General features: G+C 43.5%; 2 protein-coding genes and 4 non-coding genes across 7 annotated transcripts; 1 reads left to right on the top strand and 5 right to left on the bottom strand.

The window, feature by feature from the left end:
- Window positions 1-19176: 19176 nt before the first annotated feature.
- On the bottom strand, window positions 19177-36147 carry TAL1 (TAL bHLH transcription factor 1, erythroid differentiation factor). Of its 2 annotated transcripts, XM_040231228.1 has the most exons (5): window positions 35314-36147; window positions 33489-33656; window positions 29547-29984; window positions 28181-28275; window positions 19177-22728 (listed from the first exon to the last, which is right to left on the bottom strand). In XM_040231228.1, the coding sequence occupies exons 3-5, from the start codon at window positions 29981-29983 to the stop codon at window positions 22274-22276; spliced, it is 987 nt and encodes a 328-aa protein (XP_040087162.1). In that variant the 5' UTR covers window position 29984; window positions 33489-33656; window positions 35314-36147; the 3' UTR covers window positions 19177-22273. The 2 variants fall into 2 exon arrangements, with proteins under 2 accessions (XP_040087162.1, XP_040087163.1); XM_040231229.1 differs by lacking the exon at window positions 35314-36147 and having other exon boundaries at window positions 33489-35297.
- TRNAS-AGA lies at window positions 23010-23081 on the top strand. The gene has a single exon. It is a non-coding gene; the product is annotated as a tRNA-Ser (tRNA).
- A 15946-nt stretch (window positions 36148-52093) lies between the features above and the next one.
- STIL (STIL centriolar assembly protein) lies at window positions 52094-105558 on the bottom strand. Its single transcript, XM_040231227.1, has 17 exons — window positions 105412-105558; window positions 100090-100176; window positions 96709-96816; window positions 94816-94928; window positions 93397-93584; window positions 92334-92581; window positions 90241-90324; window positions 88814-88900; window positions 82472-82622; window positions 80443-80552; window positions 76243-76357; window positions 74205-75170; window positions 70970-71135; window positions 67407-67638; window positions 63221-63431; window positions 61877-62127; window positions 52094-53626 (listed from the first exon to the last, which is right to left on the bottom strand). Exons 2-17 carry the CDS (start codon window positions 100131-100133, stop codon window positions 52837-52839), a joined length of 3864 nt encoding a protein of 1287 aa, XP_040087161.1. The 5' UTR covers window positions 100134-100176; window positions 105412-105558; the 3' UTR covers window positions 52094-52836.
- Window positions 73080-73151, bottom strand: TRNAC-GCA. Its single transcript has one exon. It is a non-coding gene; the product is annotated as a tRNA-Cys (tRNA).
- Window positions 76428-76534, bottom strand: LOC120857183. The gene has a single exon (XR_005719640.1). It is a non-coding gene; the product is annotated as a U6 spliceosomal RNA (small nuclear RNA).
- TRNAE-UUC lies at window positions 78904-78975 on the bottom strand. Its single transcript has one exon. It is a non-coding gene; the product is annotated as a tRNA-Glu (tRNA).
- Window positions 105559-111462: the final 5904 nt, after the last annotated feature.

Raw genomic sequence — 111462 nt, 5'->3', positions numbered from 1 at the left:
GTGTGTGTGTGTGTGTGTGTGTGTGTGTGTGTGTGTGTGTGTGTGTGAAGGAGAGAACCAGGGCAAAGGAGGCGGGCAGACAGTGAGACAGCAGGACACAGCCAAACACAAAGGGTCTTTCAAAGGAAGAGGAGCCAGGGTGGAGCAGGAGGAGAAACTGCAGGAGAATGGGGCGTCCCAGAAACCAAGGAAGGCAAGATCCAAGAAGAGATAGGGAAGTCATGCTGGGGCCCTCTCTCCAGCCAGTGCACCCCAGGGGCAGCTCAGCCTCTACCATCATCCCCAAGTCTCAGGTCCCAGCTCTCACATCCAAGCATCCCCCCTTCCCTACAGAGTCCCGAGGAGGACAAGGACTCCCTGGGCCATGCTTTGGGGGCTGTGGGGGAGGGGGGCGAGCAGGAAGGACAGCAGGTAACCAACAGGAGGAAAACACACCTCCCAGGTCAAAGTCCCAAGCTTTAGAGCAAAACAAGTTGTTCCGGAAAAGGGGGGGCAGGGTGTGGGTGGACACTTGGCTTTGAGGCTGGTCACTGCGCTGTAGGTGTCCTCATCCAACTGAGAGGGGATCATCTCTCCAGCTGTCTGGATACAGCCCTGGGTCCCCATGGTAACAAGTTGGATCCCCTGCTGGTCTGGCTTGGGTCCAAGATCTGGACTCAGGCCTCAGCAGCCCCACAGGGCTGGACCCTGTATCCTCATCTCTGAGCCACTATTCCATCAACACTCAGCTCCTCCCTCCTGTTCCCAGCAGAGCTCTGTCGCTCTGTGTCATCAGGCCCCCTTAGGTCCTCCACCCAGTTAGATCTTTTGCAATTACCCTTCAGAAAAGCCAAAGTGGTCCTCATTGCTTCTCGTTGTTATTCAGTCACTACTTCATGTCTGACTCTCTGCGACCCCAAGGACTGCGGCCTGCCAGGCTGCCCTGTCCTTCACTATCTCTTGGAGTTTGCTCAGACTCGTGTCTATTGAGTCAGTGATGCCATCCAACCATCTCGTCGTCTGTCGCCCTCTTCTCCTGCCCTCAATATTTTCTAGCATCAGGGTCTTTTCTAATGAGCCAGCGCTTTGCATCAGGTGGCCAAATTATTGGAGATTCAACTTCAGCATCAGTCTTTCCAATGAATATTCAGGGTTGATTTCCTTTAGAATTGACTGGTTTGATCTCCTTGCTGTCCAAGGGACTCTCAAGAATCTTTTCCAGCACCACAGTTCAAAAGCACCAATCTTTTTGTGCTGAGCATATCTCTCACATGTTCTCACATGCTCAGTTTTCTTTATAGTCCAACTCTCACATCCATACATGACCACTGGAAAAACCATAGCCTTGACTAGATGGACCTTTGTTGGCAAAGTAATGTCTCTGCTTTTTAATATGCTGTCTAGGTTGGTCATAACTTTTCTTCCAAGGAGTAAGCGTCTTTTAATTTCATGGCTGCAATCACCATCTGCAGTGATTTTGGAGCCCAAAAAAATAAAGTCAGCCACTGTTTCCCCATCTATTTGCCATCAAGTGATGGGACCGGATGCCATGATCTTAGTTTTCTGAATGTTGAGCTTTAAGCCAACTTTTTCACTCTCCTCTTTCACTTTCATCAAGAGGCTCTTTAGCTCTTCTTCACTTTCTGCCATAAGGGTGGTGTCATCTGCATGTCTGAGTTTTTGATATTTCTCCCGGCAATCTTGATTCCAGCTTGTGCTTCATCCATTCCAGCGTTTCTCATGATGTACTCTGCATATAAGTTAAATAAGCAGGGTGATAATATACAGCCTTGACGTACTCCTTTCCCAATTTGGAATCAGACCATTGTTCCATGTCCAGTTCTAACTGTCGCTTCTTGACTTGCATACAGGTTTCTCAGGAGGCAGGTAAGACGGTCTGGTATTCCCATCTCTTTAAGAATTTTCCACACAGTGATGGAAAAGAATTTTCCACACAGTGATGGAAAAGAATTTTACACACTGTGATCCACATAGTCAAAGGCTTTAGCGTAGTCAGTGAAGCAGAAGTAGATGTTTTTTTGGAACTCTCTCGCTTTTTTGATGATCCAATAGATGTTGGCAATTTGATCTCTGGTTCCTCTGCCTCTTCTAAATCCAGCTTGTACATCTGGAAGTTCTCAGTTCATGTACTATGGAAGCCCAAGTTGAAGGATTTTAAGCATTACCTGGCTAGCATTATCTTGCACAATTATATGGTAGTTTGAACATTCTCTGGCATTGCCTTTCTTTGGGATTGGAATGAAAACTGACCTTTTCCTGTCCTGTGGCCACTGCTGAGTTTTCTAGATTTGTTGGCACTTAAACAGCATCATGTTTTAGGATTTTAAATAGCTTAGCTGGAATTCTATCACTTCCACTAGCTTTGTTTGTAGTAATGCTTCCTAAGGCCCACTTGACTTCACACTCCAGGATGTCTGTTTCTAGGTGAGTGACCACACCATCATGGTTATCCAGGACATTATGACCTTTTCTGTATAATTCCCCTGTGTATTCTTGCCACCTCTTTTTAATATTTTCTGCTTCTGTTAGGTCCTTGCCATTTCTGTCCTTCATTGTGCCCATCTTTGCATGAAATGTTCCCTTGTATCTCCAATTTTCTTGAAGAGATCTCTCCCATTCTATTGTTTTCCTCTATTTCTTTGTATTGTACATTCAAGAAGGCTTTCATATGTCTTCTTGCTATTCTCTGGAACTCTGCATTTAGTTGGGTATATCTCTCCCTTTCTCTTTTGCTTTTCACTTCTCTTCTTTTTGTAAGGCCTCCTCAGACAACCATTTGGCCTTCTTGCATTTCTTTTTCTTTGGGATGGTTTTGTTCACCGCCTCCCGTACAATGTTATGAGTCTCCATCCATAGTTCTTCAGGTGCTTGTCTATGGGATCTAATCCCTTGAAGCTTCTAGTAGTAATAGTGGTAGTGTTAGTCGCTCAGTCACGTTCCACTCTTTGCGAACCCGTGAACTAGGGCACGCTAGTCCCTCCTGTTCAAGGGATTCTCCAGGCAAGAATACTGGAGCTTCTTGGAGTCGCCTATCTCCCCACCCTCTTTAACCTGCCATTCCCCTTGATGCCAGCAGGTGGCAGAGTCTAGCTCTGATCCCAGACTAGCTGGGGAGGGCAGAGAGGGGCCTGTTTGCAGCTAAAGGTTCTGCAATTTCCTCTCTGCAGCCCCCTACTTCAGACCACTTCCAGGGGTAGTTTGGAAGAAGGGAGGGTGGACGCTGACAAGTAAACAGTCAGTGATGCTGTGAACAGCCCACGTGGCATGCTCAAGGCTGTGCACTAGGGAAGCACTGACAGCTACCTCATTAAAGAAGATATCCTGGAGGAAGGGCATGCTAGAAAGCTGGCTGACTTGTTGGACCTAGCAGAGTGACAGCTTGGGGAAAGCGTCCAGGCAGAGGGAGCTCAGCCTGAGGAAAAGCAAAGAGACACATTCAAATAGGGTGCTTTAGAGCAAAAAAGTAAAAGGCTTTTTAACTCATTCTTATATTTCATGTTGCTAAAGTCTTTGCTGCAAACCTGAGAGCTCCTGGGGACCTTATTTTATTCATTCAAACAGATCCTGCTTAACCCCCTTCAGGGCTTTCAGTGACTCCTCAGATAATATCCAAACTTCTTAGCTGGGCTTGAAGACTCCACCATGGCCCTTATCCTTCTCTCCAGCTTCATCTGGCCCCAGGGCCTTTGTCTCTTCCTAAACACCAACCAAGCTCTCTCCCACATCAGGGCCTCCTCCACACTCGCTCTTCACTCTGTTTGCCTGGCAGACTCTAACCAATCCTCCAAGTCTTGCTTTACGTGTCACTTTCTCCAAAGGGCTTTCTTTGATCTCCCTTCTCCCCCATCTGAAGTCAGTCCTTCTGTGAATCCCCTACTTGTCTCTTCACAGCCACTATCACAGATCGCAATGACATGTTGATATGTGTGTTTACTCACTTAATGTCTGTCTCCCTGGACAGAAGGCACCCCAGCACACTATTAACGAGCACACACCCAACAAACGTTGAGTCTCAGCAAATCCAGTGCGTCCCTCTGGCCTGGCAGAGAGCAGCTCAGAGAATGACTGTTGAATGAATAAGGCATTTAAGCTCTCAGTTCAGTTCAGTCACTCAGTCATGTCCGACTCTTTGAGATCCCATGGACTGCAGCACACCAGGCCTCCCAGTCCATCACCAACTCCCAGAACTTACTCAGACTCATGTCCATTGAGTTGGTGGTGCCATCCAACCATCTCATCCTCTGTCATCCTTTTCTCCTCCTGCCTTCTGTCTTCCCCAGCATCAGGGGCTTTTTTAATGAGTCAGTTCTTTGCATCAGGTGGCCAAAGTATTGGAGCTTCAGCATCAGCTCTAGTTGGGGCCTTGTGTTCCTCTGTCTGTTAGCTGCAGCCACAGAGCATAGAACTACTTCATCTCTGGGTGAGAGGAGACAGGGTTCTGGCTGTTTGGAGAAGCTACAGCTGGCTAGCCTGGGATGAGCGTGAGTTCCCATCCTTAGAGGTGCACAAAGCAAGGCCAGGAACCAGGGCACCCAGTAGGGCAGTTGCAGAAGGGGTTCTGACTCTGCCCACTCGGGCAACCTGTGATTCTGTGACTCTGTTAACAGATGATGATAGATTTTTGTATTTTAATCAGGTTCTGAGGAAGTGGGCTGATTAGGACTGTGGTGAGTCTCTCTCCTCTCAGACTCAGCATCTGGTTCACCGGGCTCCCTTCACTAAGCACCCCCTCAACAAGGGTTCATGGGGAAAGCATTGTATCTGTATTTTCACAAACCTCTAACTGAAATTCACCATTTTCTTCCATTGGGAATGAATGCATCAAACCACAGTCCCTCTGTGATGTTTTCATGTTACCACACAATTGTTGCAGATGTCTGGATGTATTGTTTCTGCTCATCACTATGGAAATACATAATAGTTATTGGAACTAGGCTTCCACTAGATCTTGTCATAAAATACACATAATAGTTGTTGTTGTGCAATCGCTAAGTCATGTCCAACTCTTTGCAACCCCATGAACTGCAGCATGCCAGGCTTCCCTGTCCTTCACTATCTCCCTGAGTTTACTCAAACTCTCGTCCAGTGAGTCAGTGATGCTGTCCAACCATCTCACCCTCTGTTGTCCCTTCTCCTCCTGCCTTCAATCTTTCCCAGCAGCAGGGTCTTTTCCAATGAGCCAGCTCTTCGCATCAGGTGGCCAAAGTATTGGAACTTCAGCTTCAGCATCAGTCTTTCCAATGAATATTCAGGGTTGATTACCTGTATTTTTAATATCTTAATAACTGCATTTCAATGTAATAGGTTTCCTTTGCAATGCCACACATTTTATTCTATGCATTTAAAAACATTATTCTGAGTAGGGGTCCATAGACTGCCCGAGGTTTCTACAGTGCAAAGAGTTAAGAAGTCCTAACTTACAGGGAGCCTAGGGCAGGTCTGCTCAAAGCAAAGCCACATGATCTCAAGGTCAGAGAAAGATCAGCACTGTCTGGATAGAGGCTTTCTGAGGCTCAAAGCTGGGGGCTGTGTTCAGATTGCCCATAGAGGGCCCCAGTGCCCGGGAGCTGGAAAGAGCAGAAGGCACCCCTGGGAGCCAGCCAAGCCAAGGAATGTACTGGCTGTGACTTCTGGGTCCTAGGCGACCCCACTGGGCTGGTGAGATTTATGGCCAGGACCCCCCAGTGGGGGAAGATCAATCACCTTCTTCTGCCCACTCACTCTGCCAAGAAACTAAAGGGCTGGCCCTGTGACAATAGCCCATCTTGCCCAGCACAGTCCCAAGGCCCAATCTTTGCCCAGTGCCTCCCACACAGCCCTGCTTCCCTGCCCTGGGTCGGCAGTGGAATCACAGGGTCAGGGCTGGCTTCTGGAATCACAGTCTCTCCTGGCCTAAAGGCTCATTCTGAGTAGTGTGATCTTGCTTCTCATTTTTCAGCGGGGGAAACTGTGACCCAGAAAGAGACAGTCACTAACAGGAGGTCACACTGTAAGTTAGTAGGTGAGATGGGACTAAACCCCTGGCATGCCTGTGTCTAGCCCAGAGCTCAGTCCCTCTGTGAAGCACCTGCTTGTTGGTCAGTTTCCCAAAGAGCAGTCTGATTTGCTTTCATTCATTCACTCAGCACTCAATTTAGTGTCTCCCATGGGACTGGAGACACAGTAGTGAACAAGACAGAGCTTACATTATACTATCCCCTGATTACTGTCGCACCAGATGTTTTAAAGGAGGTGGAAGAGTATACAAATGGGGACGCCCTCTAGATTACGAAATCAAGAAAAGGTACAGTAGTATTAAGTCTAAAATTCACGTCTTCACTCATTCTACGAATGTTTACTGAAAGCTTCCTATAGCCCAGGCACTCTTACAGATGCCCAGGATACAGCAGGGAACAAAACAAAGTCCCTGCCCTCACAGAGCTTATACCTTAGAGAGGTTAGCCAGGAAGCAAACAAATAAACAGATAAAATAGGTCACATGGCTGTAGGGGTAAGTTAAGACAGGATCAGGAGGATGGAGTCCTGGCAGGGAGGGCTGTGCTGTTTTATATAGACTCATCAAGGAAGGCTCCTCTAAGAGGTGACGGTTGAGGAAAGCTGCAAGTGAGGTAATAAGGTGCTCAGCTTTCAGAGGGGCGAGGATTGCAGACGAGGAGAACAAAGAGCACTTGCAAAGGCCCTGGGAAAGGAACACGGAGGGAGGTGCCATGTGCCCGAAGGACGCGAGTGCTGGGAGAGGGCAGGAGAGGAGGTTGAAGAGCTACCTAAGGCCACTCTTCTGGGGCTTGTGAGCCACATAAGGACTTGGGCTTTTAGTCAGACTGACCCAAGAAGCTCTTCAAGGACTCTGAGCACAGTCCAGTCCATAGGGTCGCACAGAGATGGAAACAACTGAGGTGACTTAGCACACGCACATGCGTGCATGCATGTGAGTCTGGGGTTAAGAGCCGAGGTCCAGGCTGGAGAAGTACATCTGGGAGATGCGGGCACCAATGCAGCATTCCTTCGTGTCTTCAGAAGATCCAAAGTCCTGGGCTTGGGCAGTGGTAGGAAGAAGCTGGTCCAGGCTGGGCAAGAGCTGATGGGAAGGAGCCCAGGCAGGATGAGCTGATGGGAGATGGGCCTGGCCAGAGAGCAGAGGGTGGTTGGGAAAGGGGTCTTGAGGTCCTTGCAAGACCTATTAGGAGGTCTGGTCTTTACCTTACAGAGAATATTGAGCCATTATGGGGTTTTAGGCAAGGAAGTGACATAGGCAGTCTTTGCATTTTAGTAAGATCTCTCCAACCACAGCTTGAAGAATGGGTTAGATAAGGCAGGAAGCTGTGAGTAGGCTGGGTGTGGGGTTGCTGGTGATGGTGGTTGGAGTGGGGGGAATCCAAGAGAGAGACAGTGTGGCAAAACAGTGCATGGAGAGAAGTGGGAGGATCGAAGAGCAACTTAAGGAGCACAACTGGCAGGCTGCAGTGACCACACGCATATAGGGCGGAAGGGCCTCAGAAGAGAAGCAAGGTGGCGCCCGGTTCCCCATTTTGGACAATGCTTGGATGTTGGTGCTGTTTTTTTTAAAACCGGAGAGTACTAGAAGAGCAGAAGGTTAGGAGAGAGCATGTATTCATTCATTTAACAGAACTTTCAAAGGGTAGGTTCTGTGCAAAGCACTGTTCTAGACACTATAGCTATGCAGCTCTGCCCTAGGGGAACTCACCTGTTAGGGATGAGACAAACAATGAGCAATGAAACATATCCTGGCTTCTAGTGCAGACAGGCTGGATTCACGGAGCTCGGGGGACATCTCAGGGTGCAGCTAGGGGTGTCGATCTGGCATTCCTGAGAGAGTTCTGAGCTGGAAATAGAGGCTTAGAATTTAGCACTCATGGATGGTGACTGAGGCCTCAGGCAGGGTCAACATGGCCGAGACAGGAAAGGATGAGAGGTCAGACTGGGACCCAGCCCCAAGAAATGCCCTAGTTGAATGGATGGGGAGTGTATCCATCCCCACTGGAACTGAAGGGAAGATAAAGAAGCTGCACGTATAGCCTTTATACGCTTACGATCAAACTACAAGCATCAGGCAGGCTCACATTTCAGGGCTTTTGAAGTCACGTTGCTGATTTTATCTCATCCTAACTAAAACTCTTTTCTTCCCTTGTTACAAGTTTTGCCATTAGTCTATTAAATATTTGCAAAAGCTGAGCTTTTCGCCTGAAAAGGAGCAGCCTCAGAGGGCTCTGTCTCCAGATCAGAGAGAGAAATTGTGCTGTGTGCCCTCCGACTGCAGAGCTGGGCCTGATGAGGAGTCACCCAGAAGCTGGATGTGGTTCAGAGATAGGCTTGTCTCAAAGAGCAGTCTAGTGAGAGCAGAGATGACTCTGAAAGGTGGTGAGCTCCACACCACTAGAGGTAAGCAAGAAGCAGCTGTGAGCTTGCAGAGCGGGGAGGTAGAGTACAGCAAGGGGCAGGGGAGGGATGATTAGTCTCAATGCTGGTCCCCAAAGACCAGGAAGTGTGAACTGACAGTCAAGATTATCAACCACTAGCAGCTTTGTGATCTGAGCAAGTCTCTTCATTTCTCTGAGCCTCTATTTCCCAGTAATGCTGCACTGGGTTGTTTGGAGGATAATGCATTTGAATGCTGTCTAGCTTCTGAACAGGGTGCGAAGTATTTGAGCTGTCCTGCCATGTCCCAAACCAGTTCTTTTTTAGAACAGAAGCTCCAGCAAGGTGGAGAGGGGTACTGTTCTGTTGGCCACGTGTTCACCACTTCTAACTCCGACTAGAAGGAGCCACACCCAAACCATTGGGCCTTTTCACACTTGAAACTTCTAGCTGAAAGGTCAGACTTTGACCTTCAAAATGAAAATGACTTCCAAAGGCAGGAGTTGCATGCAAAAGTTAAACAAAATGCAATTGCAATTTCACGGTTGAGGAAAGAAAAACATGGGTATTTTTTTTTGGAGGTGGGGTTGTTTTGTTTTTTTAAGGAAGGAAATACATCAAAACCTTCATTGGTGACCTGGGCTGTAATTTTCATCTTCTTCTTCTTCTTCTTCTCTTTCTGTTCTTTCCAGATTTTCTATACAAAGAATGCTTGCTTATTTGAGGACTGGGGGGTGGGGGAGCGAGCAGTGGGGAGAGACCTTGTAGTTTAAAAATAAATATGCACTAAAAAGGCAAAATCAAATTACTTTTTCCAATTTTTACTGATGCCCTTAAATAGCCCAAAAGTTAATCCAGAGTCTCTTTGCCAAAGAATCCATCCCTGGCCAGGCAGGGCCACTGGGGTTCTGGGGGAGAACCTAGTCTGTCTATTTTCTGGCTAATTGGAGGCTTTTCCCCACCATACTCTTCTAGAGAAGACTCCCAGTTGCCAGGACACACATAGGAAGCACCTGGTCCTGCCCGCCAGCTCAGTCTAGGTGACAGTGAGGCTCATCACTTCAGTGATGCTACCATTTCTGGGGGAAATGCTTACTGTGGGCCAGGCACTGTACCAGGAGCCTCAGAGCCACCGCTCTTCTAATCCTCACAACAATATGAGGTAAGTGCTATATCCCCATTGTACCAACAAGAACACTGAGGTTCAGAGCAGTTAAACTCAGAAAGTACGTGGATCCACATCTGTTTGATCTTAAAGCTCTTAAGTATACAGTTCCTCCTCACAAGAACAAAACAAAGTGAAACAGAACAATATTAAACAGCAATGACTTCTGTGAGGGAGGTATACAATTAGAACCCCAAAGAAGGAACCATTAAACTCCCCTGGAGAAGGGAAAGATCAGGGAAGACTCCCAAGAAGAGGTGACATTTAGGTTGGGCTTTGAAAGATGAATAGGAATTTACCAGAATGTAGCCTACGACCAGACAGAGTGAATGTTTGGCAGATATTTTAATCAACTAATAAAGATTTTAACTGAATTTACAGATGAAATAACATGATGTTTGGGATTTGCTTTGTATTAATCCATTTTAAGGACAAGGAGAGTGGGGAAGGATGAAGGTATAAATAAGACGAGATTAACCGTGTGGACAATTGTTGAAGTTGGTGCCATTTACTATATGATCCTCTCTATCAATTCAGTTCAGTTCAGTCGCTCAGTCGTGTCCGACTCTTTGCGACCCCATGAATCGCAGCACTCCAGGCCTCCCTGTCCATCACCATCTCCCGGAGTTCACTCAGACTCATGTCCATCGAGTCAGTGATGCCATCCAGCCATCTCATCCTCGGTCGTCCCCTGCTCCTCCTGCCCCCAATCCCTCCCAGCATCAGAGTCTTTTCCAATGAGTCAACTCTTCACACGAGGTGGCCAAAGTACTGGAGTTTCAGCTTTAGCATCATTCCTTCCAAAGAAATTCCAGGGCTGATCTCCTTCAGAATGGATTGGTTGGATCTCCTTGCAGTCCAAGGGACTCTCAAGAGTCTTCTCCAACACCACAGTTCAAAAGCATCAATTCTTCGGCATTTAGCCTTCTTCACAGTCCAACTCTCATGTCCATACATGACCACAGGAAAAACCATAGCCTTGACTAGACGGACCTTAGTCAGCAAAGTAATGTCTCTGCTTTTTAATATGCTATCTAGGTTGGTCATAACTTTTCTTCTAAGGAGTAAGCATCTTTTAATTTCATGGCTGCAATGACCATCTGCAGTGATTTTGGAGCCCAAAAAAATAAAGCCAGCCACTGTTTCCACTGTTTCCCCATCTATTTCCCATGAAGTGATGGGACTGGATGCCATAATCTTCGTTTTCTGAATGTTGAGCTTTAAGCCAACTTTTTCACACTCCACTTTCACTTTCATCAAGAGGCTTTTTAGTTCCTCTTCACTTTCTGCCATAAGGGTGATGTCATCTGCATATCTGAGGTGATTGATATTTCTCCCGGCAATCTTGATTTCAGCTTGTGTTTCTTCCAGTACATCATTTCTCATGATGTACTCTGCATAGAAGTTAAATAAGCAGGGTGACAATATATAGCCTTGATGTACTCCTTTTCCTATTTGGAACCAGTCTGCTGTTCCATGTCCAGTTCTAACTGTTGCCTCCTAACCTGCATACAGATTTCTCAAGAGGCAAGTCAGGTGGTCTGGTATTCCCATCTCTTGAAGAATTTTCCACAGTCTATTGTGATCCACACAGTCAAAGGCTTTGGCATAGTCAATAAAGCAGAAATAGATGTCTTTCTGGAACTCTCTTGCTTTTTCCATGATCCAGCGGATGTTGGCAATTTGATCTCTGGTTCCTCTGCCTTTTCTGAAACCAGCTTGAACATCAGGAAGTTCATGGTTCATGTATTGCTTAAGCCTGGCTTGAAGAATTTTGAGCATTACTTTACCAGCATGTAAGATGAGTGCAATTGTGCGGTAGTTTGAGCATTCTTTGGCATTGCCTTTCTTTGGGATTAAAATGAAAACTGACCTTTTCCAGTCCTGTGGCCACTGCTGAGTTTTCCAAATTTACTGGCGTATTGAGTGCAGCACTTTCACAGCACCATCTTTCAGGATTTGAAATAGCTCAACTGGAATTCCATCACCCCCACTAGCTTTGTTCTTAGTGATGCTTTCTAAGGCCCACTTGACTTCACATTCCAAGATGTCTGGCTCTAGGTGAGTGATCACACCATCGTGATTATCTGGGTCATGAAGATCTTTTTTGTACAGTTCTTCTGTGTATTCTTGCTACCTCTTCTTAATATCTTCTGCTTCTGTTAGGTCCATACCATTCCTGTCCTTTATCGAGCCCATCTTTGCATGAAATGTTCCCTTGGAATCTCTAATTTCTATATTCATGTCTATTTGAAAAGGCCCATAATAAAATGATGGTAATGATCCATGTGTTCCCTGATGGATCTGGTGAAATAACTCAGTAAATATTTACTGAGCACCTGTGTACCTTCCACACACACTGGGCCTGACAGAGGCACCAGTGACACACTGTCCCAGCAACGATCGGCTCACAAATAGGGAGGTGAGGCCAGGACTCAAACACCGGCAGGCAGCAGACACAGGCAAACATAGGCAGCACCCTGATATGGTTCAAGGGGCTGTGTGAGCTCAGAAATAGGAGAGACCCCAGTCCAGGGCGGGGTGAGGGGTGGACCAGCAGGTGCAGCCACAGATAAAGCTTAACCCAGAGAACTGTTAGCAGTGGCGGGAGTCTACAGGGAGGGCACCTCAGGAATTCTACAAAGGCTTAGAGGAGGGAAGGTAAGGTTGGATGTGGAAGACTCTCTGGGCACTCAACAGGCTCTTAAGAAAGGATGGAGGAGAGAGAATGAGGCCGCATTTTTCACTTGGATCAGAAACTAGCCAACTTTTTAGGACACTCCCTGGAAAACACTAGGAGGGGCACAGGACCGTGTTTCCTCCCCTTCCCCTCCCAGGAAACTGTCCACACCCCCAGGGCACTGGGAGCCGTGGAAGTGAGTGACAGCAGGCTAATTATGGCCACTTGGGTCTGAGGAGGGCCCCTTGTCTCTCTCTGAGGACCCTCCAGCTAGGACAAGTGCAAGACAAAAGCAGCGCCTCCCCCTCCTCGCCTGCCACTGCCTTCATTAGCATCACACAGAAAGCCTGCCAGCCAGGCTCCCCTCAGCCGCAGCCAGGCAACTGGACCAGCAGCCCAGCTTTGGCCGAGCCCCAACCGAGCAGATGTGAACCCTGAAGGGGGCTGTGGCCAACCCTGGCCCTGCTCCTCAAAAAATAACCAAGCCAGGCAGCCCCCACCCAGTTCCACCCACCCCATAAGCCTCTCCCTGCCTCTTGGAATCGGCCGTAGCTGCAAAAAAAAAAAAAAAAAAGAGTGTCCAAGAAGCATGTGATCTCTGAATGACGATTGAGTCTTAGGGTGATAGAATCTGAGGATTGTTAGAGACATCAACTACTACCTATCATTAGACTCACAGACTCAGATCTTAGCTCAGTCCAGGGCGTCACAGAGTGTCACCCCATGTTTGGACCACTGCTCTAGAATTGCTCAACAAGGGAATCGCAGCCTCAGGACCTAAGAGTCTTGAGCCTGGAAGGCAGGTAGCAGGCATCAGAGCTGTGAGGTCCCAGGAGATCCTGGGAGAGATTGCCTGGGGGCTTGGGGCTGGGAGTGCCTGTGTCCGTCTGGATCCCACCTATTCAGGGGTAGTGGGGAGGGGGCGTGAGAGTGATGAGAAAGCCTGATTGCCCATTGAAGGCAGCAGCTCCCAGGGGGAGCTGCTGGAGAGGGGGCGGAATGGCGGAGAGAGGGAAAGGGGACTCCAGTGTGGGAACGGCCAGAGGGCAGAAGGCCCAGCCCCCTGAGATCCCGCAGAGCCTGGGACCCAGGAGCACCACAGGTCCCAGGCTGCTGGGGGTGGGCTGGGGAGGGCTGAGGACCCTGGGCTCCTGGGTCTCAGCTGGCTGAGCTGTCACGGGGCATGGGGTGGGAAAGGGTTTTCCACCCTGGTCCCGTTGCTCCACTGGGTCTCAGAAACGCAGGGTCTTGTTGGGAGCAGGTGGGGGGCAGTTATGGGATAAGGGGAAGGATGTTATCTTCAGATCACCATCTGCAGAACTGAGACGGAGTTAGGAGATACTGTGTCTCCCCCATCAAAGGGGCTCACAAAATAACACATAACCAAACCTTCCTCCCATGACGTATACAGGGCAGGGGCTGAGGGTGGCCCCTCCTCTGATGGCCCCTCGAGTAATCTTTACTAACAGCCGGGGACTCTCTCCTGGGTGCCTCTCAGTGATCCCTGCAGTATTCGGAGTCTCACCTGCACTGAGGTGAGGGAACTGGCTCCCCAAACAACCCAGGTCAGAATCCCAGCTGGGCTTCTCTCTCAGCCACTTGACCTAGGCCAAACTGCTTAACCTCTCTGACCTCAGAGTTCCTTCATCTGGGAAATGGGAGTGCCTGTCCCCTCACACTGGGTTCTTGCGAGGAGTCAGTGAGAACTGAACGCACAGCCCTTCAGTATAAACTGCACTGTGCCCAGCGGAGGCAAACCTTAGCAACCAACATCTTCTTCCCAAGCTTCCCAGGTCTGGGGCCTGGGACCCTTGACCCCGCTTTACCAAAACCAGTTCTTCTCTGAGGGGATGGCATTTTAACGGGTCTACTTAAAGTTCATTCCAATTAAACAAAATTAAAAACTCGGTTAGGCAATTGCAGGAGCCACAGTTCGAGTGCTCCATAGTTGATCGAGCAGCTTCCATACTGGACAGGGCAGATCGAACACGCCCATCACACGGATTCTGTTGGACAGCCCTGGTCTGAAAGGGTGAGAGAGCTCCAGGATGGGGGTCAGGACAGCTGGGTTCTAGTCCAGCTTAGCTCCTAGGTTATGCTGAGCTTAGACAACACCTTTGCCTCTCGAACCCTCAGTTTCCCTGTCTGGCAACCTATCCCACCCTCTATGCAAGGCAGAGTACAGTCAGTGCTTGACGAGGACCTCCTGGTTGACTCTATTGCCCCACTGCCTTGGATTAGAACCACGTGGAAACAGGTCGTGGGTGGAGCCCTGCCCACGTGGAGGCAGAGGGACCCACCTGCCCTTCCCATGCTCTGGCAGAAAACACCCTGGAGCCGCGAGCTGGTCGGGCCAGCCTCTCTGAGTCTCAGGGTCTCAGACGGTTGTCTCCAGGCCAGCAAAGCTAGAGCCAGGAGGCAGGCCATGCAGAGGGCCAGGGTTTCTCTCTCCATGGGCTTCCACAGGCCTGAAGGCCCCCAAAACTCATCCCTCCCGAACTCAGAGAGAGGCCCAGGCAGCCAGGGCCCTGGCCAGGAGGCAGCCGCAGGGGCTGGTCCAAAGGAGAGGGGAGGGGAAGCGCAGAGAGTGGAGAGTCAGAGCCCCGCTATCAGCACTGCCCGTCCTCCCCACTTCCTCTCTTCGAACGGATCACATCCTGTTATTGTGTGGACAGCGAAGGCCAGAAGCTGGGGAGGGAGGCAGGGCTTGGACCAACCAGTGGGGAGAGAAAGGAGGAGCCAGAGGAAATGTCCTGGTGGCCATGGGTAGCTCAGCTGCCCAGCCCTGCCCCAGGTAGCCTGGACAGGGAGTAGGCCCTCCCTCCTCCCCGCACCTGGATGAAGGAGCAGCTTTCATCTGCCATTGAGAGAAGATGCTGGGGTTCAGGACAGGCTGTGCTGACTTGCAAAGGAACCTAGAAGAATAGAAATAACACCTCCTCCAGGAAGCCTTCCCCAGCCTCCTCCTCCAGCTCCTTCAATTCAGCAGACATTTACTCTGGGCCTCCTCTGCCAAAGCCATGTCTCCCACACCTACTGGGCTTCTCTCACACAGCACTTGTCTCCAGGGTTATCATATTCTGGATCTATTCCACTCCATCCCACTTCCACTCAGCCGAAGATCCCTGGCTAGCTCCCCAGCATTGCCCAGCATGGAGTAGGTCCAGAAGAATTCTTGCTACTATGGATGATGAAGGTCACCACTTCCCCTCTGCCTTCTTCCCCTGTCCTGTCATTCCAAATACAGCCCTGTCCCAATCCCATTTTCAGCAATAGTAATGGTTCTTTCTACAAAGCATAAGCACTTTACATATATTGCTTTGAAATCCCATGATAGCCCTGTAAGATAGGTGTGAATATCTTCATTGAACAGATGAGAAAACTGAGCCTCAGAGAGGTTAAGTGATTTACCCAAAGTCACACAGCAGGTGCAAAAAGTGGCAGTCGTGGAACTTAACCCAGATAAGTCTGACCCCAAAGGCAAGGTTCTGTCTGTGGCCCAGCTGCCTTTCTTGCTCAACCCCACCCATGTTCTGGCCTCTCCCTCCCTGAGCTGCTATCACATCAACTGTCCTCACTGCCCACGAGCCTGTCCTCAAGCCAAGCCTGTTGCTATGGGCAAGCTCTCCAGCGCCTGCATGATTGCTCACGGTCCTGGGTAGATTACTGGACAAGCCAAGCTGCTAACTGCTCCCAGCATAGTGCAAGCCCATCTGCTCTAAGAGCACCAACTACCTAGTGGCTGTTTCGTCTTCCTCTCCTGAGGGGCCATGAGCACTGGATCCAGGTCCGACTTGAATTCAAATCTCGTGTGACCTTGGTGAAGTCCATGTCCTTTCTAGGCCTCATTCCCTCCTCTGGACGACAGAGAGGGTGCCTGGTGATCTTGACTGACTCCTCTCCTTACTCTGAGTCATGACAGCTGAGCCTCTACTGCTGGACACTGTACCCAGCACCACAGCCTGTCCCCAGCGGGCTGGTCACATGGGCCATAAAACCAGAGGTGGAGAGCTGACTCCTGGGGAGCAATCAGTTGTTGCAAGCTTGGAAGAGGGGAATGGGCAGCAAGATGGAGGGTGGGTAAGGCTGCTCTGAGTGAACCAGATTATCAGCTTCCTCATCTTCATTACCCCAACCATACCCCAACCCAGGTCTAGCCATGGGGTCCCAGCCTGAGAAAGCTCATACTCCACCTCGCTATTCACCAACCAAAGCAGCCCAAGGCCCTCTGCCAGCCCAAGGGGCAGAGTCGTCCGTCTACCTCTGACTAGCCCAGGACTGTGGTTTTAGGCAGAGGGCATTTTTTTTCTTTTTGCAGGAATGACTCAGCCTCCCACTCATCCACCCCTCTACCCTTTTATTCCACACTGGCCTCAACACCGAGCTGGGAGATTCTAATCAGGAGAACTTCTTCATTCAATAAAATATTGAAAGGGCCCCATGCCAGGTCTGACGCAGGGGCACTGGAGGCGAACGGACAAATCAGATATGACCTCAACCTCAAGGAGCTTGTTTTAGTGGGAAAGCAGACAGCAGAGTGGAGGAAGGCCTGTGGGATCACAAAGGAGGCAGCTGACCCCAGAGAGTTGGTACCATCTCCTGATGCTGAGAACAAATTAACCGGATGAAAGGTGGGTGGGAACCGAGGATGGATAGAAACCCAAAGTGCAAAAACTGGACTTTTTTTTTTTTTTTAATTGCAGCCAGAACAGAAAGGCTAGTGCAGTAAGGGCAAAGAGAACGAAGGGTGGGGTGGTGAGAAACAAGCCTGGAGAGACCATTTGGGTGAGGTTCCATGACCGTCCTTCCCCTTCACGGGCTCAGCCCTGTCCTGCCTGCCACTGTTCAATGAGACATGTGGCCCTGGGAAGATTCCTTTCGTCTCTGGCCTCAGTCTCTGCATCTGGAGATGGGGCACCAGGCCAGCTGATCCCCAAGGGCCCAGCCAGCCTGAGCAGTCACTAGCCTTGTCCTCTGCCTGGTGGCCGCAGAGCTGATGGGCTCTTCCTGAGCTCTCTGGATGTGGACTGCCTTGCCCTCTCCTGGGAAAGGTCTGTCCGGAAGTCGGTGCTCCTCCCTTCCGCTTCTGTATCCATGACAGTCACACTGTGGCCTCCACCCCTCCCCTGCGGCTGTTCTCACCAAGTCCACTTGCCAAATCCAGTCAACACTCTCAGACCTTTTCTTGCTTGCCCTCTCGTTTGCCTTGGGCTTAGCTAACCACTTCCTCTACCCCCCCACCCCAACACCCTTTGGCCTCAGCCTCTTGAAACACCGTACTCACCCTCTCCTGCTGGCTCTCTTCCTACTCTAAGCGCCCTGCCCTGTCTGCCTGCCTCTCATGTCCCCTTCAGCATGCTGTTGCTCAGGTGGTGAATGGCCACACCCACCCTCACCAGTCACCCCATCCCATGACAGTCTCACCGTCTCTCTGCCCAGAGACCTCCTTGCTCTGGGCCGAAAAGAGGCACACTTGGTGTCTTTCAAAAGCCAAGGAGCTTCCGTGTAGACCAGAGTAATATCCCCAAACCCTGCATGCCTTCACCCTCCTAGCAACAGTTGGAAGCACCCCAGGACAGGGGATGCCAAGATCAGTGGCTGGTGGGATGAGCAATGCTCACCTCCAAAGAGCCAAACTGTGGGTCCTTTGAACTCCCCTCTTGGCATATCTTTTCCCCTTAATACTAACCACCTTCTAACTTTCTATACAATCCACATAGTTGTTAGGGTCAACATTGACTGAAACCATCCACCCTGGTCGAGCACCACTGTAACCATTCTTCTGAGTTTTACGACAGAAGGTCCTGGTAAGAACACGGACCCAACAAGCCACCACCAACCAGAATTCGGTAGAGGTTAAAAGGAGATGCCAGGGGTCCTACCATATCCCAGAATCCTTCTCTCTGGCACTCATCTTGGCCGAACAATGTGTGTGCTACCCGGAAGGACCCTGAGTCAGACTGATTGGCCGGAGACAACCTGGAAATCAATCCCATCACCCATAAAACCCAAGCCATGCGGCAGAGCAGTCCTGGGTCCCCTGATCCTCCTGCTCTCTGCCCAGGCGCCCCACCACAATAATGTCTCTTGCTTTGTCAGCTTTTGTGTCTCCTCCAACAATCCATTTCCAAGTGTTAGACAAGTGCCCCCTTTCCTGCCCTGGAAGGGGTACCCCTTTCCTGTAACATATATGGTTACGTGTGTCTGTGGGGTTACCATCTCCCCGCTGGAATTTAAGCAACAGGGATCTCCATTTTCTTCACTACCTAGATCTCCAACACCTAGAACAATACCTGGCCTATGATAGGGTCTCAATAAATATTTGTTAAATGAACAAAGGAAAAAAGGTTAAGTACTTCGTTGAAACTACCTACCATACTGCTGAGGTTCCTGAGATCTTCAGCAGTCTGCACGCAGAAGCTTCCCCAGAACCCAGAGTCCCTGCCTCTGTATGGCAGTCTTATCCTGAGCCTTCACTCACTGCTCTCTCGGCCTCAACCTGTCCCTAAGCCCCTCATAAGACTTGCACTCCCAATCAATCTTGTGGGCAATCAAGAGCAGGTATACAAGCGACAAAGGACAGCCTCCTTTGAGTCACTGAGGAACCTGGGACTCTTCTCTGGTGGGACCTTAATCTGTCCTGAACCTAAGATAAAACCACTGCCCCAGCCATGGAGCTAAACCCAACACACCAAGGGAACTCTCCACCCCAAGGCCTGGTGCCTAAAGCATAGGTACACAGTACTGAGAAGAACCCCCCACCTCCATGGGGCCGAGCAGAGGGAAAAGATCAGAAACCCTAATTGGGAGCCCCAGGATAGAAGGTGGGATCGCACCCTGGGAGGACAGCTGAGCTCTGGAACCTTCATTTCAAGTGAGACAGGTTCGTGCCAGGGCTTTCCTTTAACGCCTCAACTCTCATCCTGGGGATGCAACATGCAAGCATGGAGTCCAGACCCCTCTGTAAAACTTTTATTTAGAAATCTTCCCAATATATCCTTATATATATACACACATCATCACCACATGGGTTTTGTCGCTAAGAGTCACACGCCCACAGTGTTGGCCTCTGGGCTGTACAAAGGTCAAGGTACCTGGAGCGGTTACTCCTCTTCTGCAGAAAAATGCAGAGACCAACGCAACGCATCACGTACAGTACAACATTGACGGAAAGTGCTGGGCCCGCCCACAGGAACGATGCGCTATGTACATGGGCCGGGGGCAAGCCTTCGGTGGGGGCCACGTACCATTGAAATCACAAGTACGACGAGACCACCCCCAAAGGCCGAGACAGTCGTGGGCTGACTACAGATGCTGTGCCCTTTGTTTTGCTTTCAGAAAAGGATAAAGGTTGTACCATCTTGTCATTTGCCACTACAAATAAAATATGAATGTTTCTTAAAAGACATGATTCCCTCTGGTCATTTAAAATCATCTTTATCCTCCTCATGTTTTTTACCATTTTTCCCTCTTTGACAAATATTATTCTTGGATGGGGAATATTCATGGGTGAAGAGGAGGCAGAGGAAGAAGAGTATGGTAGGGAGAGATGCTGGAAATGAAAGTGAAAATGATGGATCTTCTCTGGTTCTTAACAAAGTCACAAAGCTTTGCCTACCCCTCCCTAGGCCTGTCTTGTACTACATTTTACACATTCTGCCCACAATCCTGTATTTCTCTGCTAGACTCCCTATGCCTTGCTTTGGGATGAGACTGAAATGAGGTCAATCTGGAAAGATGAGGATAATCTAGAAAATTCTGAAGTGGGCTAAAGTGGTTTAGAAGCTAAATTACCCAAATACTGCACAGACAGGCAGTCTGGCCCACTGTCTAGGTCCTGGACTCCGGGTGAGAAATCCCACTGCAGGAATGATACTGACAGGAACAGAGTTCCTTATGGTCTCAAAATGCTTCTACTTCCATGATTCCATTCAGTCCATACCACAGCGATAGGAGACAGGCCAAACCAGGGTATTTATGAGAAAGACATCCAGAGAGAGAACTTTACCAGGTCACACTGCAAGTCTGAGAGAAGAGGGGACCAGAAGCTCAAGCTCCTGCTAGAATGTATAATCCATCTCCTAAAACCCATCCACCATGCTCACTGTGGCCACTTTTCACTCCCAGGTCAAATTAATCGACTGGAAGCAGACACAGCCTTAAAACCTAGAAGAGGTGTTCCATCTTTGGACAGATGGGATTCCTACAGGAGCTTCCAAGTATTGGAAAAGAATCCATCCAAATGTTTGTCAAAATATAATGGGTGGGGAGGTGCTGAAATGGGAGAGAGAGAGTGCTACAAGGGTTAACCATGCGGCTTCCATTCCCACGAACTGGACCTCACAACTTAAAAGGAAGAGTGGGGAGTGCAGGGATCATCTCTGTGTGCACGTGACTGTTCCCGAGGCCCTGCCACAGTGAGGGCAAACCACCAAGCTGGAGCCCACAAGGCGTGAGGACCTTTCCCGACAGCTGCAGCGATGGTTCTTCCACATCAATATGGACAGGGCAAAGCCAGAGCATCAGAGCTGGCCGGGATGACTTGAGGACGCAATGACAGGTATATGGGACTCGTGTGCAGCTTGCTCCATGGGCCTGGGATGTGGGCAGGCCTCACCTGAAGAAAATCATGACCCACCATCTGGACTGACACAGGAGATCAATGAGGGGGCAGAGGTCCACTCTACAAAAGGATTCTCCACATTACCAAGGAACTTGCAGTAGAATTTCTTTAAAAGATGAAAGGATTTGATTTACAAAAATGTCATGTACAACTTTTAGCAGGGAGCACTCCTCATGCATTATGCCAGCCTCTCATGCACACTTGTGATGCCTGAAATTTGCAGACTTAGGGATGGTGAAGGTCCTGCTAAGTGAAAGTGAATGTGCATGGGTCTCAACTGGTCTCTCACTGGGCTCCCCAGGGCCTAGAGGTGGGGCTGGATCCTTGCTCATATCAAGACCCTGAGGTCCCAAAATAACTGAAGTCAAGCAAAATCCCAAATACCAGGAATCCATAGGACGGAATTTGTCGATTCGGTTTCAGAACACAGCCCAGACCATCAACCATCCTGCAACAGGGAGGCCCCTCTGCACAGCCAGACCACCAGACGAGGCTGCACATCTCCTCTTAAGACCAGCACAGAGGCCATCAGCACACGGACATCCATGCCCCCCACAAACGGCAACGTGTCCCTGGGAATACAGGCAGGTAGCTCTGAGACACCACCATGATTTGAAGCCCACGTGCCCCAGACAGCTTTTGCTCAATTTCAGTATCATTTCTCCTTTGTCTGCCTTCAAACGAAACCTACGGGGCACACTCACAGCCTCAGTCTCGGTCCCCACAGCCACAAGCATGAGGAAGGCAAATCTCAGTGGGAAGAAAGCAGAGCTTAGATCCCCAGGGCAAGAAGGGCTACTGGGTTTTCTGACCTTCTGGCCCAGCTAGGTGAGAGCAGGCTGTCCACTGGCCATCTTCTTCAGCCAGGCCCTGAAGAAGGCACCTCAGGGCTTGTGACTCTGCAGCAGCTGCCAAGCTGGATGAACCAACATGGGCCTGGGTGAAGATGAGGCTCAAGAAATGGGGAGCTATTGGGTACCTATATATTCAGACAGTGTGGCCACAAAAGCCACCCCAGCCAGCTTGGGAGGGGCTAAAGGCAAGGCAGAGGCTGCCAGACGCCTCAGAGAGAGCTGACAAGCCCAGGTCTCAGCAAAGACAGGGCTCCTGTGCTCCAGGCCAAAAGCAATGCCCCTTGAGTCTCTTACTTAAAAAGTCTTAGGGATTTGGAAAGAGGGGAAGACTGTGCCGTCTTCATAAAAAGTACCTACCACTTTGCTCCATTTTACTGGTCTCCTACTGAGGCAGGAAACAGGAAAACCAGCCCCAGAGGCAGCTGGGACTCCCCAAAGTTCAGACATCAAGGAAAGCTCATCAAGTCCATGTCCTACTTCAGAGCTGCCCAAAACTCACCCCACCTGCCCTAAAGCCCATGGTCCCAGCAGCCTGAGGGCACCCGTCTGGCTGGTCCCGCAGGGCCCCAGACCCATCACCGAGGGCCGGCTCCATCCGCGGCGGGCAGCATGGCAGGGTGGAGGCTGCGGGCTGTGTGCTTGGGTGCTGGCTCTTCTGTGTAGCTGTCCGGGCTGGCTGCCCCATCCAGGGAGCTGCCACAGCTGGAGTTCGGGGAGAGCACATCCTGCAGGAGATCCTCGGGAGGCGCGCTGCCCCCTCCTCCCCCAGCCCCTCCGCCAGCCCCCACTACAGGGTCCTTGCCAGGCTTGGCCCGCTGGGTGCCTTCCTCCTCCTGGTCATTGAGCAGCTTGGCCAGGAAGTTGATGTACTTCATGGCCAGGCGGAGGATCTCATTCTTGCTGAGCTTCTTGTCTGGTGGATGTGTGGGGATTAGCTTGCGGAGCTCAGCAAAGGCCCCGTTCACATTCTGCTGCCGCCATCGCTCCCGGCTGTTGGTGAAGATGCGCCGCACAACTTTGGTGTGGGGACCTGGGGGCAGGAGGACAGGTTAGGAGAGTGGGTTGGAGACTCCCCAGGGCATATTCTTCTGTGGGGAAGAAGACAAACCATCCATCGGAAAGCTTGGTAAACCCAGAATGTCTTCTTTCCTTTTGCTCAGAAAACTCTTATTCATCCTTCAAAACCCTCAGCTGTCTTCTCCCTCTGGGAATTTTCCCTAACCCCTCAGACAAGTCCAACCAACCACCATGGCCCTATAATCCCAAAGCTCCATCACCCTTGATCATGACTGTATGTTTCCAAGCTTGACTTCCCTGGTGGCTCAGACGGTAAAGCGTCTGCCTAGAATGCTGGAGACCCAGGTTCAATCCCTGGGTTGGGAAGATCTCCCGGAGAAGGAAATGGCAACCCACTCCAGTATTCTTGCCTGGAAAACCCCATGGACGGAGGAGCCTGTAGGCTACAGTCCATGGGGTTGTAAAGAGTTGGATACGACTAAGTGACGTCACTTCTTTCCTCTGTGAGCTGTGAGACATTTTAGGACAGGAACCTTTATAACTCATTCATTCATTCACTTGGGCCAAAAGGCCATATAGCACTAGTCAGATAAACTCTGGAACCAGACTTTCTAAGTTCAATTTCTAACTATTACTCCCTAGACTGTAACTCTGGGCAAATTACCTAAACTCTCTGTGCTTTAATTTCATCACCTGCAAAATGGAGAGAGTACCAGAGAACCAAGTTATAAGACTGTCATGTGTATCTAACAACTAACACAGGCAAAATACTTAAGACAATACTTGCCTCCGGTTAAACCTTCACTAAATGTTACTTTTATCCATTCATCAGTTATTTACTGACAACCAGGCACTGTGCGTCAAAACTCAACATTCAGAAAACTAAGATTATGGCATCTGGTCCCATCACTTCATGGCAAATACATGGGGAAATAATGGAAACAGTGACAGACTTTATTATTTTGGGCTCCAAAATCACTGCAGATGGTGATTGCAGCCATGAAATTAAAAGACACTTGCTCCTTGGAAGAAAAGCTATGACCGACCTAGACAACCAATTAAAAAGCAGAGATATTACTTTGCCAACAAAGGTCCATCTAGTCAAAGCTATGGTTTTTCCAGTAGTCATGTATGGAAGTGAGAGCTGGACCATAAAGAAAGCTGAGTGCCAAAGAATCAATGATTTTGAACTGTGGTGTTGGTGAAGACTCTTGAGAGTCCCTTGGACAGCAAGGAGATCAAACCAGTCAATCCTAAAGGAAATGTCCTGAATATATTGGAAGGGCTGGGGCTGATGCTGAAGCTCCAATACTTTGGCCACCTGATGTAAAGAACTGACTCATTGGAAAAGACCCTGATGCTGGGAAAGATTGAGGGCAGGAGGAGAAGGGGAAGACAGAGGATGAGATGGTTGGATGGTATCACCGGCTCAATGGACATGAGTTTGGGTAAACTCTGGGAGTTGGTGATGGACAGGGAGGCCTGGCATTCTGCAGTCCAAGGGGTCGCAAAGAGTCGGACATGACTGAGCGACCGAACTGAACTGAGGCACTGTGCTAGGCATTAAGAAATAAAGGTGAAGAGGACAGAGTCCCTCCCCTCATGGAGCTCACATGTTAATGAGGATGACAGATAATAAACAAGCAGCAAACAAATAACAAACAGACAGGAAGCTGAATGTAAATGAAAAGATGGAAAGGAGCTGCATGTTTTAGCTGAGGTGGCTGGGGACAGCCTTTCAGAAGAAGTGATGTCTGTAAGTCAAGAGAAAGTTGTTCAGTCGTGTCTGACTCTTTGTGGTCTCATGGACTGTAGCCCACCAGGCTCCTCTGTCCATGGAGGAGGAATTCTCCAGGCAAGAATTCTGGAGTGGGTTGTCATTTCCTTCTCCAGGGGATCTTCCCAACCCAGGGAGGGAACCCAGGTCTCCTGCATTCCAGGCATATTCTTTAGCGTCTGAGCCACCCTATAATGGAAGAACTTAAAGAAGAGCCAGCCAGACATAGGCAGGGAAGCTGGAAGGGCACGTGCAAAGGCCCTGAGTTGAAAAACAGTGGAAGCTAGCCTGGCTCGATTAGTGTGGGTGAGATCAGAGGAGTCTAGGTACAGATTCCACAGGGCCCTGCAGGGATTTTATTCTAAGGGTGCAGAAAAGCACAGAATAAGAGCTTACTAAATATTTGCTGACTAACTGATCATGCTGACAGGTGGGGAATGGAGGAGAGAGCAGTGGGAAAATGACTTCACTGGAGGCTCTCTCCCCGACCCAGGATAGGAGTGCAGAGACAGCCATGCCCAGGCTTGGCCTGAGACTCTGGGCAGGTGTCTGAGGGCTGCCTCCATCTCCCATGTCTAGAATGCACTGAATACACACTGGACCAGTATTCACTAGCGCTCGTGCACTAAGACTTGCAGAGCAGGTGCCGACACCAGTGTGCATGTATTGAGCACCCATGGTATACAAAGTACTGCACTAAATGTCCCAGCCTGACCAGGGATTCCCAAATCCAAGAATGGCAGAGGATGGCCCCACTAACTCCCAGGTCCCGGGGCTGAGGCAGCTACTTCCCTCCCAAACACTGAGGCACAGAGCTAGCTCCTGGCAGTCCTCAGGATGCTTTGTGCCCTGAAGGAAATGCCAGTCCTGGGATAGTTGTTTGCCTTCCTCTGATGACCCTGGAACCAGACCTCAGAACATGGAAAGTTAGGTAGAGAGAATGGGTCACCTAAGACCCATTACTCATTTCACAGCTAGGGAGACTGCAGCCAAAACAGAGGCAGACCTTGCCCCCGCAAACAAACTCATCAGTGCCAACACTTCCTGCTTGATCATCTCTCTCCTACAATCACACACACACACACACACACACACACACACACACACATGCACACACACCATGTGCCCAATCATTCATCTCTGCCTGCAGTGTCTTAGAAGCTGTCTTTCCAAACCCCAGCAGGCCACCGCCCAGCTGAAAGCGTTAGTCACTCTTTTGTGACCCCATGGACTATAGCCTGCCAGGCTCCACTGTCCATGGGATTCTCCAGGCAAGAATACGGGAAGTGGGTTGCCATTTCCTTCTCCAGGGGAACTTTCTGACCCAGGGATCGAATGCCATCTCTTACGTCTCCTGCAATGACAGGCGGGTTCTTTACCAAAAGCACCACCTGGGAAGCTGATTCTTCACCAAAGGTCAGACCCAGGCTGGGAAAAACACAACACTCCTGCTGGGCAATCCTACCCTGGCCTCCAGGCCAGACAGAGAGGAGTCCCTCAGCTGCGCCGTCAGAAGGATTGGTCCCTGCCCCGTGGGAGAGGAGCATTACGGCTGCTGTCACAGCTAGAGCTACATGGACTCCAGGGGCAGCACCCACCCCAAGCCAGATCCTAAAAGCACTTTACCCTACTGGTTCAACAACCTGTGAGGAAGCTCTCATCCTCCCTAGTTTACAAATGAGAAAACCAAGGCCCAGAAAAGTTCAGCAACAAGAATCCACATCAAGTCCTGACTTTAGACCTTATGTTATTAACAGCTCCACTTTTATGGACTCCTTTTGGTTAAGTCTCTGATTTCAAAATCCTGCGGACATATCTTGCACCCTCACCCTTCCCTTCACCTCCATCTCTGTCTATTCCTCTCAGGTCTTTCTCAGAGAACTACCGACCTCTCCACAGCTTCCTCTTGCAGGTCTATGCCTTGCTCCAGGTCTTCTGAGTCATTCTCTCTGGGCACAGAGTAGGTGCTTGGTAAACCCTGGGCATCCAGAGTACACTGGAACTCCAGAAAGTCCTTGGGCTTTGAAGAGCCTGCTCTCCTGCCCCCTGGTGCTGGGCCCCCTCTACTACATCGGGTCAACCCTGGGAAGAGGGAGGGGGGTCCTTCAAATGTCCCCCTCCTCCAGCTGCTTCCTGAAAGTTTGGGGCCAAAGACTACTCAGGTAGTTCACATTAAAAGTGCTGAAACCGCACTGTTTATAATAGCCAGGACATGGAAACAACCTAGATGTCCATCAGTAGATGAATGGATAAGAAAGCTGTGGTACATATACACAATGGAGTATTACTCAGCCATTAAAAAGAACACATTTGAATCAGTTCTGCTGAGATGGATGAAACTGGAGCCGATTATACAGAGTGAAGTGAGCCAGAAAGAAAAACACCAATACAGTATACTAACACATATATATGGAATTTAGGAAGATGGCAATGATGACCCTGTATGCAGGACAGCAAAAAAGACACAGATGTGTATAGCGGACTTTTGGACTCAGAGGGAGAGGGAGAGGGTGTGATGATTTGGGAAAATGGCATTGAAACATGTATAATATCATGTAAGAATCGAAATGCCAGTCTATGTCTGATGCAGGATATGACACGCTTGGGGCTGACGCGCGGGGATGACCCAGAGAGATGTTGTGGGGAGGGGGGTGGGAGGGGGGCTCATGTTTGGGAACGCATGTACACCTGTGGTGGATTCATGTCAATCTATGCCAAAACCAATACAGAATTGTAAAGTAAAAATTAAAAATAAATAAATTAATTAAAAAAAAAATAAAAGTGCTGAAACCCCTGGGATGGGGGAAGGGAGGGAGTAGGGTAGAATCTATGGTGTCAGGAAGGGAACAGAGACAAGAGGGCCCCACTTTGCATGGACCTGGGACAAGACCTTTAAAGGTACAATTCCAGGCAAGGAGGAGACTCCAGACTCTTCTCCCAAGAGGACTTTGGAGAAGATGCAGATAATCCCCAGAGGTTGGTGCTTAGAGTCAAGGGCACCGTGTGTTTCTGCCCTCCCCAGGGATCCTTGGTGTTGGAGAAGACTCTTGAGAGTCCCTTGGACTGCAAGGAGATCCAACCAATCCATTCTAAAGGAGATCAGCCCTGGGATTTCTTTGGAAGGAATGATGCTAAAGCTGAAACTCCAGTACTTTGGCCACCTCATGCGAAGAGTTGACTCACTGGAAAAGACTGATGCTGGGAGGGATTGGGGGAAGGAAGAGAAGGGGATGACAGAGGATGAGATGGCTGGATGGCATCACCGACTCGATGGATGTGAGTCTGAGTGAGTGAACTCCGGGAGTTGGTGATGGACAGGGAGGCCTGGCGTGCTGCGATTCATGGGGTCGCAAAGAGTCAGACACGACTGAGCGACTGAACTGAACTGAACTGAGGGGTCCTTGCCGAGTGGAGAAATGGAGCTAGAGTGGAGACAACTAACAGTGAAGGTTTGAGCTAAGCACCACAGTGTGTCCCTCACTCCCATGGCCTCTCTTCCCAGGACTGTGTGGCAACCCCCAGTTCCACCCATGACCTCTCCTAGTCCCAGGCCAACAGGGCAAGGACTTTGACAGTTAGGGGCTCCAAGACAGCTCAACACCTAGGGAGTTGTCCCTGATGGTCCCACCTTCAGAGACTAGCAGCTTGAGGGACTGAGTGTACAAGTTGGGGGTGGGAGTAAACTTACCGTCAGTAATCTCCATCTCATAAGGGGAGGGTCTCCTCTTCACTCGGTTGTTGGTGGCGAACATAGGGAAGGCATCTGGCTCCCCAAAGAAGCCACTGTAAGAAGGAGCAGACAGACCACAAGATCACAGACCCTCCCCACCTGTTCTTGAGCCCCCCAACCGCTGAAAAAACAAGGGCAGCCCTGGTCCCTTCGCACCAGAATTGGGACTACAAGGAACATAAAACACACACGCACCCCTCACCCAGCCTTTCTCTCTGGTTAGACAAGCAAGGGGAGGGGGGCCACATACCTGCACACCCTACACACACACACACACTCAATGGCGAACACAGGGAGCAAACACGAAAATGAACACACATCCTGCACACACATACTCCCCTCCCCCATACAAGTGCACAATCCTCTGCTCCCAAACAGGTGCTCACACAGACAGCCTTCACAGCTGGGAGTGTGCAATTCCTGCGTCTCATAACTGCACCTTGTTCCCTACCCTCAGCCTCCCCTCACCTTCACCCCAGCCCCATGGGGCCCACGGACAGACAACAGACAGGAAACCCTGACTCAGTCCTGCTGACATGCTCCCCCATCACCCACTCTACTGGACTCTCCCTAGCTTCTTTCTCCGGCAGCCTGCCGGCAGGCTCCCCACTGCCCCACACTGTCTCTCCCTGCCTCATCTTCCCGTCTCCACCCCAACCCTGCCTCCCGCTCTCCACCACCTCAGTGGTCCCACCAGGGAAACGGACACCTTCACACCAAAGGCAGCCCAAGTCCAGGCCAGAGATCGCAGCTAGGAGAGGAGGGGCTCAGGAGAGGAGGGAGGGATCCATCCCCCAGGTGGAGGGGAGATTCGAGGGCGGGAGCCCTCTCCAATCACTCTCAGATGCACCTCTCTCACCTGTCCACTGAGGGTTGCAGAATCCAGAATAATTTCACACCGGAGCGCACTGAGACACACTCTTGCCTGGTACTCACAAGACTCCTCCAGTCCACCCCGCCACCGCCACCACTACCACCACGCAGCACCCCGCACTTCTGCTCACACCCAGCCGCATGCCTGCACTCCCCCTCCTCAGCTTCTGCGCTCCCTGCATGCCACAGACACAAGCCATCCGCACACTGGCCCCTGCGTGCACACCCACGCACACACATGCACAAACACATTTGCAGAGGGCTCCTTCCTCACTTGCACGGGGTCTTCAGCCTAGGCTTTTCCGTCTCCGGGTGTAAATCCCCTCTCCCCCTCTCTCCGCGAGCTCAGCCACTCGGCCTGGCCGGGAGGGGATGGCTGACTCCCCACGTGCGGAAGGGGAGTCCCAGGGCCCGCGCCGCCTGCCCACCCGCCCCTCCCGCCCGCCCTGACCTGCCGAGAGAGGCCAACGGCTGGCTGAGGCTGTAGAGCAGCGCGCGGCCGGGGGCGGCGGGGGCCGCCAGCGCGGGCGGGCTCAGCTGCACCATGCGGCCGTCGCCGGGCAGTTCCGCGGGGGCTGAGGCGGGCGCGGGCCCGGGTGGTCTGCACAGCTCTGTGGTGGGCACCCGATGGCGCGCTTCGGCCGCCGCAGACTCGCGGCCCTTTAAGTCCCGCGCGGCGCCGCCCCCACCGGCGGGGCCACCCCCCGGGCCGCCGCCGCGCGTGCCCAGCTCGATGACCGGGGGCTCCGCCGGGGCCGCGCGGCTTGTCTCCTTGGCGACGCCGTTCAGCAGGACCAGGTGCGGGGGGGCCATGCGGGCCTCGGCCGCGTCCCGTCCCTCTAGCGGGGGGTCACTGTGTGCCGCCTCGCTCGGCGGCTGCTCCGTCATCCTGCGGGTAGACAGACAGACAAGCGGACGCCGGCTCAGACCACGGCCCACGGCCTACCCACGCTGGGGGGCGGGACGGGGCGGCGGTGGGGGGTGCTGCTGAGGGAGGGGGTGAAGAGCGGAGGGAAACTCACGCACGGAGACGTGAGAAGACGCGGACCAACTTAACGCCACGTGGACACACACGAGCCCGGGGCGCTGGGGCCGGAGAGAAAGGGGGGTCTCGGGTTTGGGAGAAGAGAGGAGGATGCCTGGGAGACAGAGACGGAGGGCCGAAGGGACAGAGGTGGATAAGCACCAGAGGCATTGGAAGAAAAGGAATACAAATCCAGCCAGCGCAAGAAAAACAGAGTTGGGGGGTAGGGGAGGGAGGAGGAAGGAAATGCAGAAAGAGGCGAGAAAGAAATACCACCCGTGCCCCTTCTCGGGCCGCACGGGAAGAGGAGGGAACAAATCCCCGACCGACTGTGCTCTTCCTGCCCCCCTTTTGGTTTTGGCGGGGAACCTGTCGCGCGGAGGTGGGGTGCTTTTTGCAAACACCCTCTTCTTTCAACAATACGTGCCCCCAGCCTACCGCCACATACGTACACCTGGAAATCTGGTGGGGGTGGGGGTGCGGGAGTGATCAGAGCTGGCAGAGAATTATCCAAAGGAACTCAGCTCTCCCTTTCAACACACATTCACCACCACCCCCGTGGGGGTGTCGGTCTATACCCAGCAAATCCACCTGTGTTCTGTGGAGCCGCTGGAATACCCAATGACCCTTTACTCCCACCAGGATTGGAGATGGGTCATCAGGGAGGGAAGAAGATGATCCAGGCCCTACCTCCCTGCACACTGTACTTCCTTTTGCTCAGCTGGACTCAGAAGTGAGGTGGGGGTCTAGAAGGGAGGCCTGGCTGAGGCGGTGTGGAGCCCGGACATTCGAAGAGTAGTGTTCTTAAGGCCACTGGGCTCTGGGCTCCCATCCACGAATGTGAGGTAGGGGTGTAATGATGGCTGGGGAACTCCTCCAGCACTCACCCATCTCCCTTTCCCACTTCGGTGTTGTCTTCTGGGGAACAAGAGGAATACCTCATATATGCATTTAAAAGCACTGTGCAAATGCTTAAGTAAACATTATTATAGGCAGAGAGACTGGGCCGGAAAGGGGACTGCCTTGCCCAAGGTCACAAAGAGTGGGACTAGAACTCCAGTCTCTTTGCAATCCTCCAGTGCATGCATGCATGCTAAGTCGCTTATCCTCGGTACACATATATCCATATATCCCGTATATCCCCCATATATATCCCTCCCATATATCCCCCCATCTCCAACCAAGGACATTGCTCTCCTCCTCAACCATACTCCAGGGTGATTGCAGGCAGAGTGCCTGCATTTCCACTCTCTCCCAGTTCTTCCATAACATGCAACAACCACCCCCCTACACACACACACACACACACACACACACACCGAAAACAGAAAAACTATGAGACTCTGGGTCCAGAGTGTGAAAATATTTGTCACTTTTAATAAAACAACAGAAACATAACCAACTCGACAGGCTTTATAAGACGTTCAAAATAAAGTTTCTGCTATCGCAATTATATAAGTGGGGTATTTTATAACAGAAAACAAATACACAAAAATCCAACTCAGCCCCAAGCAGAGAATTCATTCCTGGCAGCCATTCTGCCCCTGCACCGCTCTGGACTAGTTGGCCTGGGAGCCATCCTCCCACCCCAGAAGAAAGACGGTACCTTCTGAAACCTCCAGTTGTCACTCAGCTTAGTTGCCACCAGACACAGCTGATGAATAATCACCATTCCAATTATGCTCCTGCCCTAAGTCTGCCAGCCCCATGGGCTGGACCCCAAAACGACAAAATTCCCCTAGACTTGGTATACCCTGGCTGCAAAGGCAGTAGGTCCACAACACTTCATTGGAAGCGAGTTTATGATTATGGTGGAAACAATAGGTCTATATCCACAGAATGGGACTGCCAAGACATTTCAGTCACTAGAAATGCACCAGAGGTATACCACTAGAGACTTCCTGGCTCCCCTCAACAGTGAAATGCATTGGAAATATACAGTCCTCTGGCAAAACATACAAGCCGCAAGAGGCTGGCTCCCTACCTTACTATCCCCAGGCACCGTTGTGCACCCAGTAACACGTGCTTCAGTCTCAGCTTCTAAATGAATGACGAGCGGTTCACTATGCAATCGCCAAAATGAACCCAAGCTCTCCTACTTATACCTTCTGATTAATTCTGAGGCTCTGTGTAGGATCAGATCTCAGGGGGTGGGGATGGTGGGAGCAAGTATTTCAGATGAGTTGACTCTGGCCCGAATGCTCTCTCCAGATGCCTATAAATATCTGTATCTCTCAGACTCCCCCTAAGAAACCTGTAATTGGTCCCCTGGGCTTTGTGGCCAACCTCTCCCCGCCCCTCCTGGGACCTCAGGAAAACCCTGCTTGCTCTCTGCAACCAGGATCACCCAAGGCCAGGGATCCCGACTCTTGAGGAAGCCACTGGAGAATTCACTTTCGGTGATCGGTGACTAAACCCGATCACTTGGATTCGGTTAAGATTATCAAAACGAAAGCCTAGTGATTTTTACTTGTTTTTATTACCGAAAACGAAGAAGGGGAGTGAGAAGATTGCAGATTTTGAACTGAACAGCGCTGGACTATTCGATCATTACAACTCCTCTTTGTGCGACCAAATCCCAGCTCCAAGCCCCCCACCTCGGCTCATCTCCTGTTGCCAGGCAGGCAGCCGGATCATTTCCATTTGTGTCTGAACAAGACCGGGGAACCTGAGAGCTCTAGGGGCAGAAACCTGGTCTCTGGCAGTTCCCCATCCCCAGCAGAGAAAATTTTTTGTGTAAAAGCAGCCTCCGCCATGCCCTGGGCTAGAGCCACTGCCTTAGATTCGGCCTCCAGTCGGTCCCTCATACTGCATCCACACACACCCCCGCCCCGGCATGACCCCCTGGGGGAGCCCCAAGCCTACACACAAACCACAATCACCCCAGAACAGAACCACTTTCCCGCTGCTACTGGTATGGAGGGGTGTTCGAACGCAGCCCCACCCTCGGCCTGAGGCCCCCGACTGGGCCCACCCAAGTTAGGACTGCGTTAGCCAGGATGGCTGCGGCCTTCTTCCTGCCGGAGCCCTCTCCTCCCCACTGCACGTAACCTGACCTATCCGAATACAGCCGTCCCAAAGTTATGAGCCTTGTGAAACATTTACGGAACCATGGAGCATTAGGGGGAATACAGTCCAACTAACTGTTCTTATGCGGAAAAGGGCCCTGCTGGAAGCCACAGTAGCAGAGGCCGCAGTGAGTGGCAGAGTCAGATCTCAGGATTCCCAGCTCTGGGTTCATCCTCCTCTCCTCCTCCCCAATCTGAAACTGGACTGTCCTCTGTCCCCAGCTTTCCCCACCTCAGGCCAGATCCCAAGGCCTTCCTGGTGACTGTTTCCATCAGCCCTGTCATCCCCCAAAAAACTCACCTGGGGCATATTTAGAGAGACGGGCCCCTCTGAATAGGATCTCCACTCCTCCGGCCAGAGAGAGGTGGGAGTCGAGGTCCAGGTTGTGGACGGGGGTCTTTGCTCTCCCCCCTCTCACCGAGAGCCCGGCAGTTAGGCCAGTTAGGCCGCGGTGTGGTCCTGGGCGGTCTGCCGCGCCCAAAGCGAGTTTCCAGGAAAGATGGGGGTGGAGAGAAAGGGAGGGCAAGAGGGAGGGAGAGAGAGAAATGGGGGTCAATGGCTGGGAATTACCTCATGTCCTCCTCAACCAACCCTGGGCATGCCAGCAGCTTTCCACCCCCGACCTGCAGGTGTTTGAAGCCTCCCCCACACTCCCAGAAAAAAGAACCCTGCCCCTGACCAATCAGGAATAACTACATAGTCCAACAACAGCAGCTCGCCGCAGACTGCCCTGAACATTATCGGACCCTCCAACCCGGAGGGTTCAGTGTGGCCCGTTTATTTTCTAACAGCGGTTGGCTCTGGAACCGAAGAAGTCAGGCGGGTCAGAGCTGCGGCCACAGCACCGGAGTCGTCCGCAGCCTGGCTCGGGTGGGTAGGGGGATGTGTGTACCAAAAGGGGGATCCAGTCTTTAGACCGTGGTCGGTGGGACAAAACCTCTGAGAAGCCCCATTCTCTCTCTGACTCTCACCGCCCCACCTCCAACCTAAACCGAAACCAGAACCCAATTCCAAAGACTACTTTCCCGAAGGGATACAACACAGTCTGAACCGCAGAAATCAGAGAGAATAGGGGGAAGGGGGCAGAGAATCTGATGTATCCAGGTCCCCCTTTTTTTTTCTTCCTACCGATTAAGGGAAACAAACAAAAAAGGATGAGGAAGGGGAAAATAAGGAAAGAAATTTTTAAAAAAGAGAGAGAGAGAAGGAAGGTGGTCGCCTCTCCCTCCAACTATCCCTACACAAAATTTTCGATTCTTCCGTATTCAAGTCGGCAGAGTACAAGAGAATTCTAGTAATTCTTTGCAGCAATAAACAAGGAAAGGAGGGAGGGTAAAAATAAATCAAATATTGCTTCCAGGGTGTAGTGGCAGGGAAATTTAGTTTGCCTTTTTTCTTTTTTTCCCCTCCCTGTGGAAGGTTTTGTTTAATTTGTTTTGCTGAAATCGTTCAGTTTATGGCCACACATCGAAGTCTTGGATTAATAGCTAAGGCCACCTCTTTTTTTGCCCTGGCTTTAGTGGAAATACAGTAGTAATTGTTCCCTGCAGTTTCAATCCAATGCAGATTTTCTTTCTCTTCTAATTCAAAAGGGGGGAGGGGTGAGAACAAGGGGAAATCCAGTTGTGCCCGGTGTCTTAGGTCGGGGTTAATTTTTGCTTTAGGATGGAGTCTCTGTGCTCCTCCCTCTCTCCATTTCTCTCCTAGTCACAAACCCAGCAACTTAAAAAACAAGAGCGCTGGTGGGAGGAAACCTCCGCTGCTTTGTTATCGCCCCAAAGAAGCTAAAAGGGACTAGTCGCTCCTACATGACTATTTTAATTAAAATATGATGGTGATGACGATGACTGTGATGGTGATGATGACATTAGCAACCACAACCACTGGCAAAACAAAATCCTTTCTTTCGGAGCTAGGGCAGCACTGACCTAGCCCGGCCCTGGTCATCGATGCGACGGGGTATCTGACCCACGCGGGAATGTCGCTCACCCGGGGAAGGGGTGGAAAAATGTTCCTTGGAGATGATCCCGAAGTCCCCACCCGAGGCGCGAGGCCTGGAGAATGCGCCCATTGTCTTTTCCGGGCCTCTCCCGCAGACCCCGGCGGCCGTACCCGTGAGACTGACCAGAAATGGACGAAGCCTGAGTGCCGCGGGAACCGAAGCTGGCGGCTACCGGCTTGAATGCGCGGGCCTCCGCGAACGCTGCTCAGCTTCCAGCCTGGAAGAGGCTCCCACTCACTAACAAACCCCTCCAACACTGAGGCACAGACTGGCCTCCGGACAGAGCAGCCGCTGATCCAGCTGCTCATCCAAGCCAACACTGGCTTCCGAATACATCATAAATTGGAATAAAATGTGAAATCCCTCACCCCGCCCCCACGCCGCCTCCTCAACTTGCGCATCCATCTCTCGCTCGTTCGCCCTCCCCTCCACCCCCAGCGATTTACAAATGCACTTCCAAAGGACACTAGCACACAGCCACACAACCCGAGGTGGACAAGGCCACTCGCGGACCAGCCGCATAGAAGGGAAGCAAAGTAAGCACAGCCCAACACTGCCCCACAATCCGACTCGGTCAGGCCCAAACATTGTCCAGCAGGACACAACGAAACCGATCAAATGCAATCGCTCCTAGGCGCACGACCCAAGGTAGTCAGGATCACGCACGTCCGACACAAGGACGAGACCATCCAAACACAATCGAGATCAAGCAACCCAACATACAGGTCGAGAAGGCAAACGAGCATAATTGTATATACAACGATGAAAACGCAGAAGGGCCTCGGAGAATCCAAATTATACACCGAACAGCACAAGCACCGTCACACTTGGGACACACAACCTGTCGCCTGGAAGACCACACTCAGAAGTCAACACTGTCCATAGCTCACACACGCACTCTCAACAATTCCACTGCATGCCCACAACCACCAAGAAGAAACGAAAACCAACCACCGCCTCGCGCATTTCTGTATATTGCGTAAGAAAAAAGGGAAGGAAGGAAGAGAGTCTCCGAGACGGGAGGGGCGGCGACGGCGGCGGCGAGCGCAAGGGCGTCCCTGGAAAATGCCCCCCCCCCCCATCGAAAGAAACCAAGGGAAAAGGAGCGAAACCTTGTTTTTGCGAGCGGGCAAAAAGAGGGAAGAAATTGATGGGGAATTCCGTGAGAGGCTGCAGGTTGCCTTCCCCTAGAAAAAGGCCAGAATGCTCACGTTTTGCCGCTACTGGGGGACGCGTGTGGCCATTTTGAGGCCTGGTCCTTAGTGCCGAGCCCTCCCCTCCCCCCCGCCCCCTCCCCCCTGCCCCCCCCCCCCGCGCCGCGCCGCGCCGCGCCCGGCTCCTCCACCGCCGCGCTCTAATCCCGCTCACGTTCTAGGCCTCGTTAGCATGGGCCGAGGCGCGCGGGGGCCGTGTGCGCCGCGGAGATAAGGCACTGCCGCGGGTCCGCTCGCCCCCGATAAGCGCCTCGGCCATTATGGGCCAAATGATTCATTTTAATTTGGCAATTTCACCGGAGGGGAGTGGGGACTGGTTGCACGGCTTTGGGACCGGCCCCGGAATGCGCCACGGAGAGAGCTGGGCTCTGTGTAGGACCCGGCGGGTGCAGCCTCATTACAGATCCCGAGGCCTCCCGGATCCCCCGGCTCCCCACAACCTCAGTCCCTCCTCCTTCCAGACACATTTCTCCAACGACTCGCATCTCAGCCAGACCACAGCACCCAAACGGTCACATCTAACCCTTCCTTCCCTGACATCCACTCATTCTAGTGTCCTAGATACCCGAATTTCAAGGGACAGTTCCTCTTAGCCCCAAAAGCTCCCCAGCTCCCACCCCTCCCACTCCCATCCCCCCTGAACCTTGTCTCTTTTCTGCTTTAAAATGGAGCCTGCTTGCCTGAATGTCTGGACTGAGGTTTCTCCAACGGGCTCTAGGGAGGAGGAACTGGTGTCAACGAAGAGTTTAAAATATCCATTCTACTGAGTTTCAGGCTGAGCCCAGAGTTCGGGAACATTTAACATTTTAATCTCACTACTGAAGCACTGTGGGCTTCCCTGGTGGTTCAGTTGGTAAAGAATCTGACCGCAATGCAGGAGACCCAGCTTCAATCCCTGGGTCTGGAGGATCCCCTGGAGGAGGAAATGGCAACCCACTCCAGTATTCTTGCCTGGAGAATTCCAAGAACAGAGGAGCCTAGCGGGCTACAGTCCATGGGGTCGCAGTCAGACAGGACTGAGCGACTAACACACACTGAAGCACTGTACAAATACTAATTTATTTCGTTCTCACAAACAATTCTGAGAGGTTGATGCGATGATCTTCACCTAACAGGGAAATTGAAGCACAGAGAGTAAAAGTAATTTCCCCAGTGTTACGGATCTATTGAGTGGTGAAACTTGAGTTTGAAGCAAATTTGGCACCGGAGTCCTCCAGAGCCCATCCAGAACCTAGGCTTGGAGGACAGATCTGGGCTCAACTCATTGCAGGAGCCCAGATCTGTACTGTGTCCTAAAAATCTGGGTTCTGTGAGAGGGTAGGCAGTGAAAAATCTGGCTTAAAACTCAACGTTCAAAGAAACGAAGATGATGGCATCTGGTCCGATCACTTCATGGCAAATGGGGAAAGAATGGAAACAGTGACATGTTTTATTTTCTTGGGCTCCAAAATCACTGTGGATGGTGACTGTAGCCATGAAATTAAAAGACCCTTGCTCCTTGGAAGAAAAGCTGTGACAAACCTAGACAGCATGTTAAAAAGCAGAGACATTACTTTGCTGACAAAGGTCCATATAGTCAAAGCTATGATTTTTCAATAGTCATGTACCGATACGAGTTGGACCATAAAGTAAGCTGAGTAACGAAGAATTGATGCTTTTGAACTGTGGTGTTGGAGAAGACTCTTGAGAGTCCCTTGGACTGCAAGATCAAACCAGTCAATCCTAAAGGAAATCAAACTTGAATATTCATTGGAAGGACTGAGGCCAAAGCTGAAACGCCAATCCTTTGGCCACCTGATGCGAAGAACTGACTCATTAGAAAATACCCTGATTCTGGGAAACATTGAAAGCAAGAGGAAACAGGGACAACTGAGGATGAGATGGTTGGATGGCATCACTGACATCCAGCTTGCTCACTAACAGAGCTTAAGCAAGCTCTGTGAGATGGTGAAGAACAGGAAAGCCTGGCATGCTGCAGTCCATGGATTTGCAAAGAGTCGACACTACTGAGCTACTGAACAACCACAAGGCAGTGGGCTCAGCCTATGGAAGGTATATAGATTCATTGTTTTACTGTGGAAGCTCAAATACTACAAGTCATGTAGATCTGAACCTCAGCTTTCTTATCTGTAAAATGGGAGGATAACAACCCCAGAGAACTGTTATGAGGATTATATAAGATGATCTTTAAAAGGTGGGGAGGGCAATAATTTATGGAACCTTGCCCAGGCTGACATCCTATGCGCTTGCACATAGGAGTTCTGGTTATCATTATAGAGAAGGAAATTAGGTCACGAGGAGATGTGACTTTATCAAAGCTTTCAGTGACCTAGAGGAAAAGCCAAGACCCAAACTCAGTTATCCAGTTCCCAGTCCCCAACTCTACCCACCAGGCCAGGCTTCTTTGTCCTTCTAGCATCTTGGTTTTGAGCTCCTTTTGGAGCCTGAGAATTCACGGAACAAGTCCCATTCGAAGACTGAGTCCGGAGTGTGTCCAAAGCCTGAGTCCAGCTCCTCCTTGGCTATCAGGTAACTCTCTGTAAAGATACAGTTAATTCAGTGCAGCCTGTTCCCTCTGTTCCTCTTGTGCTCTCTGGTGGAAGTCAGGATACCATGTGGACATGGGTAACTTTACAAAATCCTATGGAAGAGAGGCTACCCATGTCCTGGGAAAAAGTCTAATTCCTGGACTTGCCGCAAAGCCTGCTCTGGCCCAGCCACACCAACTGCTGGGCAAGGGACTCAGGGGAGAGGTCTCTGTGGTTCACTCAGCCCCATCTCCCCAGGGCTCTAGCCCTGCTTCACCCACTGTTAGTTACCAAATTCTACCCCTTTATTATTATTCTCCTTCATTTAAATATTTATTTACTTGACTACACTAGGTGTTAGTTGTAGCATTGCAAGATCTAGTTCCCTGACCAGGGATTGAACCCCGGGCTCTCTGCTTTGGGAGCAAGGAGTCTTAGCCACTGGACCACCAGGGAAGTCCCTGCCCTTTTCTTTCTTGAAACCTCTCTGCAGTGGGGGTGGGCTTTCATCTCTCCCGTCTCTGGTTCCTGTTGCCTTTGCTTGGCTGCATCACTGAACAGAAAGGGTGGGATTCAAATAATTCTGAATTTAAAGCCCAGCGCTACCACCCTTGGGCTGTGGCACCATTGGGCAAATCATTTCACATCTCTGAGCAACTTCAAAAAGGGAGAGCCCCTCCAGGGAATGCTTCCTGAGAACTGATGCCTGGGCTGAGATGGGAGAGTAGGCTGAGGGGTAGCTTAGAGGACTGAGCACTGAGAGCCTTCCAGGTAAACCAGGGGCTGGAGGAGAAGAACTTGAGGTTCATAAAAGGACTGTTTTCAGTGCTTTCATAGAAAACAGTCCAGTAATGGCTGAAGCAAGGCTGTGGACAATTCGAAGAATTGAGGAGGGGACCATCATGTTTATTTGGTTGGGTGTGGGAGCGTAATGTCCTATACAGGATCAGATTTGCATTTCTAGAAAGCCGTTTGGCTGCAAGGTGTGTGGGGGTGGGAAGGATGTGGGGAGGTCAGTTCTGAAGACAATGCAGTGATCCAAGGAAGGGAGATTGGAGAGGGGACTGGGCTGTTGCCAGGAAAATGGCAAGAGGCAGATGTAGATGACATGTATTTAGAACACAAATCTGGGGTAAGATTTGGGTTGGCAGGGTGAGGGGCAAGGAGAGATCCAGGAACCCTCTGGGTTTCTGGCTGAATTTGCCTCGATGGGTGTGTTACTCCTAGTGATGGAGGCTTGGAAGCCAAAGGGAACGAGAAGGGATTCTGCATTTGGTTTTAAATGTCTCGCGTTTAGGTACCTTGGAGGAACCGCCAGCCTGTTGGGTTATTTTACAGGGCATTAAACGACCCCGCCGGGCACCCCAAGGGCTGTGAGCAAGGAACAGGGACAGGTACGGCTTTTGTCAGCCCTGCTGCGCAGAGAGAGACGCGTGGTGAGGTGACGTTTCCCCATCCCCCTCTATTCGCGAAGCTCCAGATTCTGACCGTCTGGCGGCCATCGTGACCCGGCCCCCAGCCCCCCGCCTGGGGCTGGGGGCTCGTGACGTCTACACTCTCCCCCCTTCCAGGTTTCCGACGGTCGATGGAAAAACGGAAACGGCGCGCTGAACGGAGCGCCGCCCGAAATAGCATCTGGTGCCTGTCGGTCAGCGCACTGTCCGAGTGTCCGGGAGCGAGTGACGCTACCCGCGGCCCCGCCAGGAAATGCCACCCCTCCTCCGCGCGCCCCAAGCAGGGGCCTCGCGCGGGCGGGCAGGAAACCCGGAGCTCCCGGGCTGGGGATGTCGAGGTGGAGGGGACGTGAGGACCCAGACTTGTGCGTCTGGAGTCAGGCCCTGGGAGAAAAGGCCTGGAGTGAACAGCGAGCCCGGCTTTGGGCCTGAGGGCGTCGCGACGCCACTCTCTGACCTGTCCCCCACCCCTACCAAAGGCCGGGTTCGCCTCCAAACTTGAGGCTTTAAATTTTTTGGAAGTGTTTCTGCCTACCCCTGTCTCTGGGTACAAGGCAATCTCTGAGCTTTCTCCCCAGAGCTCATTCCCTGGAGGGATGTGGTGTGTGTGTTTGTGCCCTATGGTGAGCAGCCAGTTTATTTTCAATACATGTACATGTTGGTACTAGGTATCAGGTGCCGGCCTCAGCTTCATAACTATTAATTCAGTTGATCCTTAAAACAGCCCAGAGAGGTAGGGACTACCAGGACCTCCATTATTGTAGGTAGCCAACTGAGGCCCAGAGAGGTTGAGCAACTTGCAGAAAACACCCATCTGGCAAGAGGTGGAGCCAGTCTGCCTTCAGGCTCTGCTGCTTCCAAGGGCAGCAGAGCAAGTTCAAGAGTAAGGCAGTCTTGAGTTCCTGCCCTGCTCCCTCACTGGTCAGCTGTATGTTTCTAGGTAAATTACCTACTCTCTGAGTTTCACTTTCCTCCTCTGTGGAAGGGAGATGATAATTGTCTATACATCATACTGTTCTTCAATTCAGTTCAGTTCAATCGTTCAGTCATGTCCAACTGTTTGTGACCCCATGGACTGCACGCCAGGCCTCCCTGTCCATCACCAACTCCAGGAGTTTACCCAAACTCATGTCCATTGAGTTGGTGATGCCATCCAACCATCTCATCCTCTGTCGTCCTCTTCTCCTCCTGCCTTCAATCTTTCCCAGCATCAGGGTCTTTTCCAACCAGTCAGTTCTTCACACTGTTCTTAGGGTTTTACTTTTAACAGTGAAAAATCCAATTTGAGATGTCATTGTTTTCCTCTTTCACTTCCATATGACCATTGTCTCTATTTTGGTCCCCATTCCTTGCCTTGGAAGAACCCTGGCCTCTGCCCCCCAGTAAGCACATGTGAGCCCAGAATTCCAAGCTTGAGATGTGGGGAGAGTCATCTCCGTGCTTCCAAACCCAGTGCTGCCATCAGAATGCAAATAGAAAAGACCTCACTCATTCATTCAGTCGTTCTCAGAGTGGACCATCACCACAACCTGGGAACTTAGAAGAGCAAATTCTCAGGCCTACCCTCATGCCTACTAAAGTAGAAACTCTGAGAGTGAGGCCCAGAAATCCGTGTTCCAACAGAATGTCCAGGTGATTTCTGATGAGCACCAAAATATGAGGACCCTTGCTCTGGTTTATAAGCTTCGTCTATCTCAAAGGCCGATGTGAAAGAACTGAATGTATTAAGACAGCACTGTGTTTCCTGATGTTCTGAAGCCATTTCCCTTTCCCTGAACCCATGCTTCTTATGGGAGCATCCAGAAGACCAGAAGTGCTCCCCAGAATTATAGAGCCGATAGTGCCTGAGTGGTTTCTGTCCTCACGAGGAGAGAATCCCACAGAGCTCTGTTCAGTGGCTTTGCTCCCAGAACTGTCAGAAAAGGACAGAACAAGTGTGCAGCCACCAGCCCTCTGACCAGCAGACAGTTGTTGCTGGTCACCCAAACAGGGCCCCGGGCTTCGTGTAACATAAATGCTTATGGGTGGAACCCTCGGACAGATGAGGAGGACTTTAGGTGTTGAGCACCTGCTGTGTGTGCCTGTACCGCTCCTTGCTTCTGCTTCCCTTCTGTTACTTCATCCTCCACAATAACCCTAGTGGGCTGCTAGTGTGACCCCAACTTTAGAGATGAGGAAAACAGGCTCATCTTATCCAAGGTGATTCAGCTAGTCATTTCAGCTTCGGTCCCATGTCAGCTTGGACCCAACGTCCTTTCCATTCCTGCTGACTATAAGGAAATATTTGCTACATTGGGAGAACTACTTCAAAATCTTGTGATATGTCCTAGTTTAAATCCTTTGTGACACTAAAGAAGGTAAACAAATAGCCAAAAATGTCGTGGGAAGACGCTCAGGCCCAGCATATGAGGCAGTGGTACATATCCGGGGACACAAGAGGAACTAAACTGATGGTGTTTAGGAAGCGGCAGACACATCTGCCAGGAAGTAGGGTCATTTCCTCTGACCCTCAGTTTCTCCATCTGTAATGGGAATGTAATGGGGTGAGGAAACCACAGAATTCCTCTCTCCATTTATCTCATCACTTCTCTCTCTCTGCCTCTCATCCCTGCCACCTCTGTCTCAAGCTTGTGCTCTCTCTGTCTCTGTCTCTCCCTGGGGCTGCTCTTTTTTTTTTCTGCCCCTGATCCTTACTCCCCCATCACTTCATGGCAAATAGATGGGGAAACAGTGGCTGACTTTATTTTTCTGGGCTCCAAAATCACTGCAGATGGTGACTGCAGCCATGAAATTAAAAGATGCTTACTCCTTGGAAGGAAAGTTATGACCAACCTAGACAGCATATTAAAAAGCAGAGACATTACTTTATCAACAAAGGTCCATCTAGTCAAGACTATGGTTTTTCCAGTGGTCATGTATGGATGTGAGAGTTGGACTGTAAAGAAAGCTGAGTGCCAAAGAATTGATGCTTTTGAACTGTGGTGTTGGAGAAGACTCTTTAGATTCCCTTGGACTGCAAGGAGATCCAACCAGTCTGTCCTAAAGGAGATCAGACCTGGGTGTTCATTGGAAGGACTGATGTTGAAGCTGAAACTCCAATACTTTGGAAGAGCTAATGCGAAGAGCTGACTCATTTGTAAAGACCCTGATGCTGGGAAAGATTGAAGGCAGGAGGAGAAGGGGATGACAGAGGATGAGATGGCTGGATAGCATCACCGACACAATGGACATGGGTTTGGGTGGACTCCGGGAGTTGGTGATGGACAGGGAGGCCTGGCGTGCTGTGGTTCACGGAGTCACAAAGAGTCGGACACGACTGAGCGGCTGAGCTGAACTGATCCTTACTCTCTGTCTCTGCGCTTCTCATCTTCGCCTCCTTCCTCTTTTTCCGTCTCCGCTCCAGCTCCTGATGAGAAGTCCAGTTTCCCACAGGTACCTATACCAGCAGAGCATCCTGGGTCCCTTGTCATGTTTCTAACAAGTCAGTCCTGACAGTTATAAGCAGCCTGTCAGCTGTCCAGGGCCAGGGTGATGGGGTGATGGGGTGATGGAAAGGAGGGTAGAAAGTGAAGGGGGACGTTTGTAAAGCCACCATTTAAAGACACACATGGTCCTACTGGACTCTGTCACCAGCTCCTGAGTCACCAGGAAACACCATGGCAGGAGCCCTCTGTCCACATGGCCTGGGCCCTGTATGTCAGCTCAGGATGCCTCCCACACACAGGACAGAGCCTGATGGTGTGGTTAATTATGTGACTGACTGTTACACCACCCTAGGCTAGACTTACTCCTCTGCTCCTCAGTAGGTGTTACTGTGCAAGTTACATCACTTTTCTCTAACTCAGTTTCCTCATCTCTAAAGTGGAGGCAAAAATAACACATGATTCATAGGATTGTTGGAAAGATTATGAGATGTATATAAAGAGCTTTGCAAAGAGCTTACCACCATTTAATAAATAGAAGCTATTATTTTTTATGAGGAGTCTCTACTCCACATCAGCTCTATATTCATGCCTAGAGACCTTAAGATAGAGGCAAAGAATTACAGTGCAGTTTAATCGGTGCATTACTAGGGTGGGGTGTGCAAAGTGCGCTGGGAACAGACTGTGTGTGTGTATGTGTTTATTCAGCCTGGAAGGATCAAACTAGACTTCAGAGAACTGGTGTCTGCAAGGAACTGGGCAGGTAACAGGGAAGAGAAACAGCAAGTACAAAGGCCCGGTGTTGGGAAGTGAAGGGCACAGATGGGGACAGCAAGCCTCTCGGTGTGACTGTGGCTCCGTGGTAGATGTGGCAAGAATGGAGGGCTCTATCACAGGCCACCTAGCTCCATTAATTCATTTTATTCCACATTTGCTGCACGTCTAGTTTGTGCCAAGCAATGTCTTAGGTATACTAATACTTTGGCCACCTGTTGTGAAGAACTGACGCATTGGAAAAGACCCTGATGCTGGGAAAGATTGAAGGCAGGAGGAGATGGGGATGACAGACGATGAGATAGTTGGATGGTATCATTGATTAGATGGACAGGAGTTTGAGCAAGCTCCAGGAGTTGGTGATGGACGGGGAAGCCTGGTGTGCTACAGTCCATGGGATCGCAAAGAGTCAGACACGACTGAGCGACTGGACTGAACTGAACGTCTTCGGTGTCTGGGTGACAAAAAGACACGCTCCCCTTTCTTGGACAGCAAGTCCCTGTAGTAGGTTAGGAAACCTGGGTTCTTTCTCATTCTGTTGTTAAAAGCTATGGTGGGGGAGCAAGTACCTTCCCTGTCTGGAACTCAGTTTTCTCATCTGCACAGTGGACACAGCCTCCGCTTGTTTGTCCGTCTTAAGCAAACACTTGTGGAGCAGTAGTCCTGGGCCCTGTGCTGGCTGCAGGGGATGGGAGAGGAGGCATACCCCACTTGTGCTGCCCTCAAGGAGCCAAGGCTCACTCTTCAGAGAACAGAGAGGTGTTGAATGAAATCACCCCCATGATTGAGGGCCTTTGGCAGCATACAGCTGGGTGCTTTGCTTCTCCTGGATTCATCCCTCCACTGTCTTCTTTTCCCAGGACTGTGCCCTGGGGCCCTACTGCACGGAGTGGCAGGGGGAGAGGAGACGTGGGTAAACACCAAGTAAATTTCCCCGAGGGAGACAGGGAGAGCCAGGGACCCTGGTTGGCCTGGGACTTCCAGCAGAGCAGAGGTTCCTGCCTCAGCTCTTTCTCCTATGGTCCTTAAACATCCCTTCATTGTGGTTCCAACCACACGTGTCTGGGTTTCTGTGTTCCCTACTGAGGCCCCCAAAGACACAGACCTTGTCTGCTGTGTCTACGTCCCAGCTTATCATGGAGACAGAGCAGGAGGCACACAAATGTATGCTGAAGAAACAAGAGCAACAGAGATGGAGCTGGAGAAAGAAGTTGAAGGAGTGGGTGATGAGCTTAGAGCAGGGAGAACTGGCCAACCTTCCTGGTTCTAGAAACCAGCGCCAGAAAACATGCAAGGTAGTCCTATATGACCCTTGTAGGAGAGAGAAATTGTTCTGTGATTACACAAGCTGTGGCTCGCAGCCCCTTCCTGGGTGGCCCAGGGAATGCTGGCCTTGATGGGGGTGGGGTGCTGGACTCTCCTTGGCTCCAAGGTACTGTCCATGCTGGGGAAGGGAAGGGGAGGAGAGAGTCACAGCACACCCCACCCCTGGGGTGATTCTGGGGTTTGGAGCAAGCCACTTATCGGGAGTGACTCAGCTGCGGTCCATGTACCTGACCCCCTCCCAGCCAGCATCCATCACCTAGTATCACCATATCAAGGTAGGAGCTGGAGCTTTAGCGAAAGGAAACACAGGCTTCCCTCAATCAACCCTCTGCTCTTAGGGAGAAGGAGGAGAAAAAGGAGGGAAGACAACATGTGCTCTGAAGCCAGACAGGCCCGAGTTTAAACCCTGGTTTCACCTGTGTGCCCGCAGCCACGGCACTTGAGCACTGAGTCTAGTCCCACATAATGCTTGGGTGAAGAGCGACTGTCAGGGTTTGAATCCTGGTTCTTCACATTGGCTGTGTGACCTTGGGGGAAACTACTTAACCTCCCTGTTCTTATTTCCCACTCCCTAAAACGGGGGATACCAGGAGTATCGACCTCACACTGTTGTTGTGAGGAAGAAGTAAGCTAACCACGTGAAAGGGCTTAGAACATAGCAGATGTAGTCAGTAAATGTTAACTATTGTTCCTCAGTCTCTGAGTCATTATGGTGATTAGAGGAGAAAACAAATATAATTGTGCTTTCGTCTGTGACCTGAAGGATTGGCCAGGCAGCAGGCGAACTGTACTGACTCTGCAACAGGCAGTTTCTGATTTTCAGAAAGATCTCTAAGGATAATCCTGTCATCCTTTCCCCCTTCCCACAGCCCTGAAGCAGGATCTTGTCACTCGCGGCAGTCTCTTCCTCTGCTTCGGTCCGTTTTCTGTGATCCCGAGTACCTCTGTGAGTGTTTGCTTGTGAAGCTGCAGCCTTGGCTGCTGTTACCTCGCAGGACTGGGTGAGGCCTGACGAGACTCTGAGTAGGACGAAGATAAATGTTTGATGACTGTGATTCGGCACATGTGTCCGTGCACGCGCAGAGGCATGTTTACCATGGCGGGGTCTGCCAGAACTTTCTCTGTTTTTCCCTTTTGTTTCCAGTAGTCTAGCACAAGGCCCCAGACAGAACGGGGACATTTCAGCAGACCTTCTGGATAAGGCTAGCATACGTGGTCCCTGCCCTTAAGAACCTCCCAGCCCTGGGTACTCAACAACCAGCATTCGAGCTGGCTGTCACCATCTGCAAGAGGACAGAAGGAAGACTAGAGAAAGGGGAATGGGAAGTCAAAAGGGGGAAAAGACTCACTTTCCTGCAGGGTAGGGAGGAGTTGTGGAGCAGGGGTGCCTCTAAGCTGCATTTTATGAGCTCATAGGGCTTCAAGCTCCCGGAGGGTGTAGCGGCAAGGGCAGCAGTCGGAGCGTGTGTGTGTGCGCACGTGGCCATGTGCACACGCAGCCTTTTCCTCCCTTCATGGTGTAAGGGTAATGGGGCGGGGGAGGGGAGGCTAGGTTTGATTGTTTGGCACCTGATTTACTGACTCAAATACCACAGCATATGATGTGAACTCAGGCCGGAGTCCTGTGTTCCAGCCCAAGCGCTGTGCTTCCTAAGCTGTGTGAACTCGAGCGAGTCCCTTTTCTTGGAGCCCCTGTGTTCTCATTTGTATAGTGAGGACCAAGTAATTTCTGAGGGCCCCAGCAGCTCTGAAAACCTGACATTGCCGTTTCCATTGTGTTTTTAATTAGTTCCTCCTGTCCTCCTGGTCCCAGACCTCCCGTGAAGAGGCAGGACACAGGGCTCTTCCCCAAATCCATCCTTTTCCTGGAGCTCAGCCTCTTACCAGGAGGTGGGAAAGCAGGATTTCCTGTGAGGATGTTTTTTGTGATCCAAACAGTTCCGGTTTGGGGAGCAGAGAAGAGACAGGGAACATCTCCCAGGCCTCCAAACCCTTAAACCCCTTTCCCTGGGTTTGATGTTTTCACACTGGAATTTGAGCTCCTTAAAGGCAAGGAATGTGTTAATTCAGAACTGGAGGAAGACACATTGGTACCTTCTTCAAACAGATATTATTACTCGACATTTTGTTGGTGAAAACAGAATTTTTTCTTTTTAAATTGTTAAATAGTAGGTATTATTAATAGTAAGGAAATCTTTTCCTCATCGACGATTGTAGAAATCCTTCAAAATACTTCAAGGCCCAGTTTAACACTCTGTCTTTCCCTCTTTTCCCTCCTCTGGACTTCTATTTCTTTTTCTGCATCAACGCTTCTTATAATCACAGCATCTTAGAGATACACAGCTAACCCCTTCACCTCAATAATTCTCAGAAACTAAAGCCTAGTGATGTGAGGTGACTTGCCCCATGTCATGGAATTTGGAACAGAGGGACAAGAGGAACCCAATTGTTGCTGACTTCTAACTCAGTGTTCTTTTTACATGTATATTTTTTCCCTTGTCTGTCTTTGGTTTCCTGCCTCAGCCCCCTCTTCCAGTGCCATACCTATTCAGATCTCCAGGCTTCCCAACAAGCTGTTCCCTCTTTCAGAAACAGCACATCTCCCCCTTCTCTTCCATATTGCTCCTGCAAGATTCTGGAAAAACCTGGAGCATTCTCAAGATAACCGTCCCCCCAGCCTTTCTTAATATATCCTCACACATCATATAGTTTTATTATAAACTCTATGTCTCTGTATGGCTAATGGTTACATGTGTCTCCCCATTAGATCAAGATCCTACAGGACAAGCTGTCTTATTCATCACATTAGACTTGGCATCCAGCTCAGAGCCCAGCAGAATCAACATTAGACACCCACTGAATGATGAGGGGTAAATGAGGTGCAGGTGGGGAGAGGAAGAACAGACAAAAAGGCTGATGCTGGACTGGATGCTATGGAAGGACCAGGTTAACTCTCAAGGTGTGATCTTGGCCCAGTTATACATTTGTGTTTTGTCTCATCATGTGTACAAAGAGGTAAATGATGTCTGCCACACATACTCCCATTGGGTTTTGGTTGTGAGGATTATATGAGGAAATGTGTGGGAAAGCACTTTGAAGAGTGTGAAGCAGTCTGCAAACCTAAGACATTACCATTAAATTTATTTTGCAAGCATAAAGGTCTCTTGGTTAAACTAGGTTCTGCCCACAAGAGTAATGTCTAGAAAACAAGGGCACAGAAAAGTCTTGCTCCTCTAAATTCCTGGGGCCCTGATAGTAGTACCATGATGTAAAATCATCGAACTTCTTATAACATTAACAATGCTGGGGTTGCCTACTACAGAACTCTTGTCTCTAAAAGCAGTGGTTTCTGGTCTTGGCTAAAGGGCAGGGGGGCTTTTGAGGGAGGTGGAAATAAGGCCAGTAGCTTGGAGGTCAGCACATATCTGAAATAGCACTGGCTATAGTATTCAAAATCATTCATTCAGCTCAAGATCTGGGTCTTGTAGGAAGCTCTTCCTGAAGTCCTCAGGCCTCAGATAAGTTGCATTTCTCAGTGGCTTAAAAGGAGTTTGAGTTTGAATCTGATTACAATTTATTGTGTAAGTTACTTCCCTAAGGTCAGTCCCTCAACTATGAGGATTACCAGCTGGCGTCAGCCAGAAGGCTTAAATTTACTAAGGTGTGTGAAGTGCTCTGCACAGTGCCCTGTGAGCACGTGGTTAAGTCTTAAAAGATGGAAGCTATCGCGATGGCTCTGCTGTGTCTCCTCACAGTCTGGGTCACTGGTTATTGCATTTCATCATACGCTGTCTCATATTGTTGTGCCACTGTTTCCAGTGTGTATCTGTTTTCTCTGAAGCCTTTACAGCTGGCAAAGGCAAGGCTTATGTCTCGTATGTCTACATCCACTTCTGTGGAGCTTATTTAGCACGGGCAGGGCAAGGTAGAGGACAAGAGAGCGTAAAGCGTAGAGGGGGCGCAGAGGTTGAGTGAAGGGACATTGGATGAAGGGGGTGGAGGTGCCAGCCGGCTAGGACCTAGACTAACAGGCTCCTTTCCCAGGTAATAGAAGCTCCATTGTTTCCTTATTCCATTTGACGTAACACCCATATATCTATACACAGTGTTGTGTGGGACTGAATCAAAGAAATTCAGACAAACGTCACTTGAGAGGCAATCATCTTGTCCTTAATCCAATTTTTCCAGTACTGATACTTTTTCCAAAGATGCCAACCAAAAAGCTATCATAGATACTAATTTGTCAAATAACTTCCTAGGTGAAACATCTTCTTAGAGAACTAGAGAGGCTTCAGTAATTGTCCCTCTTCTCTGGGTGTGTTTTTAGTTTTTATTGTTGTTTAGTTGCTAAGTCATATCCAACTTTTTGCAACCCCATGGACTGTAGCCCACCAGACTCCTCTGGCCATGGGATTTCCCAGGCAAGAATCCTGGAGTGGGTTGCCATTTCCTTCTCCAGGGGGTCTTCCCAACCCAGGGACAGAACTTGCATCTCTTGCATTGGCAGGCAGATTCTTTACCACCAAGCCACCTGGGAAGCCCATTTAGTTAGTAGGAGACGTGTGTTTGAATTAATCTGCAGTCTAAATTCAATCTCCAAAACTGCTAAAGTGTCTTATGAGAAATCTTAAATTAAATGTGGTAACAGAAGTGATGGAATTAGATTTTGCCTAAAAAGTCTCAGCTTCAGGACTTCCCTGCTGGTGCAATGGTTAGGAATCCACTTGCCAATGCAGGGGACAGAGTCTATCCCTGGTCCAGAAAGATTCCACATGCCGTGGAGCAACTAAACCCATGTGCCACAACTACTGAGCCTGAGCTCTAGAGCCCGTGAGCTGCAACTACTGAAGCCTGTAAGCCAACAGCCTGTACTGCAGAACAAGACACTGCCACAGTGAGAAGCTCATGCACCGCAATGGAGAGTAGACCCCGCTCACTGCAACCAGAGAAAGCCCACGCAAAACAATGAAACCTAGTTCCACCAAAAATAAATTAGTTTTAAATAAAGTCTCAGCTTCAGTTTTCATTGTTCGGATAGTTTCTTGTTTCATGTGACAATTACAGGATTCCCAGTGATAATGGTAGAGTTAATGAGGCTGTCAGTGAATTAGCATTCTCTCAGATTTAAAAAAATAATATAAATTGTACTTACACTCACTTCTTGGGTGAAACAGATAGCTAAAATGAAACAGAATGCACTTGAAGTGGCGTTCACAATTCCATTGCTTAAAATTTCATTCTAGTGAAACCTATAAGTGGATTTTGAAAATATTTATTAAAATAACCAAAGTCCCAAATGATGACCATGGGGACAAAACACTGAGAATCACCACCAGTGACATTTCTACATCGGAATTTTAACCTCAAAGAGCAATGCAACAGGAAAATGTGCACTAACTGGTCCCTGGCTCCTGTGGAAAACAGCAGAGAGCTGTCATGCTATCACACTTTGGCTGGCTAGCTAAACTGGTTCATCAGATTATCATCTCAGAGGGCCCAAGCTGGGTATATAGAGACTGAAAGTCCATTTCTTTGCAGTTAACATCTCAAGTTTTTGTATAAGGCTATGATGTCTTAATTTAGCTTTAGCAGAAGAATTTTCTCAAGTGTCCTCAAGTGAATGAGGACACTTTTCATTTATATTCAGAAATAACAATTTAAAAGTTATTTTGTAAGAAGGTGGGGGAAGGAAGCAACTTTTGATGTACTCAAAAAGTTAGATGGATCTCAAGGACATTATGCTGAGTGAAAACCACCTTCGAGAAATTACATACTCTGATTCCATTTTTATTAGCATTCTCAAAATGACACAACTCCAGTGATGGAGAACAGATCACTGGTTGTCAGGAGTTAGAGTTGCAGGCAGGCTGTATTTTAAGAGTACAACTAAGGAATTTCTTTGTGATGATGGGACGGTTCTATACGTTGATTGTGGGGGTGGTTATATAAATCTATAAGTGATAAAATTTCATAGTGACATACCAAAAAGTAAATAAATGAGTGCAACAACTTTGAAACCTGAAAGGCCTGTGGTTTTAGTTACTAATATTACACCAAATGTCAATTTCTTGGTTTTGATCATTTACTATGGTTGTGTAAGATAGCATTGTTGGGTGTTGCTAGATGAAGGGTACACCTGAATTCTCTGTATCATTTTTGGAATTTTGGGGGAGTCTACAAAGCTGTTTTTTTTTAAGTGGACAAGGATATGCTATAATGGAGGACGAAGGAAAGCAGTCAATCTAGACATTTTTATTAAGTTCCATTAAAAAATAGTAAAACATTTGAAAAACTCACAAAGTTTATAAAACACACTCATAATTTTCTTATTCTTTGATAGCTAGTGCTATATGTTGAAATGTTACATTAACATCAACCCACAAGAGTGCAAAAGTTTACTTCCACAGTGTTTAACAAATGTGCATCTGAAGAGAATATATATATATACACCTTATATAAAAGATTGCAAGTTATTTAAAAAAAAATAAAACTTTTCCCCCCTTAAATTCAGTAAGGGTTGTTTAGCTAATTTAGTCAGGGTCATGATAACTTTATGTTCTTTTAGGTGGTACTGGGTAGATGCAAAATGCTAGAAAAACACTTCTCAAAATGTACAGTATAAAACGGAAACTCAGATTCATAGGTGAATAGCATCTGCTTATCTAAATTTATTGAAATAACTGATCTCAGGATTTTTGTTTTTTTAAAGATCCAGTGATGCTTAACAACTCTATTTGAACAAAGAGCACTTAGGCCTCCTACCAGTTAGCCACCTCAGTCAGGCCACTTGTTCAGCTCTTTGCCATAAGCTGCTATCAACAGAGTGATCCCTAGAGTGATTAGGAATTCCAAAACTGTCAAAAGGCTCTGATTTCTGTATCTTCAGGAGACGTCCCATCCTCATATCAGAAGGTGGGGCATTAAAAGTTTAAAATAATTTTGGCAACTGCCTAAGACGCTTTACATCTAAGAAGGTGCCTACTGAATTCATACTATTCATTTCCTTTAAGGTTTCAGAAGGTTTCAAACTTTCAGGAAAAATTGGAGTGTCCCTTACATTTTCTTTCTCAGGATGCTGGGTAAATTCTGCTTTTCCAATTCGGAGATTCACTGCAGGGCTTGGTTTCAGGTTCTTGAATAAGAAAGTGGGGTTTTCATTTAACTGCTGTGTTGCTTTTGGCTGAACAACTTCATTTGTAATGTTTCTCAATACTGGCGTATCTGTGTGGGTACCCACGGAGTCACAGTTGTAACAATTAGTTATCTCACCAGCATTCCTAGAAGGCTCTTTCCGGCAATCAAGTTGTTCCGCTATGTATGTAAGGTTTTGATTCACTAAATGTTCACTCTTGCCATCTGTATTGTTTGGAGGCTCCTCTTCATCTTCACTACTGTCGCTGCTTTGTATGAGTCCGTATCTCTTCATGTATTTTTTGGTTGCAAATGACATGTTGTTTGGCGAAATTAAACTAAGCCCCACTGTGCTTCTGTCTGTATTAATATGTAGAAGGCTAAAAGGTGAATCACCATTATTTTGGCTTGATCGTGTAAGAGACAGTTGTGACAGCTGATTTTCATTTAAATATTTCAGAGCTATAGCATTTGCTTCCATGCTCAAGTCCACACCATTGGGGCTTAAGCCACTCATGCCAACATTAGCAAATGACATGTAGTTTAATCCAGAGATCACTGCTTCAGGGCTGATGCATGCCAATACACTGGAAGACAGAACAGGGCAGGCCATCATTTATCTTATTCTGAGTACTAAACAGTTTTATTGTAAATATGTTTCACTTTATCAAAGTAACAAAAGGTCTTCAGCTTTAAGCTGGATGGTGCTTTTTTATCTGAGTGCTCAGACATCTAAGTCTTTATCATACAGATACATTCAAGGGATAAATACAATAATCTAGAAGGTAATCTATGATTCAAAGACTAAAAGTGGAACACAAATTAATTTTCCTAAATTAACATCAGTTACAGTTTTAAGACCATATATAAGACCTTACAATGTAAAGCTTTTTAATATTGGTAAAGTAAAACAAAAATAAACAAAAAACACAACTGACAATGTAACAAGATTTGATGCAGCTCAGAATATTACATTTTCATAGAAGAGATTCCATTTGTAATAAATGAAAAATATTAACCAGTCTCTGGATATGAAGGTGTATGCACGTGTGCGTGCATGTGTGTGTACGTGTGTATACAGTAATTTTCTTTCGTTACATATAATCCTCACTCTCTTTGGTTGGTATTATTTTATTAACAGTAATTAACTGACTTGCCTTTTCCTGCATATCATTTATAATATAGCCGCTAATTTTTACTGGTGCCTTATGTGCCGGGCACTCTGCTAAACATTGAGTGCCTCATTTAATCCTCACAAAAACCTTTCTCTGGGGGGTTATCCCTATCATGTATTTCAACCTTATTCACCATTACAACAATTCACATTTCCCTTCCCCAACTTTTCTGTTTTCTCCTGGGCGCTTATGGCTATCTATATATTTAACTCGCATTTTTTATTTATTGTCTAGCTCCCTCATGAAACCCCATGAGGGCAAGGGATTTCTGTTTCTCCTGCCACTGCAGCATCTGTGGTGCCCAGCACAAGGCAGGCATTCAATAAGTATTTACTGAATGAGTAAATAGGTATTATTATTATTATCTTTATTTTACAGTTGAGAAAACTAAGGAATAGAGACTTTAACTAATTTCCCTAAGTTGAACAGTTAGCAACTGGCAAGCTGAGGCCGGGTCTGCCTGACTCTCTTGGCCTCTATGATCACTGTTTCATGTACTGTATTTAGCAACCTGTATTTTGCTCAGAGTTTTTCTATTCCCTTGAGTCCTCTGTGTACTATTATATGTCATAATATGCTATATTATTATTATATCCTAGTCAATGAATATGCTATGACTTTCCATAGCACCCAACGAAGCAGTTCAGCTGTTTTATACAAGTCAGACACTGCCTGCATCTCTGCCCTTTGTTGTTGTTTCATTCCTCAGTCATGTCTGACTCTGTGACCCCAAGGACTGTACCCTACCAGGCTCCTCTGTCCATGCATGGGATTTCCCAGGCAAGCACACTGGAGCGGATTACCATTTCCTTCCCCAGGGGAATCTTCCCGACCCAGGGATCGAACCTGCATTTCCTGCATTGGAAACATGGAGTCTTAACCACTGGACAGCCAAGGAAATCTGGAGACTGTCTTAATAAGATGGAAGAGGTACCACCAATCTATCTAGATATATTCTTTTATGATACATTCATAGCATTAATATCTTCTGAATATGAAGTCTTTTTTCTACTTTATTTGCCCATTTCCTTTAAATTATAAGCTATTTGCATATTAAATCAGATTTGTACATATTAAAAATATCTAAGTATAATATCTACAGATATTATTAATGTAAATAACATGAAAAGGCAAATAAAAAGTTCTAATTCAGGCTTCCCTGGTGGCTCAGTGGTAAAGAACCTGCCTGCCAAGTCTGCAGGAGACACAGGTTCAATCCCTGGTCCAGGAAGATCCCATATGCCGTGGAGTAACTAAGTCTGTGTGCCATAACTACTGAGCCTGTGCACTAGAGACTGGGAGCCATGTATCGTGCCCATGTGCCAGAGCTACCGAAGCCTGTGCGCCTAGAGTCTATGTTCCACAACAAAGGAAGCCACTGCAATAAGCCCGCACACCACACTAGGGAGTAGCCCCGCCTGACACAGCTAAAGAACAGCCTGAGCAGCAAGGAAGGCCCGGTGCTGCCAAAAATAAATAAACAAATTTAAAACAAATTTCTAATTCAAAATGTTAATTATTGAGAGATTTGTCTGGTGGTCCAGTAGTTGGGCCTCCACATTTTCACTGTTGGGGGCACGGGTTTGATCCATGGTTGGGGAACTAATAGGATCTCGCATGCTGCATGGCACAGCCGAAAAAAAAAAAGAAAAAAAAAAAGTTAAATACTGAGAAATAGTAGATCTAATTTGAATGAAATCTTTAAAAAAAATCATTTTAAAAACTGAAGTATAGTTAATTTACAATGTTGTGTTAGTTTCAGGTGTACAGCAAAGTGATTCAGTTTTTATATATTTATAGTCTTTTTCAGATTCTTTTCTATTATAGGTTATCACAAGATACTGAATACAGTTCCCTATGCTGTACAATAGATCCTTGTTGTTTATCTGTTTTATATATAGTAATGTGTATACATGAATCCCAGACTCCTAAATTCCAATCTCCTTCCCCCATCCCCTTTGGTAATCATAAGTTTATTTCCTATGTCTGTACATCTATTACATAAATAAGTTCATTTCTCTTATTTTTTTTAGATTCCACATATAAATGATATCATATGATACCTGTCTTCCTCTGTCTGACCTTCCTGAATATGATAATCCCTTGGTCCATCCGTGCTGCTGCAAACGGCGTTATTTCACTCTTTTTTAAAAAAATACTTATTTGGCAGTCAGGCCTTGGTTGCAGCCTGTGGGGTCTTCGTTGTGACATGCAGGCTCTTTTGCTGTGATGCACAGACTCTATTTGCAGCACGAGGGCTCGGTAGTTGCGGCACAAGGGCTTAACTGCCCCACGTGGCATGTGGGATCTTAGTTCCACAATCAGGGATCGAACCTGCGCCCCCTGCATTGCAAGGAGGATTCTTAACCACTGGACCTCCAGGGAAGTTTCTTCATTGCTTTTTTATGGCTGAGTAATAACAGATCTTCTTTTATATAATGGTTAAAATATCTATATAAATCCATGAAAACAACTGATATCAGTTTACAAGTTTCTTCAAGCTTCACTAACACAGCCAGCTAGTTTCAATTTGGGGGCTGGGGGAAACACCTTGACTTTGAAAACAAATCAATAATACGTGGAACCAACTGATAGAAACACTAGGGTAATTAAGATGAAAAGCAAAAGTAAGACATTCCACTGATCAAATCCTAAAAGCCCTGATCACAGATATACTATATTAGAATCTCATTAGATGTGCAGTTACAAAAGGATAATGAGAGTCCATTTATGTTTGAGTATGAGAGTTACATGCCAACAATTAAGGGAATTATTCCAACTTACTTAAAGATGAAAATCAACCCTGACTTATTGTCCTATTTGAATCCCGATTAGTTATCTCCTACTTACCCTGTGCAGGGTTTTCAACCAGAGAACACATATGGTTTCCAAGTAGAGAGCAAAGAAGTAACTACAGAGACTGCTTAAGGTCTATTTTGAATTCAAAACGTCACTCCAGCCTCCCATAGAGGCTGCTGGTCCTCCATCTTCCCTACAATTCCTAGGTATGTCTGGGATTCTCTTTTGTTTTCCTGCTTTGGGACCTTCTTAATCTGCAGTCTGGATCTGGAAAGCTGAAAGGAAACCTTGCTTCCCCTGTCTCAGCTACTCTTGTGGCTGGAGGATAACACTCCTGGAGTCCAGAACTGGAGCATGAAGTAAGTTTTCACATAGGTACGATGACAAAGGCTAGCTGGCTTACGGAATCAGAAAAACAATGGGCATACAAGGATTATGACTGCTTTCCTGGAATACTAAACTACAATTTATACACTGTTTCGTAGGAAAAATCTATTAAACAACTGCCTTTTGAACTTTTCACACATCAGCTACAGTATACCAATATGTGTTAAAAGATAACACAAGGCCATAAATACTGACAGTAAGTATTACAGAGGTATTAAAAGAGTAAAGCATTCATTGTAAACTTCAGTGATGACCCCAGTAGGTGGGATTTCATTCCTTTAGCAATCCATGCAGGCCCACCAAGTGTGACAGAGGCAGTGAGGATTCACAGACAGATAAAACTCACTATCTCGCTGGAAAGGCCATCACAAGAACAGGCTGTACAATCTATTAGAAACTAGGTATTCTGAGATACAAACCATCAATAATCTGGTGAAAGGTCCTGGATACACTGACAAAGAAGTGACATCTGAGTTCCACTTTACAGGATAAGGAGGTCTGTGGCAAGCAGTGAGAGGAAAAAGAACATCCCAGGTGAAAGTAATAGCAAGGAATTTTGCAGATGCCAAAGGTGGGTAAACTGGAATGTGGTAGGAGATTTACACTAAAAAACTAAGCTCGAGACAGACCATGAAACAGGAATGAATTAGGCGGGCTTTAGATAGTCTTACACCTGGAGTCTCCTCTCAGCCCAAGACTATCGACAATCAAAATATGACATACGTGTTAGAGACATAGTTTCAGTGCAGTTTAATCACAATAATATATAGAACCCACTTATAATCAATAAAATATAAAGATAATTTAACAATTATTGGTCTAAATTAGCACAAATCTTTAAAAATCAATTTTAATAGAGGATAATTATAAAACAGTATGAAAATATGCTAGGTATGTCGCCTATCAGAGTATGTTATAATTGACTACTTACCTGTGCATCTTCTCTACTGAACTTTAAGATCTATGAGGGGAAAGACAGTTTTCCTAGGGTATCTTCTATACTATGGTATTTCTTAGAGCTGGCTCACAGTAGAAGCTATATATATATACATATATATATATTTACTGAAGTAAAATGAGTGAAAGTATTGCTGAACTACTAATACATATATAGCTGATAGGACTGTAAATCTTACTCTTTCAGAAAGCAGTATAGTGACAGCCTTAAAATTTTCCTACTATTTGGCTTAATCTTTCCATTTCTGAGATTCTATTCTGAAAAAACAATACTAAACCTAAAAAAATGCAATGTTTGCAAAAAGATGTTTATCACAGCAATATTTAAGACAGTAAGACACTGAAAACGCTTTGACTTGGTTCTGACGAGGGAAAGGGTTAAGTAAACAAATACTATGTTCCACTTACTGGTTTATTAAATCCCCATTAAAGATGATGCCTAGAAAACATTATAACAACTTTGAAAACATGCTTATTTTCCAATATAAGACCAATTTTTTGGGGGGGTGGGGTATATACAGTATGGTCAAAACACAAAGCAGCAAAATGTACATACTATAAGACCCTACCAAAAACTTAAAAGAGCAGAAAGCATAGAGCAAAACAGTAAAAAAACAAAAACGAAACTATGGAGTTTGGAGTTAGAAGAGGAGGTTTAAAATTACAGGCATTGGGCCTTGAATAAATTGGTACTTAATTTTTTCACTGATGTCTGTGTGTATGTGTGTTAGTTGGTCAGTCGTGTCCGATTCTTTGCGACCCCATGGACTGTAGCCCACCAGGCTCCTCTGTCCATGGAATTCTCCAGGCAAGAATACTGGAGTGGGTTGCCATTGCCTTCTCCCGACCGAGGAATCGAATTCGGGTCTCCCACATTGCAGGCAGATTCTTTACCATCTGAGCCACCAGGGAAGGCCCTCTTCATTCATAAAACATGTATAATAAGAGTATCTATCATATAGATTATTGCAAGGATCAACTGAAATAATGTTGCATAAACCTTTAGCATAGTTCCTCACACTTTATGTGCACTCAATAAATGACTGATGTTAAAATAATTTTAGAAAAATACAAAGAAATACAAAAACAAATTCTTTAATAGCAGTAATAAATTACGTTGGTTGGAATGAATATGGGTTTTTTTTTTTTTTTTAAGATCCCTCGAGGCTTGCGGGATCTGAGTTCCGAAATCAGGGAAGGAACCCAGGCCCTCAGTAGTGAAAGCACAGAGTCCTAACCACTGGGCTGCCAAGGAATTTCTCTGAATATGGTTTGTTTACTTGTTTTGGTTTACTTTTCTAAATTTTCTAAGGTGTCCAAAATAGACTTACATTACTTTCATAATGGAAACAAAACAAACATCAAATTCTTATTCCCAAAGCACTATAATATTTTACCCAATTTATATAATAAAGTTTTGAAAAAAAAGTTTTCATGTGAAGATATAGCTATGTTATTCTAACATTTTAGCCAGCTTACCCCTCTATGGAAATAATTAATTTAACATATTGCTTTTGAAAACAATTTTTTTTCACCTCAGCTTTCATTTCCTTGAGAAAATCGTCTTACATGAAACAAAAATCCTATCTATGGGTGTATATGGATTTTTCAAATCATATAGATAAATGAATTTCAAAAATGGGAATAGCCTACAATACTAAATGAAAATGTCTATTTTATAATGGTAAGTAAAGAAAAATAAACAAAATTATATATACAGTAAAACTTCAACTATGTTTCCTAATTTCCTTTGGGTGTTATGAGTTCAAATGACATTTTCCTCATTTTCTAAAATTCCAACCCTGAGTTTGTATCATTTTTATAGTATAAATTTATAATATAAATTTTCATTTAAGGGCAGAAGAATTGATTAAAACAATCTGACCACCCCATACTGATAGAGCAAATGGCTTTACTTTCCATTTCATTCTAGGCATGTAAAAACTGTATCAAGTTTATTGTATACTGAAAATTTATTAATTTCAATGTTTGACACTTAAGACATTAAAATAGGGTGACCACTATGAAGAAATACATTACTTAAAAACTGTTCCCCACAAGCAGCCATACCAAATGTAAGGGTTCCACAAAGACAGCAGGTTGATTTAAGCATTCTAACAGCTGTAATAGAGCCTCTATCCTAAGAGTATTGAAATAAGACCTTCAAAAATGCTAGCCTCACTCCACTGGTGGCAGGAGTATAAACTAGTACAGCTATTCTTGGGGGCAATGGCAACATCTGCCAGACTTTCAGATGCATACATCCTTTGATCCCATCACTTATAGGAATTTGCCCCACAAAAACACTTGTACAAGTACCTGTAGAATGATGTTCACTTAGCACTGTTTGAGATAAGGAATAAGAGATTCGGCCTAAAAATCCATTAGTAGAGAACTGGGGTTCACTGTATCATAGTACATGGGCACAACAGAATATTGTAGTTGTTTAAATGCATAAGGAAGAATTGCATATACCCAGAAAGTATCTATGTTATGCAAAAAAAAACCATAAATTGCCAACACATCACACAAATACATACTTGAACATGTGTAGAGCATTTCTAGAAGAATACCAAAGAAATAGTTAAGAGAAATAACTTAGAAGGAGTCAGACTGAGGAGTTTGGGAAGTGGGTTTTTCTAATATTTTATTTGATATTCATGTATTTTATTTGATTTTTTTAAAATCATGAGATTATATTTTAAAACATCAAAAATAATTAGTAGAAAACATACTAGCCTTATTTCGGGTTCCCTGGTGGCTCAGATGGTAAAGAATCCACCCGAAATCCAGGAGACCTGGGGTAGATCCTTGGGTTGGGAAGATCCCCTGGAGGAGGGCATGGCAACCGACTCCAGTATTCTTGCCTGGAGACTCCCCAGGGACAGAGGAGCCTGGTGGGCTACAGTTCATGGGGTCGCAAAGAATTGGACATGACTGAGTGACTAAGCACAACACTAGCCTTAATTACAGAATTTCCAGATTTTATGTTCTTTAAAAGCAAGTGTGTGTTGAGCTGATCTTTGATGAAGAGAAATCTGAACAGAAGAACATGGCCAGCTGGAACTGGTGAGAAATAAGTAAAGTTCATATAACTATAGTCTTCAAAACACAGTCCTACAAAAAGGAAGGTTTTTGCCTTTTAGATGACAACTGCATTAACTGTACATCCAGTAGATGACACAGACCCTGTCACCTCCAGGAAAACTTTTCGAGACACCAAAAATAAGTAACGGCTCATTTCTCTTTCTCTAAGACTCCTAGAGCATTTTGTTGGCATCTTTACTCAGGAGCTATCCCTATGTCTCTCAAATTACTTAGGTATATAACCTATCTTCTACTAAAACGGAACCTCTATAGGGTAGATATGATTTCTTATTCACCACATACATGTTAACATAGACCCTGAATAAATCAGAAGCCAGTTGAATTGAATGGCAGGCTTATACCTTTTTTCATGAGGAAGCTGCAATGCATTTACATTTTAAAAAAATCTTTTAAAACAAATTTTAAACTTACCTGGCATGATCCACTTTATGTGCATTTTTCTTTACTTTAGTTGGAGAATCAATTTTTACTCCAAAGCTTCTAAGTTGCTTAAGAGTTGCATTAAGAACACATTCTTTGTCCACCGATCCTGAATCATGTATTTTTTTCTTAGTATGGTAAACATTCTGGTTTTTGGTGCACTCATGACTAATAATAACTGCTTTGGTAGATGGCTCCTCGGTTACTTTGGGGGAGGTATTCGGTAGGTGGTTCCCTTGACTCTGATGAAAGAAGAAAAAGGACATATTTGAAAATCACTATTAGGAAACAAAAATACAAATAATACTGTTAAGTAATGCCAGAGTAAAAAATTATCTTGCCAAATTCTACAAAGTATCAAGTACATTTGCCAAGTTTTATGGAATTTTTATAAAAGAAGTCCATTCTAATGAATGAAAATCCTAGAGAAAACTTAGAATGTTTGTTCAGAACTTGTTCATTTTAAAGCCAACAGATTTAAAATCATATGAGTAATATTTCAAGTATTTTCAAGGATTTATTGTGAAATCTTTATAAACAAAAGTTTAAAACCATGCTTTCATTTGAAAAAGGATAATGTTTTAGGGTTTTAAGTATAACCTTTATGTTACTTTCAGAATTTGACTCCTCTTTTCTCACTTTGAATGAAAATGACCTATAAATCTGCCTTCCTGACTTTAAAGCATATTTCATTCCCTGGAGCACACGCACCAGTGTAGGACCTAGCAGGCAAATAACAAATCTGTGTTAACTGATGAATACTTAGGGCCCTATGAAGTATGTTTAATTAGTCTTCAATTATAAATGGAGAAATCAAGTGTTCTAAAATCTACAATTTGATTGTAAGTGACAGCCACGGTCATTTGGCCTCCAAGTCCCAGTTTACATTTTACAATATTGTGCTGGTTTCTGCCACACATCAACTCCTTTTTACTGTGTGCTGCTTTGCTTACAGTACTGCTCATTCTTTAGTTGTTTGTTACTGGTATGCATGTGTTATCTCCCTTAAGTTTTCAAAGGCAGAGACTGTCATGTTCATCTTTATATTACCCACTTTACTCAGTTCATTTTCTTAGACTAAGCTAAGTATTCCATAAAAATCTGCTTATATGAGCTGAAACAGCAAATATTATCAAAAATATTCTATTACTCTCCAATTTGCAAACCTCCTGCAAACTCTTGCTTATTTTTTCTGGTACTAACTTCGAACTTGAATTAGGGGAAAATCTTTTCCTAGCAAGGTCCCCATCAGTTTAAAGATGGGAAAGGCTAAACTAGTGTACCTTAGACTAAATCACCATCTCACAAAAGACAGAATGCTTTCCATTTTCTTACCAGCACATCCTGGAATAGTTGCTGGCTATCTGATGGTTGATGAGGCAAGGGCTGCATGACTTGCTCGGTTTTGGGTTCCCCTGATGTTCCAGAGCTATTAGTGGCACCCTCTGTTGGTCCACTCTGGAAGCACATGCTTACACACTCTGCTTGCAGGGGATTCGGAAAGAATACAGGTACATCAGGTTCTTTTCTCTCAAGTGAAGAAGAGCTGCTTGAAAGGACATATATAAAGTAACTGTTAGTTAATTCTGTTATTTTGTTTTACAACAACAACAAAACAAACAGAAATCTTAAATGGTTTATTAAAACAAAAACAATTCCTTATTATACCAGTCAAAGCTCTCTGAAATTTGGTAGTCAACCTGGCTTTTCAGCCAGTCCCTTTCAGTCAATGCTCCCTGTTTTATTTTATCTTCTGAACAAATTGGATTACGAACAATACTCTGAATTCTTCTGCCCATAAATTTTGTCTACTATGCAATAGTTCTCAATCTTAACTACACCATCAATATTACTTGTAAAGTTTTTAAAAACACAACTGGTTGGACTTCTCCCCACAGAGATTCTCAACTGGTGGAGCACCCCAATTTACTGTATTTTCAAATGCCCTGGAGCCAAGAGTTACTGTTCTAATGCTTTTAAATTGGCATACTCTTATCAAAATCCTATCCACTGTTCAAGGGACATTTTAAAAGTTTACTTCCTCTATGATGTTCTAAAACGTTAACTGGATATGTCCTCTTGCTTCTTTCAACCTCCATTAGCACTTTCTTTTATCTCTTAGGTCACATATAAAAATGTGAAGTTGCTCAGTCGTGTCCAACTCTTTGCGACCCCATGGACTATAGTCCGCCAGGCTCCTCAGTCCATGGGGAATCCTCCAGGCAAGAACATTGGAGTGGGTTGCCATTTTCTTCTCCAGGGGATCTTCCCAACCCAGGGATCGAACTTGGGTCTCCCATGTTGCAGGCAGTCTATCTTCTGTGCCACCAGGGAAGATATACTCTCATTTATAATAAAGGTTTATGTGTGTTCATTATATCTTGGGCAAATATCTTAATCTCTCTGGGCCTCAGCTTCCTCATTCATAAAATGGGAAAAACAGCATCCACCTCCCTGGGTTGAAAGACAGAAGACAGGACTAAAGGAGATGCACAGTACCAGATAAACCTAGTGGTGGATCTATAATTGCTAGTTTTCCTCATCTGCTGCTATCCCCTTACTTCCTAAATAGCACATTGAACCTTCATCTTCAATCATGTTAACTGATTTCACATTAATGAAGACATCAAAACTCAAATGAAGCAGCAGAAAGCCAGGCTTCAGAGATTTTATGGCTTCTGGGGAAAGTACTTGTACCAAGCAGGATTTTTATCATGCAAACATCTGCAAAGCTCTTTATTTTTTAAAGAGAGTTCACGTCAGTCACCAAGTTAGACTTATTCTACCTTTAGCTAAATGATGACAATTAATTTTTAAGGTACTAATTCTGGTACTAATCTATGTGTTTTACATATATTAACTCATCTAATCTTTACAACAATCCTGAGATAGGTACTTTCACTGTCTCCACCTATAGAAAAGAAAACAGAAGCATTCAGAAATTATGAGACCTGCCCATGGTCACACAGTTGTGATTTCAATCCAGGCAGTTTGGATTCCATGCTCTTAATCACTCTGCTATATTGCCTTTTCAAGAATTTAAAAATACCTGTTTTGGTGTCTAATCTACCAAACAAAAGCAAAAGCTAAAAATTCCAGAAGAAAAGAACTAAAACATTAACAATTTCAAATTTAAAAAAATTTTTTAAGATGATTCTAATATGGCAAGTATTAGCAGGTATGTCCAAAGCCTGGCTTCTTAAAAAAAAGAAAAAGTATTGTGTCAAAAATAAGTCTGTGGATATCACACATGGCTCTTCCCTGGGAAAAAGCAACTTGCAACATATATGCTGCAAGTCAAAAAATCTACCTTTCACAAACTGCTTTAACATTAGACTAATCCAGCAAGACATCCAAAGGGGACAGGGGACTCAGGTGGCCAGGTGCCATGTATGAACACTCAGCAGCACGAACCACAGCATGAATCAGACCAGATGTTTGGGAAGAATCCTAGAAAAGCGCCAAAACCACCATACACAACACTGGAGATGCTATTAAATCCGAATCATATACTATGCGGAACAAAGATCAGACTTACATCTAGTTATATGTTGGAATCCACAGAGGTGGTTAATCGCCCTGAAAAAGCAATTAATTGCATTCTATCAGCTAACTCAGATCTGTTTCTGAAGTTATTGGAGATTTTTAAAGTTCTACTTTCAGAGGGAAAAACTAATCCTTGAAAGTAGTCTACAATTTACAAAAGGAAATACAGATAGAACAAGCGTGGATAACCACAGGGAGAACAAATAAGGATAACCACAGTTCATGTCTCTTTGTTCTCATTTTCTATAACTATTCCAAGTGAAATGTGAACTTATCTTGGGGGCTTACCCCAAACTGCTCTTCCTATCACCTAACATCTATGAAGTAGCTGATATGGCGAACTAGATACTGGTTCAAGTCCTAAAGGTACAGAAATGAGTATGATCCACAACCTGTAGGAATTCAATCTCGTGGGGGTTGAGACAGGTATACAGATCTTTTTAATATACTGTGGTACATATTATGAATACTTAATTGAATTGTAAGGTTAAAACATACTCTCTACTGAGCAAAGCAGATAAATATTTCTGGTTTTCTGGAAGGGTATGTTTGTTGTTCTAATCATTATTGTAAGCAGATGATTTAAAATATCAAATATTACCAAAAGGCTTAAAATTTTAAAAAGTAATCAACTGCCTGCCCATGCCACCCCTACCACTGAATTCACCTATTTTAAAACTATTTCGTGTGATATTACACTGTGGTATTTTAACCCACCTTATTCCTTTACATTCAAAATGTATCCTACACCTGATCCCTGCCACCACTTCCAATTCCCAGGCACCTTCATCTCACTTGGTCCTCAGTCTACTAACCAATCTCCTTCTAACCTTAACCCCCGTCAGTTCACTTGCCACAAAACAGCTGGAATGGCCTTTAAAAAACAAAAATGATCATACCACTACGTCATTTAAAATCCTCCCTGATGCTAATGGACACAGACTATATTCAGAACTTCTACATCCTACAAAGCCCTACATAATCTGAAGGCTTCTTTCACCATCTTACTTAATATACCCACTTCACTCCCATGCCACTATCCTAGTTACACTCCACTTGGTCACCCTGGTTTATTTTCTTCAGGCAGTGGTCTTTATATGAAATTATATGTTTCCTGCTGATGCGGTTATTGTCTCCAGAACTCATGGAAATTCCATGAAGTCAGGAGCTTTGTCTGACCTACTGCTCAATTTCTAGGGCTTAGTTTTTTGGCAGCATATACCAGAAGCTCAAAGAATATTTGCTGAATTTGTTTACAAATTTGCAAAGGATCTGAATTACTTCAGAATCCTTATTTTTTTTAATAGAAAATTTCACAATGAAAAACTTCAAACACAAGAGAGTTTAACAAATCACTATGTACAATCAGTTTTAAAAATTATCTACTCAGAGTCTATCTTACTTCAGCTCTACCCTTTACCATTTCATCCTCATTAGCCTACTGAGTATATCTTGAATAACAGGGTACATCTCTCAGAAATAAAGACTCTGTTATTATGCACATATAATTGAGTATGTAAAGCTTTATAAAAATTTAAAAAATTCAGGACCCTGGCTCCATCTGGGACCTAGTGTCAGACTCTCCAGTGAGGCCTGACATACGTATTTCTGATCTGCAACTGTTCTGGTTCAGACTGTTTTATACATCCAATGACTGACATCTGGGAATGGGCATAGAAGGCTCAGAATCATCTTTTACAAGGAATTCCCTGGCATTTCAGTGGTTAGACGTCTAGTGGTTAAGACTCCATGGTTCCACTGCAAGGAGCATAGGTTAGATCCCTGGTGGGGGAAACTAAGATCCCATATGACTAGTGGTGCAGCCAAAGAACTATCTGTTACACAGGAATCACATTAGGAAAGACACCATGAGAATACTTTTACAAAACAAACTGTTCCTGAGTTAGAATACCAGAGGAATATTAGAATTTAAAAAGAAAAAAAGATGATGAATACTGAATCAAAGAGATCTTACTTGGATACACAAAGTTGCTGATTAAATTCTTCTTCCACAGCAACGTTACTCTCTTCAAAACTGGGAATATCAACCGCTTTTAACGAAGATGCACTACCTGGAGTACTTATGACTTCATTATTAATATCAACAGAAAAATTCATGTCCTCACTGGAGATCTTGGTATCATCTTGCCTCAGCTGAGATTCAGGCTCTTGATTGTCACCTGCCGCATTCCAAAACAAGCTGGCACCTGGAGAATAGATGATTTAACAGATGCAGAAACAGACAATTATAGAAAATAATTCTCTGACTAACTTTTGTTAAGTAACATTAGCTATATTAACACAATTACCTAGAACTGTTTTCAGATTATATTTTCTCAGAAATGCCATGAAGAAATAAATGACAAGCGAAGAGAGGAAACTGAGTACAAAGGGAAAGAGGACCTTTCAGGCCCTGACTCTTCAAGAGGTGTGGCTCTCATGACGGGTTTTACCTGTCAAGGTTCTGAATATGATTTGGAGTATATATGTGTTTTGAAAACTGCTGTTCTGAAAAACAGGAGAAAATATATAAAATGCAAATCCCTGGGCTCTTTGATTTTGATTCTTAAACACAATCTTTATGAGACTATATTAGGGTTATATCAGATATACGTAATATAAGGCAAGTAAAAATAAAATATTTCCCAAATTTAATAGATCATTTGCACAATTATTTCATGTATTATTATTTGCTTGCTGATTTTCTTTAAATCAACTCACTGTTTTACCGAGCTACATCATTTCTGTGAAATCATAAATTTTTATGTGCTGCTGCTACTGCTAAGTCATTTCAGTTGTGTCCGACTCTGTGCGACCCCATAGATGGCAGCCCACCAGGCTCCCCCGTCCCTGGGATTCTCCAGGCAAGAACACTGGAGTGGGTTGCCATTCCCTTCTCCAGTGCATGAAAGTGAAAAGTGAAAGTGAAGTGGCTCAGTCTTGTCTGACCATCAGCAACCCCATGGACTGCAGCCTTCCAGGCTCCTCCGTCCATGGGATTTTCCAGGCAAGAGTACTGGAGTGGAGTGCCATTGCCTTCTCCGTTTTATGTGCTAGTTATATTTTTTTCTAATACTTAAAGGAATAAATATATCTACACAGTATAAAATAGTAATCTGTATACTACACCAAATCATCTTTTGAATCTGAGAGATAAGCATTCCACATTTTGAGAAATATTGCGATACATACATGATTTAAAGAAATAAAGTTAAAACCAAAGACTAAATTCAAGTCAAAATTGTCTCCACTTTGAGCATCAGCTTGGGCGATTTTATAAACATAAATTCATAAAAAGGATGATTTATTTTTGTATTCACTAAGCATTTTAAAAAATCCCTGGTCAGGGATCTAAGATTCTGCAAGCCACACAGCATAGCGCTCCCCAAAAACAAAAGGACAATTTAGAAAAGTTATATAAGTGCTGCTACTCTTCCTGAACACCACCATTGTATACCCTTAGGAATTAAGTATTATCATAGAGAGCCATTTAATTCAAATGACTAATAATTCATTTTTCTGCATATAAGTCAAAGCTCTAAATATGACTGTATGAGGCTTCAAAATATTTGAAATATACATCATGCTTGAAAACTCGTTTCAAATAATTTCAGGATATCAGTTTGATTTAGGCATCAGGTTAGGTAATGAGATACAATTCAATAAAAGTTTACAGTCTAGTGACAGATACAGATGATGAACAACTGGAATATAGTAAGTACAGCACTTCACAAGAGGACATAGAAGGAAACTGCACTTTTTGGTTTATCTCACAATACTCCTTTACCACCACTCTCTACAACACACATATGCAGGAAACTGTCATCCTTGCAATTAACAAAGATGGGACTCCAGCAGATATATCCCTATTACATGTTTCTCAATCCCCTTATAATCCAAACTAGACCATTCAGGTTCTCTGCATTTTGAAGTTGAAACTGAAGGATCATAATGTGGTTTGTGTACAGGAGTAGAACTGTATAAAAGAAACTCTGGGGCTCTGGGTGAGCTGTATTTTAAAATGTAAAGCAGTGAAGACTCCAGATAGAGTTGATAAAACAGCCATGTGTAATAACTGGATACTCCAATGATTCCTAGTTTCTACGTCTAGTTTTTCTCTGAAGTCCAGCCCAATTCTTGGCCTTGGTTTTCATGAAACATCCCCATATCCTTCCAGTAAATTCCCCCTCCTTGTTTAGTTCAAAGTTGCTTATGTTACTTGCCGCTAAAAAAATCTTAACTGAGTAATACCTGAATTTGACTTCTAAACGTACAGGAGGTTCCTGCTACCCTCCCTCATTGCTGCACTCTTCATGAAGTTTAGATAACATCTGGGTACAGATAAAGAATACAGCGATCTGTCTTCCTTGTTAATGTTCTCTCTCAAATTTGTATTCTCCAGGCTCAAGCCCTCGTCTGTTACTTTCACAATGTCATCAATCCACTCCACTCTCCTAACATTTGAGTATTACTAGCTACATTTCCAAAATGGCTCAATCTGAACAGATATTTAGACTGAACTCATCTCCTCTCCTCTGCTTCTCTAACTTGCCTCCCTCTGTCATCCAAGCTCAAAATCATGAAGTAACTTTCATTTTCACCTTTAATAAATGTTTAATTTTGGAATAATTCTAGATTCAGAGAAGATAAAACAGAGAGTTACTGTGTATTCCTCACCCAGTTCTCCCTGTTGTTAACATCTTACATTATCATAGCACGTTTTTCAAAATCAAGAAAACAGTGTTGGTACATTACTATTAACTAAAACTCCAGACTTTGGATTTCACGAATTTTTCCACTAATGATGTCTTTCTGTTTCAGTATCCAATCCAGGATAATCACACAGCATTTAACTAAAGTAACTTGAATCTTCCAACTGCCATATCCAATTAGTTTGGATCTACTAATTGGATCTTAGTCTTATCAACACTGTGCATGACTCTTCCTCTTCAGTCTTACAACCACCAGCCTATATATTAGACATCTTGCTAGATACTGAACACACAAAAATGTTCTTAAAGATCTCACAGTCTGATTGTGAGGAAATACGTAAACACATAGATCTCATTTATATTACTGATTTTTTAAAAGGCCTTCTATTTTGCTTACAAGATGAAACAGACACGGCTTTGTGAAAGACGTAGTAACAGCTCTCCGTGACATAGTAATGGGTAGAGTACTAGACAACTCAGAACTCTGTTGTTTCTCTGAGCCCGTAATTTTTCTACCAATCTGTTCTGCCATCTCTCAGTTCCACCAAGATCCTACATTCCCTTCAAGGCCCAGAATCAATAACACTGCATGGATGAAACCTTCCCTGATCCCCTAAACCACAGATGACTTCTCTCATTAGAACTGGGTCCAGCTTGGAAAAGCAGCAAAAACAAACAACACATTACGTTATGTGGTTTCCAATCTGTTTTCAGGTAGAGTTTTATTTCATAAAGAGTAAAATCATACAAAGAGTTAAGTTACACACCCATCACCTTGGTTTAAATTCTATGTGTACTATGTACAAATTAAGAAAAATGAAATTACCTGTGCTCACAGCAATGCTTACACTTTTTCTCATGTGCAAAGCAGGGGGAGACTGTGCTTCCATGGAAACCAACTCCATTTGTCTTGCAGCTTGCGTTGTGTCTTCAACAGTGGTTGTCTTAGGGGAACAGGGCTGCAGAGACTGTGCTTCTAACAAACGCTGAATCTGTATCAATTAAAAACACTTTTTATGTATGTTTATGACAGTGAAGTAATCAACCAAACTGACAGAAGAGTTTAAAAATGAATTACAAAGTGCTCCAGTTATAAATAACTGACTTTTAACTATATTTTCTCACATTGCAACTAGATTATATCATAAAATTTATTCAATGCTGAAAATCATTGTCATTAGTTATTAAGAAGCATTTACATGGGCTACCTATTAAAAGTAAAAACACAGGTGCTTAGATCAACATTCATAAATTGATACTCGTGGAGAAAAGCCTTAATGTTAACACTCTGACATTTTATTTCTATTTCATTTATGAATCAAAAGTAAGATAGAGGGGATTCTCTAATTCTACATACCAAATGTGAAAAATTTTTTTACACAAGATTCATTTTATAAAGGTCACCCAGAATTGTCCATGTTTGGTCATGCTGAAACTGGAAATATTAGTAACAATCTCTAACACTGAGTGCTTCCTGTTTACAAGACATTACAATAAGAGCTTTTATGTATGATTTTTACAACTACCCTGTGAATATGTACTACTAGCAAGCACAGTTTACACACAAAAAACCTGAGGCAATATAAATAAAGTTACTTGCCCAGGTCATATAATTAACAAGTAGCAAAGCTGAAGTTCAAGCACCAAAAGCTTCCCCTCCTACCATAAAATTTATCCCTTTATAAAAGGGGGTGGGAGGGATGCTCAAGAGGAAAGGAATATATAGCTATGACCGATTCATGTTATACAGCTGAAACCAATACAACATTATAAAGTAATTAGCCTCCAATTTAAAAGAAAAAAAAAAAACAACTTATTCCTGTAAAGTATACAATTCCATAGTTTTTAGTGTATTCCCAAAGTCTGTGGAGAAGGCAATGGCACCCCACTCCAGTACTCTTGCCTGGAGAAGCCTGGTGGGCTGCAGTCCATGGGGTCGCGAAGAGTCGGACATGACTGAGTGACTTCACTTTCACTTTTCACTTTTATGCATTGGAGAAGGAAATGGCAACCCACTCCAGTGTTCTTGCCTGGAGAATCCCAGGGATGGGGGAACCTCATGGGCTGCCATCTATGGGGTCGCACAGAGTCGGACACGACTGAAGCGACTTAGCAGCAGCAAAGTCTGCATCCATCACCACCATCTAACTCTACAACATTTTCATTAACCTTTGCAAAATCTTTGTACCCACTAGCGGTCACTCTCCATGGCTCCAGAATCTAGCCTCTGGCAACCACTCATCTACTTTCTATCTCTATATGTATGTGTGCGCTAAGTCACCTCAGTCATGTCCAACTCTTTGCAACCCTATGGACTGTAGACTACCAGCCTCCTCTGTCCAAGGGATTCTCCAGAGAATACTGGAGTGGGTTTCCATGCTCTCCTCCAGGGGATCTTCCCAACCAAGGGATCAAACTCACATCTCTTCTGTCTCCTGCTTTGACAGGCAGGTTCTTTACCACTAGTGCACCTGAGAAGCCACTGTATCTCTGTAGATGTGCCTATTCTAGACATTTGATAGAAATGAAACCAAACAACACGTGGCCTTATATCTTGCTTTTTTTATTTTCATAACATTTTCAAAGTTCATCTGTGCTGTAGTACCTATCAGGACTTCATTCCTTTTGATGATTGAAATATTCCCTTATATATATAATGACACATTTGTGTTCATCTATTCATCAGTTGATGGACTTTGGATTGTTTTCACCCTTGGCTATTATAAACAGTGTTGCTATAAACGTGTGTAAAAGTTTTTGTGTGGTCATATTTTTTCATTTCTCTTGGATATACACCTAGGAGTGGAAAAGCCTCCTCTTTTAAGCACGTAATCATGTTTCCCTATAAGTTACACTTTGTATTCAACTCATCTCTTTAATTTTAGCAGATTAATTTTATTAAGTTAAGAAGGTTGCCATTTCTTTCTCCAGGTGTCTTCCCAACCCAGGGATCGAACCTGGGTCTCCTGCATTGCAGGCAGATGCTTTACCATCTGAGCCAGTAGGGAAGCCCATAAGTTACACTGCTGTATTCAACTCATCTCATTAATTTTAGCAGATTAACTTTATTAATACAGGAAAATAAGTATTATCAATAAATTATTGACATCAGTAGAAATATAACCTGCATTAATAATACAAAAAGGCATATGTACTTATAGTGGTTCAGAGCATGGACTTTAGTGTCATGAGGACATAACTTAACTCCTACTCTGTTACCTTTTGGAAAAGCTATTTAGCCACTGTGAGATTCAATATTACCTAAAACTAAGGTAGTTGTAAGGACTAAGAGACAAATAAGATAATTGTAATTTGCTGATTGTTTACTAAAGCTTCATCCTACACTAAGCACTTTAGATAGATAGACAGATGTGTGTGTGTGTACATATACACATATAAATTCATTTAACCATCAGATCTACATATATTAATAACACCAATCATTATTCCCAATTTACAGCTGAGAAAAGTGAGGTTTAGAGAAACTGCATAGGAAATACTTGACAAGACATTTACTACAAAGTTATAGAGATTAAACTAAATGGTAGTAGTGCTGGAATAGATAGGCAGATCAATGGAGAGTACAGTATAGAAATAGATACAAACACATGATGCTTTCATTATAAAATAAAAACTACATTTTAAAATCATTAACAAAAAGATATATTATTCAGTAAATATATGGAGTCAGTCATCTAAGGATAAAAAGAAAAAAATATTTTATCTAGTGTAACAAAATAAAATAAAGCAATAAATAAAACCCTGATTGTTGCTGTTTAGTCGCTAAGTCATATCTGACTCTTTTGCAACTCCATGGACTGTAGCCTGCCAGGCTCCTTCCATCCATGGGGTTTCCCAGGCAAGAGTAATGGAGTGGGTTGCCATTTCCTTATTCAAATCCTCATTTTCCTAATGTGTAAAACATCAGGGACTAGAATCCAGTTTCCAGGGTCTCTTCTAATTCTGACATTCTGCAATTCTACTTCATAAACTATAGTTACTGAAGAGTTGCCAGTTACTTTTTAAAAATTCAAGAATTTAAGAGAAGAAAGCTAGCAAACCTGTGCCTGAAGAAGTCGCAGCTGTCTGTCTTGCTCTGTGATGAACCTATATGCATCTGGAGACAGCCCCATCATTCCATCATCTGACCCCGTCTTGGGTGTGTGCACACATACTGCACAAGGCCACGGGTTACAGAAGTCCACGTGTGGAGGCAGTCTTGCCACAGGTGATGGTTCTGCATTGCTGTGGGAAGAACAACCCCCCGTGTTTCCCTGAGATCTCACGGCTATAGGACTACTTGAAGAAAAGAATGCATTATGGTACTGAGCTGGACATCCACTTGGATGGAATAATGAATGTTTTTGAAGGGTTTCAGACTTGAGGTCTTGAACAGATCCTACTGTATTCATTCCTTGCCAAGAATTTATTGGACTATACTGAATATGGCCATGATGCTGACAACAACTGCAAACATTTGTGGAATAGTAAGACGGTGGCGGGGGAGTAGGTATTTGAAATTCCATCGGTCTTCCTGAATTATGGGGTGAAAAAACAAAATTGTGTGGGTGGGACTGGGGGGCAAGAGAAGACTGCTTGGAATTAAATGTGGAGGATCTTACAGGATACTCTTCTTTGTGTACATTTGCAGCAGAAACTGTTTGAAGCTTTTCAGATGTATCTGAAGATAGTCCATTAAAAGGGGGCTTACTACTGTTCCTGATATGAGAGTTCCCTTTCTTGCAGGTAGTCAGCTGTCTTACTTTGCAGTGTCTCAAAGGAGCAGTGTCTAGGTTTAATTGATTTGGTAGCCCTCTGAAGGAAGGCTCTCCAGCTTCTGCTTCTGGTCTGTGTTTCTCATCACAAAGTTGGGGTTGTGACTGCTCAAGGTGCTCAGAATGGTTAATCAACAAAGGAGGATTTTCATTATTCACCATTTCCAATGGGTTAGGCACAGGGGTTGGTTCTATGGAGTTTCCATCCAACACAAGTGAAAGTTCAGGAACTGATGGCTGGATCTTAGAAACCTATAAGTGGGAAAGAAATGAAAGAAGAAAAAGTACCTTTCAGGAGAATGATATATGCTTCATTTTCCTTAAGCTAGTATTTTCCAAATTGTATCCAGTTATTTATTAAAAAGTGCTGATTATTTAGACAGTTGACAAATATCTGCTGGGCATCTTCTATGTGCTAGTACCAGAAACACAACTGTGAACAAAATAAATAAGGTCTTTGCCCTCACAAACTTATTTAACAATGAAACTCTTTTCACTGGAACACCAATTGACGTTGCTTAGATTACAGAAATCAAATTGGGAAGCAGACTTTTTTTACCCTCTCTGCAAAAACAAAAAAATTATCAGACCAGATGCTTCAATACATCTAGTAAAGAATCATGTTTTTTCATCTTAATAAGAAAGGGTCTTCCAGTAAGTATTTCAAAATATCATACTAAGTGAAATTATTCACTGCTATTCTTTTTATTGATATCAACTAAAAGAGCTGGAGGAGAGCCAAAAAAGAGTAAGTAAAGTACTCGCTGTGGTGAATTTGGTTATAATATTAATTTAAGAAAACTTTCTCATTCCTTTTACTTGTAATAAGTAATTAGTCCAATTAAGACAGAACAATTCTAAAATAACCCACTAATTCGCCTCAATAAAAAAAATTATGATGGGTTGTTAGCAATCTCCAAAAGCAAGTAGAATGTTTTCTCAAAATATGGTGATAAGAAACAATGTCGAGTTCTAGTGATAGTATAGAATGTTGAGTCTACATGGGTTAAAAGCACCAGATTCTGAAATGAAGCCTCTTAAACTACTAGTCTACCAAATCCTAAACTTCCTGAATTCCAGCTTTACTACTTCCTAGTTATAAAATCCTAGGGAGCTAACTTAATCTCTTTTCCTTGGTTTTCTCTGGAAACACTATACTTACTTATTACAATATGTGTACATATTTATATATATTATTACATATGATAATTAAATGTACCTGTGAGGAATATACGGTATTTATCTTTATATATTATTGAGTGCTTTAACATGAAGAGACTTTTAGGTTTCTAACTGCAAAGGTGAGTTCTAAGACCAGTGATACCTTCTGACTCACTGGATGAGGACTAGGAATTGGTCTTGGAGAAACATCTTCATCTTCAACACCAGAGTCATGATCATTCGTTGGCATTTTCCCTGGAGGTAACTTCTGGCAAGAGCTAAAGAACAGAGGGGAGAAAAAGTAAGTCTTCAGTAATCAGTATTCATTTGTTCTTTCTTTCTTTAAAAAAAAAACTGGAACACTTCATGAATTTGCATGTCACAGTTGCACAGAGGCCATGCTAATCTTCTCTGTATCATTCCAATTTTAGTATATGTGCCACTGAAGTGAGCACTCTTCTTTCATTTTGAAGCTGAACAAGGTCCTTTAATTAGACACAGTAGTGTCTTGATCACTTAATTTAGTATCTGACAACCACAAAGTATTTTATTTTTCAAGCCAGTGTCAGATGAGCAGGAAAGTTGAGCCAGTCAGACTCATGCTTAATAATTTATCCCCTTCTCCTGACCATGGCAAGTTTAACCCACTTATTCTTTTAACTTATTTTTTTAATTAAAGTATAGTTGAATTACAATGTTGTGTTAATTACTGTTGTACAGCTAAGTGACTCAGTTATACATAGATACATACACATTCTTTTTCATATTCTTTTCCACTATATATTCAATATCAATTGAATATCTTTGCCTGTGCTACACAGTAGGACTGTGTTGTTTACCCATTCTGTATATACCCGTTTGCACCTGCTAATCCCAAACTCCCAATTCAGCCCTCTCCAACCCACTTGCCCCTTGGCGAGCACCAGTCTATTCTCTATGTCCCTGATTCTGTTTCTGTTTCACAGATAGATTCATTTATTTCATATTTTAGATTCCACATATACCATATGGTATGTGCCTTTTTCTTTTTGATTTACTTCACTTAGTATGATCATCTCTAGTTGCATCCAAAACCCAGTTATTCTTAAGTCATAATAAAGCAAATTATAGAGCATTTTCTGATTAACCACTTTAAGGAGCATAGAAATACATAAGATATTGAATTTACCATAAAAAAATCTATCATCTGATGAAGGAGATGTATACTCACTATATTAAACATATTACATTAAACACTCACTGTGTTAGAAAAATCAAGTAAGGAATTACATTTTCCTATGTACTTATATCTGTTACGGTAAACTACTCTAAGACTAACTGAAGTACCTCCTTCCATTTAGTCAGTTGTAGTTATTGTGGCACAAGTATTGTGCCTCAATAGAAAAAGTTTTGAGTGTTGGTACTGAACTTCAAATGCTGAAATTAGAGTTTAAGACTAAGATTTGAAAGACTATATACATCAAGTTTTTGTGCATCAAAGACATTACTTTGCCAACAAAGTTCCGTCTAATCAAGGCTATGGTTTTTCCAGTGGTCAGGTATGGATGTGCGAGTTGGACTGTGAAGAAAGCAGAGCGCTGAAGAATTGATGCTTTTGAACTGTGGTGTTGGAGAAGACTCTTGAGAGTCCCTTGGACTGCAAGGAGATCCAACCAGTCCATTCTAAAGGAGATCAGCCCTGGGTGTTCTTTGGAATGATGCTAAAGCTGAAACTCCAATACTTTGGCCACCTCATGCGAAGAGTTGACTCATTGGAAAAGACTTTGATGCTGGGAGGGATTGGGGACAGGAGGAAAAGGGGACGACAGAGGATGAGATGGCTGGATGGCATCACCAACTCGATGGACGTGAGTTTGAGTGAACTCCGGGAGTTGGTGATGGACAGGGAGGCCTGGCGTTGCAAAGAGTCGGATACGACTGAGCGACTGAACTGAACTGAAACTAAATAAAATCTCAATAAGATGAAGTAGGGAAGATGACAGAAAAGCCAGAAGGAACCTAAGAGAGTTTAGACATTAATGGAATTTTGAAGAAAGGGTCCTGTCTCCGTAGTAGGCTGAACAACAGAAACCCTTAGGCAGATGTGGAAGATCTGACAGCAGAACAGACCTTTGTCCCAAACCCTGGTAGTCTGGAAAGGCAAACACAGAGTTCTTTCTGTGCCAAGGTGCTGCAATGAAACAATCCCACAAAGCTCTCCTGCCATACCCAAGAAGGACATGGAGAATACAGAATGACATTTCATATGCCTCCGCGCAGCATGGACAAGACACAGAGAACCAGTGACCTGAACAGGTTAAAGAGGTTGCAGCAGGAACCTGCACAAACCGACTGTCAAAGATCAGATGCAAAAGAAAACATCTCAGTAGATGGGCAAGTGGTGTGGGTAGATGAGAATCACGTCACCCCCCATCACCAGTAGTGGCTGTTAGTCGCTCAGTCATTTCTGACTCTTTGTGACCGCATGGAAGCTAGTCCACCTGTAGGGGAACCCGGTGGGCTACAGTCCATGGAATTCTCTAGGCAAGAATATTGGAGTGGGTTGCCGTTCCCTTCTCCAGGGGATCTTCCCAACCCAGGGACTGAACCCAGGTCTTCTGCATTGACAGGCGGATTCTTTACTGTCTGAGCCACCAGGGAAGCATAGGGCATAGCATTAGTCCCCTCTAAATTACATGAAACCTCAGAGGAAACAGGATAAACAGACCTTGAATTGATTGAAATTTGGCTTCCATAACTGTGCATAATGAAGAGGGGCTCAAAATGGAAATTAAGTACATTACTTTTTTAATTTTTGCCATGCCACATGGCTTGTGGATCTTAGTTCCCTGATCAGGGATCGAACCTAGGCCTCAGCAGTGAAAGTGCTGAGTCCTAACCACTGAAACACCAGGGAATTCCCCCAACTACTGTTAAAAAGAAAACAAGTGGGCACAGTTTCAATCCCTAGTTGGGGAACTAAGATCCCATATCCCGTGTGGTACAGCCAAAAATTAAAAAAAATTCACTGTGAGTTTTTTTTAGCACTCAAACAAAAATAAAAAACTTGACATACAATTGCAACAAAAGTTATCTAGGGATAAACATTTTACAAAAATTCAAATCTAAAAATGACTGATCCTTATCTAAGCTTTGGTCAGAGCTGAAAACAGACATTGTTTTTCAACAATGTTAAAGAAATTACCAAGCGTCCCCTTAACTTGGCTTTTTCTTCCATAAACATTCAATAAAATCTTGAAAAAAGCTTTAAACCTTCAGTCAATGGTGGTGTTCCTGCAAGTCTATAAGAATATAGTTTTCTGGTGACCCAGCCTGTTTCAAGGATAACTTAAAATGCCCAAAGATAGAGCTTACTTCAGACATCTTTCTAATCCCCAGAATCTGTGAATACGTTAGTGAACAAGGAAAAAGGGAGTTTACAGATATCCTTAAGGTAAAGAATCTTGAGATGTGGAGATTATCCTAGACGATCAGATGAGTTCAATGTAAACACAATGGTCCTTATAAGATGGAGTCAAGATAAGAGTCAGGGAAGGAGATGTGAGGACAGAAACAGAAGTCAGAGAGAGAGATTTGAAGATGCTATGCTGCTAGCTTTGAAGGTGGAGTAAGGGCCCACCAGACAACAAGGAATGCAGGTGGCCTCTAGAAGCTGGAAGAAGGAACGTGGATTTACCACTGAAACTTCTGAAGACAATGCAGCCCTACCATCACTTTAATTTTAGCCGCAAAGGCCCATTTTGGACTCCTGACTCCTAGAACTAGAAGGTGATAAATTTGTATTATCTGACGTCACTAGGTGTGTGGTAATTTGTTAGACTAGCAATAACAAATCTCTCTATGCACTAGTTGGTTCTATTTCTTTGGAGAACCCTAATACAAAGGGAGTATTTACTTTACCACAAAAGTAGAAATTGGACCCAAAAAGTCACAAGCCATTATTTAATATTCTCCAAGTGCATTTACTTTAAAAGTTTTCTGTTTTAGGTAGAGGAGTTATTTTTATAGCAGGAGTTATTTTTATAGTAGTTTATCTGATAGCCCTAGGTTTAATACTGCAAGGAAGGGAAGACAGAAGGCAAACTACACAAAAACAGGATATTTCTTCTTAAGTAAGATAATTTCTTGACAAATACTTTTGTTCCTCTATGTAATAAATCAAGTCAAATGAGAACCACATTAGAGTTGTTACTTCATTAAAATTATCATCCAACTTACAAATATGAAGGAATACATTTAAAGTAAGGACACCTGTGGTATAAGATTTACAAACAGTTCCCTCAGAAATAACTGGGGACTTACTTTAATTATTAAAAACTAATCAAAGTAATAAAAAAAGTATGATAATAAAAACATCTTTTACCTCTTAATTGAAAGATTCTTAGAAACTTTTTTAAAAAACTCTCTTTCTGCATTCTGGTCTTCAGCACTCAGTTCAAAACAGACGGGATTTTTGTCAGAAGGTTCAACATTCTGAAATAAAGTAGGTCATCCTTTGAGATGTGACTTAAATAAACACCAGAGAATACTATGTAGATGAAAAGTAGCTCTGAAACACTGGGTGGGAAGGGGAATGATGATTTCTGTAACTGTAATCTTTCTTTAAAAAAATATTTTTTTAATTGAGATATAATTGACATAACATTATAATACTTTCAGGTATACAACATGATTCGATATTTGAATATATTGTGAAACACCCACCACAATTAAGTCTAGTAACATTCACCACCATACAGATGATAAATTTTTTCTTATGATAAGAATTTTCAAAATATAATATAGTATTATTAACTATATTCACCATGCTGTATATTACATCTCCATGACTTACCTACTTTAAAACTGCAAGTCTGTATCTTTGGACCACCTTTGGCCATTTTGGCCACCCTCAAACCTTTGCTAACCCTTGTCACCCTCTTGCAAATCACCGATTTGTTCTCTGTCTGTGAGTTCAACAAAATGTTTTAATTTTTTAAAAAATATTCCACATATAAGTGACATATGGTACTTGTCTATGTTTTGTTAATTTCACTTAGCATAATGCCCTCAAAGTCCATCTATGTTGTCACAAACGGCAAGATTTCCTTTCTTTTTTATGGTTGAATAGTTTTCCATTATATAAACATGTGATATAATATAAGTCATATTTTCTTTATCCATCCATCCGTGGACACTTAGGTTATTTGAATGCCTTGGCTATTGTAAATACTGTTGCAATTAACATGGTGGTATGGGTATCTTTTTGAGTTAGTGTTTTTATTTCCTTTGGATAAACACCCAGAAGTGGAATTACTGAGTCATACAGTAGTCCTATTTTTATGCAACCTTTTAAAAAACTATCTATCTGCTTCCTATATAAATGAAAGTGAAAAGTTAACTTCACTATATAACTTATAACTTAATAACCAGATTCAGTTAAATAGTAACTTTAAACTGAGGATACAATCTGAAGAATAAAATGAGTGAATGATATATGTCTCTAAAATGGAAATAAGTAATTATACATCAAAGATGATTATGCTTATAATTAAAATACAAAAACTTGATTCATGAATCAATACAACCTATAAATGAAATTAAAGGCATAAAATAAGATCTGAGTAGAAACACACCATGATTTAGGGATTGTCAATATTTTTGTAAAACGATACATAATTTTTTTTTAGAATTATTTTTTATTACTGGCCTTAGAATGTTTTTCTTAAAAGAATAAATTTAATTAAAAAAAAAAAAACTTTATTATATATTTATTTATTTCTTTGGCTATACTGTGTCTTAGCTGTTCCCTGACCAGGAAGGAGCACAGAGTCTTAGCCAATGGACCACGAGGCAATTCCCAGCCTTAGAATGCTTTTACATAACGACACTTACGGTTTCAAAGACCTGCTTTTTCTGTGACCGTCACCTAAATGTATTTTTATGTATGTTATTCGATACAGCAACAATCCACTCTGATTCCAAGGATCACATATTATAGATGCTGATTTTTAACTATGAGAAATCACTTTTTATACCAGTAATTTAAAAAATTAACTTTCAGGACAAAGGAAACACTAAGATCATAAATTAACTCTCAACATCATAAAATGAAACAACACATGAATTCTTTATATAGCCTTAAAAGGTTTTAGAAAAACATGGAAAAGTTACTCTGTGGATAACATTTGATCCTGTATTAGAATTTGGTTCTGAAGGTTATGTCCTAAAATTTACAAAACGAAATTAACCATAAATGAATAAAGTTAATATAAGACTGATCAAAAATAAAGAAAGCCTAATACTTTGAGTTACTATTTTAAAGGGTAGAGACCATTGGGTTTAAAAGGCCAATATACAACAACATTTAACTAAATAGTCATTAGTGTGCTAGGCAATCCAATCACACTTACTTTGAAAAGGCGTAATGTTTCTTTGCTGGTTAGTAGCTGGAATCGAAGGTCAGGTAACCTGCCATCACAAGGGAGGCATTCATAAAATTCAGGGTCCTTATGTGTCACAGAATAGAGAACTATGATGAAATTTCCAGATTCTGAAAAAACCCTGGACAAAAAAAATGCCATTTACTTAAAATTTATTGAAAATAACAAAAGCACATCAAAGAATTCTATGTGAGTCAACTTGGTTAACAGAATAAACAGTCCAATTTTTGGAAGAAAACTGAAAGGCAAACCTATGCTTACTTTTCCCTGACCAGGTACTGAACCTATACACCCTGCAATTCATTTTTACTGGAGTATAGTTGATTTACAAGGTTGTGTTAGTTTCTGCTGTACAGCAAACTGCATCAGTTACACAACATACGACCCCTCATTTTCAGATTTCCTTCCCATTTAGGTCACCACAGAGCATTAAGTAGAGTTCCATGTGCTCTGCAGTAGATTCCCATTAGTTACCTACTTTATACACAGCAGTATATATATGTCAATCCCAATCTCCCAGTCCATCCTACCCACCACCCCCCTTGATATCCATAGGTTTGTTCTCCACATCTATTTCTGCTTGCAAATAAATTAATCTGTATCATTTTCCTAGATTCCACATATAAGTGATATTATTTGATTATTGTTTTTTTTTTTCTTTCTGACTTACTTCACTCAGTATGACAATCTCTAGGTCTATCGACATCTCTGCAAATGGCCTAATTTTGTTCCTTTTTATGGCTGAGTAATATTCCACTATATTATATATATGTACCATATCTTCTTTATCCATTCCTCTGTTGATGGACATTTAGGTTGCTTCCATGTCCTGGCTATTGTAAATAGTGCTACATTGAACATTAGGGTGCATAAATCTTTTGGAATTACAATTTTTTTCCAGGTATATGCCCAGGAATGGGATTGCTGGGTAATATGGTAGTTCTAATTTTAATTTTTTAAGGAACCTCCATACTAACTTCTCCACAGTGGCTGTACCAATTTATAATACATCCTCACCAACAGTGTGAAGTTCCCTTTGCTCCACATCTTCTCCAGCATTTACTGTTTGTAGATTTTTTGATGATGACCATTCTGACTGGTGTGAGGTAATACCTCATTGTAGCTTTGATTTGCATTTCTCTAATAAGTGATGCTGAGCACCTTTTCATGTGTTTGTTGGTCTGTATGTTTCGTTTGGAGAAATGTTTATATAGGTTTTCTGCTCATTTTTTCACTGGGTTACTTGGTCAATCTTAAAGGAAATCAGTCCTGAATATTCATTGGAAGGACTGATACTGAAGCTCCAATACTTTGGCCACCTGACGTGAAGAACTGACTCAATGGAAAAAACCCTCATTCCGGGAAAGATTGAAGGCAGAAGAAGGGGACGACAGAGAATGAGATGGTTGGATGGCATCACCAACTCCATGGACATGAGTTTGGGCAAGCTCCAGGAGTTGGTGATGGACAGGGAAACCTGGCGTGCTGCAGTCCACGGGGTTGCAAAGAGTCAGACACAACTAGCGACTAACTCATACTGACTGCTTGGTTTCGATACTGAGCTGCATGAGCTGTTTATATATTTTGGAGATTAATCCCTTGTCAGTCACTTCATTTGCAAATATTTTCTTCCATTCTAGGGGTTGTCTTTTTGTTTGGTCTATGGTTTCCTTTGCTGTGCAAGAGCTTTTAAGTTTAATTTGGTCCCACTTATTTATTTTTGTTTTTATTTTCATAACTCTAAGAGATGGGTCAGAAAAGATCTTGCTACAATGTATGTCAGTGAGTGGTCTGCCTATGTTTTCTTCTAAGTTTTACAGTGTCTGTCCTTACATTTAGGTCTTTAATTTATTTTGAGTTTATTTTTGTGTATGATGTTAGTTGTTGTTGTTTAGTTGATCAGTCATGTCTAACTCTTTGCGACTCCATGGACTGTAGCTAGCCAGGCTCCTCTGTTCATGGGATTTCCCAGGCAAGAATATTGGAGTAGGTTGCCATTTCCTTCTCCAGGTATGGTGTTAGGGAGCATTCTAATATCAGTCTTTTACATGTAGCTGTTCAGTTTTCCCAGCACCACTTATTAAAGAAGGTTGTCTTTTCTCCATTGTATGCTCTTCTTTTTGTCATAGATTAGATGACTATAGGTGTATGGGTTCATCTCTGGGCTTTCTATCCTATTCCACTGGCTGATATTTCTGTTTCTGTGCCAGTACCATATTTTTTCATACTGTCTTGATTAATGTAGCTTTGTAGCATAGTCTGAAGACAGGGAACCTGATTCCTCCAGATCAGTTTTTCTTTTTCAGGATTGCTTTGGCTATTTGGGGTCTTTCGTGTTTTCATAAAAATTGTATAATTTTTTGGTTCTAATTCTGTGAAAAATGCCACTGGTAATCTGAGAGGGATTACACTGAATCTATAGATTGCTTTGGGTAGTACAGCCATTTTTACAATACTGATTCTTCCTGTCTAAGAACATAGCACACCTCCCTGTTTGCATCATATCTGATTTCTTTCACCAGTATCTTACAGCTTTCTCAGTACAGGTCAGGTTAGACAGGTTTATTCCTAGGTATGTTATTCTATTTGCTGCAATAGTAAATGGAACTGTTTCTTTAATTGCATTTGCTAGTTCTTATTTGACAATCTTGGATTTCTTTCCATGTCACTATTCTATACTATACCTTTGATATTCTTATTCTTCGCTAGTTACTATCCAGTAATATAACATATAGATGTGCTATTACTGATTCACGTAGACTTCTAAAAGTGGATATTTAAATTATTTATAGTATTTCACTACTGTAAACAATTATAAAATGAATATTAATCTTGTTCACTACATGACTCAACAAATATTTGTAAAGTAATCAAGAGTCCTTAAAACACACACCAAAACCCAGTATTTAAAAATACTTTTAGTAATTCTCTACTCTGTAAAATATTGAATGAAAATGATTTGGGAATATATTATACTATTAACAAAATAAGGCAGTGGGAATTCAGGAGGCAGAATGCCCATTCTGTTCAATTCGTCGCTTGAGAGTCAGATAAGACCACTGATCAGAATGCTGTTAAGTATCAACCTAAGCTATGTCAAGCGATACTGATGCCTCCTTGGTTAAAGGGTGGCACTACAGTCCAGGTATCAAAGAAATTGCCTAATGCTTCAGAATAACAGAGAAAGCTTCAAAACTAACTTTACTGAGAATTTACTATCAATAAGTAATTAAAGCAAGACCAGTCACTGATAATAAAACTTAATTGTACTAATATGCCAAAATGAACATTTAATTTCTGTTTTATTGCAGGGAAAACTAATTGCATTTTATAATTAAAATGTAAGAACTGTAAAAGCATCTAAAGAGATTTTTATTTTAATAAAAATCCTTTCTAATCAAAACAGAAAAAGAAAGGATAAATCTGACTTTAAAAAAACATCTATTTGGGAAAAAATATTAACCAAAGTCAAGTAAAATGACATTCTGGGGGGAAATAAACTTGTGCCTATGCATCTATAGAGTGCTCAGTCATATCTAACACTTTGTGACTCCCACAGACGGGACTGTAGCCCACCAGGCTCCTCTGTCCATGGGATTTCCCAGGCAAGAATACTTGCTGCTAAGTCACTTCAGTTGTGTCTGACTCTGTGCGACCCCATAGACGGCAGCCCATTAGGCTCCCCCGTCTCTGGGATTCTGCAGGCAAGAACACTGGAGTGGGTTGCCATTTCCTTCTCCAATGCATGAAAGTGAAAAGTGAAAGTGAAGTCGCTCAGTCGTGTCCGACTCTTCTCAACCCCATGGACGGCAACCCACCAGGCTCCCCCATCCATGGGATTTTCCAGGCAAGAGTACTGGAGTGGGGTGCCATTGCCTTCTCCAAGAATACTTGAGTGGGTTCTGTTTCCTTCTCCAGAGGATATTCCCGACCCAGGGATTGAACCTGTGTCTCCTGTACTGGCAGGCAGCTTCTTTACCACTACATCACCTGAAAATCCCACCAATACATATATACATATGCACATTTTTATAACATATTTATATACATATATAAAATCTTTGTAGCATATAACACATATATTTTAATAAATACATATATCTCTGTGTGTACATGTGTGCTTAGTTGCTTCACTAGTGTCTGACTCTTTGCAACCCTAGGGACTGTAGCCTGCCAGGCTCTTCTGTCCATGGGACTTTCCAGGCAAGAATACTGGAGTGGGTTACATGCCCTCCTCCAGGGGATCTCCCCAAACCAGGGATCGAACCCATGTCTCCTGAGCTGCAGGCGGATTCTTTTCTGCTGAGCCACCAGAGAAGCCCATTTTCTCTGTATACTTTATGTATTATATAAACGCATACATACAGAGAATAAGAAAAAGAGCTGTTATAAAGCAATGTGAAAAAGATGTACAATCCAATAGAATAAAGGCAAGAGACATGATTAGGAAGCTCCAAGAAGTTGATGTGATAAAACATCAGAAGAGGCCATTTTTCATCTGTCAGATTGGCAAAGATCAAAGCCTAATCATGGCCCTCCAGTTACTTCTCTGAGGTCTTACTGTTTTTCCCTTCCCTCACTCCTGTCCAGCCACACTACCTCCTTTCTGTGCCTTAAAGATGCAAGGTGATCTTTCACGCATAGCCTTTGTACCCATCTGTCTGGGACACTGCCCCAGACAGCCGCATGGCTTACTTCCTCATTTCAGGTCTTCGCCTGCCTGACTGCCCTATTTAAAACTGCAACCCTACCTGCCACTGTATCAAGACATCTGCCTCCCCTGCTTGTTTTTCTTCACAGCACTGATCACCTTATAAAATACTATTTATTTTACTTTTCCTATTTAATGCTTTTCTCTATAGGGTCTTTACTTTGTGTACTGCTTACTGCCAATATCACAAATAGGGCTTGATACCTAGTAGGTGCTCAACAAATACTTGTTCCACAGTGTTAGTGAGGGGATGGAAAAAACAGGCACTCTCAGACACTGTCAGAAAGATGATAAATTGGCAGCCTTTGAAGGGCAAATTGGCAATATCTACCAAAACTCCCTAGGTGGCGCTAGTGGTAAAGAATCTGCCGGCCAACGCACGAGATGCAGGAGAGACAGGTTCAATCACTGGGTTGGGAAGATCCCTTGGACAAGGGCATGATAACTCACTCCAGTCTTCTTCCCTGGAGAACCCCACGGACAGAGAAGCCTGGAAGGGTCTCACACAGTGGGACAGGACTGAAGCGACTTAGCATGCATCAAAACTTACAATTATATGCTATTTCACCCAGAAAAAAAACACTTTTAGGTACTTATTCTACAAATATACTAGTACCTGCAGACAAAGATGTATAACACAAAGTTATCTGCAAGCAAAAGGAGCAGTTTTAAAAATATAGTATCTATTATTTACTATTCAGTTGTAAAACATATGTGTTAAATCTGTATGTGCCAAGATTTAGTAATGCTCTCTAAGTTATAGTGACATAAAGAAAAAAGCAACAGAGAAAAGGGTGAACAGTGTGATCTCATTTTTGATTTAACTTTTATAGGTCAGGAAGGGTGATATTTGTCTATGCTTCAAGAAGGAAGCACTCCTTGAACAGTGGTTGTCTCTGGGGATAGAGTATCTGGGGAAATGGGGTGGAAGAGACATTTTTATTAGCATCTTTATGTATGTCTGATTTATTGTCATACACTTGCACTGGCTTCCCATTAAAATTTCTTTTAAGTGTATTATAGCCACGAAAGCAGACAGAAAGAGAATATGGAATTTTCATTTAATAGTCGAAGAAAGTAAGAGGCAAATAGTGGTATCATGTACAAAATAAAATGAGGAAGTGAGGTCAGAAAGTTTACTTCCAAAGCTTATACTTTAGTTCCAAGAACATTAAAATTCAAGTGTTTTCTTAGGGTACTATCAGCAGCATTGAGTAAATAAAACACTTGTTAAGGTAAAAAATTTCTAACTTATTTTCAGTCACATCAATGAAAATTAATCTTTTTTATAAAATAGAATGCTAGAATAGATGATCCCAAAGGTTTTTTCCCCCCACTCATTAAAAATGTATCTTCTGTGTTACAGTACTGTTGTTAGGCAAGTGAATTTCTTGATATTTCTAAGTTTAGCACAACATCATCTTTTTTGTTGGTTTTATTCCTGTTTAATATAAGGTTTGTTTTCCTTGGTGTGTTTGTTCTTCTGGTTTGTAAATAATATAAAAGGTTAAGGCATTGCATGAATCTTAAATGATACCAATAAAACATGAGTAGAGGAAAAGATCAAAATAAAGCCCTATCAAAATAAAAATACCACTTACCTTTCTTGAATAGAAGAACTGAACATGTATCGCAAGCAGCAGGCCCATACCTGAGGACTATAGATATGTATAATTCCAGACAGCCAGCTAAAACAAAAAATAGAAACTAAGAACTACAGTCATTTACAAATTAGTATTTAACATCTTTAGATTATGTTCTTCTCAAGGTAATGTGGCAGAGATCCTTGGCATTCACCAGGAATAGATCAAAGGGCTCATAATCAAGAAATCTATGAACATTAAACCATGGTGATAATTAAGAGGGAGACTATAGAGATAGCTATAACTATAGATAGATATTTAGAGAGAGCACTACTTTCTGTCCTTTTCCACCTGAAATGGTAGTCAAATGGTGAGAGAGAAAATGGTTAACAATAGAGGTGAAAATAAGAATTAATCAATTAGCCTGCACTAGGAAGAATATTCTGAAATAAGGGAGGATGAAGCTAGCAGCCTAAAACCATAGTTATTGAAAGGACTGAATTCTATAAATATATAGGGTAGCCTGAAACACAGAAAAATTCTTAATAGATACTCACTTAAGCAGGAACAATACACAGCCACTACCAAGACCAGAGTGAACAGACAGTAAGTAAATTTCATAGTCCACAAAACATTTGTGCACTCTTACTTTTTAACTGCACATACCATTCCCACACACGGGTTCCTTACCCCATCAATCCTTCCTTCTACTGGCCACACACGTAAGGTCCAGCTCAAGTTTGCCTTTCCCCTATCATCTCTCTTAAAAACAGCAATAGTGCTCATTCTAAACTGTTTATTTCATAGTAAATTATAAATTCCTTGAGAAGCTTTAAATCCCAACACAGTATGAAAGACAAGACTATGTACAGGGTAAGCACTCAATAAATACTGAATTAAGATAAATTTCTGACTGAATAATCTGTCTAAATGTCATTAACCACTAAGTTGAAAGAGACAGCCATAAATACTGAGAATTTCTGGAAAACTGCCTGGCAGTGAATTTTAAACAATGTTATATTCTGAGTCCTGGATTCTTCAAATTGCCTTAAGGACTGGAATACTGAGTAAGGTTAAAGAAACAGGGCTCTAAGGCTTCAGCTTCAACCAGAAGAATTCAGCTTTGTTTTATATACTAGAATTCTTCCTAAGATTGGACAAAAATCTTGCTTTAATTGGTTCAGCTATTAAAATAAGAAAGCTTAAGCATCACAGGCATTCATGATTTTATAAAGTGAAAGTGAAAGTTGCTCAGTCGTGTCTGATCCTTTGCGACCCCATGGACTGTCCATGGAATTCTCCAGGCCAGAATACTGGAGTGGGTAGCCTTTCCCTTGATCCAAGTATTAATGACATATTCATAGTACGAATGATTTACGTGTTTATCATACACATTTAAATACATATATGGCTGAAAAGGTTTTTATAAGTAATGCAATACTTACATTCCCACTAACGGTAGAGAATAGACCTTGGGATCAGATTCCAGCAAAAGTAATAGCTTGCGTGTCTCATCCATGGTGAGATATCTAAACAAGAGACATTCATATAAAAACAATTGGAACTACGTACTTTACCTAAAAGAGAATAATCTGAGTGCTAAAGAAGTATATTTTAGGCAGAGCAAAGGATTCAAATGAATAATTTCTCTCACATACACACAAAGAAAAGAGTTCAAAGTGTAGAAAAAGACTCCAGCAATTCCAAGGACAAAATACAACAGATTTAATAACTTAAAATTTCTATCTATCTATTAAAATGGGCAATGAAGATTACACATCTTTTGAAAAAGCTTGCTCTGAAAGTATCAACTTTTTAAAAATCAAAAGTATTAAAATCAAGGCTGACAATTTCAGAACCAAATAGGTTTCCCTGCGAGAAATGAACTTCCTGTTGCTGGAAGTGATCAAGCATCCAGGTGAACTGACAAGATTACAACAGATGTAACTTGTCAATGAAGGACACTGAATTAGGTGAGGGGTATTCAATCTTCCTTGTACTATATTCCTCCAACTGCTATCAAAGAATTTTGCAAATCATGATAAAACCCCAAAGCTCACTTTTCCCTAAAAGGACATTATACTACATTTATACTTTGTTATTGGACTTATTTACTGACAATAAGTTTTAAGAATATGATAACTACAGTACAATTGTCAAGAGTTAACTTTACTGTTATGGCTTTAAAACACAAAAGTAAAAACAATTCCATTTGTGATGTAAAGTCTTGACAATACCACAGGAGATACATTTTATTGCTATAATAACCTTAAAACACAAAGATGATGAATTCATCAAACCATGATGATTAAGCCAGAGTTGGCAAGAGTTTTACATTAGTAAAATGACACTTACACCTGCTTTGAGAGCTCTTCTGCCTTGACAACCTGATAAATTCCTGCTTCACTACTAGATGGACACAGATATTAAAGAAAATAAACTAATTTTTTGGTTAATTTTAACACACATTTCTGTGTCCCCATTGAGAAGCACTTTATTCTTCCAAGAGAATTTAAGTGTTCAATTTAGTTCAAATATTTAAAAATCACTATGATCTTTGACCATTCCATCATTTTGGAACACTTCTTCCTTTGTGCCACTACAACCAGAAAGGTGCTCTGATCAATATGTAGGCATTTTCTTGCTATTTCAGGGACACTCGGAGAAGAAAAACCTTTCTCTTATCTTTTTTTGAAGAGGCATTTTTGGTAGATGAGACTTGGAGTTGAGTTTTCCTTGCAGAACAGTTTCAGCTCTGGAGACCTAACAGGAACTAGGGTGGAGTCAGTGGAAAAGGAAGCCAGAAAGGAATTGCTTAGACTTTAAAGCAGTGGGTGCTTACATTGTCTGACCTAGGTCAGCAGACAATGGTTAAAGAAAGTAGATGAGGATTCAGGGAAGCAGCCCTGCTGAGGACCAGAAAGCAAGTAATTTGGCATGCATTTCCTAAGAAACCAAGAGTGGTGGACAGGAGGCTAGAGAGGACGCTGCTGCAGCAATGTGAGGAAACTCCACCCTCAAGTGGTTGACAATTTAGTAGGCAAGAGTATCCACATTATCCACAAGTAAAACTGCATATTACAAATAATTCTCTAGCCTCCGTTAGGCTCATTATCAGGAAAATAATTAATTCAGCAAAAATTAACAATTTTAGGGACTTCCCTGGTGGTCTAGAAGCTAATACTCTAAACTTCCAATGCAGGGAGCCCGGGTTTGATCCCTCATTGGGGAACTAGATCCCACAAACTGCAACTAAGAGTTCGCATGACTCAACTAAAGATCCTCCCTGCCACAACAAAGATCGAAGATCCCATGTGCCAAAACTACCACCCGGTGTAGCCGAATAAACAAGTAAAAAAAACAAGCAATTAAAAAAAATTTAACCACTTTATTTATCACCTTCCTTGGTTATTTCTCTAGCCATCAAATATCAGGCATGTAAACTGACTGAACAATTATTTCATATTATGTGAATAACATGAAAATATACTAATGTGACCAATATTTAAAATTCTGGATGAATATGTCTTTTACTTACCCATATTTATAGGTACCTTGAACTTGAGAAATATTCAGATTACTGCTCAAATTTCTTGCTAGAGCTGTTGGAATGATGGGGATGGGTTTCACAGGTGTGCACTTAAAGGTGTTTGCTAGAGTTACTGCTGCCCAATCCAAGTCGAAATCCACAGTGTCCAAACTCTCCCTGGAAGTGATGTGAGCTCTCAGGGCAAGTAGTTTTCCACAGTCCAAGGACTCTTTGCTACACACATGATGCTGCAGAGCCTGAGGAATCGACATCACACGATTATTTTAAAATTTTGAAATTAGTACACATCTCTAAAGGATTTGTTTCATATCTCTTGCATTAACAAAAACATTTCTGATTTGCAGTATTTCAATGCTCTTACTTCTTCCATGTGACCAGAAGGTTACATGAAAAATGATGTTAAATCAAATAAGATTTACTCTACTGTACAAGATTTTCTATACTCCATCTATATAAAGAAGTCTATTCCTCTTTGATTATGTTCTTATTACCCCAGATGGTCAAGTTGGTTCTTCCTCTGTAGTTGCTCATGCACACCATCCTTTCTGGTCTCCCTGCCACCACTCTACTATAGGCAAATACACCCCTGACTATTGCAAGGCCTAACTATTCCGACTCTATTCAGCCTGCCCTATCCCAGGAATCATCCTTGATTTAACAGTATTTCCTTTTCAGAAATTTTCAATGAAAAACACAGCCCATTAGACAAAGTTAAAATTCCTTAGCTTGGCAGACAAGGCTCTCTCTGATCTAGACACACTAGTTCTGAAGTGTGACTGCCCATAAGTCCAGCAAAAATCTCCACCCTCAATGTTATCCTTTGTACTTTGCTATCTTAGTTATGTTGCTTCCTCTTCCAGAATGCTACCCATATTATCCAACTATAATTTCTATCCTCAGAAACTATAGTTAATTGCATTTTAGGTCAACAATCATTTAGTCAAAACTTTTATGAAGATCTATTAAATATGGGTTGATTAAAATATAACATAGTACACATAATTTGATTCTTTGCTGAATTAGGAATAATAACATTATCAACAAATCTTACCTTGAAAGCTGAATTAAAGTCATCTGCATTGTGAATTATTATTTCTCTTGAACAAAGTCGTTGAGTATGAATTTTGCATGGGATTACAAAGTCCCCAGGAAGAGAAGCAGTAGGGATTCTCTCCAATAATTCAGGTACCTCTCGACCAGGATCAAAACGATCTATTGTCAATGTCACACTTTCTTCATCTGTAGAACAAAACAGCAGTTATTATGTGTGCATGCATGCTCAGTCACTAGGTCACGTCTGACTTTTTGTGACCCCATGAACTGTAGCCTGCTAGGATCCTCTGTCCATGGATTTCCCAGGCAAGAATACTGGAGTGGGTTGCCATTTCCTCCTCCAGGGCATCTTCCCGACCCAAGGACTGAACCTATGTCTCCTGCATTGGCAGGCGGGTTCTTTACCACTGAGCCACTAGGGAAGCCCAGCAGTTATTATTTAGAATGCCAATTATGAAATGTGAAATCAACTAAGCAAGCCCAGATTATAGGAAAGCATTTTATTTATACTAAGAGTACATTAAACTCTGATTACTCCTTGGAAGAAAAGTTATGACCAACCTAGATAGTATATTCAAGAGCAGAGACATTACTTTGCTGACTAAGGTCCGTCTAGTCAAGGCTATGGTTTTTCCTGTGGTCATGTATGGATATGAGAGTGGGACTATGAAGAAGGCTGAGCGCTGAAGAATTGATGCTTTTGAACTGTGGTGTTGGAGAAGACTCTTGAGAGTCCCTTGGACTGCAAGGAGATCCAACCAATCCATTCTAAAGGAGATCAGCCCTGGGATTTCATTGGAAGGAATGATGCTAAAGCTGAAACTCCAGTACTTTGGCCACCTCATGCGAAGAGTTGACTCACTGGAAAAGACGAATGCTGGGAGGGATTGGGGGAAGGAAGAGAAGGGGATGACAGAGGATGAGATGGCTGGATGGCATCACCGACTCGATGGATGTGAGTCTGAGTGAACTCCGGGAGTTGGTGATGGACAGGGAGGCCTGGCGTGCTGCGATTCATGGGGTCGCAAAGAGTCGGACACGACTGAACGACTGAACTGAACTGAACCTCTGATTTTAAATTTAAAAAAAAAAAAAAAAATTTTTTTTTAACTTTTTATTTTGTATTGTGGTATAGCCGATTAACAAGTAATGTGATAGTTTCAGGTGAATAGCATAGGGACTCAGCCATACATATATATATGTAAACTCTCATTAAAAAAAAATAACTTGCATATATATTCATCAACATGACCAGACTGCAACGTCTATGATAAGCAGTGTCAACTTTAACTCATCTTCCTAACACTGGTATACAGCAAAAAAAGAAAAAATGGTCAAAGTGTATTATAATAATTGGCTGAAGCAGTAAACACAGAGTCTATTATAGTCATAAAAATAATTTTTCAAAGTATGTTACCTTCATCTACTGTGAGAGAACCAAGTAAAAAGCATGGCAAGTTGTTTTTATTCTGTTTAGCATGACGACAAGCAAGTCGGATGGTCTTTTCAGTTACCACAAGCCTTGGATTTCTGAAAAATAACAAGCCTTTTATGAATGTGATGGTCTGACAGCCTAAAAAATCTTTCTGTCATGAAATGTTGCCTAAGGTACTATATATATCTTTTAAAATGTACAGAAAGATCACTGCTGGGAAATCCTACAGTCAAAGGCAAGGTGTAAGGAGGGCTGCCTGGAAAGCAAAATTGCAATAAGCAGATACTGAAGTTACAGTTATTCTTGAGGCATTTGCTTAATTTTATGAACCACAGCAAAGATCAAGAAACTATCAAACTCCTATTTTTGTAAATAAACTTTGATTGAAATAGTCACATCCATTTATTTACGTATTATCTATGAACTTCAGTTACCAGCATTGCTGAATACAAAATGTAAATACAATTCAAATGCTTAAATATCAAAAGGACTCTAAAATATGAACAAGGAACAAGATACTATTAAAAAAGACCAAATTTATTATTCTATAAGCTGTGTATATATATTATAAATTATCTTTCACATGTATAGTATATACATTTAAAAACCTAAATCAACAGGTTAGATGGCAACTAATAAGTAGCACAGCTTAAGAGTAAATTAGGAGAGCTGAAGAACAAAAGAAATATTCAAAATGTAGCACAGAAAGATAGCAATAGAAAACACAGGTTAAGAGACACGTAGAAAAGAATCAACAGGTCTAACAAATATTTAACGGAACTTCCACAAGATATTGTTTAAAAAATTATTTATAGTAATCAATGCCTTACATATTCAGTGATATCACCCTTCTCTGCCAACTAGTTTAAAACTTAAAAACTTTTTGACATGTAATTTCCTTTAGTTCCTCTATTCAGTTGATCACCAAATGCTATAAAATGTTTCTTCAAAACACCTTGTTTCATCCTTTCCTCTTGGTCTCAATGCTGCTACTGCTCTAAACCCTTATAATACCTAACATTTATTGACTCCCTCTTATGCCCAAGCATTGTGCCAACTGCTGCTTTAAAACCTGTCTCATTTAATACTTATAAGAGTACTATGAAACAAGTGTCTGTTCCCATTTTATTTTAGTTTAGTTTCGGCTGCACTGGTCTTTGTTGGGTTTCTGCGCTGGCCTTCTCTAGCTGTGGTGAGCAGAGACTCCTCTTCCTGGCAGTGCGAGGGCTTCTCACCGCGGCAGCCTCTCTGTTGCCGGGCACAGGCTCCAGGTGTGCGGGCTTCCGCTGCTGCAGCGCACAGGCTTGTGGGCCCTAGAGCATGGGTTCAGTAGCTGCGGCGCACAGGCTTAGTTGTTCCGCGGCATATTGAATCTTCCCGGATCAGGGATCGAAACCCTGTCCCCTGTATTGGCAGGCAGGTTCCCATCCACTGAGCTACCAGGGAAGTCCCCCATTTTATACATAAGGAAACTGATCCTTGGCTACTTTACTGAGGTCACTTAAATAAGAAAGGGTAAATCAGGATCTGACCCTCCAGGAAGTCTGGCTTCCTGGAGGAAGTTTAACACCTTAAACCACTATAGTATAAATCTGTATCACTTAGATAACAAACAACCATCTCCCGCTTAGGGCTGACTCTAAGCTCTCCCCGCTATGATCTATCCTTCTTAGAACCCTGCTTTTAACAAGTAACTCTCTTATATACAATATCTCAATGGATCTCTGTTTTCTATTACTTGAAGCCTAAACTTCTATGTCTTTCTTTCACAATCCTGGTCATAACTCTAATAATTATTCATAGTAACCACTACCTTACATATTCTTTAGATTCCTGTTTATACTAGTTTAATTTGAAAATAGAAGCATCTTATACCTGTAGTAACGGAGATGTAAGTAGATGAAATCTCCAATTGGCACTGGGTTCCAAAGTGCACATTTTGATGGAGGAAAATAGAAAGGCACCATCCTGCTTGAAGAAAACCTTAAAAAAAAAAAAAACCAAAGCACAATGAGAAACAGACAAATCTTACAAGAAACAGTTTAAATAACAGGGCTTTTCTGATTACTTTTGTAACTTTAGAAGACTTGAAAAACATTTTTAAAAAGTAAAAGAAAAATCTCTTGTAACTCTACGATCAAGAGAATAAACACTCAAAAGTTACATCCTTTCTTTCCTATTCACATATACATTTATATACACATGAGCCTTTTAAAAAAGAACTGAGTATAAATTCTATAAAATCTTCTTTAAGTAACAGAAAATGAATATAAACAGTGAATTTAAATTTTAAATTAATATCTATCTTTCTGAATTAATTTCAGGGAAACTTAAAAAATTCTGAAAAACACAAAACCTTTTCAGGGCTTTCAAACTTGGTATTTTAGGCCCTGTCACATGAGGTCTTTTCTTTTTGCAGCATCACATGGCATGCGTGATCTTAGTTCCCTGACCAGTGATTGAACCTGTGCCTCCTACAGTGGAGTCTCAACCACTGGACTTCCAGGGAAGTCCCACACATAAGTTTGATTACCGAAGCATCAGAAAAACATCAATAATTCCTCAACAAAGATCACGCAAGCAACATAAAGCAATGTTAAATCATATAGGGTACCATCACAGTTTTTATTTTGTGTAAGTGAGTAATTTGAGAAAACTACAATAAGAAAAATAATGCAAAGAAAGGAATAGGAGAGAATATCAGCTAAAGTCACATGTAATTAAAGCAAGAAAGCTCTGACAGTGAGCTACCTACAAAAGTGCATTTGCATGGTGGTAGACTATTAAATAGTTGAATTGAAAAAATATTTATCATATCACACACTAAGAATATCTTGTTCTAGATCTTACTTTCATGTATCACCTGATAAAACTTACCAACTAAAATACTGGCCCCAGTCATCTGCTATGATGATCCATAGATCATCATAGATCCACAGATTATCTGCTATGTACCAGGCATTCTACTGGGCACTTTACATGTACAATATTTCTCACTAAAACTGTTTCTGAGACACTTTATTGTCCACTTTAGAGATAACAAACTCCAACTTCTACAACTTGATACAACAACTAAGTAGCAGAGCTGGAATCTGTATCTAAGTGTGGCTGATTTCAAAGCCTGTAATGATGAAGCTGAATGATGTAATGCTTTAGACCATGGTTCAGTCTGGCTCTACCACAATCTTAGCTATGTGCTTGCAAATCTTTATAAGGATTTTTAATCTCTCTTTATTTGAAATAAAGACACAATCTGAAATTAAGAAATTTGTTCAAAGTCACAAAGGTAGTTAAGTGACAAATTGTCAATTTATCTATGTCTCTACATCTAATATATTTATTATTTACCAGTTGGTAAGAAGAAGAATGATTTAAGGGTTAAAAGCAAAGCCTGGCTATCAGCTGCTTAGGTCTTTGATTTTCGAACCTGGCTTCAAAATTTGCTGGCTGTGTGACCATGATCAAATCAATGTCTCTGTGCCTGAGTTTCTTCAACTGTTAAACAAAATAATATCAGTATCTCCTGGGAGAGTTATAGTGAATACTTATTAAATGAGTCAATATATATAAAATGCTCAGGAAAAAATCCTGGCTTACAGTAAGTGCTCAATGTTACCTATTTCGTTTTGTTGTAAGTAGTCCATTTCTTTTCGCTGTAAGTAGTAGTGCAGGTTTAAAATCCAACCTGCACTCCTTCAGGTTTACTTCCTTATAGTGCACAGTAGAAATCATTTCAGCTTTAAATACTGGCTATACCAGTTACCAACTGTATAATTGTGGGTTGGTTAAGATCTCTATGCTAGTTTCCTAGCATAGAAAAAAAAAGAGGGGGATAATAATAGTACCCATTCCTCATGGGTTTGTTGTGAGGATTAAATAAAAATAATGCATGCAAAGTGCCTATTAGTACAGAACCTGGTTTTATTAATTTTTTCCTTAATCTAAAGTATACAGGGAGACAGACTTGAGAGGCAAGAAAGATAAAAACACCTTGAAACTGGGTGCAAAGTTCTGCATGTATGTATAAAAGTACTTTTCCTTAGGGAATGAAATTCATGGCTATTAGACATTCAAAGGGATTTGTAAACAAAAATAATTCAAAACTGCTGCCCTAAAAGCCCACAAATTACAGAGTTCAATAAATGAACTAAAATCTAGAGTTGTATATGCCAGGAATTATCAATTTAAATCACATGAGTATATTATTTCCCCTAGAATGTAAGGAATGGATTTGACCCAATAATAAATTTAAAGAGAAGAACAAAGGCTGATAAAGTTTCAAAGAATAAGAGGTAGCAACAGGAGAGAACAGAAGGGCCAACGTTAAGCAAAAGGAATATGACAGCCTCTTTGGGTCATGTTTCCCATTGCCTTCATCAAGAACATCTGCCACAAAGAAAAATAACACAGAGAATAAAGGTAACTCATGGATGCAATTCTAGTTAGGAAGAAAAGAAATTTACATGTCAGCAATAACTGTTCTTCTCAAGGGGGAAAAAAGAACAATAAATGATCCAAAGAGCCAAATAACTCAAGCCTTTTGCCTGCTCCGCAAAGTAGTAACAGACTGAGAAAATTAGGAGACAGGTGGCAAGCTCCTCCTCCTCACACTACATTGAGTGGGAAAAGGCTTAGGTACATTCATTCAGTGTGAAATTTTTCCCATCAAATAATTAGAGTTTATAAGAGGGAAGGAACTCAACCGCTTTCCCATTTGTCTAGGATGTAAATAAATATGTATGTGATCTTTAGCCTCAAAAGTTCAGGTACTATTTTTCATCAATACAAAGACCCTCTGTGAAACTAAGGAAAGGAGGAAATGAGACTAAGATTTACTGAGTGCCTACAATGTCCCAGACCCTTTAGTTTAGTAGTCTTATTTAATCCTCACAATTACCTTCTGATAGAGATTACTGTCCCCAATTTACAGATGAGGAAATTGAAGCTGCTACTGCTACTGCTAAATTGCTTCAGTCGTGTCCGACTCTGTGCGACCCCAAGGAACGGCAGCCCACCAGGCTCCCCTGTCCCTGGGATTCTCCAGGCAAGAACACTAGAGTGGGATGCCATTTCTTTCTCCAAATTGAAGCTTAGAGAAGTTAAATAACTTGATCATGGTCACCCACCTAATAAATGGTAAAACTGGGATATGGACCCAGATTTTCCTGATTCTAAAGATTATTTTTTTCTCCTCTCTTCCAACCCAAGTTATGTGAGTAACTGTGAAAAGCACATTCTGTAAAAACATTTCTATACCTGGTATTCATCTGGGGCCCTGCAAGAGGATATGCAGGCTCCATGATAGTTGGTGAATGATTTATTCAACTTCACATGCTCAGGAACCTAAAGGAGTAAAGAGAATATTACTAACGAGTGACAAAAACAAAAAAATAAAAAGAAACATGATTTAACCACATATTAGCAAAATAACAGATAAAATTAGGTTACTTATATGAAGTGTCTTCATCCATAGATGAATAAGATAAAGTGCTTATGGATTCTGATCACTTTCATACTTTATAGTACTCAGACTGTAAATTAATGTTAATATTTATTCTAGGCAGCAAATCCCACCAACTATCTATTTATTAAGATTCTGCCCCAAGATCCTTGTATTAATTTACTGAGCTGGGTAGGGCAGGTAGTATTTAATACATGAGATTTTAACCAAAAGCTTCATAATAGTCAGAAAACCACAAAGCAGCAAATAGGAACAATTTGGGCTAGGTATTTATTCGGCCTATAATAAAGTCAACAAATTTTCAAGCTTGTGGAGATAGGAGACAAATACTGCATACCCACAAACTAACTTATATTAGTGCCATGTCAGTGGTCTTTTCTTGGCTCCTTATACATTCTCTGGGTAATCTCATCCACTCCCATTGCTTCCGAAGCAAACATAGCAAACTTTCAGTTTCTGCCTCTCTTCTAAGTTTCAAGTCTGTATTTCTAATTTGCCTACTGGATTCTTGTTGCTGTTTAGTCACTAAGTCATGTCTGACTCTTTGCAACCCTGTAGACTCTAGCCCACAAGGCTCCTCTGTCCATGAGATTTCCCAGGCAAGAACACTGGAGTAGGTCCCCATTTCTTTCTCCAGGGGATCTTCCCCACCCAGGAATGGAACCCTAGGTCTCCTGCATTGCAGGCAGATTCTTTGCCACTGAGCCACTGGAAAGTCCTACCCATTGGATATCTACGTCTAACTATTATAAAAGCAAAATACATACCTCAAAGTCCTTTCTTTACAGCTCATTATTTGCTTTGTTCTTTTATCAAATCTTAAGAGTTAGAATTTTTAGGCCCTGTGTATTCTACTTCAATTCTAACAAAAAAGAATTGTTTAAAAGCAAGGTAAAGAATGAGTTATTCATTCTAGTACAGAAGTCATTCAGAAAATTTTTTTAGTTAAAGTCAGAATCTGGAAATATTTACAAAAACCAAATCCTATTTAAAGTGCCCTTGTAAGGCTGATAAAAAGTCCCTCTTAGAGGTATCTGGACTTCATGCAGCTTCTATGGAATGCATGTTTTAAACTTTAAAGTCCTTCTATGTTACTTGGTTGTCATGGACAACAATATTCAGATTGATAGCTGTAACTTTCAGAATTAATAAAGTGCCATTTTTCTTTATTAAACAAGAGTCTTAAAACTCCTTATTTGTCTGTTCTTTCTTTATGCATTAAGATAAATCAAAAATGTTGACCTATTATTTCTCATTTCAAAAAAACCCACAGGAGTTAATTGACAGTAACACACAAGCAATTAAAGCTAGTGTAGTGAAAGTAAAATCATGTAACACCTATACCTAGCAAAACATATTTTCCCTGGATAATGGCATAGTTGTGTATCAAATGGAAACCATCAAGTCATCCTTATCTCTCCTTTCTCCCTCTTGCCCAATATAAACTGTCTATCTCCACTAACTCAGTTCCTGACTTTATCAGCTCTCACCAGATTTACTGAAAAGTCTCCACAGTGCTACCAGAAGGGCTGCCTTTGTGCCCAGTCAAAAAGGGTTGAAAAGCATTAGTTGCTCAGTTCAGTTCAGTCGCTCAGTCGTGTCCAACTCTTTGCGACCCCATGAATCGCAGCACGCCAGGCCTCCCTGTCCATCACCATCTCCCGGAATTCACTCAGACTCACGTCTATCGAGTCCGTGATGCCATCCAGCCATCTCATCCTTGGTCGTCCCCTTCTCCTCCTGCCTCCAATCCCTCCCAGCATCAGAGTCTTTTCCAGTGAGTCAACTCTTTGCATGAGGTGGCCAAAGTACTGGAGCTTCAGTTTTAGCATCATTCCTTCCAAAGAAATCCCAGGTCTGATCTCCTTCAGAATGGACTGGTTGGATCTCCTTGCAGTCCAAGGGACTCTCAAGAGTCTTCTCCAACACCACAGTTCAAAAGCATCAATTCTTCAGCGCTCAGCCTTCTTCACAGTCCAACTCTCACATCCATACATGACTACTGGAAAAACCATAGCCTTGACTAGACAGACCTTAGTTGGCAAAGTAATGTCTCTGCTTTTCAATATGCTATCTAGGTTGGTCATAACTTTTCTTCCAAGGAGTAAGCGTCTTTTAATTTCATGGGTGCAGTCACCAACTGCAGTGATTCTGGAGCCCAAAAAAATAAAGTCTGACACTGTTTCCACTGTTTCCCAGTCTATTTCCCATGAAGTGATGGGACCAGATGCCATGATCTTCGTTTTCTGAATGTTGAACTTTAAGCCAACTTTTTCACTCTCCTCTTTCACTTTCATCAAGAGGCTTTTTAGCTCCTCTTCACTTTCTGCCATAAGGGTGGTGTCATCTGCATATCTGAGGTTATTGATATTTCTCCTGGCAATCTTCATTCCAGCTTGTGTTTCTTCCAGTCCAGCGTTTCTCATGATGTACTCTGCATAGAAGTTAAATAAGCAGGGTGACAATATACAGCCTTGATGTACTCCTTTTCCTATTTGGAACCAGTCTGTTGTTCCATGTCCAGTTCTAACTGTTGCTTCCTGACCTGCATACAGATTTCTCAAGAGGCAGGTCAGGTGGTCTGGTATTCCCATCTCTTTCAGAATTTTCCACAGTTTATTGTGATCCACACAGTCAAAGGCTTTGGCATAGTCAATAAAGCAGCAATAGATCTTTTTCTGGAACTCTCTTGCTTTTTCCACGATCCAGCGGATGCTGGCAATTTGATCTCTGGTTCCTCTGCCTTATCGAAAAGCAGCTTGAACATCAGGAAGTTCACAGTTCACGTATTGCTGAAGCCTGGCTTGGAGAATTTTGAGCATTACTTTACTAGCATGTGAGATGAGTGCAATTGTGCAGTAGTTTGAGCATTCTTTTGCATTGCCTTTCTTTGGGATTAGAATGAAAACTGACCTTTTCCAATCCTGTGGATACTGCTGAGTTTTCCAAATTTGCTGGCATATTGAGTGCAGCACTTTCACAGCATCATCTTTCAGGATTTGAAATAGCTCAACTGGATTTCCATCACCTCCACAAGCTTTGTTCGTAGTGATGCTTTCTAAGGCCCACTTGACTTCACATTCCAGGATGTCTGGCTCTAGATGAGTGATCACAACATTGTGATTATCCGGGTCATGAAGATCTTTTTTTGTACAGTTCTTCTGTGTATTCTTGCCACCTCTTACTATCTTCTGCTTCTGTTAGGTCCATACCATTTCTGTCCTTTATTGAGCCCATCTTTGCATGAAATGTTCCCTTGGTATCTCTAATTTTCTTGAAGAGATCTCTAGTCTTTCCCATTCTGTTGTTTTCCTCTATTTCTTTGCATTGATCGCTGAAGAAGGCTTTCTTATCTCTTCTTGCTATTCTTTGGAACTCTGCATTCAGATGCTTATATCTTTCCTTTTCTCCTTTGCTTTTCACTTCTCTTCTTTTCACAGCTATTTGTAAGGCCTCCCCAGACAGCCATGTTGCTTTTTTGCATTTCTTTTCCATGGGGATGGTCTTGATCCCTGTCTCCTGTACAATGTCACAAAGCAGTCGTGTCCAACTCTTTGTGACCCTAAGGACTGTAAGTGGCCAGGCTCCTCTGTCTATGGAATTCTCCAGGCAATAACACTAGAGTGGGTAGCCATTCCCTTCTCCAGGCGATCTTCCTGATCCAGGGATCGAACCTGGGTCTCCTGTACTGTAGACAGATTCTTTACCATCTGAGCCACAGGGAATTATTGTTATATAAATCTGACCAAGTTATTCTCTGGCTTAAAGAGTTGATGGCTCTTCTTTCAGTTCAGTTCAGTTCCATCACTCAGTTGTGTCCAACTCTATGCGATCCCATGAGCTGCAGCACGCCAGGCCTCCCCGTCCATCACCAACTCCAGGAGTTCACCCAAACCCATGTCCATTGAGTTTGTGATGCCATCCAACCATCTCATCCTCTGTCGTCCCCTTCTCCTCCTGCCTTGAATCTTTCCCAGCATCAGGGTCTTTCCAATGAGTCAGCTCTTTGCATCAGGTGGCCAAAGTATTGGAGTTTCAGCTTCAACATCAGTCCTTCCAATGAATATTCAGGACTGATTTCCTTTAGGATGGACTGGCTGGATCTCCTTGCAGTTCAAGGGACTCTCAAAGAGTCTTCTCCAACACCACAATTCAAAAGCATCAGTTCTTCAGCATTCAGTTTCTTTATGTCCTCTTTCAATGTCCATCCAATTGGTCAGCTGTGTCCGACTCTTTATGACCCCCATGGACTAGCCCACCAGGCTCTTCTGTCCATGGAATTCTTCAGGCAAGAACCCTGGAGTGGGTTGCCATTCCCTTCTCCAGGGGATCCTCCCTGACCCTGGGGTTGAACCGGGTCTCCTGAATTGCAGGCAGACTTTTTACAGTCTGAGCCACCAGGAAAGCTCCGGCTCTTCTTTATGTACAGAATAAAGGACTCTCAGAACCTGGCCCCACCCTGTTATTCCACTCATCCCTTCACTCCTACATCACATTCAGTGTATACTGGCAGTATCCACGGACACCTACTGTCCCTTTTATTTGGAAGGCCCTGGTAAACCCTCATCATCCTTCACAATCCAATCCAAATATCAACTCCTCTGTGAAACCGTCTCCTAGATACCATGGTGGTGTTACTACCGACTGTGTTCACACCCACAGCATTTTCACGCTTTGTTATTTATAAATCGCTTCCAGCCGACCACGAACTTTAAACGTTAACCGATCCCTTACTACGTAGCTGGAGAAGGAAATGGCAACCCACTCCAGTAAACTTGCCTGGAGAATTCCATGGACAGAGGAGCCTGGCAGGCTACAGTCCATGGGATTGCAGAGTCAGGCAAGACTGAGCAAGTATCACTCATTACTATGTAGCCGTCCGACCATACTGGGCTTCCGTCCAGACATTTTTACAGTAAAAACTTTATATGATAGCATGTTATCGATTGAAAACTTTGTTCACATACCTAAGTACAAATGATTCCCAAGGAATTCATTGTCCCGATTCCCTTTGCGTCATCAGTCCAGGCTCCTAGTCCGCAGCAGAGTGTTGCCCACCCTCGTTCCCCCAGGCTCGCAGAGGCCCCTCGGGGAAACTGAAGCACAAAAACACTCACCGCAATCTCCGCCGAGTTGAGGTTTGTTTGCTGGTCCGGAACAGAGTCCAAGGAGAACCTCTGCCAACTCGCCCCGCCTCTGGGACGTTGAGGGTCGCGGGAACCGGGGCGGCAAATACAAGCTCGCGAAACCGAAGCCCGCGCCACGCCTGCTGACTGGTCGGAAGCCCAACCCATCAGGGAGAAGGGGCGGTGCCGGACTTGACACTCCCGGTCTCCACGACGCTATGGTGCAATAGCCAATCAGCGCCCTGCACCGGTCCAACGCCGACCAATCCTAAACCTCCGTGCAGAAAGAGGGGCGCCACCCGCGCTCCAGGATCAGGTTCCGGACGATTTAAACACTGCAATTTCGTCAACGGTTAAGTTCCGGGGTGGGGCGGGACTTGCACAAGCGCAATGAAAAAACCGCGCCGGGCGGATGAGATGGCAGAGGAAGCCGGAAGTACAGGCTTCCGTGGTCCGCTCTCGGCGGCTAGAAGCGAACCAAATGCCTTGATTGAATGCACAAAAAGAAGGGAAGTTCGATTTCTTCCAGTTTCTTTCCTAAGAATCATACTCGCCTCTCAACATAAAAGATTTTAATTCCTTCCTGTTTAAGCAGAAAAGAACGTGACCATTTGTAAGCTATTTATACTTACCTTCACAATGAATGGGCTTCCCTGATGGCTCAGTTGGTAAAGAATGTGTCAGCAATGCAGGAGACCCTGGGTTGGGAAGATCCCCTCAAGAAGGAAACGGCCACCCACTCCAGTAGTCTTGCCTGGGAAATCCCATGGACAGAGGAGCCTGGAGGGCTACAGTCCATAGCGTCGCAAGAGTTGGACACAAGAGACTAAACCACCACCCTCCAAAATGAATATGGGTATTAGGTATGGTATTGGTATTGTATATATGACATATGATATTAGTATTAGTGTGATGATTTATAGTTATCTTCACAAGTGTTGTTGATAATTGCGCCTTCACCGCCATTATCTTATTCGATTGTTTGAACAGCAGAAGTAGGTATTACTGTCCCTATTTAAGGAGGGAGGACATGTAGATAGTGCAGAGTCCAGACTTGAAATGTCACTTACATTTCTCTAGACTTTTGTTAATTTCCTGAGCAATGTGGGAGTGTCTTGATGTCTGAACTGCACTTTTAGGCTGTTTTGTACGACTATGCATCCACCCTTTTGAGAGAGAGAAAACACTTATCTTGAAAAATGTATCAAACAAGCCAAGGAATATGTGCTCCACAGTGTCAATCTCTGCTTTCCTGGAAAAATTCCTAGAATCTAGGGAACACATTTTAAGAGAAATGCTGGTGAGTTCCTCAGATCTGGTGTATGAGCAGGAAGAGCCTCAGACAGTGATGCATGTCTGACAAAGCCTTGGCTGACCCAGTGGAGAACTCTGGAGCAAAGATTGTGCATGAGAGGAATCCCACATTAGGCAGAAATGACCAGAACCCTTGCTGTGCCCAGTCATTGCCTGGAACTTACCATAAAGAGCAAGCACCATCGTTAAGGCAGATCTGGAAGATCACAACAAGAGGCTGCCAGCTAAGTGTACTCTTTGCTGCTAATTGTCAAGTTCTTTCTAGAGATAGATCCAAGTGGCACAGTTTGGTGGCTGCCATGGTTACATTAAGTGCAAAGGCCTTAGGGTGAGCATTTTCTGACATCTTCAAGGAAGAGCAGGAGACCAGTCTGTGCTGAGCAAAATGGGTTAGAAAACTATCAACAGTTGAAGAGGCAGGAGGTGTTGGTAGATCATGGGGCGTTTCAAGGACTTAGCTACAGTCTTGAGTTCTACAGGAAGCCAATGGAAGATTTGAAATAGGGGGCTGTCAAGATCTGATTTTAGGTTTTAAAAGCATCACTATGGTTGCCACGTAAAGAATAAACTGTAGGGAGCAAAGGCAGAAGCAAGGAGACTAGTTAGACAGCCGCTGCAATGACATAAAGGAGAGATTGATAGCTTGAACTGGAATGGTGGCAATGGAGGTGGTGAGAGGTTATTGGATTCTGCATGTATTTTGAAGGCAGACTCAAATTTTGATTAGAGATTCTAGAATTTAGGATGTAAAAAAAAACTTTGTGTGGGCTCCTTATGATTTATGTTTTTTTAAAGAACTACTTTAAAATATCTGAAAGAGAAACGTAAGATGATATGAATTAAACAAAAAGGAAGGGACAAGCATAACACACATGTCCCTACTCCTTAGGTGTAGGCTGGGCATAGTGACATCTTTCCAAAGTAGACAGTATGTTAAGGAGTGGAGGAAAGAGTAACTTAACAGTGGAGAAACCTGACCATTAGTATTTCAGCCATGTGATCAAGGTCAATATTAATAGTCATGCTGATAGTGTGTATACTTGATATGGTATGATGAAAATGGCACTTCACCTGTATGGTCTTCCTTCCAATAACCTATAAATCCAGGCTTATCTTGAGAAAAACATCAGATAAATTTCAACAGTGGGGAACCCTAATAAATATCTGACCTATACTTCTCAAAACTCAAGGTTATCAAAACAAGGAAAGTCTGACAGACTAGCTAAGAGGAGCCTAAAGAGATAACTAAATGTAATGTGCTATCAAGACTGGAATCATGAAAAAGAAAAAGTAGACCAGGTTGAAAAGTAAGAAAATGTAAATAAATTCTGGACCTTAAGTAATAATAGTGACCAATATTGGATAGGTAACTGTAACAAATGTACCATACTAAATATGAGCTGTTAATAACAGGGGAATCTCGGGGTGGGTAATGAGGAGACTCTGTACTATATTCTCAAGTTTCCTGTTAATCTAAAACTGTTCTTAGAAATAAAGTCTGTTTAAAAAGAAGAAAGGGGCCACCACACTCACCCTCTGTGATGGCCCCCACTCTGTCTGTGGAGTGTGTTTCTCTCTAAACAAATCCATTTCTTACCTATCAAAAGAAAAAAGAAACCTAAGAAAGGAACGGGCAAGAGGAGAATTGAAGTAATGCTAATTTTTTGAACAACAGCAATAAATAAATGCCTTCTTTTATGCTTAATAATAACTCAGACTTCAATTAAACATTTTATTACCACTGGACTTCTAAGCAGGATATACATTCAATGGTATGGATTAAAAATAATGCTATGGATAGAGGAGATATTCTTAAAGCTGAATTACAAGTAATTACTGACTTCATTTTTGAATTGGAATGATTCAGCCTCATATTTAGGACAAGTTGGTGGAATCCAAAGGGCTTATTCCTTAGGTATTAAAAATTTTTTGGAATATGATATAATGTAACAAGCATTGACTTTGGGCATCTGGCCCCAGTTCTGTCATTTTAACTCTTTAAGATTGATTTTCATTTTTGCATATTGTACATCATCATAAAAAAGAGTTAAATCATAATAGTGTGAAAATTAATTAAAAGACTACCTATATATATTAAGTGTACCAGCTGTACTAACCACTGACAGTGTTAATAAATAAGCAACACATTGCTGTATATACATAAAGATTAAAGGAATGATTTGTTAAATTAGAGAATAAGCTTAGTGAAATCAAATCTACAGATGCTCTACCAAGGATCTACTACAAATTAAGCTTTGTGCTAAATGGCATGGGGAATTGGAAGGATATTTTCTTAAGCAAAGAACAAGGAAAGCCCAATTTTATAGGGACGTGTAATAAGAGGTAAGCATATATGAATTATTGTTAGATTGCAGCCTGTTAGATAGACTGAATATATACCTTGCTATTCTTTGATCCTTGTTTATATAGGCTGCTGCTGCTGTTTAGTGGCTAAGTCATGTCCAAGTCTTTGCAACTCCATGGACTGTAGCCTGCCAGGCTCCTCTCTCCATGGGATTCCCCAGGCAAGAGTGCTGGAGTAGGCTGCCATTTCCTTCTCCCAGGGATCTTCCTGACCCAGGGATCGAACAAGCGTCTCCTGCTTGCCAGGCGGATTCTTTACCACTGATCCACCTGTTTTATGTCATTTCAAGACACCATGGAATTGCTATGTCTATTTGGCCCCTACACAGAAAAGCTACCAGTCTTATTTTTCAAATTTTAAGAGCTTTAATTTGCTTCACAGAGAATCATTTCCAGTAAGTCATGCTTTTTTTAAAATGTGTTTTTTAAAGTTGTTGCACAAACAACACTATAAAGAAAAAAAAAATGTAATGGGAAAAATTAATCCAAAGTTCTACATTCTAACATACCAATTGTTTTTATTTTTCCTATTCCCTTACAGTCCCTGAACATATGACATGGTCTTTAAGATTAGACCTGGTAAATGTTCAGTGTTATAAACCCTGATGTGCCTGTTAACAGGCTCATCATGGGAATTAAAGAGCTATTGTTATCACCAGGAACAGGGAAGCTGAAATCAGTTACCAGTTCTGCCCTTATTTACAAAACACCCAACTTTCCCTGTCTCTATTTACACTTCTAAGCTAAGCTGGACTGGTGCTCTTAGAAAATGACTACAGCTTTGCTTTTAAGGAACAGCATATTTTTAAGGGGGACTGTTAATCTGTCAATTTATGTAGAATTCCTTTGAGACTCAAACCTCTTGGGAGAGGTAATAATAACAATTAATGTGTCAAGTCATGTTGACTCATTTTACTTATTTTTTGAAAGCTTGGAATGTTTTGGAATAAAGACTAGAAAGATCTCTGTAAATAATGGCTAAGCCGACTTTTTTTTTTTAACCATCATCCTGATTTTGCAGACAAAGAAACTGTAGGTATATGCAAACTACCTAGGCTTGCAAAGTGTAATAGGCAAAAAACGCTGGAAGTCTGCTGAAGACCATCATTTCCCTTCACTGGTCAGCCTGCCATTCTGCAGTATGCAGACTGAGCTCAGCTGACAGAGTCACTCCCAGGAGGGTAGGTGTATTGTCTGTTGCCACATTTGGCATATAAGTTTTTAAAAAATCATGTTTCTTTTAACCAGTGCTCTCAGAATCTTTGATAAAAGGTACTTTGATAAAGCACTACAGCAATAACTGCAAATCTGAATAACATCGAGTCTTCATTTTAGAACCTCCATTAAGCATCAGGTTATATGATGGGCTAAGCATCCCTCCAGGAAATAGATCACAATGTAATAGATGGCTATGAAGGCCTCAGGGCAAAGCATATGGCCTGCCATCTACCCACCTGTCCCACCCACCCACCTGCCCTGTCTTTGCTCCATCACCCAAACTGATCCTAGAAACCAGTTCCTAGCTATACTCAAGAAAGGAATTACAGGGCAGCAGTTGTCAAAGACCACTGTAGATAGAGCTTGAGTGGCAGGGGCTAAGTTATATACTCTAAATCTTCCAAGAACCTTGGAGTTTCCTTGAGAGAGTAAATCACGTTGTAACAGTAACACAGTTGTTATGTTGTACAGAATCATCAGACAGAGTCTGCCTTCAAGGAGCTCTGAATCAAGTGTGTGGATACACAGTACACCACAGCGCTACAACAGAAGTAAACACGGGATGGAGTAAGTGTGGGCCCGATGGTGGCAGTGGGTGTAGAAACACAAAAGAGGGGCACCTAACCCAGTCTTGGGAATTTAGACAGAGCTTCCCAAAGGAGGTAAAATCTGAGCTGAATCCTGAAAAATGAATAGCACGTCAAACAGATGTTGTCAAAAGTGGAAAAGTCAAAGTATGGAACAGATATTTAAAGTGCAAGTATGATAAATAGGACATAAGTGGTGAAAAGGCCCTACTTCTTAAGACCCTTGAGAGTTCACTAGGAACACAGCAATACTCTGGTAATAGTATGTATATACTGAATATATGTTCCAAAGACTTAATGTACTTGATAAATAAACATATGGGTAGTAGTGAGTTTTGAGGATAGCTCTTATTTTTATGTATTTCTGAGATCAGTCTTCACATCTGTTACAGAACTTACTTTGAATGGATTTTGTGCCTATGGAACTTTTTACCTCCTAAAGGTTCAGCACTGTATAGGATGAATGCATATTTTGAAGCTATACATTCTAAGTTTGAATTTGACTTTGCTAGCTAACTGCCTCTATGTCTTTAAATAAAGTACTTCCACTTCCTGGCTC

The sequence above is a fragment of the Oryx dammah genome, unplaced genomic scaffold, assembly GCF_014754425.2.
Source record: "Oryx dammah isolate SB20612 unplaced genomic scaffold, SCBI_Odam_1.1 HiC_scaffold_28, whole genome shotgun sequence".
NCBI lineage: Eukaryota > Metazoa > Chordata > Mammalia > Artiodactyla > Bovidae > Oryx > Oryx dammah.
The sequence above is the reverse complement of the archived record's forward strand: the minus strand, read 5'-3'. Positions and strand labels throughout refer to the sequence as shown.

What these genes read in the sequence shown, in the direction of transcription:
- TAL1 (XM_040231228.1), bottom strand. Translation starts at nt 29,983, where the DNA reads ATGACGGAGCAGCCGCCGAGCGAGGCGGCACACAGTGACCCCCCGCTA. An exon ending in CCGTTGGCCTCTCTCGGCAG is followed by an intron (nt 28,276 to 29,546) that starts GTCAGGGCGGGC and finishes TCCTTCTTACAG; the next exon opens with TGGCTTCTTTGGGGAGCCAG. An exon ending in TGAGATGGAGATTACTGACG is followed by an intron (nt 22,729 to 28,180) that starts GTAAGTTTACTC and finishes TCCTGCCCCCAG; the next exon opens with GTCCCCACACCAAAGTTGTG.
- STIL (XM_040231227.1), bottom strand. Translation starts at nt 100,133, where the DNA reads ATGGAGCCTGCATATCCTCTTGCAGGGCCCCAGATGAATACCAG. An exon ending in GGGCCCCAGATGAATACCAG is followed by an intron (nt 96,817 to 100,089) that starts GTATAGAAATGT and finishes TTTTTTTTTAAG; the next exon opens with GTTTTCTTCAAGCAGGATGG. An exon ending in CAAGGTACCTATAAATATGG is followed by an intron (nt 90,325 to 92,333) that starts GTAAGTAAAAGA and finishes TCTCTTGTTTAG; the next exon opens with ATATCTCACCATGGATGAGA.